Source organism: Podarcis tiliguerta (assembly GCF_965153285.1).
Source record: "Podarcis tiliguerta genome assembly, chromosome: 4".
Classification (NCBI taxonomy): domain Eukaryota; kingdom Metazoa; phylum Chordata; class Lepidosauria; order Squamata; family Lacertidae; genus Podarcis; species Podarcis tiliguerta.
In genome coordinates this window covers 8,359,441-8,503,619 of record NC_139537.1, presented here as the reverse complement: position 1 = coordinate 8,503,619, position 144,179 = coordinate 8,359,441, and the positions used below count along the sequence as shown (strand labels likewise).

General features: G+C 46.9%; 2 protein-coding genes across 3 annotated transcripts; both read left to right on the top strand.

Annotated features, from left to right (window-relative positions):
- Nucleotides 1-57,093: 57,093 nt before the first annotated feature.
- On the top strand, nt 57,094-107,016 carry LOC310676838 (retinal guanylyl cyclase 2-like; the record flags this gene model as incomplete). The annotated part of the gene is made up of 18 exons (XM_083439017.1): nt 57,094-57,730; nt 58,883-59,184; nt 60,572-60,929; nt 65,567-65,651; nt 74,450-74,546; nt 75,710-75,841; nt 77,520-77,600; nt 79,483-79,659; nt 81,415-81,571; nt 83,404-83,553; nt 84,950-85,098; nt 86,253-86,416; nt 90,706-90,898; nt 91,784-91,958; nt 97,689-97,787; nt 102,419-102,513; nt 105,540-105,625; nt 106,917-107,016. The coding sequence occupies 18 exons, from the start codon at nt 57,094-57,096 to the stop codon at nt 107,008-107,010; spliced, it is 3,231 nt and encodes a 1,076-aa protein (XP_083295143.1). The 3' UTR covers nt 107,011-107,016.
- Nucleotides 107,017-114,856: 7,840 nt separating this feature from the next.
- On the top strand, nt 114,857-136,316 carry LRRC32 (leucine rich repeat containing 32). 2 transcript variants are annotated; one of them, XM_083436443.1, is made up of 4 exons: nt 114,857-115,209; nt 123,166-123,221; nt 132,832-135,362; nt 135,620-136,316. In XM_083436443.1, the coding sequence occupies exons 1-3, from the start codon at nt 115,092-115,094 to the stop codon at nt 134,764-134,766; spliced, it is 2,109 nt and encodes a 702-aa protein (XP_083292569.1). In that variant the 5' UTR covers nt 114,857-115,091; the 3' UTR covers nt 134,767-135,362; nt 135,620-136,316. The 2 variants fall into 2 exon arrangements, with proteins under 2 accessions (XP_083292569.1, XP_083292570.1); XM_083436444.1 differs by having other exon boundaries at nt 114,858-115,209; nt 123,131-123,221; nt 132,832-135,354; nt 135,614-136,316.
- The last annotated feature ends 7,863 nt before the right edge of the window (nt 136,317-144,179 follow it).

Sequence of the window (144,179 nt, the reverse complement as noted above, 5' to 3'; positions counted from 1 at the left end):
TGGAGGGCATGCCATTGGCAGTCAGGATAACAACACTGGGCAAGGAGGTGAGAATGTTGATACGCAAAAGGCTCTGACTTGTTCCTTATAAATCTTTTTTATGTTTTTATTTTAAAATGTGCAGCCGAGTAGGGATTGCACACAATTTTTTGACGCCCCTGTGATGGGGCTTAGATATGTTACTAAACAGATAAGCTTCTTGATGCCTCCTAACTTTGTGGCTTGTCCCGTGGCCTGGAAGATCTGGGCAAAGTTAACCTTAGCCCATTCAATCACTCATTAACACAAACTCCTTTGCTTACGCTGGGTGTGGACTGGGTCGCGTGCTACAAACCATATTTATCTGACCTGTGAGGGAGCTGGGGCTCATCTGAGCCAAATCAAAGCAGAGCCTTTGCAGCATTGGGAAATGTTTGATTGTCAAAAGGATTGCCCTTCCTTGACCTGCTAGCGACTTATTAACTAAGCAGTTTAATGAGCCGGTTATCTAGCGAAATAGCGCTGAGTCAGAGGCCGGTTGCCTCTAGGGCACAACCTCACTTGCCATCTTCTGCAGCAATCTCATGCAACCTGGAGCTTGTGCCAGCAGTGGCTGGTGAGAGTTGGCATCATAATGTTGGAATTGTTATAATAATTTAATAATAATAATAATATAATAATAATTTATTATTTATACCCCACCCATCTGGCTGAGTCTCCCCAGCCACTCTGGGCGACTCCCAATCAAATCTTAAAAACAGTACAGCGTTAAATATTAAAAACTTCCCTAAACAGGCCTGCCTTCAGATGTCTTTTAAAGATAGGATAGCTGCTTATTTCCTTCACATCTGAAGGGAGGGCGTTCCACAGGGTGGGCGCCACTACCGAGAAGGCCCTCTGTCTGGTTCCCTGTAACCTCACTGCTCTCAATGAGGGAACTGCCAGAAGGCCCTCAGAGCTGGACCTCAGCGTCCGGGCTGAACGATGGGGGTGGAGACGCTCCTTTACGTGTACAGGTCTTATATATATAATATATATATATTAAGGTCTTATATATATATAATAAATGTTCATAAATGTACCAAGCAATACACATACATAAATTTATAAACCACATGTCTGAAGCAGCACAGGAAAACAGCCATGAAGCCATTTTGGCTCCCAAACTGACCTAATGTTTTCCATGCAAAGTCAAAGGAAAATGGAAACGCCTCCCCATTGTCTTTTCCTTCACAAATCCTGTCTTAAGGGCATATTTAAGATATGCATAGGGTGTGAGCGTGTGACCTGGCTCAGGAACCAAGTTTTTATCATTACAAAAGACTGGCCAGACTCCCCAGGCAATTCAATCAAGTACGCATTAACATGTAACCTGCCAGACGGGAGGTAAACAACACACTCAGATTTCTGTTGTAGACCGCCCTTTCTGTGATGTAGGCATGATGTTTCTGGGGGTGGTCTTGGACTCCAGGGCTGGCAATTTAAAATGTCTGTATAAGGGCGGATACACCTTGATTCTGGGTCCTCCTCCTCCTCCTGCATGTCAAGGGGGCACCCTGTTGCAACAGTCAATAAAGATCAGGCTTACTAGCTGCTTTGCTTCTCAATATTCTCTGGTCGGCCTCTGTTATTCTCTCCTACCAATAGGGAACCTACATAAGGACTCTATATGGGCTCTTGGATACCCCATCAGGGAAAAAGGGCAGATTTTTGTTTACAACAGAAGGGACCCCAAGGGGTCATCTAGTCCAACCCACGGCAATGCAGGAATCTCAGATGAAGTGCCCATAACAGACGGTCATCCAGCTTCTGTTTGAAAACCTCCAAGGAAGGAGAGTCCACCATTTCCCGAGGGAGTCCATTCCACTGTCAAACAGCTCTTACTGTCAGGAAGCCCTTCGTCAGAATCTCCTTTCCTGTAACTTGAATCCATTGGTTCGGAGCAGGAGAAAACAAGCTTCCATGTGACAGCCCTTGAGATGACTGTAAGGTAAAGGTATAAGGAAAAGGAGCACTGGACAGTTAAGTCCAGTCAAAGGTGACTCTGGGGTTGCGGCGCTCATCCCGCTTTCAGGCCGAGGGAGCCGGCGTTTGTCCACAGACAGCTTTCCGGGTCATGTGGCCAGCAGGACTAAACCACTTCTGGTGCAACAGGACACCGTGACAGAAACCAGAGCGCACGGAAACGCCATTTACCTTCCCGCCGGAGCGGTACCTATTTATCTACTTGCACTGGTGTGCTTTCAAACTGCTAGGTTGGCAGGAGCTGGGACCGAGCAACGGGAGCTCACCCCGTCGTGGGGATTCGAACCACCAACCTGATTGGCAAGTCTATCATACTGTACCTCCTCTCAGTCCCCTCTTTTCCAGCCTAAACATACCCAACTCCTAAGACTACATGTTGCTTTTTTAAAACCCAAATTGGCAGTACGCTCTGTCTTGACCCTACAGTTGCTATTGATCAGTTGCTGAGACTAACCCTAACCCTGCCTCCTCATAGCCGTCTATATCTCCTTTTCTCCAAGGTTTTCCCCAAGCAATCAGAGACTGCGCCCAGGGCTGTCTTAAGCATATGTGGTGCTGGGGTGCAAAGATCTGCCCAGCACCCCCCCCCCCAGGTTGCCCAGAGTTGTTGACCTTTTTTTAGGGTGGGGCACGGCAGAGCTGGCCTGGCCGGCCGCCTCAACATCAACAGAGGAGCCCAAGGCAGCAAAGTTAACCTTAGGGAGAGCTGCGGTGCTCCAGTGGGCTCTGCTCCGCTCGACAGTGGCTGTCGGCTCTTCCCAATCCATGGACTCCAAATCTCGGCCCCCAACTCTCAGCATGGTGCCCCCAAGAGCCCGGCGCCCTGGTGCCCCGCACCCCTAGCACCTATGGATAAGACAACTGTTACCGGAAAAATCCGAGGGCTCCCTTGGACAAAAAGTAAAGACACCAACCAGAGTAAGTTGGAGCAAATCAGCAGCCTGTAGGCTTGGCCTTTATTGAACTGTTGCAGCAGGGTGTTCCCCTCACTCGCAGGAGAGAGGAAAGACACAGAACAATGGTGTGCAAGACCTTATAAAAACTTTTGAAATTCCCCTCCTCTAGGTCAAGCCCACCCCCAGAAACATCATGCATACATTACAGAAAGGAGGGGTTGAGGGAGGAGTTGTGGTGGTAACCTGAGTGTCCTGACACCTGGCTGGTTCCCCTCTTCCCCCCCCATGAGTCATTTTCTGAAGACAAAAGGTAGTCGCAGTTTCCTGCCCCCTGAGGGGGAATCCAATCACTGTTCTTTTGTTATAGTCCATGTTGAATCCACTCGTGTATGCAGCCTGTTGTGTAGGTGATGGTCTTCTGTCTGAGACCATCAGGGTTGGCATAGCAACTGGGCAGGGCTCCTGTGGATGTGCTGCTATGCTCAAGGGATTATGGTGGCCTGTAACAAACCTTCCCCATTTTGTAGTCCTTCCTTCATGGAGTAAAATAAAAGTGGAACAGTGCAAATCTGATGTATGGTTGATTTTCTATGAATTTATAACAGAAGTGTAGCGTATGTAGTGTGTGTGAAGTCTGTACAAACTGAATGATGGGGGGGGGGGGTTCCTGCTACACGGCCCTGACTGCGCCTGCATGAAGCCAACCTCTCCTTTGCCTTCTTCATACCTCTCCTGGTTCTGGGAGACCGGGGGGAGCAAAGCTTGTCGCAGCAGGAATGGGAGGCACCTCTTTGCCTCTTGGTCTCCCTCACCTTCAGCTTCCGCTTCTGATTCTGCACTGCTCTCTGCCACCTACTCTCCCCACTCACTAAACCCTGTTCCCTCTCCATCTTCCGACACCTCCTCCTCCCTGTCTGCTCCTCCTTCTCCCTCTCACCCCTCATCGTCCTCTCACCACCACCACTCCCTGGCCTCTGAAGCTTTTTCCCTTGGAGATTCCCCAGCTAGTTCCACCCACCCTTCTTCTGCAGCAAACCATGACATCCAGTCCCACGTGACTTGACATGAGCCAACAGTGTGACGCGGCAGCTAAAAAAGCCAATGCAATTCTGGGCTGCATCAATAGGAGTATAGCATCTAGATCAAGGGAAGTAATAGTGCCACTGTATTCTGCTCTGGTCAGACCTCACCTGGAGTACTGTGTCCAGTTCTGGGCACCACAGTTCAAGAAGGACACTGACAAACTGGAACGTGTCCAGAGGAGGGCAACCAAAATGGTCAAAGGCCTGGAAACGATGCCTTATGAGGAACGGCTAAGGGAGCTGGGCATGTTTAGCCTGGAGAAGAGGAGGTTAAGGGGTGATATGATAGCCATGTTCAAATACATAAAAGGATGTCACATAGAGGAGGGAGAAAGGTTGTTTTCTGCTGCTCCAGAGAAGCGGACACGGAGCAATGGATACAAACTACAAGAAAGAAGATTCCACCTAAACATTAGGAAGAACTTCCTGACAGTAAGAGCTGTTTGACAGTGGAATTTGCTGCCAAGGAGTGTGGTGGAGTCTCCTTCTTTGGAGGTCTTTAAGCAGAGGCTTGACAACCATATGTCAGGAGTGCTCTGATGGTGTTTCCTGCTTGGCAGGGGGTTGGACTCGATGGCCCTTGTGGTCTCTTCCAACTCTATGATTCTATGATTCTATATCTGAAGTGGCATAGTCTCACATACCACCAGCTGCATCTGAAGTGGTACAGTCCCATGCGCTGCGCTGCCCCAGTCTGTGAGCGCTCTGATTGGAGAATAGCCTTTGAAGACGATCAAACTCAGGACGAAAGGGCAAAATGTGTTAAGAGGAAGGCACGCTTGGCAAACCCTCACCGTGATGAACTCCCACCCAGAAACCTATGTCCCCACTCTGGAAGGAAGTGTGGATCCAAAATTGGCCTCCGCAGTCACTTACAGACGCACCATTAAGACCACATTCATGGAAGACAATCTTACTTGGCTTCAAGGGATCGCCAGAGAAGAAAGAAGATTACCTCAGACCACCTCATTATGCTGCAAACATCAGTCCCTGTCTGCTTCTGGGGCTACCTGGGCTTGGAGCACGGTCCATGCTATTTATTTACAACTATCTGCACACTTTTAGACTATACCACTTATAAATATTCCACGATTTGGGCATGTAGAGCATTCCTTGTATAATGATGATGATGATGATTAATTTATTATTTCTACCCTGCCCATCTGGGTGGGTTTCCCCAGCCACTCTGGGCGGCTTCCAACAAAAGGTTAAAAATACATTAAAACTTCAGTCATTCAAAACTTTCCTAAACAGAGCGGCCTTTGACATCTGGTGGGAGGGCATTCCACAGGGTGGGTGCCACCACTGAGAAGGCCCTGGTTCCGGGCAACCTCGCAGGGAGAGAACCGCCAGAAGGCCCTTGGCACTGGACCTCAGGGTCCATGCAGAACGATGTAGGTGGAGACGCTCCTTCAGGTATATTTTTGTGCCTGGTGTGTGTGTGTGTGTTTGTGTGTGCTCACGCATTCCCTATGGACCTTCATCTGCTCCTCATTATCTCCCTGTGATAACCTTTGAAATTCTGAATTATCTTCCTGGCCAATCTTCAACTCAGCCAGGCTATTTCTCTGCCAGCCCAGGCTTCTCACGACAGGGCAATGGAGTTCAAAGCACAAACGGTCCCTTTCCAAAGGCAATCTACACAAAGGACAGGTCAAATGGTAAATAAAGAAAGAAATGCTCCTGGAACTTTCCCTGCCGGGGAGAAATTGTATAATTGAACTCTTCCGCTCCCTACCTATGCAATTCAACCTGGTTGTTGGGCAAGCCTTGCAGTCTTGTCAGTCATCCAGCACGTTCCCCCACTTATGAGCTGTCCTGAGACTTGCTAGCCAGCATCCCCAAAAAGAATATTACAGAGTTGGAAAAGGCTCAGGAAAGGGCAGCTCAGATGAATAAAGGCTGCAGCAAATCCCCTGTGAGAAAAGCATTTTGGTTTTAGCCCCCAAATGGAAAACGAGTGAGGTCCCAACTAAAGAAGAATGGCAACTTAAGCTGATGGAATATGTGCAGCTTGCAGACTTATAGAATAAGAGAACAAGAAGAACATACATTTGAAGGAGATTGGAAAATGTTTATTGAATATACGGGGGAAATTGTGTACACTTGAAAACATGGGCAGCCTTAAGATAAATTCAACAGTGTAATTCAGTTTTGATGGACGTAATAATGGAATACTGAATGGTTTAGTTTATGTAAAATATGCAAAATGAACCATGGAAAGAGAAGACAGGAAGCCATTGATATTTTAAGGTAAAGGTAAAGGTACCCCTGCCCGTACGGGCCAGTCTTGCCAGACTCTAGGGTTGTGCGCCCATCTCAATCAAGAGGCCGGGAGCCAGCGCTGTCCGGAGATACTTCCGGGTCACGTGGCCAGCGTGACGAAGCTGCTCTGGCGAGCCAGCGCAGCACACGGAAACGTCGTTTACCTTCCCGCTAGTAAGCGGTCCCTATTTATCTACTTGCACCCGGGAGTGCTTCCGAACTGCTAGGTTGGCAGGCGCTGGGACTGAACAATGGGAGCGCACCCCGCCGCGGGGATTCAAACCGCCGACCTTTTGATCGGCAAGCTCTAGGCGCTGAGGCTTTTACCCACAGCGCCACCCGCGCTGATATTTTAAGGTTGTTTAATGAGTATTCTAAATTGCAAAACAGCAAATTTAATAAAAATTAAATATATCTACAGTATGAACCCAAGGTCCCACTATGAAGGCAAGGGAGCCAAGGTTGACAGGAAGGGGTCTGCTTAGAGAGAGGATCTCATCATGTAAAAAAACAACAACCTGTGTCTGGACAGGCTGTGTAGCTCACATGGGAACAGGAGGTCCCCACCTCTGTTCCTTGCCCTCTTTAGTACCCCAGGTACCCCTTGCCAACCCCAGTCATTAAGGTGCCACCCATGGGTAGCAGTCACTTGGCTTGTTTACATTGGATCTGGCTAGAGGGCCGGATTTAGTTTTGATGAGGCCCTAAGCTACTGAAGGTAACGCGGCCCTTTATATGTCCAGCTGTCTTTTGTCAACAACAAATTGTCACTGTTTTTTGTGTTGAATATATGCTATATGGCAATTTATGGTATCTCAAGCCGTTTGCACATGTCATGCAAGCAGTCCATGCAGAATGTAGGCACCCTATATATAGAAAGGAGCAAACCAGTGATATTTTAGGGAGCAGGCTAGCAGGCGGGGCCCATGACTTACATCACAGGAGCCTACATAACACAAAACACTGTTGCTGCATGTAGGTTTTATTTGTTTTTTATCTTATACAGTGGTACCTCTGGATATGAACGGGATCTGTTCCGGATTCCCGTTCGCATCCTGAAGTGAACGCAACCCGTGTCTGCGCATCTGTGCAGGTTGCGATTCGCCACTTCTGCACATGCGCGTGACGTCATTTTGACCACCTGCGCATGCGCGAGCGGCAAAACCCGGAAGTAACACATTCCGTTACTTCCGGCTCGCCGCAGAGCGCAACCCGAAAGCGCTCAACCTGAAGCATATTTAACCCGAGGTGTGACTGTATTTTAGAAATGTATATCCAGTTTTTTCCCCTTTAAATTTTTTGGGGGCTACCAAGAGAATGGAGCCCTAAGCTATAGCTTGTTTAGCTTACACGTAAATCCGGCACTGGAGGTGCCACATGTGCTCTGCGTGATGTTTCCGAAGGCTCCGCCGCCTCCGCTGCGGACTGTTATCATTCCTGGCGCATAGTCTGCGCCTGAACTCTGCTCCCGTCACTTCCTGACTCCCATGCCAAGCAGCGGCTGGATAAAGAAGAGATTGTGCTGAGAGAGGCCCGGGCAGCTTTCTGTCCCCGGAAAATCCTTCCCCGCCGAATCCCCCCCCCCCCGGTTGTGTTTTCCCAGCTGTGACCTTTTCCACGGTCAAAGGAGCCTGCTTTCTCTCCCTCCCTCTTTTGCCCCACCTCCCTGGAAACAAGATAAATCAGGAGGTGTGGTGGGGAGAGCTATTTTGAGGCAAAAGGGAAATCAAATCAAAGGGGGGGGGGGGGTTTCCCTGGGTAAGGCTCTGGGGGCAAGCCTAGCTCCTCAGCTGAAGGGCATTGTGGGTTCAGTTCCCTGTGTAATAAACGAAAACCTGCCCTTATTCCCTTATGGGGAACACAAGAGCCCTTATAGAGTCCTTTGTAGGTTCTCCATCGGTCAGAGAAAATAACAGAGGCCAACCAGAGAATATTGAGAAGCAAAGCAGCTATTAAGCCTGATCTTTATTGATCTGTTGCAACAGGGTGCTCCCCTCACCCACAGGAAAGGAGGAGGACCCAGAACAAAGGTTTGTCCGCCCTTATATAGACATTTTAAATTGCCCGCCCTGGAGTCCAAGACCACCCCCCAGATACCTCATAGGTACATCACAGAAAGGGCGGTCTACAACAGAAATCTGAGTGCATTGTTTCCCTCCTGTCTGGCCCTGGGGAGCCTGGCCAGTCTTTTGTAATGACAAATACTTAGTTCCTGAGCCAGGTCACAGGCTCACCCTATTCATACACAGACATACCCTTCAGACAGGATTTGTGAAGGAAAAGACAATGGGGAGGCTTTTCCATTTCCTTCGACCCTGCAGAGAAAACATTTGGTCAGTTTGGGAGTCAAAATAGTATCCCTGAAGGAGCATCTCCACCCCCATCGTTCAGCCCGGACACTGAGGTCCAGCTCCGAGGGCCTTCTGGCGGTTCCCTCACTGTGAGAAGTGAGCTTGCAGGGAACCAGGCAGAGGGCCTTTTCGGTAGTGGCACCCGCCCTGTGGAAAGCCCTCCCATCAGATGTCAAGGAAATAAACAATGAGCTGACTTTTAGAAGACATCTGAAGGCAGCCCTGTTGAGGGAAGTTTTTAATGTTTGATACTATTTTTAATATTCTGTTGGGAGCCGCACAGAGTGGCTGGGGAAACCCATCCAGATAGGAGGGGTATAAATAAATTATTATTATTATTAGCCAAAAGATTCTCTCTGTGTGTGGGGGGGGGGCGTCTAGATTTTATTAATGACCCTCTTCCTCGCCTCACACTTCAATCAGATCATGCATCGTGGGGTTTTTCTGTGGATGAAAGAGCAATTGGGGAGTGTGATTATGAGCTGAAAACAAACTAGAGGAGGGTGACAAGGATCAGGCAGTTTCTCTTTCTGTGCCCATTCAAACTCACAGCTTCTGGGCATTTCCGGACATTCATTATTCCCCCTGAATGGAATTCAGCTACATGGCAGTAAATTCAGGTTGAGAAACTATAGTTGATTGGGAGACCTTGCACAGCAAACCCACTTTCATCTATTGATCTATTGATCTATCGATCTATCTATCCATATCTACCTATCTTAGGGTTGTCATACATCTGGAGTTTCCTGGACATAGATGGAATAGACAGATTATGGCAGTCAGAAACAGTGTCCCGGCGGAAATCTCTGAAATGTCTGAGAAATTCCAGACGTATGACTACCCATGTCGGAAGTCTAGATTTTTTTGCCAAAGAAAGCTCAACAACTGTTGTTTCTGGATTTTCACTCTCTGAAAATATGGCAGCGCTAGACCTAGATGTATCTTTCTGCAATAAGGAAAGTGATGATGAGAAAATACAGTGGAAAGTGTGAGATAACACCCCGCTTTGACACAATATCGTCTAACCTCCCTGGAAACAAATCAGAATAAATGCTCATTAAATAGCAGGCACCATGTAATCTCCCTGCAAACAAATCAGGTTTTGAGCTCAATAAACAGATTGCCAAGAAGCAGCCTCAGTCTCAGATGGCTGTGTTTTGTTCTGTTTTTAGAACATGCACACCAGGAAAGAGATAAGTATGCACAGGGTGTAGTTTGGACCTGTTGTGCTGGAGGACCTGGAAACTGTGGCTTGAGGGAAGGGCAAGGGACCAAGGACAGCAGAGAAAGCTCTGCTGTTATCAGACACAGGGGTCTTGCAGAGGTGACATTTGTTGACACAGATAGGGCTGTTGCAATGACTGAACATGAGGCAAGAAAGAGGCTATTGACTTACTTATGTTGGCCTACAGTGATAAAAACACAGGGAAGAGGATGAAATGTAGCCAAACTGTTTGGGACCAAACTGTTCGTGAGAGAGGCAGGCAAAATAGTTAAGCATTTTCACTTACTAAACAGTGCTCACTAGGGTTCAGCGGCTGTTATTATTTACCACCACAAAAAATGGCCAGGCTATCCAGGTAAACCCATTAACCACCCGGTAAAGGCATCAATGCGACGCAGGTTTCACTGTGGGTTAAACCACAGAGCCTAGGGCTTGCCGATCAGAAGGTCGGCGGTTCGAATCCCCACGACCGGGTGAGCTCCCGTTGCTCAGTCCCAGCTCCTGCCAACATAGCAATTCGAAAGCTCTGGCGGGAAGGTAAATGGCATTTCTGTGCACTGCTCTGGTTCGCCAGAAGTGGCTTAGTCCTGCTGGCCACATGACCCGGAAGCTGTACGCTGGCTCCCTCGGCCAGTAAACGAGATGAGCACCGCAACCCCAGAGTCGGCCACGACTGGACCTAATGGTCAGGGGTCCCTTTACCTTTACCTTTAAACCCATCAACAGGTTTCCTGCCAGACAGGATTTCTGCTATAGACCACCTCCTCTGCTGTAGACCCGGCTCCTTCTGTGATGCATGCATGATGTTTCAAGGGGATGGTCTTGGGCTACAGGGTGGGCAATTTCAAAAGTCTATATAAGAGCTTGTGCTCCAATGCTCTGGGTTCCTCCTCCCTCCTGCGTGTGGCGAGTGGGGACCCTGTTGCAACGGTTAATAAAGATCAGGCTTACTAGCCGCTTTGGGGTTGCGGCGCTCATCTCGCTTTCAGGCCGAGGGAGCCAGCGTTTGTCCACAGACAGCTTTCCGGGTCATGTGGCCAGCAGGACTAAACCGCTTCCAGCGCAACGGGACACCGTGATGGAAACCAGAGCGCACGGAAACGCCGTTTACCTTCCCGCTGCAGTGATACCTATTTATCTACTTGCACTGGTGTGCTTTCAAACTGCTAGGTTGGCAGGAGCTGGGGCAGAGCAACGGGAGCTCACTCCATTGCAGGGATTCGAACCGCCGACTTTCCGTTCGGCAGGCCCAAGAGGCTCAGTGGTTTAGACCACAGGAGTCTCTCCCAGGCCCACCTGGAGATTCTAGCGGAAAATTGAACCTTCTGCAGGCAAAGAGGATGCTCTTCCACTGAGTTATGGGGCTTTCCGTCGTCTTCTTCCTCCCCCCAGCCCTCCTGGTGCTAGCTGCAATTTCTAGCGAAAATTGCTCCACATGCTTTAAATTAGACCGAAAATTGTAGGAGGAGGTAACTGAGCGACTACCTGATTAGAAGGATAAAGCTAACCCAAATGGAGGACTCATTTCTCCGACTCTGTTATTATATACGGATGGCTTTTTCGGGGACCTTGGGTTATTTTGAGTTTGGACAAGCGGCTTTCCTCTCTTCTTGGAAATCTCGTCCCTGAATTAATGGCCACAACATCTCCTGACGTGCTTCTTCCCATGCCCCCTTCTGAGCCAACCCACTTTATCAGTTATTAGTATTAACAATAGTTAGATGTGCTAGTTGCTTGATAGTTCAAGCTATGGTTTTCTCAGTTGTGATGTATGGAAGTGAGAGCTGGACCATAAAGAAGGCTGATCGCCGAAGAATTGATGTTTTTGAATTCTGGTGCTGGAGGAGACTCTTGAGTGTCCCATGGACTGCAAGAAGATCAAACCGATCCATTCTTAAGGAAATCAGCCCGGAGTGCTCACTGGAAGGACAGATCCTGAAGCTGAGGCTCCAATACTTTGGCCACCTCATGAGAAGAGAGGACTCCCTGGAAAAGACCCTGATGCTGGGAAAGATGGAGGGCACAAGGAGAAGGGGACGACAGAGGACGAGATGGTTGGACAGTGTTCTCGAAGTTACCAGCATGAGTTTGACTAAACTGCGGGAGGCAGTGGAAGACAGGAGTGCCTGGCGTGCTCTGGTCCAGGGGGGTCACGAAGAGTCGGACACGACTGAACGACTAAACAACAACCACAAAGTTGCTTGATTATTATAACTCGCTCTACGCGGGGCTGCCCTTGAAGCTGACCCAGAAACTCCAGTGGGTGCAGAATGCCGCAGCGAGGCTCCTTACAGGGTCCTTGCTGTGGGATCACATTCATCAAGTGCTTTATCAACTGCACTGGCTCCCAGTGGAGTACAGGATCAGGTTTAAGGTGCTGGTTTTGACCTTTAAAGCCCTATGCGGCCCAGGACCCATACCAGACTGCCTCTCTTGGTATGCCCCGCGGAGGACCTTAAGGTCCATAAATAGCAACAGTCTAGAGGTCCCGGGCCCTAAGGAAGTCAGATTAGCCTCAACCAGAGCCAGGGCCTTTTCAACATTGGTTCTAGCTCTGTCTCATGAGACCAGGGCCCTGCAGGATCTGATTTCTTTATACAGGTCTTGCAAGACAGAGCTGTTCCCTCTGGCCTTTGGTTTGGACTCAGTTTGACCCTTATGTTTCTCTCCCTTTATGTGATCTATGGGCTACTTTTAAAATGAGGCTGCATTTTAAATTGCATTTTAACCTGCATTTTAAATGGGTTCCCCTCCCCTATTATGTTTTTACTATAATTTTTACTGGTGTTAGCCGCCCTGAGCCTGGCTCTGGCCGGGGAAGGAGGGGTATAAATAAAATTTTATTATTACACTAGTACCTCGGGTTAAGTACTTAATTCGTTCTGGAAGTCCGTTCTTAACCTGAAACTGTTCTTAACTTGAAGCACCACTTTAGCTAATGGGGCCTCCTGCTGCCGCGCGCTGCCGGAGCACGATTTCTGTTTTCATCCTGAAGCAAAGTTCTTAATGATAAGTTGTGAACATATCAGACGACACAGCAGTTCTCCAAACAGCTCTTGTTTATTCACAGGCCAGGCCAGAACTGAGCTGAAGGGTTCAGCCAACCTGCTTATATAGAGCTGAACTACAAAAGCAACAGTAACAACTTTCTGTAACTATCCAATCACTGAACATCACTTTCAATTCCTTATTTGCATATGTGGACCTGAGTGAAAACTATCTACAGTTTTCCCCTGCTGGCTCAGGGTGAGAACTTCAGTATATAACACTTAACCCAACGTACTATTTCTGGGTTAGCAGAGTCTGTAACCTGAAGCGTATGTAACCTGAAGCGTATGTAACCCGAGGTACCACTGTATTATTATAGAAGGTTCCCCCCGCCAGATGTTTCCATTTCGTTTCCATTTCATCTTTCATTTCAGCAGTCTCTACAGTCACAACAGTCATCTCTGGGGACAGATGGATGCCAACCAGTGTATTGGCTTTAGATGTGTGTGTGTGTGTGTGTGTGTTTTGTTGTTGTTGTTTAGTCATTTAGTTGTGTCCGACTCTTCATGACCCCCTGGACCAGAGCACGACCAGGTACTCCTGTCTTCTACTACCTCCCGTACTTTGGTCAAACTCATGCTGGTAGCTTCGAGAACACTGTCCAACCATCTCGTCCTCTGTCATCCCCTTCTCCTTGTGCCCTCCATCTTTCCCAACATCAGGGTCTTTTCCAGGGAGTCTTCTCTTCTCATGAGGGGGCCAAAGTATTGGAGCCTCAGCTTCAGGATCTGTCCTTCCAGTGAGCACTCAGGGCTGATTTCCTTCCGAATGGATACGTGTGTGTTTTATGCTACCTTAATGGCATCAGATTTCTTCAGAAGCATGAAGTGCCAAGGGTGCGGGAAGATGTGAGTGGTGAGGTCAGAGGGAAATGATAAGCAAGGTAGGAGCAATTCAATTAGAGGCAGGATGTATGCAAATAAAGCACAGCGACTCTTCGCAACAGCAGGCAGAGGGGATCAGGCAATTTGCTTAGGCATGCAGAGTTAATTAACGTCTGCCTTGAGGAAGAGAACCATTGTCTCCATTCAAGCCCAAGTGAATAGAGCCGAACTTCTTGATGGATTGCCATACAGCAGTTTTGCCCCGAATCAATGAACAGAAACCTGGCATCAGAGATAACCGGGCTCTCGTACCCCAATAGGAAAACATTTCCATCTGCCACTGATCTTTAGGTGGTCACACTTGGACAAAGGAAATTCAGAAGGGCAAAAAGTGCCGGATGACAATTCATCAAGAAGTCCCATCTCTCTTCATTTGCGTCTAAATGGAGACAATGGTTTCCTTCCCCGTGACAGATGCGAATTAATTTGGCGTTGCCAAGCGGATCCTTTCATCACCTATCAACTTTAAAGGGCCTCTGTGCTTAGTTTCAGATCTAATTGATTTTTACAATCTGTGTTTGTTGCAAGTCTTCTCCCTCTGACCCCACATTTTGTGACACCCCCACACCTGTTGTTTTTACCATGTTGTTGTTGTTGTTTAGTTGTTTAGTCGTGTCCAACTCTTCATGTCCCCATGGACCAGAGCACACCAGGCACTCCTGTCTTCCACTGCCTCCCGCAGTTTGGTCAAACTCATGTTTGTTTACCATAAATAATAATAATAATAATAATAATAATAATAATAATAATAATAATAATATCTTTATTGTCATTGCCCCCTTCGGGGACAACAAAATTACTTGACTGCTCCATAAAAACACTAATTAAACAATACAGTATAATACAGCAAGGGAGATTAGATGACTTTCAAAGTCCGGGCTTCCCATTCAGGGCCGAGATCGCTCTGGAGAAGAAGCTGTTCTTAAAACGGCTCGTTCTTGTCTTCATCATCCTGTATCTCCGTCCCGACGGCAAGAGCTTGAAGAGACAGTGACCAGGATGTGATGGATCTTTTACTATGTCCAGTGCCTTCCTATGGCACCTTGTGGCATAAATCTGCTCTAAGGTGGAGAGTGGGCAGCCAACAATGCTCTCTGCTGCCTTAACAACCCTGCGCAACCCCATCCTGTCCTGGGTAGTACAGCTTCCGTACCACACACATAAGCCATAAGTGAGCACGCTCTCAATGGCACAGTGATAGAAGGCATTCATATACCTGCAGTTAGAGGATTAATGACACTTCATGTCTTTGATAAAGGGGTCTCTGGCGCACAGCAGCTGATGCCAGAATCAAATTGGCCAGCCTTTGAGGGGTTGTGAGACTCTGTGTTTTGGAACACGGCAGTGAACCTTAAACAAACACACATTCTGAACTCACATTTTTCTTTGTCAGAGCAGCGCTGGACACAAGTTTCACAGGGCTGCCCTTGAAACTGTCCCATAAACTCCGGCGGGTGCAGAATGCTGCAACGAGGCTCTTCCCGGGGTCCCTGCCATGGGAGCATATTCACCCAGTGCTTTACCAGTTGCACTGGCTCCCGGTGGAGTATCGGGTCAGGTTTAAGCTGCTGGTTTTGACCTTTAAAGCCCTTTGTGGCTTAGGGCCCTCGTATTTACGGGACCGCCTCTCCTGGTCTGCCCCGCAGAGGACCTTAAGGTCCATGAATAATCATAGTTTAGAGGTCCCAGGCCCTAAGGAAGTCAGATTATCCTCCACCAGGGCCAGGGCCTTCTCAGTGATGGCTCCGACCTGGTGGAATGCTGTGTCCCAGGAGACCAGGGCCCTGCAGGATTTCACTTCCTTCCGCAGGGCCTGTAAGACAGAGCTATTCCGCCTGGCTTTCAATTTGAACTTAGCCTTTTATTCCCCTTCCTTCCCTCCCCCTCCCCCTTTTTAGGAAGATTACCTACTCTGGGATCCCACAGCTAATTCTCCCCTGGTCTCCTCGCTGGCCCAGATAGGACTAATTTAGCCAGCTAGGCCTGCTGATCATCTAATGTTTATTGGGTGGATTTCCCCCCGAAATTGATTTTTGAATTAAGAATTTATTGTTATTCACGTTTTATACTGTACAGTGGTACCTCTGGTTACGTACTTAATTCGTTCCGGAGGTCCGTTCTTAACCTGAAACTGTTCTTAACCTGAAGCACCACTTTAGCTAATGGGGCCTCCCGCTGCTGCCGCCGGAGCACGATTTCTGTTCTTATCCTGAAGCAAAATTCTTAACCTGAAGCACTATTTCTGGGTTAGCGGAGTCTGTAACCTGAAGCGTATGTAACCTGAACCGTATGTAACCTGAGGTACCATTGTATTTTATGCTTTTTTTGTTGTTGCATCAATTAAGTGTTTTAAATTTGTTGTTAGGTGCCCTGAGCCCGGTTTTCTGAACCTGGAAAGGCAGGGTATAAATAAAAAAATATTTATTATTTATTTATGTCAATCACAAAGCCACCTCTCCAGACTTCTCAGAGCAGTTTCATCAGACGAAAGGTACTTGTAAATAAAAACTGGGAAAAAAGAAGTCTGCCGGAATCAAGCGGGGAAGGGGCAAAGGGAAAGGACATCCCACTGAGAGCCAACATAGTGTAGTGTTTATTATGTTTCAGGCTTATTAGGTAATAATGAGCATCAGCGGTGTAATTGTGTCAGTGTGGTGTATGGTGAGTAGGGAGGGAGGAGAGGTTAAATTCAGCATGCATTAAAAAAAAAAATCTGTCCAGTTTACACTTTCCCAAAAAAACTTTTGAGCTGAAACATAACCACCCTTTGAAATTCTCAAGGATCTGAATTTTGCAGTTCTCCAAGCAAACAATATTTGCAAAAACGTCCCGTGGTACCTCAGATCATTTGTTCCGGAGGTCCGTATTTAACCTGAAACTGTTCTTAACCTGAATCACCACTTTAGCTAATGGGGCCTCCTGCTGCCACCGCGCCACCGGAGCACAGTTTCTGTTCTCATCCTGAAGCAAAGTTCTTAACCTGAAGCACTATTTCTGGGTTAACGGAGTCTATAACCTGAAGCCTATGTAACCTGAAGCGTATGTAACGTGAGGTACCACTGTATTCTTTTTGGGGAAAGTGTTCACAGAAACGAGGCTCTGAGAGCAAACGACTTGGAAAAATGCATTGTATTATGGGAAATGGCTTGCAAATACGGGCACAGTGGTCAAAAACGCATATAAAAATGTGTTTACTGGGAGAAATTGACACTAAAAAGCTGGTGAGTTTTTGAAAAGACGTGATAATAATATCCACAAATTGCTATGAAATGTGGAGAACCGAATTTTAAGATGGAAGGGGAAATGAGAAACAGAGAATTTGAAATGAACAGATCTTCCCATCCCTGGCAGCGAGTTGGAATGTTCTATTGGTTAGTGAGACTTGGACCTGGGCGTAAAGGTAAAGGGACCCCTGACCATTAGGTCCAGTCATGGCTGACTCTGGGGTTGCGGTGCTCATCTCGATTTATTGGCCGAGGGAGCCGGCGCACAGCTTCCGGGTCATGTGGCCAGCAGGACTAAGCCGCTTCTGGCAAACCAGAGCAGCGCACGGAAACGCCATTTTCCTTCCCGCCGGAGTATTTATCTACTTGCACTTTGATGTGCTTTCAAACTGCTAGGTTGGCAGGAGCAGGGACCGAGCAACGGGAGCTCACCCCTTTGTTGGGATTCGAACCACCGATCTTCTGATCAGCAAGTCCTAGGCTCTGTGGTTTAACCCACAGACCAGAGTTAAAATCCCACTCAGGCATGAATTTCCCTGGGTGACCTGTCCCTCCCTCTCATCCTAACCTACCTTTCAGGGGGGACAGGAGGTGGCGAGCCCCACATGCTGCCTTGAGCTCCTTAGGGGAGTGACGGGGGGGCGGCGGAATTAAGCGAATAGATTTAACCTGGTAAAGAAAAAGAAGGAACATTTTATCACATGTGGTGGGAATGTAAGAAAGTAAAGAACTTCTGGGAAATGATATAGAATGAGATGAAAAAGATGTTGAAATATACGTTCTTAAAAAAACCAGAAGCATTTTCTGGCAGAATCAGAGACCAGGGAGAAGAGACGGTGGAAGAAGATGGGAAGAAATTTAAAGATTATCTACAGAAATATTATAAGATCAATGAATGTTAGAATGACATCAGATTGAATGTAAAAGGTTATTAGTAAAAAATTGTAAAATTAAAAGATTTAGATTTAAGATACTAAGGAGATTAAGTTATATTAAGATACCAAAATTAAGACAAAGATTAATTAAGACAGAGGGAAGGGATTTGCTGATTAAATATATGATTTGGAATACAGTGAAGGAAGGTGTGGGGAAGTCGGAGAAATAAGTAAATGCAAGAAATATTATGAAGATGGAATTGTTTTTACTATTGCTTTTTCTTTTTGATGTTTTTTGTTGTTCTGCGTTTTTGTAATTTTGTATTTTTCTGCTATTTTTCTGTTGTTTCTTTTTTCTTTTTGTCTTATTTTCCGTGTAAAAAACCTGATAAAATACATAAAATAAAATAAAAACCAGAAGCATTTTTACTTGGTATTATAGGCCAAGACATTAATAGACAAAATGTTAAATTGTTTTTATATGCAACAACAGCGGCAAAAGTATTGTTAGCCCAGAAATGGAAGCAAGAAGAAATTCCGACGAAAGAAGAATGGCAGACAAAACTAATGGACTATGCTGAATTGGACAAAATGACAGGAAGGATTCGAAACCTGCGGCACCAGAGATTTACAGAAGATTGGAAGAAGTATATGAATTATTTGAAGAGCAACTGTAATCAATAAATTACGCTAGCAGGACTACAAGAAGTTTTGTAAGGAGAAATATACGAAGTGTTACAAAGTAGACAAAGAGAGAGATATTGGTTATGAGTTTGAAATGTAAAAGGGAAGATAAGAAACGCATACTGAGAGACTAGATTGGAAAATTTTCAGCCAGGATTAATGGAAGTCAAAAATTTAATAAGATGTAAAAGTATGTTTAATTACTGTTGAAAATGATATGTTAAAAAGCTAATAAAAATTTATATAAATAATAGATTTAACCTGGTGGGTCCATGTCTTACAGCAAGTGAGCCCAGCGTTTTGCAAGTCCACAGCTGAGGCTTGACAAAGCTAGCTGCACCCCTTGAATTTCTGCCTGTCCCGAGCAATTGCAACAACCAGCGTTAAAACTACGGTCAGAAATATTCAGGTGTACAAAGGCAGAACGCACTGTTTCTGCCTTTGTTCCAGAAGAGGCAGCTATTCCCCGTGAGTGTTGTGTTTACAGGGCTGAAGATAAGGATGGAGAAACTTGGGTCAAGGCTTCCAAAGTGGTATCTGTTCAGGCTAGTCATCTCTGTTTAGTTAATGATGCAGCAAATGTACACTGGCTGCACCGAGTGAGATTGCCTTCACTTTCAGTACAGCTTGACATTCAGCTTTCAAAGGGCTCTGGCATCAGAGAGCCCCTAAACTGCAGGTGCCAGGGATTGGACCTGGGAGATTTTGCACAGAAAGCAGGGGCTTTCGCTCCTTGCAAAAAACACCCACCCACCTGGAATGCAGTGGAAAAATGGAGACTTGGTCCCTCACTGATGCTAGGCTGCTGGCCTGTGTCTGGGCTGTACAGATTGCAGGCTGTCTCCTCCATGCAAAATAAAATAAAAACCTAACAAGTTTCCCTGTTAATACCTAATTGCAAATTCAAATGTATCCCTATCTTGTTTTATGACTTCCTTGATATTGTATGTGGGCTGGAACTAGTCTGTGACCAAAATAAAAAAATATTGTTATTGTGTCTAAAGAAGGCTGACCGCCGAATAATTGATGCTTTTGAATTTTGGTGCTGGAGGAGACTCTTGAGAATCCCATGGACTGCAAGAAGATCAAACCTCTCCATTCGGAAGGAAATCAGCCCCGACTGCTCACTGGAAGGACAGATCCTGAAGCTGAGGCTCCAGTACTTTGGCCACCTCATGAGAAGAGAAGACTCCCTGGAAAAGACCCTGATGTTGGGAAAGATGGAGGGCGCAAGGAGAAGGGGACGACAGAGGACGAGATGGTTGGACAGTGTTCTCGAAGCTACCAGCATGAGTTTGACCAAACTGCGGGAGGCAGTGGAAGACAGGAGTGCCTGGCGTGCTCTGGTCCAGGGGGTCACGAAGAGTAAGACATGACTAAACGACTAAACAACAACATTGTCTCTAAACCTAACAAGTTAGCAGGGAGATGCAAGTGGGAAACTTTGGCATAAAGGATGGATTTGAATCTTCAATCTGATGCCCCGTGACTTGACTTGAAACTCGGTGCAGAGTTAAGGATTTAATCTGGAGCTCAGTCATGCAGTAGGTAAACTTTACAGCTGAATGTAACATGCCAATTTTACTGCTGATCATCTAACACCAGGGGTCAGTAACCCTTTTCAGCCGTGGGCCGGTCCACTGTCCCTCAGACCTTGTGGGGGGCCGGACTATATTTTGGAAAAAAAATATTGAACGAATTCCTATGCCCCATAAATAACCCAGAGATGCATTTTAAATAAAAGGGCACATTCTATTCATGTAAAAACACACTAATTCCCAGACCGTCTGCAGGCCGAATTTAGAAGGTGATTGGGCCGGATCCGGCCCCCAGGCCATAGTTTGCCTACCCATGGTCTACACTCACAGTTCCCGGGACTCTTTTGACCAAGCCTTGGGAAGGGAGGAGGAAAACATAGAAATTCTGGGGCCCTGCATAATATTACGTAATGGCCAGGTGGTATGGCCACCAAAGGAGGGCCCAGGTGAGAAGATGGAGGGACCAAGTGGAACGACAGCAGCAGCCAAGTGTTCTGGGAGGAGAACTCCAGAGAGCCACAGATGAGAAGAGAAGACTGAGAGGTGATACGATGGCCATCTTCAAATCTCTGAAGAGTTATCATTTTTTAAAAAAATAATAATATTTATTAGAAGTTTAATAGTTACAGAAAGAAAAAAAAGAGAAAAAACAATAAAGAATTTAACAAACAATACATCAAAGATAAAAAGAAAAACAAAAAAAACGATACATCAAAACAGCAAGAAAAACAAAAACATTTAAAAACACATCCAATTTCCATATCTTTACCTTTCATTTACTTGTTTCATCGACCTCCTCACACCTCCCTTTTTTCTATTCTAGTTCAATTTAGCAATTTCAGCAAATTCTTTCCATCTTTCTCAATCTTTTTTTGTTTGTTCTATAATTTATCTTAACACAATCTAACTTTAAATTTTCCACTTTCGCCCATTAACAATCAGCTTTTACTTAGTTCTTTATAACATTTCTGCTAAAACCATATAACTTCATTCCAGCATTCTTCTAACATTCATTAATTTTGCAATATTTCTGTAAATATATTTTAAATTTTTTCCAATCTTCTTCCACCGACTCTTCTCCCTGGTCTCGGATTCTGCTAGTCATTTCCGCCAATTCCATGTAATCCATCAGCTTCATCTGCCATTCTTCCTGGGTGGGTAGATCTTGTGTCTCAAATCTCTGAAGGGAGATCCCATCTCAAATGGGAGATGGCGCACACTTGCTTTCTCCTGCTCCAGAGGAGAGGACCAGAACGAATGGATTCAAACGACAAACAAGGGAATTCTGACAGGAAGAACTTTCTGGTGGTAAGAGCTGTTTGACAGTGGAATGGTCTGCCTTAGAACTCTCCTCCCTTAGAGATTTTGTAACAGAGGCTGGATGGACATCTGGCAGGGATCCCTTATCAGTGATTACCGCATTACATAGGGACGCGGGTGGCGCTGTGGGTTAAACCACAGAGCCTAGGACTTGCCGATCAGAAGGTCGGTGGTTCGAATCCCCGCAACGGGGTGAGCTCCCATTGCTCGGTCCCTGCTCCTGCCAACCTAGCAGTTCAAAAGCACGTCAAAGTGCAAGTAGATCAATAGGTACCGCTCTGGCGGGAAGATAAACAGCGTTTCCGTGTGCTGCTCTGGTTCGCCAGAAGCGGCTTAGTCATGCTGGCCACATGACCTAGACGCTGTACGCCGGCTCCCTTGGCCAATAAAGCGAGATGAGCGCCACAACCCCAGAGTCGGCCACGACTGGACCTAATGGTCAGGGGTCCCCTTTACCTTTACCTTACCACAATACAGGTGGTTGAATCAGATCACCTCAGGGTCTCTTATTCTATTATCCTTCCTGGATTCCCTGTCTGGGTTGGTTGTTTAAATTTTGCTGAATGCACCAAAACATACGCAGAGGCGTAGTAAGGTCAGGTGGTACCCAATCCAATTTGTGTGTTTTTTTGTCCCCCCCCCCCCACATTGCAATTTTTGGGAACATTGCCCAGTCTTGTTGAGCTTTTTTAAAAAGCTCCACGTGATTGGTGAATTCCGGGATTCTCCTGTAGGCCAATCAGGTTGCGGATTCACTTCCACCTGGATTGGGTGGCTCCTGTGGCTCAGACTTGTTGCATTCTGGGTCCTATTGTTCTAGGACCAATCAGACTGCTGCATTCAGAAACCTATTGTTCTAGGACCAATCAGACTTGCTGCATTCTGAAACCTATTGTTCTAGGACCAATCAGACTTGCTGCATTCTGAAACCTATTGTTTTAGGACCAATCAGGCTGCTGCATTCTGAATCCTATTGTTCCAGGACCAATCAGGCTGCTGCATTCTGGATCCTATTGTTCCAGGACCAATCAGGCTGCTGCATTCTGGATCCTATTGTTCCAGGACCAATCAGACTGCTGCCTTTCGGATCCTATTCAGCTCACTACATAACACCCCCAAAACCTTCACTCTCTTCAAATGCGTTGGCTAATTACCAGTTAAATGGAGCCCAGCTTCGCCCCACCCCCCCGGCCGGCTAGGATTTCTCCGTACAGCTGCTCCTCAAGCCTCAATAGCGGCGATTGTCCCTGCCTGACATTTTAAGTCTTTCCAGCTGCAATTGCACAAAAAAGAAAAAGAAAAAACCCAGAAAAATGACACCAATTACATAAAACAGGGAGGGGACGCAGCAAGATTTAAGTTTCTCTTATTCAACCCATCTCCTCCCTCTCCCATTCCTATTCCCGCAGGGGCCGAAGATTTTGCAGCTGGGGGAGACTCCGGGAAGCTGGGCCTTGACTTATTGTGGCTTGATTTCATAATGCATCAGATGTTCCTATACCAAAGACACATGTGCAGAAGTGCTGAGCCCTGGCCACGGGCGTTCCCTGAAACCTCTCCAGTCCCTCTCGGATCCTAGCCAGCATGCTGGTTCACGAGTTTTGGGATGTCTGGAAACTCTCTTTACGGTACTTTGAAACCGGGCGTCGAAGGAGGCGATCCTCTGCATGTTGTTTCAGAGTCAGCCCCGTTAGGCTCAGTGGGACTTCTCAGGAAAAGATTCCCGATCCTTGAATTTCAGGTGCATATACTTAGTTCTGCGAATCCCGCAAGCTGCCTACCTGTTTGTGGTGCTCCCAGAGAGCAGGAACCAGAAGGCTTACATATCACTGCTTCCAGGCCCTCCAAGTACAGTGGTACCTCGGGTTACATACGCTTCAGGTTACAGACTCCGCTAACCCAGAAATATTACCTCAGGTTAAGAACTTTGCTTCAGGATAAGAACAGAAATCATGCACCGGTGGCGCGGCGGCAGCAGGAGGCCATTAGCGAAAGTGCTGCTTCAGGTTAAGAACAGTTTCAGGTTAAGAACGATCTCCGGAACGAATTAAGTACTTAACCCGAGGCACCACTGTATCCCTATTTTCCAGGGATATCGCTGATTTAGAGAAGCTCTCCCAGTTTCTGATTTAATCCTGGAATTGTCCTGCTTCTTCATAGAACATGAGTAGGCAAACTAAGGCCCGGGGGCCGGATCCGGCCCAATCACCTTCTAAATCCAGCCTGCAGATGGTCCAGGAATCAGTGTGTTTTTACACGAGTAGAAAGTGTCCTTTTATTTAAAATGCATCTCTGGGTTCTTTGTGGGGCATAGGAATTCGTTCATCCCCCCCCACAAATATAGTCCAGCCCCCCACAAGGCCTGAGGGAAAGTGGACCGGCCCCCTGCTGAAAAAGTTTGCTGACCCCTGCCTTAGGTTGTCCCTATTTTCACTGGAGAAATGTTGGAGGGTTATCCGACCCCTGAGCCATCTGAAGGCAATCCTGTATAGGGAAGGTTTTTTTAAAATGTTCAATGTTTTGTTATGTTTTTATATATGTCGGAAGCTGCCCAGAGTGGATGGGGCAACCCGGCAAGATGTGTGGGGCATAAATAGTAACATCATCATTATGGAATAGAACGTCCTTATTTTCATCGGAGAAATGTGTGAGGATATGTACGGACTCGGTCCAGTATACCTGAAGGAGCATCTCCACGCCCATTGTTCTGCCCGGACGCTGAGGTCCAGCTCCGAGGGCCTTCTGGCGGTTCCCTCCCTGCAAGAAGCCAAATTACAGGGAACCAGGCAGAGGGCCTTCTCGGTGGTGGCGCCTGCCCCGTGGAATGCCCTCCTACCAGATGTCAAAGGGAACAACAACTACCAGATTTTTAGAAGACATCTGAAGGCAGCCCTGTTTAGGGAAGCTTTTAATGTTTGATGCATTGCTGTATTTTAATACTTTGTTGGAAGCCGCCCAGAGTGGCTGGGGAAGCCCAGCCAGATAGGCGGGGTATAAATAAATTATTATTATTATTATTATTATTATTATTATTATTATTATTATTCTATGCTGAATAAGAACTGTCTGCAGGTGATCAGGCAAGATGTGTGCATCTTCTCATCTGAGGTTCCCGGTCTCTTAAAATACCAGCTTGGTGTCTGTTTATTTATCTGATTTCTAGCCTACCTTTTCCTCTAAGGAGTGGTATGCCTGCTTCTTCCCCTCCTCATTTAACCAACAACAACCTTGCAAGGTAGGCTAGGTTGAGAGGCAGCGGCTGGCCCATGGTCACCCAGTGAGCCTTTCATGGCCCGAGTGCAGGATTTGAACCCTGGTCTTCCAGGTCCGAGTCTGACACGCTACCCACTACATTGGCAGGTAGAATTCCAAATATAGACCTCTTTAAGATATTGCTATGCCCTGCCCCAATCTCTAAGCCAGGGGTCACCTCCCAATATTTTCAGCACCTAGCAACAATCTAGGATACCGTATTTTTCGCTCTATAGGACGCACTTTTTCCCCTCCAAAAATTAAGGGGGAAAGTGTGTGCGTGATCCGATGCACTCTGCAAAGAGAAAGAGAAACCAGAGTGCACCAATATTTAAAGACTATGGTCCCACCCACCCAATTTGCAACATACAATTTGCCCCAGCAACCCGGTTATCCAATCACAAATGCCAGGCAATAACTATTAACCAGCCTGGCAACAAGAGGCCTGGCCCGGTGGCCCACACCGCACACGTGCTCTCATTTATTGGAGAACACGCTATACCATATTTTTCGCTCTATAGGACGCACTTTTTCCCCTTCAAAAATTAAGGGGGAAAATGTGTGCGTCCTATGGAACGAATGCAGGCTCCTTGGCTTCAGCGATAGCAACGCAAAGCCACCGAAGCGCATACGGAGTGCTCCCTCCGCGCTCTGGAGGCTTCGCGTTGCTTTCGCTGAAGCCTGGAGAGCAAGAGGGGTTGGTGCGCACCAACCCCTCTGGCTCTCCAGGCTTCAGGGATAGCCGCCTGAAGCCTCCAGAGCTCAGCGTGAGTTCCCGCTGCGCTCCAAAGGCTTCGGGTTCAGCAAAAGGAACCCGAAGCCTGCGGAGCACAGCGAGAATTCGCGCTGCGCTCTGAAGGCTTCAGGGATCTTTGAGGCTGGCGGTGGGGGAAAGCAGTGCTTCCCTCCGTCAGCCCCAAAGAGCAGGTCGAAAGGAACCCGAAGCCTCCGGAGCCCAGCGGGAACTCCCACTGTGCTCCGGAGGCTTTGGGTGAACGCACCTTGACCGCACAGAACGCACCTTGTTTCAGAGGGGGAGAACAAGAAAAAAAACATCTCCCCCTCTCTGCGCAGCGCCCCTTCAGCGAAGCGGCAGGAGAAATGGAAGGGGCTCTGTTTCTCCTGCCGCTTCGCTGAAGGGGCGCTGAGCAGAGAGGGGGAGAATTTTTTTCCCTTGTTCTCCCCCTCTAAAACAAGGTGTGTCCTATGGTCGGGTGCGTCCTAAAGAGCAAATAATACGGTAATCCCCATTCTTTAAACTTTTAATTATTTGTCGGCAACATTTTTTCATCCTGCTCATCGCGTACATTGATCCCAGGGCCTTTTGCAAGCTTTAAACAAACAAACATAGAAATGCATAACATCAGAAATGAGCCTGAGGATAAAGGAACCATCATTTTTGGGGGATCGTCCCGGGGAATATACCCATTTTTCCAAGGCAGGGGGAAGCGTTATAGATTATATTCTAATTTCAAGATTTGCCCACAGCTTTGTAAGGAAGTTCCAAGTAGGCCACAATACTCTGAGTGACCACCTACCTCTAATCCTAGAGCTTGCAGGTCGGCCTTTTGACTATTCCATTGCCGAGCCACAATATATACCCTCTGTAAATTTGGGTATACTTGCTCCCAAAAGACTCAAATGGTCCCCAATATTGAATGAAAATCTAACCCTCCTCCTTCAGTCAGCGGAGTTAAAGCTTATTCGATCCGCTATTGTGACAGGCAATTCAGTAGATGCGATTATGGAACGCTTTAAATTACTTATGGAAAGACTGAAATCCAATTTAACAACAGCGATACATAGCTCCGCTACAAAGAGGGCAAAGAACGGAGCTAGCTGGTTTGACTTGGAGTGCAGGCAAACAAGGAGACAAACGAGATCAGCCTACCAGAGATATAGGAAATCAGGGACTGCCATTCTACTTAATGCTTATATTTATCTGAGACGGTCCTACAAACAATTATTAAGGAGAAAGAAGTTGGAAGCTGAACGAGCCGCATGGCAAAGTTTGGTTAAGGCATCGCACGAGAAAGATACTACTTGCTTTTGGCGAACCATATCTGGTCTACTGGACCAGGAGCGCACTAATTCCATCTGCACAGTGGAACCAATGGAGTGGTTGCGCCATTTTCAATCTTTGTTCTATGACCAGGAAGTCCAACATTACAAACTATGCATCCAATTGGAGGACCTACCTCATTGGCCACCAGTAACTGTAAAGGAAGTTGAGAACTTAATCGCACAATTAAAGAACAATAAGGCCCCAGGGAATGATTACATCCCTGCCGAACTTCTGAAGTCCAATATGGGCTGGTGGGCCCCCCTGCTGGCCTCTTTATTTTCTTGGATTGACTCAACGGGTCTACTTCCAGATGGTTGGACAGAGGCAATAGTTATTCCAATCTACAAAAAAGGTCCCATGCCAGACCCGGCGAGCTATAGACCAATCAGCCTTCTGCCTATACCCAGCAAACTATATGCCAAACATCTTCATATTAAGCTAACTAGCTGGCTGGAAACCGAAGCTATTCTAGCGGAAGAGCAAGCGGGTTTCAGGCAGGGCAGATCCACTATAGACCATTGCTTCACCCTAGCCTATTTAATTGACAAATATGCCAAAAAATCCCGTGGGGTGCTATACGCAGCCTTTATTGATCTAAAGGCTGCCTTCGATTCAATTCCACGTGCAAGACTCTGGGACAAATTGAGCACATCAAGTATAGACAAAAGACTATTATTTCTGATCAGCTGTTTATATAAAGACACGGTGCTGCATGTAAGAACTTCGTTAAACGGCCACCTTATAGGACCAGTTCCTGTCAGCAAGGGGGTCAAGCAAGGTTGCATCCTGGCCCCAGTTCTATTCAACTTTTACATCAATGATATGGTCAACTGTTTGTCATCTCCGGACTTCCATGCCCCCAAACTGGCTGACAAATCAATATCCGTGCTTTTGTATGCTGATGATGCGATACTCCTATCTCGAACAAGAATAGGCTTAAATAGGCTCATAGGTGAATTTTCAGCATACTGTAGGAGAGAGCAACTGGCAATAAATTATCAGAAAACCAAAACCATGGTTTTTGCAAGGAAATGCAGACAGTACAGCTGGAGGATGGATGACCAGATAATTGAACAGGTTAAAGCCTTCAAATATCTGGGTATCGTTTTCCAGTCGACCGGGTCCTGGGATGCCCATCAAAAATATGCCAAAGAAAAAGCAGCTCAAAGTATTAAGATGCTGTCGCGCTTTTTCTACACGAAGGGGGGCAGATACATCCCAGCAGCCTTTGAAGTCTTCCAAGCAAAACCTCTGGCGCAGTTACTGTATGGGGCACAAATCTGGACGGGGAACCACTGCTCCAGTCTTGAAACTGTTCAGTCTAAATTCCTAAGGCAGATATTCGGCGTCCCCTCCTGTGTTCCAAACGCTGCTTTACGACTCGAGGCCTGCCTTCCATCTGTAGAAACTCAGACCTGGCAAAGAACACTCAACTATTGGCTTCGTCTTAATTTAAATCCATCTGGTCTACTGCCTCTAGTAATGCAAGACCCTCATAAAAGCATGTGGTTTAAAACTGTGCATCAAAAACTCCTTACATGCGGTCTGCATTCGCAATCCCTATTATCAATGGGCCTCATTAAAGCAAAGAGTCTAATAGGCCAGCGCCTGAAAGACATTGAACGGCAAAACAACCTGACTATCTTAAAGAAACTGTGCCCATGGTATACCTACTATCACCCTTCCCATTTTGACTCTCCAGCTTCATATTTGTTTAAATTAACCATCCCAAAATACAGACGTGCCTTTACATTGGCTAGATGGGATGTTCTTCCCTCTGCCGTACTCGAAGGTCGTTACCAAAAGACTCCATTTGAAAAACGACTCTGCCCATGTAGAGATGGTAACACGGAAACAGTGTCCCACGTCCTCCTATCCTGCCCCCTTTACAAAGACCTAAGGAATGAGATTATTACTCCACTCATTCTCCCCAACCCTGGCCGCTCACAGGACAGTATACTGTTTTTTCTCTTATCAGATACGGATAGTCAGACAACAGAGAAGGTCGCGAGGTACATCGAGAGAGCTATGAAATTGAGGGCCACCATCTGAGTGAAAGACTTGTTCATCTGACGGACCTCCTTCTGTTTGTTCTTATCCTCCTTTTATTCTCAGTTTATTTTATTTTTAATTCTTGCATAGCTGTGGCCTGTTGGCTTTGCTAATAAAGTTCTGATTCTTCTTCACAACCATCATTTTTGTACTAAGAAGAACGGACATCTGGTAACCATTCCCTCTTTGGGATCTCGGACTTCAATCCCGAAGCTGATAAGCCTGGTTTGTTTTATTAACCTGCCTTCAGAGTCGTCATCATGACCAAGCCACTTTGCCGCTTTGAATCTGGTTTCATAACACATGTGTTTGGGAATTGTAGACAGCAGCATTCTCTTAGTACAAAGGGCAGAAACTGATATTGGAGGCACAGTTTTCTGCATCGCGAGAACGTCTGGTTTTAAAGAAAATATTATTTCAAAAGGCAACTTTCCCTAAGAAAAGGGGTGTGGAACGATGACGCCATGTTTTACGACAGATCCATTATTAAGTCCAGGGCAATATTTCAGAAAGCCCACAGTTAATCAAAGTCTAATTCATCTCAGTAGATGGGAAGGACAATTGGTGCCTGAAAGGAAGAGTAAAAATCTGATTTCGGTTCTGTGCGAGGGAAGGAACCAAAACATAAAATTCAGTGTCTATTCAGCTTGCATCTGCCTGTAGATTATTTCAAAAAGTCCCAGGCTGTCTAAATACAGCAGACATTTGTGAGCAACATTTGGAAACTTCCTCATTGTTTGACATACAGTGGTACCTTGGGTTAAGAACTTAATTCCTTCTGGAGGTCTGTTCTTAACCTGAAACTTAACCTGAGATACCACTTTAGCTAATGGGGCCTCCCGCTGCCACTGCACGATTTCTGTTCTCATCCTGAAGCAAAGTTCTCAACCCAAGGTACTGTTTCTGGGTTAGTGGAGTCTGAACCTGAAGCGTATGTAACCTGAAGCGTATGTAACCTGAGGTACCACTGTAAACTGGATAACCCTTCTGGAAAAGAGGAGGAGGCGGAGGACTGCCGATGCCTCACCAGGGCATGAGGCGGGCAGGTGTGGAGGACTCCCTGGTCCTGAATGGGGTAACTGTGCCCCTGAAGGACCAGGTGCGCAGCCTGGGAGTAATTCTGGACTCACAGCTGTCCAGGGAGGTGCAGGTGAATTCTGTGTCCAGGGCAGCTGTTTATCAGCTCCATCTGGTATGCAGAATGAGACCCTCCCTGCCCGCAGACTGTCTTGCCAGAGTGGTGCATGCTCTGGTTATCTCTCGCTTGGACTACTGCAATGCGCTCTGTGTGGGGCTACCTTTGAAGGTGACCCGGAAACTGCAATTAATCCAGAATGTGGCAACTAGACTGGCGACTGGGAGCGGCTGCCGAGACCATATAACACTGGTCTTGAAAGACCTACATTGGCTCCCAGTACGTTTCTGAGCACAATTCAAAGTGTTGGTGCTGACCTTGAAAGCCCTAAATGGCCTCGGTCCAGTAGACCTGAAGGAGCGTCTTGTTCCCTATCGTTCAGCCCGAACACTAAGGTCCAGCTCCGAGGGCCTTCTGGTGGTTCCCTCCGTGCGAGTAGTGAAGTTACAGGGAACCAGGCAGAGGGCCTTCTCAGTAGTGGCACCTGCCCTGTGGAATGCCCTCCCTTCAAATGTCAAAGGAAAAAATACTACAAGACTTTTAGAAGACATCTGGAGGCAGCCCTGTTTAGGGAAACTTTTAATATCTGAAGGACTATTGAATAATAATAATAATAATAATAATAATAATAATAATAATAATTTATTTGTACCCCGCCCATCTGGCTGGGCTTCCCCAGCCACTCTGGGCGGCTTCCACAGAGACCAAAAATACACTAAAATGTCACTCACTAAAAACTTCCCTGAACAGGGCTGCCTTAAGATGTCTTCTGAATGTCAGGTAGTTGTTTATCTCTTTGACATATGATGGGAGGGCGTTCTACAGGGCAGGCGCCACTACCGAGAAGGTCCTCTGCCTGGTTCCCTGTAGCTTTGCTTCTCGCAATGAGGGAACCGCCAGAAGGCCCTCAGAGCTGGACCTCAGCATCTGGGCAGAACAATGGGGGTGGAGACGCTCCTTCAGGTATCCTGGACCGAGGCCGTTTAGGGCTTTAAAGGTCAACACCAACACTTTGAATTGTGCTCGGAAACGTACTGGGAGCCAATGTAGGTCTTTCAAGACTGGTGTTATGTTTTAATATTTTGTTGGAAGCCACCCAGAGTGGCTGGGGAAACCCAGCCAGATGGGTGGGGTATAAATAATAAATTATTATTATTATTATTATTATTATTATTATTATTATTATTATTATTATCATCGTCATCATTATTTTTATTATCTTCATGCACTGTCCCGAGGCAAAAGGTGGCAGTTTTTACCAGCCTGTGACTCGATCTCAAGACAAATTGGCCCAGGTTGTGTGGTACTTCCTAGAGATTAACGGGTTCCCTTCTTGAATGGCAGCAAACCTTGAGATAAATAAACAAATCCTTTTAGAAGCTTCCTTTAAGCAGGCTTTGGATGTAAAGGAAACTCGTGAGAAGATATCTCCGGTAATCCAAAAATCACTGAGGCATGGGGCTCCCTTTGTAATATGAGCCGCAGCAAATAAATGCAAGCAATGTACTGGTTGGGCTGGAATCTGGTTGACAAATAGTGCTGGTATTTGAGCCTAGGTGTTACATTTTCCAAGTACGTAGTGTCCTTGCTTCAGTATGGGATAAAAATCTGCAAGAGTCCCTCCCCCCATTCAGTTTTCTTTGTTCTTAAAACCTCATTAGTTTGGTTATTCACCCATTAAGGCGGTGTTAAAGATTTTAGAGAAAGATGCTCTAAACCTTAGAAAGTAATAAATGGTAGCGTTTTGTTTAATTGGGATATGAATGAAAATACAGTAGTACCTCGGGTTAAGTACTTAATTCATTCCGGAGGTCCGTTCTTAACCTGAAACTGTTCTTAACCTGAAGCACCACTTTAGCTAATGGGGCCTCCCGCTGCTGCTGCCGGAGCACGATTTCTGTTCTCATCCTGAAGCAAAGTTCTTAACCCGAGGTACTATTTCTGGGTTAGCGGAGTCTGTAACCTGAAGCATCTGTAACCTGAAGCGTATGTAACCCAAGGTACCACTGTACAAGCTGCTAGGTCACACAAGGAATCCCTGGCTTGGCTTCTGCAAACCAGCTTGGCTGGTCTAGTAAAGAGCAAATCTTTTAACATGACCAAAGGGGTCATGCAAGAGGAAGCCTTTGGCCTGGGGAGACAGATGTTGCCAAGGTGATGGGATGTGTGTTTGAAGTGACAGGAAGAGAGAGTTTTTGAGCAAGGGGTGCTGAGAAAAAAATATATCTTCCAGTAGCACCATAAAGGTAAAGGTAAAGGTACCCCTGCCCGTACGGGCAGTCTTGACAGACTCTAGGGTTGTGCGCTCATCTCACTCTAGAGGCCGGGAGACAGCGCTGTCCGCAGACACTTCCGGGTCACGTGGCCAGCGTGACGAAGCTGCTCTGGCAAGCCAGCGCAGCACACGGAAACGCCGTTTACCTTCCCGCTAGTAAGCGGTCCCTATTTATCTACTTGCACCCGGGGGTGCTTTCAAACTGCTAGGTTGGCAGGCGCTGGGACTGAGCAACGGGAGCGCACCCCGCCACGGGGATTCGAACCGCCGACCATGCAATCAGCAAGTCCTAGACGCTGAGGTTTTACCCACAGTGCCACCTATCCCTATCAGTAGCACCATAGAGACCAACTAAGTTTGTTATTGGTATGAGCTTTCATGTGCATGCGCACTTCTTCAGATACCAAAGCTCATACCAATAACAAACTTAGTTGGTCTCTAAGGTGCTACTGGAAGGAATTTTTTTATTTTGCAGACCTACAGGCTACGTACCTGTAACTAGCCTGTAAAACAGCAATTTAACATGAATTTTACTATCTAAGGAGACCGTTGATCCATAAAATGAAAGCAATAATCAATGTAAAGCTAAAGGTAAAGGGACCCTGACCATTAGTGGTTCAAATCCCCGCGACGGGGTGAGCTCCCGTTGCTCGGTCCCTGCTCCTGCCAACCTAGCAGTTTGAAAGCACGTCAAAGTGCAAGTAGATAAATAGGTACCACTCCGGTGGGAAGGTAAACAGCGTTTCCGTGCGCTGCTGTGGTTCACCAGAAGCGGCTTAGTCATGCTGGCCAGCATGACCCGGAAGCTGTACGCCGGCTCCCTCGGCCCATAGAGCGAGATGAGCGCCGCAACCCCAGAGTTGGCCACGACTGGACCTAATGGTCAGGGGTCCCTTTACCTTTACCTTACCATAGCCCTCCAACATTTTCCCAATGCAAATGGAAAAGCAGGACATTCTGGGATCAAATCAGAAACTGGGATGGCTTCTGTAAATCTGGGACTGTCTCTGGAAAATAGGTACCCTTGGACACTTATTTTCTCCATAATCTTATTCACCTTTATCATATGCCTTGCTTTCCCCATCTAAATTAAAAAGACCCAAATGACGTAAACTTTTATTTTCAGTGCCTGCTAAAAGCATTTTTGTTTAGACATGCCTACCCAGACATGTTGAACATTGGCGTATGTTATAATGTGTTTTCAGTTTACTGCTGGATTTTCAAACTATTCCGAATGGTTGTTTCTCCTGATAATTTCATGGCTTTGTTCTTTTTAGAGTGGGTGGGATGTTTTCAATGTATTCCCCTCCTTGGTTTTTAATATATCTGTGTAGGTTTTGTCGTTTGGTCAGTCATAAGTCGATTTTAATTGCCTTGGGCAAGAAAAAGCAGGTAACGAATAATATTTTTTTTTTTTGTAAACTGCGTTGAGTTGTTTTTTAAAAAAACAATCAAGTGGTATATAATTTTTATGAAATAAATAAACAGAATATTTCAATAATGGCTGTAAATTTTTTCACTTGGTTTTCAAGAGTGCAGGGTTTTTTTTAGTTTTTTTATTGCCAGTCACGGTTGCTTCCCCCGCCTCCCCCCTCCCCACTTTTCAAGCCCCAGGCCTGGTTCTCATCTTGGGGAAATGGCTTGGCTGGCGGTTACCTCTGTTAAGTAAATGATTTCTTCCAGCCCAGATGATTGGCTGCCGCAGCATTTAGCAGAGCATCCAACAGCTCTGCTGAGAATAATCCCCTCCCCCTCCCTCCTTCTTACTGTTGGAACAGCCCAAATGAAAATGTTAACTTGCTCCAGCTCATGAACAAACATGTGCTCACAGTGGAACATTGTGCCATCAGCCAAAAGAGAAGGAAATTAATCCCCAAGCCCAGTTGACGGCTCGAAAAGCGTCATTCGATGAAGAACTGATCTGCCAAACATGTGGCAGTGATTTCATTCTGCTTCCGCAAATCTGGCCTTTCTCACAATTCTTTTAAAAATCACATCCATTGCTCACCTTTCTTCCAGGGAACTCACGGCGGCGAACGTGGTTTTCCCCTTTCTCTATTTGATCTCCAGAACAGCCCTGCGAGGTAGTTTAGGCTGAGAGGGCCTTCTCGGTGGTGGCACCTGCCCTGTGGAACACCCTCCCATCAGATGTCAAAGAGAAAAACAACCACCAGACTTTTCGAAGGCAGTATACCTGAAGGAGCGTCTCCACCCCCATCGTTGTGCCCGGACACTGAGGTCCAGCTCCGAGGGCCTTCTGGCAGTTCCCTCACTGTGAGAAGCCATGTTACAGGGAACCAGGCAGAGGGCCTTCTCGGTAGTGGCACCCACCCTGTGGAATGCCCTCCCACCAGATGTCAAAGAGAAAAACAACCACCAGACTATTAGAAGACATCTGAGGGCAGCCCTGTTTAGGGGAGCTTTTAATGTTTGATGCACTATTGTATTTTAATATTTTGTTGGAAGCCGCCCAGAGTGGCTGGGGAATCCCAGCCAGAGAGGTGGGGTATAAATAAATTATTATTATTATTATTATTATTATTATTATTATTATTATTATTAGCCGTCTTGTGTATGCATTTTCAGAAGCCCTTGGCTGTCATTTTCTCATGCTGGAGCAGCCAGACTCCTAAAGGAAGACTTTCGAAGTTATGTTCCTGACTCCACAATGCACTTTTCGGTGATCAATAACGCATCTATTCAGAGCCCGTATCATTTTAATTCCACGGGTGCGTTTTGAGGGCCTATTGTCCCGACGAAATACCGCCCGCTTCCCAGGTGATGTGCCTCATTACACATATTCACAAGTCCCCTGCAAAAACGAAAACACCAGCCACTAGCTTGGAAAACAGAAACTATGTCCCCGAGTGTCAAGAGCCGAAATGGCCCAAAAAACCAAGTCAGGTGGCATAGCATGACAATTAGCCCAGGGAACTTTGTGCCAGAATCAGAAAGAGCCTGAGCTTTGATCGAGATAGCCAAACATGTATTAATTTTTAAAAAAAATGAAAAGAAGCCACCAACAAGCGCCAGACTCTGGTCTATTGTTGGAATCAAAGTGACTTTCCGTTCAGATTCTTGACCCCTGACCAGAGCGATCAGCTGGTCAAGCGGGGAACAAGGGCTTGTGGGGCCCCCCGGAAAGGTCAGTATAGGCCACCATCAATCACCCGAACTCTCCTAAGGGCTGCCTTACATGTCAATTGATGAAGTAATGACTATTTAAGGCAGAATTTCTCTTTGAAGTCGGGCGAGACAGGCGAGGGCCAGGAAGCAATGGAAGGGCTTTGCAGGGCTTTGGCTAAATCCGGAATGCTTCGCTTTCTGAACACGTGGGGTAGGATCGGATGCTTCCCCCGTACGGCTTGCGAAATCTGTGCAGGAGACGCTCGGCCGAGGTGCGAGAGGCATCTCACGTATGCGCCAACAACGCCCGCACCCTCGCAATGGGTGGGCGAGACTGATTTATCGAGCTGGACAGTTGCCATGCCACCTACCTCTCCCTCTCAGTGTCTCTCTCCTTTTCCCCCTCCAGGCGCTTCCAGGCTGTCCGTATTTTTGCGCGGAATTCGAATGCAAAGGCAAGTTGCGCGGTTAAAGTCGGTTCAGAGCTGCTGCACAGCAAACCTGCTCCTCTGCCCAAAGGGTGGGCTTTTTTTGGTGATAAGGAAGGTGGCGAGTGTTGCAGGAAACCCCCCCCCCCCAATCATTCAGTTGGTACAAACACCACTTACACACACTCACACGCGACATACGCGACGCTTCTGTTATGAATTCATAGAAAATCACCTGTACACACTGGGAGAGCCAGTGTGGTGTAGTGGTTAAGAGCGGTAGTCTCGCAATCTGGAGAACCGGGTTTGATTCCCCGCTCCTCCACATGCAGCTGCTGGGTGACCTTGGGCCAGTCACACTTCTCTGAAGTCTCTCAGCCTCACTCACCCCACAGAGTGTTTGTTGTGGGGGAGGAAGGGAAAGGAGAATGTTAGCCGCTTTGAGACTCCTTAAAGGGAGTGAAAGGCGGGATATCAAATCCAAACTCTTCTTCTACATCAGATCTGTACCATTCCACTTTTATTTTACACCATGAAGGAAGGACTATCTAAGGGGGGAGACTTGACACAAGGCAGCCAACACGTCCGCAGAGAGCCCTACCCAGTTGGCATGCCAACCCTGATGGTCCTAGACAGAAGATCATTACACTCACAAAGGACCCGCATACGGAAGTGGATTCAGTACGGACTGAAACAAAGGACAGTGACCAGCCCTTCCCTCTGGGGGCAGGAAACAGCGAACTCCTCTTTGTCCTTAGGAACGTAATTTTGGGGAGGGGCAAAGGAGGAACCAGGCAGGTGACAAGACACTCAGGTTACCAAGACACTCCTCCCTGAACCCCTCCTCTTTGTGATGTGTCAATGATGTAGTCATGACTTGGTGGTGTAGCATGGGGGATTAAAAAGGTAAAGGGACCCCGACCATTAGGTCCAGTCGTGGCCGACTCTGGGGTTGCGGCGCTCATCTTGCTTTATTGGCCAAGGGAGCCGGCATACAGCTTCCGGGTCACGTGGCCAGCATGACTAAGCCGCTTCTGGCGAAACCAGAGTAGCGCATGGAAATACCGTCCCGCTGGAGTGGTACCTATTTATCTACTTGCACTTTGACGTGCTTTCGAACTGCTAGGTTGGCAGGAGCAGGGACCGAGCAACGGGAGCTCAGCCCATCAAGGGGATTCGAACCGCTGACCTTTTGATTGGCAAGTCCTAGGCTCTGTGGTTTAACCCACAGCGCCACCCACTTCCCTAGCATGGGGGATTAGTAGCTAATACAAGTTGGGGTCTTCTTTTGTTCGGGGCTTCCATCTTGTTCCACCTTGTGGCAGGTGGGAGTCCTGTCGCGACAATCTTCGATAAAGACCAAGCCTACTGGCTGCTGTTTTGCTCTGGTCTTCCAGGCGGGTGTCCCTGTTTTTTTGTCCAGGGGGGCCCGCAGATTTCTCCGTTAACACGAGGAAACGTGATAGAAAGCATGGGGGTTATTTATTTCATTTGACCCCCAAGGTCAAAACCAGTGAGCTTCATGGCTGAGCGGGAGATTTGAACCCGGGTCCCTCCAGTTCTGAGCTGACACTCTAACCACTGCCCCACACTTCATACATCATCATCTCACCTCCCTGCAAAGGAGGCAGAATGAATGATGAATAAACAGGTCAGCTACAAGCAGCCTTTTCCCTCCAGGGTTGGGCAATTACGCCAATTTCTGTCTCTCTCGATTTCTTTCTTTTTTAAAAAGAATTATTATTATTAAAATAATTCAACATTAATTCATACATATTACAAATATACAAACATACATTTCATACAGTCCTTAAAAATATTCATACATACCCACACACAATCCCACACATACCGTATTTTTTGCTCTATAAGACTCACTTTTCCCTTCCTAAAAAGTATGTGTGCGTCTTATGGAGCGAATGCAGGCTGCGCAGCTATCACAGAAGCCAGAACAGCAAGAGGGATTGCAGCTTTCACTGCGCAGCGATCCCTCTTGCTGTTCTGGCTTCTGAGATTCAGAATATTTTTTTTCTTGTTTTCCTCCTCCAAAAACTAGGTGCGTCTTGTGGTCTGGTGCGTCTTATAGAGCGAAAAATACGGTACTTCCTTTTCCCACCACCATCCCTCACCCCACCCTTGTGTTAGACTTCCAATCTACTCAATTGCAATTTCTTTCCACTTCTATTACTTTCTTTCACACACTTTTAAACCAGCTTTCTGCTTCTTTTTCTGTTACACGTTGTTATCCAATCCTTTCCCCTGCATTTCTCTGAAATTCATCAATGAGTTACCAAGCAGCTTCCAAGCAGGTGGGAACCAGTCCTCCATTTCCCCCAAGAACGGTTGATCTAGGTTCGGATGCCTCCCCCCAAGTCCACTACAGCTGTCAACTTTTCCCTTTTCTTGCGAGGAATCCTATTCAGAATAAGGGAATTTCCCTTTTAAAAAGGGGGATATAATAAACAGTGACTCTAAAGTTCTGGCTAAAATGTATAAGATATTATTAGAATGGCATACAAAAGATGAAGAAGTAAAATCGGTTATGATTGACTGGGCCAAAGATTTTGGATATAATATACAAATGGAGGATTGGGAGAAATTCTGGAAAGAAGGTTTAAGATTCACTGCATGTACAACTATAAAAGAAAATGTGATGAAAATGATGTATCGATGGTATCTAACACCGGTGAAGTTAGCAAGGATGTATAAAGGATGTAATAAATGTTGGAAATGTAAAGAAAAAGAAGGTACATTCTATCATATGTGGTGGGAGTGTAAGAAAGTAAAAAGCTTTTGGGAAATGATATATAATGAATTGAAAAAATTGTTTAAATACACTTTTGTTAAGAAACCAGAAGCGTTCTTACTTGGTATTACAGGGAATGAGATAAATAAGAAAGAAAGGAAGTTATTTTTATATGCAGTGACTGCAGCGAGAATATTAATGGCTCAGAAATGGAAGCAAGAGGAGTTACCTACATTAGAAGAATGGAGAATGAAGATGACGGACTTTGCAGAACTTGATAGACTGACAGGAAGGATCCGAAATCGACGAGATCAGAGGTTTATAGAAGATTGGGAAAAGTTTACAGAGTATATGCATAATCTAAGTGACAATCAAATAACGCTTGTAAGCTTTAATGAAGCTCTGTAAGAAGAAATGTTAGAATATGAGTAAAATAAGACTTAATTTATAAAAATAATAGATGGAAGGTTTTAGAAATGTGTAAGAAATTAAGAAGGGAAGGAGTATCAGTCAAGTTGAGGGAAGTCAAAAAAAGAGAATGGATGTAAAAAAGATGTATGAACTGTATTAATTATATATCGGAAATATATATATATATATATATATATATATATATATATATATATATATATAGTTGACAGCTATGAAGTCCACAGGTGACAGCGAAGGAGAATGCTTGCTGGACATATGTGTGCATCTCACAAATTGCACCCAGAGGAACACCCAGCTGTTTAACAATCGTCGTGAGTCATGCTCACTTGCAGCTCACATGTCCATATAACTGATCCAGGAACCCTTCCAACAGTTTACATGTAATAAAACAGCTTATCTGATGCAGTTGTGTTTTTCTGTTGTTTGGCAACAGCCTGGAGCCGTGTCTCCTCTAGAAGATCTTGGCTCACTGCTCCTTCTCTGCAAGCTGTGGGAAATTTGTGACACAGCGATCAGAATACTGGGAGAGCACCAGGAAGGTCAAGGGTCAAGTCCCTATTCATCCATAAAACTCAATGGGTGGCCATCTGTCAGCCTCTCTTTCCCCTCTCCTCTCCTGATATACTTTTTCCCTAGCAAAGAATTTGAGCCAACTTAGGCCCGTATAATGGCTTACAAAAGAAAGACACGGTGCCCAGAACTGGTAAGAGATGTTTGCAGAAAAGGAGGCTGAGGAGGAAGTGTGGACAAGGGGTTGAAGGTGTAAATTGGGGTGCAAAGACTGCGGAGAGAATAATTGGGTGCACTCTTCCCACCTTGGATCAAATCTATGCTGCCAGGTGCCATAAGAAAGCTGCAGAGTTAGCACAGGAAAGTGCGCACCCCGGAAATGATCTCTTTCAGCTTCTGCCTTCTGGAAGAAGGTCCAGGGTTATAAAGACTAGGACTAACCGCGTGTGAAACGGTTTCTACCGAAATGCGATTTTGGTTTTAAACGCAGTGTAAGGTAGTCTCTTTGGGAGTAAAGGTAAAGGGACCCCTGACCATTAGGTCCAGTCGCGGACGACTCTGGGGTTGCGGTGCTCATCTCGCTTTACTGGCCGAGGGAGCGGGCGTACAGCTTCCGGGTCATGTGGCCAGCATGACTAAGCCGCTTCTGGCGAACCAGAGCAGTGCACGGAAACGCTGCTTACCTTCCCACTGGAGCGGTACCTATTTATCTACTTGCACTTTGACGTGCTTTTGAACTGCTAGGTTGGCAGGAGCAGGGACCAAGCAATGTGAGCTCACCCTGTTGCGGGGATTTGAACCGCCAACCTTCTGATCGGCAAGTCCTAGGCTCTGTGGTTTAGACCACAGCGCCACCCGCGAGTATATTGTATTTAATTATGGGGTATCAGAGTTTTTAGGGGGTTAACCAAGCTGGGATAGCTGGGATATCAGGCTTGTTGGTTTTTGAATGTCTGGTGTAGATTTTTTTCAGTTTCGTTGTTCTGTATGGGACAATGACAATAAAGATTATCGTATCGTATCATATCGTAAAGGAGTGCAGAAAAAGCTTCAGAAATGGCTGCTGGGCATCATAGCTTTGCTCTGCCTTCACAGCTGGAGGCAGTGATGCTTCTAAACACCAGTTGCTGGAGACCACAGGACAGGAATCGTAAAACCACAGAATTGCAGAGTTGGAAGGGACCCCATCTGGTCCAGCCCCTTGCAACGCAGGAATGCTCTTGTGTTCGAATCCTGCTTGCTGGTTTCCCACAAGCATCCGGTTGGCCCCTGTGAGAACAGGATGCTGGACTAGATGGGCCTGATCCAGCAGTCTCTTCTGATGTTCTTAAATGGGGTTGGGAAGTAGTTGAAGGAGATGGGAAAGGGAAGTTCTAGGGGATTAATGAGGGGGAATAGTAGTGAGTTGGCAAATGACATGAGCAGACGTGAAGCCCCTATATAACACCATCATAATGGTGACACCACTATATACATAATACAGTGGTACCTCGGGTTACATACGCTTCAGGTTACAGACTCCGCTAACCCAGAAATAGTACCTCGGGTTAAGAACTTTGCTTCAGGGTGAGAACAGAAATCACACGGTGGTGGCGCAGCGGCAGCAGGAGGCCCCATTAGCTAAAGTGGTACCTCAGGTTAAGAACAGTTTCAGGTTAAGAATGGACCTCCGTAATGAATTAAGTTCTTCACCAGAGGTACCACTGTATTCCGGGTGTGGTCTGACCAAGGCAGAATAGTGCGATACTAATACAGCGGATGTATGGAAGTAGTGCTTCAGGTTAAGAACTTTGCTTCAGGATGAGAACAGAAATCGCGCGGCAGCAGTGGGAGGCCCCATTAGCTAAAGTGGTACCTCAGGTTAAGAACAGTTTCAGGTTAAGAATGGACCTCCAGAATGAATTAAATATTTAACCTGAGGTACCACTGTACTATATACATAATGCTATATACATAATGGTGACATAATGGGTTCAATAACAGGTGGAGATGAATCAGCGTATAGAGGGGAGGTCCAAAAAATATCTACATGGTGCCTAGGGAACAACTTGCACCTTAATATCAGCAAGACAAAGGAGATGGTGTTGGACTTTGGGAGGAATAGAGGAGAACTAGCCCCGCTGTACATTGGGGAGGGCTGTGTGGAGAGAGTCTCTTCCTTTAAATTCCTAGGAGTTTATCTCAGTGAAGACCTTACATGGAAAATTAATACAACCCAGGTGGTTAAGAAAGCCCAACAGAGACTCCATCTCCTCAGAGTATTGTGAAAGAATGATGTCAATCAACATTTGATGATCTCCTTCTACCAGTCCACAATAGAAAGTGTCCTTTCATACTGCATCACGGTGTGGTACGCTGGTTTGACATCATCTGATAGGAAGTGCCTACAGAGGGTGGTGAATACAGCACAAGATATTATGGGCTGTCCCGTGAATCCGCTGGATGAAATAGCGGAAGAACGTTGCCTCAGGAGAGTGAGGAAAATTCTCAGGGATGATTCACACCGTGGCCGGCACTTTCTTGATAAAGTATTTCAATAATAGTTAATAATGGGGGGGGGGGGGAACAAAACAAAAGAGAGAAAGACTGTATTTGGTTTCCAGGCCTGCAGCTGCCAACCCCTAGTGTACGATACCTATAAAGAGACACACAGTTGCTTGCAGATTTGGCATTTAATCTGAGAAACCTATGGCACTGGGCAATTAATGAGGATCAAGATGCAGCCAAGAGAAAAGTGAAGGCTGGCAAACTACTTCTAATCCACCAAGCAAGACTTGAGAGACCCCCTGCTTCTCCCCAGCCCCACCCCTTTGACTCCTGCAAACGTCCTCCAGAAATTCCTCCAGGAAGAATGACTATCTAAGAAGTAAACTGGAATCTCCGCCCGATTTATGCCAGAGCAGTCTAGGGACCGAGCGCCACCTGGTGGCTGAGAGAAAAAACATCAGCAGATGATAATCGCATGTCGAAAGGTTGCTGAAAGAACCGGCGCAGGTGTGGATGTCTCTGTGGGTGCATTTGATCCAGTGGCATAGCGTGGGAGGTCAGGGGGGGCCGGCCGCACCGGGTGCAACACCTGGGGGTTAGGGTTAGGGGGCGCAAATCCACGGGTTAGGGGGCGCAAATTACTTGCGTTGCCCCGGGTGCTGACAACCCACGCTACGCCACTGATTTGATCTGCATGATTGCAGTCTTTTCCTCAAATGGACTTCCACCTGTATGCAGATCGTAAGAACATGAGATGAGCCCTGCCAAAGGTCCCGCGTCCTGTATTCCGTAATGGCCCACTAAATGCAAAAAAATGAAGGGTTTGGGCATCATAGCACTTTCTTGCTGCAGTTCCCCAGCCCAAGAAAGCAGCTTCTGCGGATGCTGTAGAGGGAACTAGGGAGGTCCTGGGCTGCCCAGACAACAAGACCCCGCTCTCAGCCTCGCTGATGTGGCCCAAAGGAAAGCAGAGCAAGAAGTTTGGCACCAGCTTAGAGGCAGGAATTGCCGGAAGGAGGCGTTACAAGGCTTCAACCAACTGTCTTGGGGACTGAAATATACTCGGAGTCGAGAGTGGATTTCATGCTCTTTATTCATTTATATTGTGGTGAGGAGGAATGGAAGTTTCCCCAGAATGTCTGCTTTATATACATTATTTACACAATTGGCCCCACGTGATTGGCTAATTCCGGGATTCGCCTGTAGGCCAATCAGGTTGCGGATTCCCTTCCACCTGGAGCTGGATTGGGTAGCTCTTGTGGACCAATCAGACTGCTGCATTCTGGAGCCTATTGTTCTAGGACCAATCAGACTGCTGCATTCTGAATCCTATTGTTCTAGGACCAATCAGACTGCTGCATTCTGAAACCTATTGTTCTAGGACCAATCAGACTGCTGCATTCTGGATCCTATTGTTCTAGGACCAATCAGACTGCTGCATTCTGGATCCTATTGTTCTAGCACCAGTCAGACTGCTGCATTCTGAAACCTATTGTTCTAGGACCAATCAGACGGCTGCATTCTGAAACCTATTGTTCTAGGACCAATCAGGCTGCTGCATTCTGAATCCTATTCTTCCAGGACCAATCAGACTGCTGCCTTTCGGATCCTATTCAGCTCACTCAATTCAGTACATAACAGGGACCCACTATGGATTTGGATGGGGTTTACTCTCCTTAGCGTATTCTTCTCCTGAAGATATCCTGCAAGGCAGCGGAAGCTTAGGAGAGAGTTTTTCTTCTCCTCAATGGGCCATCTTCCCAGGTTGATGAGCCTTGTCTGCCCCTCAGTTCCCTCTACAAGCTTTGATCTCAAGTTTTTGAACTATACTCGGAGTCCTGTAGTGATTTCATGCTCTTTATTGCAGCTTGTAAAACAGTGATTGAATTGCCCCCCCCCAAAAACCTCAGGCTTTTATACACATTATTTACACAATGAGTCCCAACTGATTGGCTGATTCTGCTTCCTTCCTGGAGCCTGATTGGTCTTTTCCTGTTGGCCAATCAGTTGTTGCCTTCTAGGATCCTACTTGTCTATTGTTCTAGGATCCAAGCTTAGTGCATAACACTTTTAAAGTGGAACTTCTAAGTGTGTTGTCTTCTGTTTCCATAAAAAACGCACTGCAAGCCGAGTTAATGCTAGAACAAACTTCCTTTTCATAGAACTCCCAAAAGCCATCTAGTCCAACGCCCTGCAATGCAGAAATCTCACCTACAGCATCCAGGACAGATGGCCAGCTGACCTCTGCTTAAAAACTTCCAAGGAAGGAGAGTCCACCACATAATAATAATAATAATAATAATAATAATAATAATATATTATTTATACACCACCCATCTGGCTGGGTCTCCCCAGCCACTCTGGGCAGCTTCCAACAGAATATTAAAAACAAGATGAAACATCAAACATTAAAAACTTCCCTGAACAGGGCTGCCTTCAGATGTCTTCTAAAAGTCAGATAGTTGTTTATTTCCTTGGCATCTGACGGGAGGGCGTTCCACAGGGCGGGCGCCACCACCGAAAAGGCCCTCTGCCTGGTTCCCTGCAACCTCACTTCTCACATTGAGGGAACCGCCAGAAGGCCCTCAGAGCTGGACCTCAGTGTCTTTACTTATATCAATGATGATACAGTAACAAATGCCATTGGCTTTTTGGTTGGAGGACGGAGGGGAGAAGAGGTTTCGGTGTGGGGAGGGCAAGGGCTCTCTGCAAAAACTCAAAGGCTAACCTTGGCCGTATCTAGGATTAAAATGCCAGAAAAAGCAGTGTAGTTTCAGAGCACTGGTTGTGTTTGTTACGTACTGAAGTTCTCACCCTGGGCCAGCAGGGGGATACTGTAGATAGTTTTCACTCAGGTCCACATATGCAAATAAGGAATTGAAAGTGACGTTCAGTGATTGGATAGTTACAGAAAGTTGTTACTGTTGTGTTGTAGTGGAGCTCTATATAAGCAGGCTGGCTGAACCCTTCAGTTCAGTTCTGTTCTGGCCTGTGAATAAACAAGAACTGTCTGAAGAATCGCTGTGTCGTCTGATATGTTCATCCACAACTTAAAAGTGTTTGTGTTATGAAACCAGAGAATCACCAGAGATATCAGTTCTTTGTCTAGAAAGAAATAGCCTGCTGGCCATGTTGTTGTTGTTTAGTCGTTTAGTCGTGTCCGCCTCTTCATGACCCCCTGGGCCAGAGCACACCAGGCACTCCTGTCTTCCACTGCCTCCCGCAGTTTGGTCAGACTCATGTTTGTAGCTTCGAGAACACTGTCCAACCATCTCGTCCTTTGTCCTGGCCATGTGCATCTTATATCAAAAAAGTTTGTTGATGGCACCCTGTGTGTTTCCAGTTTCAGAGCCTCCTAATTCCTGGGAACAATGCGTGCCTCTAATCTTCTTTTCTTTGTTCATCCAGATTCTCAAATCAACAACGGCTTATGCATTTAATATCCTTTCTCCCTGGGGACGGCCGCTAAATTCTCTGGATCTAATGATTCCACTCCAATTTAGACGCCATGTCAGATATTTTCTCTAACATTCCCAATTGTGGACAATGTGTGGTTTTTTTAAAAGGAAAACACCCAGCCCCTTGAATTGCGGAAGCTCGCCCTTAATGTGAACCAAAAAGGCCGACCATATGAGCCTAGGGAGGCAGTAGTGGGCACAATGATGCCCATGGACACCACACAGGCCCCCCGAACACTTTTCCAAACACATTTTATTTAGGAGGGAGGGAGAGCTGACTAAAATTCTAGACATGTCTACTCAGGAATAAGTCCCATTGAGTTTAGTGGGGTTATCCGCAGCTAAGTGGGTATAAGATTGCAGCCTAAGCCCAAACATTTTATTTTTAAGCCAGCTTTATTTAAGACATTTTAGGCTGCCTTTAAAAATCACGAGAGCACAACAAGAATAAAATAAATGTAAAATGATGCAGCAAATGCACACGCAGATTAAAAGAACACCAACAGACATCTGATCTGAGAACTAGCGAGAAGAATACACCATTCACTAAAAGAAACCTCGAGGAAACAAGAAGGTTTCCAGAGCTCTTCTAAAAGTGGGGATTTCCTTGGAGAGATGGAGTCCCACAGCTGTGGCACCACCAATGTTTTTGAGCAAAGCTCAGTTGGTTAGAGCATGGTGCTGATAACACCAAGGTTTGATCCCCATATGGGACAGCTGAATATTCCTGCAATGCAGGGGGTTGGACTAGATGATCCTCAGGGTCCCTTCCAACCCTACAGTTCTATGATTCTATGATTCTATGATATACTCTGTGGACTGGGAAGTACGTCCCACTGAACTGATTGGGATAATAAACACGGATAGGGTTGTGCTCTGAGTGCTTTTTTAAAAATAATAATTTTTATTAAGGACAAATTAGAAAACATACATATTTACAACAAAAGAAAATACAAAAGAAAAAGAAAATATATATAACCAAGGAAAGAAATTAGAGAATACTTTGTCTCTTTTCATATTTACAGTTGGACCACAAACCTCTCCATAAAAAGTTAACAGGACAGCATCAATGTTACCCTTCTGCCTTATCATTAATATATTTTAATTATTACACTTGTCATATGAAGCTCCGTTATACTGAGTTGTAGGACTGGTCTACCATGAAAGATATGAAAGATAAGATATCAGAAAAAACAAAAAAAAGAAAAAACAATAATAGTAAAGAAGTAAAAGAAAAAGATAAGTGAAATTTTTTAAAAGTAGATAAGTATTCACTATACATAGCCGTTTCCCACCTATATTTATATTCAATTGTATTATTTCATCTTGTCCTTATCTACCCTAAAGAAAGTGTTTTTAAAAAAAGACTTCCACCGTTTGCCTCACGCGTTTTTAATAATCCGTTCGTCAGAACCTCTGTTCTTCATATTTTCCCTTTGGATTTCCTTGATGTCTCACTTTGTATTTTTTATATTACGCACAAGATTATTCTAAACACAACCAGATTTTTGCAGTCGAGCCCTGGTTTTGTAAATAATCATTTAAGAACTCCCATTGCTTCATAAGCATAGTTCTGGATTTTCTCCTTATTATATCCATCAGTTTTGCTAGTTCCAGATACTCGCAACGTTTCCCCAACCATTCTCTTTTTGTTGGGATGCTTTCTTCTTTCCAATAGCTAGCAATCAAAATTCTCGCTGCTGTTGTCGCGTATAGAAATAAGTTAGTTTTTTTCCTCAGTGCTTTTGTTAAGTATCTGTCGAAACTGAATTTCAAAAGTGAAATATACTCAGAGTCGTGAGTGGATTTCATGCTCTTTATTCAGCTCATAGTGGTGAGGAGGAATGAAAGTCTCCCCAAAGTATCTGCTTTATATACATTATTTACACAATGGGCCCCACGTGATTGGCTAATTCTGGAATTCTCCTGTAGGCCAATCAGGCTGTGGATTCACTTCCCCCTGGAGCTGGATTGGGTGGCTCCTGTGGACCAATCAGACTGCTGCATTGTTCTAGGACCAATCAGACTGCTGCATTTTCGATCCTATTGTTCTAGGACCAATCAGACTGCTACATTTTCGATCCGATTCAACTCAGTACATAACACAAAGTGAGGAGGATGTAACGTTCTATTTCTATTTGTAATTGGCAGCAGTCGTTCCATCAAGCTGCAGCAGAGGGTGATGGGTCTACAGGCCCTCTCCATCTGCTCTGCTGAAAGAGCCATTCCACCAGGCTATAGACTATATCTACATTGTTGGCACATCCATCAGTCTCAAGAGATAATGGAGGGTGCCTCCTGTAGTCAGACCACTGTGTTAGCAGCAGCAAAGTGGCCTCTCTGGGGTGCAAGCTGGGGGTAGTGTGTCAGGAGGTCCCGGGCTACCGAGAAACCAAGACCCCACAGTCTTCCTAGAGATATTTGTAAGCTGCTCTGGAAGCCTTTTCCTGTTTGAAGAGCGGCATGAAAATGCTAATAATAATTTGAATCCTCAGTTTTTCTCTCTCTTCACAATTTGGCTTCATTTTCTCTCTTCCAGATTACCTCTGCCATCTCTCTCTACCTGTAGTAAATAAATAAATTAATGCAGTAAATAAATAAATAAACAATAATAATTATTTATTATTTATACACCGCCCATCTGGCTGGTTTCCCCCCGCCACTCTGAGTGGCTCCCAACAGCATGTTCCCTCCCTCCTGGTCCCTCCTGGTCTTTCGTTCGGGAGCTTCATAAGCTTTCTTCTGCCCAAACATCACAGCGACCGATGCCAACAGACATCGGCACACTTAGGATCCACAGAGATTGCACCACTTGCACGTGACAGACCGCAGCAACTCAGCATTTTGGCTAATCTACTTTATTTACATATAAACACACACAGAGCACTGCAACATGGCTCCCTCTCTCTCTAGCATCAGACAGCAAAGAGAAAAAGGACAAAGGACAATAGTCCCACTTCATGGAACACAGTAACACAAACATTCTGTCTCCATCACTTCCCACTCTGTGGAGTCAAAACATACACCGTCATGTGAAAGACAAAAATCCCATGACTGCAATCATAGGTCAGGAATTCTAACACTTAGATAGTGGAGATGCCCTTCTTAAATTTTATTTGCTTGTTTGTTTGAAGATATCCCCCCCTCCACCAATTTGTTGTTGTTTAGTCGTTTAGTCGTGTCCGACTCTTCGTGACCCCCTGGACCAGAGCACGCCAGGCACTCCTGTCTTCCACTGCCTCCCGCAGTTTGGTCAAACTCATGCTGGTAGCTTCGAGAACACTGTCCAACCATCTTGTCCTCTGTTGTCCCCTTCTCCTTGTGCCCTCCATCTTTCCCAACATCAGGGTCTTTTCCAGGGAGTCTTCTCTTCTCATGAGGTGACCGAAGTCTTGGAGCCTCTGCTTCACGATCTGTCCTTCCAGTGAGCACTCAGGGCTGATTTCCTTCAGAATGGAGAGGTTTGATCTTCTTGCAGTCCATGGGACTCTCAAGAGTCTCCTCCAGCACCATAATTCAAAAGCATCAATTCTTCGGCGAACAGCCTTCTTTATGGTCCAGCTCTCACTTCCACACATCACCATTGGGAAAACCATAGCTTTAACTATACGGACCTTTGTTGGCAAGGTGATGTCTCTGCTTTTTAAGATGCTGTCTAGGTTTGTCATTGCTTTTCTCCCAAGAAGCAGGCGTCTTTTAATTTCGTGACTGCTGCCACCATCTGCAGTGATCATGGAGCCCAAGAAAGTAAAATCTCTCACTGCCTCCATTTCTTCCCCTTCTATTTGCCAGGAGGTGATGGGACCAGTGGCCATGATCTTCGTTTTTTTGATGTTGAGCTTCAGACCATATTTTGCACTCTCCTCTTTCACCCTCATTAAAAGGTTCTTTAATTCCTCCTCACTTTCTGCCATCAAGGTTGTGTCATCTGCATATCTGAGGTTGTTGATATTTCTTCCGGCAATCTTAATTCCAGCTTGGGATTCATCCAGCCCAGCCTTTTGCGTGATGAATTCTGCATATAAGTTAAATAAGCAGGGAGACAATATACAGCCTTGTCGTACTCCTTTCCCCTCCACCAATGCTGCCCTTCAATTAAAAAATAATAATAATCAGAGTGGTAGGTCAGACTGCCCCAAAGTCACCCAGCGGGTTTCATGTCTGAGTAGCGATTTGAACCCTGGTCTCAATCTAAGTCATAGAACAGCACCTTAACCACTACACCACACTGCATTTAGGACCCATTTTTCAGTGCTTCTCTTGCTTTCCTTCCTCTTGGCTCTGTACTAGAGGCTGATGTTGCAAATGTGAAAAACAGGCTAGGAAAAGGAAACGGCTGTTACTCAGGAGGGCAAGTTTGGACTTGCTTGTGCTTCAGCTATCAATTGTAATCAAACTCCAGCAAAAACTGCTGAGCGGCAGGACCTAGGGCCCCCCCCCCCCTTTTCTTTTTAAATAGACCTTATATGCAAGAAGCACTTTTCATGATCAAATCACATAACCAGCTGGAAAATTAGCCGTTCAGGAGTCCTTAAGCACCTGCTTCTGTTTAATGAGAATAACTGGCCCAGTCGTCCCTGCAGAAGCTATTAAAGCATCCCACAGCAATGTGGGCAAAAGGGGATTATTTCATTCCCTGCTCCCTTTCTTGCAACTCCTAAGTGCAGTCCATTTATTTAGCAAAGCTAAGCAGGGTCTGGTATGGTTTCAGGTTGGATGGGGGACCATGTGTTGAGATTTCTGCATCTCAGGGGGTTGGACTACAGGTCCCTTCCAGCTCAATAATACCATAATTTTATATCCCACCTTTTCCCCAAATTGGGATTCAAGGCAGCTCCCAGTGTTTAAACCAGGCTTCCTGAACCTTTTCCATCCAGATTTTTTTTGCCTACAACTCCCATGATCACTAGATAGCAGGACTAGTGGTCAGGGATGATGGGAATTGTAGTCTCAAAACTTCTGGAGGGCCAAGGTTGAGGAAGCCTGCTCTAAAGCATTATAGGTAAAGGGTAAAGGGACCCCTGACCATTAGGTCCAGTCGTGGCCGACTTTGGGGTTGCGGTGCTCATCTCGCATTACTGGCCAAGGGACCTGGCGTACAGCTTCCGGGTCATGTGGCCAGCATGACTAAGCCGCTGCTGGCGAACCAGAGCAGCACACAGAAATGCCGTTTACCTTCCCGCCGGAGTGGTACCTATTTATCTACTTGCACTTTGATGTGCTTTTGAACTGCTGGGTTGGCAGGAGCTGAGACTGAGCAATGGGAGCTCACTCCGTCGTGGGGATTCGAACCGCTGACTTTCTGATTGACAGTAATAATAAAAAAAAACAAGCTAGTTTGAAACAATAATCAAAATGCATCAGAAGCACATTTAGAACACCAGGCAAAAATGTTCCTTTTTAACCAGGCTTTTGGTTGGTTTGATAGACATCCTATGCCCTTTTAAAATGGGGGGGGGGGGTTGTTGGGGGGGGTTATTGAGTTGTTTTTGATATTTTGATTTTATTCTGTGAACTGCCCTGAGACCTCTGGGTATAGGGCAGTGTAATAATAATAATAATAATAATAATAATAATAATAATAATAGAACCAGCAATTAAAATGCAGTTTGCTCCAAACAGCAGCCCATTGAGCATCATTGCTTGTACCTTAGTTTCCAAAGCCCTGTCTGAACAGGAAGGTCTTAGCCTGCTCTTGGGAGGGAATTCCAGAATTTTGGAGCAGCTACAGAAAAGGCTCCGCCTTGTGTCACCACCAGTCATGCTTCTGATGGTGATGGGACTGAGAGAAGGTGCTCATCCAAGGATCTCGGCACCCAGGCAGGTTCATATAGGGAGATACAAGCCTGGGCCAAAGCCAGTTATCTGCCTAAATGTTTCCCCTCAAATCAGTGAAACTTGCATCTGTATAATGTTAGGGCTGCACATCTGCACATAGAACCTACATAAAATAAATTTAGCAGCCTTTTCCCTGACCCCTTCCCCACTTGCAGCTTGGTATGTAAACTGCTTTGAGGTGGATTTTAAAAAATAAAAATAAGCAAGTTTAAAAACCCGGCAGAGGGCCCTTCTTGGTGGTGGTGCCCGCCCTGTGGAATGCCCTCCCATCAGATGTCAAGGAAATAAACAACTATCTGACTTTTAGAAGACATCTGAAGGCAGCCCTGTTTAGGGACGTTTTTAATGTTTGATGTTTTATCGTGTTTTTAATATTCTGTTGGGAGCTGCCCAGAGTGGCTGGGGAAACCCAGTCAGATGGGAGGGGTATAAGTAATATATTATTATTATTATTATTATTATTATTATTATTATTATTATTATAAATTATATAGGTGGCATAGAAGTTTTATGAAACAAACACACAAACAACATTGGGATGACACGAAACCATTTGTCAGCTTTTCACTGCCACAGCCAGGATGCCGGTGTAAAAGGACTTTCAGTCTGCTCCTCTGAGACCCCTGTTATTTGTTTGATAAGATTTAGACACTGCTGGATTGTAAAAACAGCAACAACCTGAAAATAAAAACAACCCCCCCCCATAAAACACACACAAAAAAACCATCTATTAAAACTTTAGCAAAAGCAATGTTAAGCTTTCAAAAAGAAAAGACTGAGAATAGATTGAAACTCCCATTGACTTTCTAAACATCTGGGTTGTTGTTGTTGTTTAGTCGTTTAGTCGTGTCCGACTCTTCGTGACCCCCTGGACCAGAGCATGCCAGGCACTCCTGTCTTCCGCTGCCTCCCGCAGTTTGGTCAAATTTATGCTGGTAGCTTCGAGAACACTGTCCAACCATCTTGTCCTCTGTCGTCCCCTTCTCCTTGTGCCCTCCATCTTTCCCAGCATCAGGGTCTTTTCCAGGGAGTCTTCTCTTCTCATGAGGTGGACAAAGTCTTGGAGCCTCAGCTTCAGGATCTGTCCTTCCAGGGAGCACTCAGGGCTGATTTCCTTCAGAATGGATGCGTTTGATCTTCTTGCAGTCCATGGGACTCTCAAGAGTCTCCTCTAGCACCATAATTCAAAAGCATCAATTCTTCTTTATGGTCCAGCTCTCACTTCCATACATCACTACTGGGGAAGCCATAGCTTTAACTATATGGACCTTTGTCGGCAAGGTGATGTCTCTACTTTTTAAAATGCTGTCTAGGTTTGTCATTGCTTTTCTCCCAAGAAGCAGGCGTCTTTTAATTTCGTGACTCAGGGCTGATTTCCTTCAGAATGGAGAGGTTTGATCTTCTTGCAGTCCATGGGACTCTCAAGAGTCTCCTCCAGCACCAGAATTCAAAAACATCTGGGTAGGCTTGTCTAAACAAAGATGGTTTTACCCGGCACTGAGAAGAGTACCATAAAGGCCTATTCCTGATGTCAATAGGCAGGGAGTATAGGTGCTGCAAAGCTAAAAGATCAAGTTCTAAAAAATGGATATGTGGTAACAGTGGAAGGTGTAGCATTTTGGGGATAAGATGATCTCATAGGTAAACTGGTCCCAAATTGTTTGGGGCTTTATGTACTGATAGCATGGGTAGGCAAACTGAGGCTTGGGGGCCAGATCCGGCCCAATCGCCTTCTAAATCTGGCCTGCAGACGGTCCAGGAATCAGTGTGTTTTTACATGAGTAGAATGTGTCCTTTTATTTAAAATGCATCTCTGGGTGATTTGTGGGGCAAAGGAATTCGTTCTTCTTCCCCCCCCAAAATACAGTCTGGTCCCCCACAAGGTCTGAGGGACAGTGGACTGGCCCCCTGCTGAAAAAGTTTGCTGACTCCTGACTAACAGTAATGCCTTGAACCTGGCTCAGTGGCAAATCAGCAACCAGTGGAGATCTCTGAGCACAGGTGTTACAGTCAAACCTCAGATCCCGAACGCCTCCATTTTGGAATGTTTCAACTCCAGAACGCCACAAACCCGGAAGTCAATGCTCTGGTTTTTAAACATTTTTTGGAAGCCAAACGTCTGACACGGCTTCCGTTTGAGTGCAGGAAGCTCCTGCAACCATTAGAAGCCGCACCTCAGTTGTCGAACGTTTCGGAAGCTGAATGGGCTTCCTGAACGGATTACGTTCGACAACCGAGGTTTGACTGTGTATGTTAACAAGGTGCGTAAGCAATTGCGCTGCAGCATTCTGCCCTAACTGCAGCTTCTGGAGGGAAACTCCCCATAGGGAGGAATATTCTTAAGTGTGTTATAAAGGTAAAGGGACCTCTGACCATTAGGTCCGGTCGTGGCTGACTCTGGGGTTGTGGTGCTCATCTCGCTTTATTGGCCGAGGGAGCCAGCGTACAGCTTCCGTGTCATGTGGCCAGTATGACTAAGCCGCTTCTGGCAAACCAAAGCAGCGCATGGAAACGCCATTTACCTTCCCGCCAGAGTGGTACCTATTTATCTACTTGCACTTTGACGCGCTTTCGAACTGCAAGGTTGGCAGGAGCAGGGACTGAGCAACGGGAGCTCACCCCGTCGCGGGGATTCGAACCACCAACCTTCTGATCAGCAAGTCCTAGGCTCTGTGGTTTAACCCATAGCGCCACCCGCGTCCCTTTAAGTGTGCTATACTTCCTGCTAAACTCACTCTGAATCCATGTCCCCAACACCAGGGCCTTGATCTCTCTGGATTTGCATTGCCCTCCCAGCTCTGCAACAAAACCTGTATTGTACGAATCGAAATCCTCTTAACCCAAGTAAGAGAGGTTTAATATGCTCTTCCTGCAATTGCAGTCATGGCGGGCACCTCCGATTCGTACAGAGGAACGGCTGCTCACAAGCGCTGCCTCACTCGCTGATGAATGGAGTCGGGATTTAAGATGCTGCTTCGCATTTGGGGCTACTTTGAGACACACAGGTTGGTGGCAGCCTCCCAAAGGAGAACAATTTTGAAACGAGAGCAGTGCCTTTCATTTGATAATTCGCTACCAAGAGCATTAGTTAGCCTGCTGTCAAAGCAGTTCCAATTAGGAATCCCCAAGGGAGGAACTCTCCGTGGTGCTGAACGTGCCATTTTCTATAACCAAGTTCAGGGCAACTGTCTTCTGGCAGTTGAGGACTGGTTATTTCATTCGTAAATGAATTTTCTTCAAGCTGTAAGAAAAACCAAGGGCTTCCACTGAGCCTGCTGTTGTGAAGTATCTCCCTCAAACTCCTTGCTGGCTGCGTTGTGGTGGTCAGTAATGTCTGTAACTACATTCAACTGAGCCGGTAAGTTGATTCCATGTGGTTTTCTTGTAGATGAATGAATGTAGATTGAGGAAGCAGACCAACCGCAACTGACCAAATACAGCCTCATTCTCCATAGTCCTGATCTCCTGGCTCTGATAAAACTGATCCAAAATGGTCCATTAGAGCTCATTTGATCAAACAGTCAAGAAACAGTTGGACGGGAGAGGATAGCTGCTCATATTTTTGTGGGCATCGCGATGTGAAGTTGGAAACGGCTCTCCTCATCTTGAGCACCTGCTAGAAAGATGATCTGAAATAATATCTCCGTAAAACCCACAGAGCAACAGCTTCCCCATCCACACAGATAGCTGAAGATCTCTTTGAAAATAAGAGATGGTCGCTGAAAATGGTTTATTTCCATGACTAGCCCACCCCAATGGTACATTCCTGGGCCAATACCAATATCACTTTGCCTCATTCAGTTTCCAGAGCTTGGAGCAATGGGCTGAAATATAACAAAGAGGATATTTTTGCTGAACATACGGAAGAACTTGCTGGTGGTGCAAGCTTATAAGAGCAGGCTGCCTTTTAGTGGGGTGGATTTTTGAAGCAGAGGCTGAAAAACCTCATGTCAAGGATGCTGTAGAAGATTTCCTGAATGTGCAGGTGTCATTCACACTTTTTTTTGGGGGGGGGAATGAGGTGCCAGTACTCATATCTTGATAAAAGTGCTGTGGGGGCCAGCATGAAATGGCTGTCATGGGCATCAAAAAAGAGGTGATAGATGGGGCAGATAGATAGTCAAAACTGGGGGGGGGGGGATATAGGAGAATTGTACATTGAAAATGTTGACTATAAGAATAAAAGAAAAAAATTTATAAGTTAGTTTGGAGATGGTATTTAACACCAGTCAGATTAAATCAAATAAACAAGTAATATTAGGTGTTATATCGGAGGGGGTGCCAGGAAACAGGGAATTATGTTCACATGTGGTGGGGGTGTAAATATGTACAATTCTTTTGGCAAAGGGTGTTTAAGGAGATGACAGAAATCACTGGGTTAAAGCTGACTGAAAGTCCAGAGGTAGCATTATTATCAATTTACAGTGGGGTGGAAGGATCACAGGCTATGAAGGGCTTGCTCACAAATTTATTGACAGCTGCACAAAAAAAGAAAATAGAAAAAAAGAGTTGGTGGTCCTTACCTCACAGAATCTTTCTGTGGTGGTTCCCCATTTGTGGAACGTTTTCCCCAGGGATGTCCTGAGGGCAAGACATATGCTCTGCCACTGAGCTAGTCCTTTCTGGATCCCACCTGGAGAAAATCTACCAATTCCACTTGTGATGTACATCCTCGGTTGACAGACCAGGTAGCCCCAAAGACCTTCACTTGCCACCCTCTCTGGCACCCTGTCTACATAACCTAGCAATTCTAAAATATATTGTCCATTCTGGGTCACCCAGCCACTGCCACAGTGTCCTTTTTCTTGGCAGAACAAGAGGAGCAGGTGACAACAAATGTTGCAAGGTTTTCAGCTGGGGCAGTCATAATAAGATACCCTATTTGACTACAGTGGTACCTCTGGTTACGTACTTAATTCATTCTGGAGGTCCGTTCTTAACCTGAAACTGTTCTTAACCTGAAGCACCACTTTAGCTAATGGGGCCTCCCGCTGCCGCCACATGATTTCTGTTCTCATCCTGAAGCAAAGTTCTTAACCTGAGGTACTATTTCTGAGTTAGCGGAGTCTGTAACCTGAAGCTTATGTAACCTGAAGCGTATGTAACCCGAGGTACCACTGTATTGATTCAAAACCCTAAAATGTACAGTGGACGCTCGGGTTGTGAACGTGATCCATGCAGGATACACGTTCACAACCTGCAGCATTCACAACCCGCAGCTGCGCGTCTGCACAGGTTGCGATTCGGGGCTTCTGCATATGTGCAAAGCACAATTTAGCACTTCTGTGCATGCGTGGCCACCAAAACCTGGAAGTAACCCGTTCCGGTACTTCTGGGTTTCGGCGTGTCTGTAACCTGAAAAAAATGCAACCTGAAGCCTCTGTAACTCGAGCTATGACTGTATTTTATATAACTGACTTTTTATTTCTATTCTTTGTCTATTGTATTGTTGTATTATTGCTATGGCCGATGGCTGACACAAGAAGAAGAGAAGAGTTTGGATGTGATATCCCACTTTATCACTACCAGAAGGAGTCTCAAAGCGGCTAACATTCTCCTTTCCCTTCCTCCTCCATAACAAACACTCTGTGAGGTGAGTGAGGCTGAGAGGCTTCAGAGAAGTGTGACTGGCCCAAGGTCACCCAGCAGCTGCATGTGGAGGAGCAGGGAAGCGAACCCGGTTCACCAGATTACTTGACTACCGCTCTTAACCACTACACTACACTGGCTCCTAGATGCATAAATAAAGATTCATTCATTCATTCTTCACTTGCCACTAATCAGCCAGGAGACAATGGCCATTTCGTTGCAAAGTTCAAGCTGCTTCATCTCAGACGTCTCAAGGTGCGCAAGACTGCAGCCATGTACAATTCCACTGCCCTGCAAGATTGCCATGGGGCTGTGGTGGGTGGCTCTTGGCTTGGCCCTGCTCCCTCTCCCAATATATTGCACGGCCTTTAACGTCGGCCTGGTGGGACCTTGGACCTGCGACCCCTTCTTCTCCAAGGCTTTCCCCCAAGTTGCTGCGAAGCTTGCTATGGAGCGGATAAGGAAGGACCCTTCTGTTAACTCTCCCCATCAGCTGGACTGCACGTTATGCGAGGAAGGCTGCCAAACTTCTAAAGCCCTGGCTGGATTCATTGGCTATGAAAAGCGCCTGTCAGCTTTCATAGGTCCCCTGAACCCAGGCTACTGCGCCGCAGCCTCCCTGCTTGGCCGGAGCTGGAACAAAGCTGTGTTTTCCTGGGCCTGCGTCAGCGACGAATTGGACAGCCCAGGCCACCACCCTACTTTTGTAAGAACATTGCCCTCTCCGCCGGGGATCCTTCTCTCCGTGTTGAAATATTTCAGCTGGGCTCATGTCGGCATCGTCTCTTCCCAAGAGGACCTTTGGAGGGACACGGCTAACAAGTTGGCAACGGCGCTGAGGAACCGGGGGCTCCCGGTGGGTGTCGTCACCTCGATGGGGAGGGGAGATGGAGACGCTGAAGGAACTTGGGCCAAGATCCAAGCTGCCGGTGACATTAAAGGTAAGGAGGGTGAGAACGAGCCCTTGGCCCGGTGGGAATAGAGAAGGTTTCAGGGCGCTTGCAGACTGTCACAGTTTTGAGTGGGATTCAACAACTGTTTTACTTGCAGAAGACATCTGAAGGCAACCCTGTTTAGGGAAGTTTTTAATGTTTGATGTTTTAGCGTGTTTTAAATATTCTGTTGGGAGCTGCCCAGAGTGCCCAGGGAAACCCAGACAGATGGATGCGGTATGTATGTATGTATGTATGTATGTATGTAAAGGTAAAGGGACCCCTGACCATTAGGTCCAGTCGTGGCCGACTCTGGGATTGCAGCGCTCATCTCGCTTTACTGGCCGAGGGAGCCGGCGTACAGCTTCCGGGTCATGTGGCCAGCATGATTGAGTCGCTTCTGGCGAACCAGAGCAGTGCACAGAAATGCCGTTTACCTTCCCGCCGGAGTGGTACCTATTTATCTATTTGCACTTTGACGTGCTTTCGAACTGCGAGGTTGGCAGGAGCAGGGACCGAGCAACGGGAGCTCACCCCGTCGCGGGGATTTGAACCACCGACCTTCTGATCGGCAAGTCCTAGACTCTGTGGTTTAACCCACAGCGCCACCCGCATCCCATATGTATGTATGTATGTATGTATGTATGTATGTATAAATAAATAAATTATTACTGATGTAGAACAGAATGTCCCTATTTTTATCTGAGGAATGTTGGAGGGTATGTTAGATAGGCCTTTAATTTGACCCATTAAGGCTCTTCTGTTATGACAGAAATAATCCTGGGCTGCCTTATGTACCTTATACAGTGGTAACTAGGGTTAAGAACTTAATTCTTATTCTGGAGGTCTGTTCTTAACCTGAAACTGTTCTTAACCTGAAGCACCACTTTAGCTAATGGGGCCTCCTGCTGCCGCTGCACCGCTGCTGCATGATTTCTGTTCTCATCCTGAAGCAAAGTTCTTAACCTGAGGTAATATTTCTGGGTTAGCGGAGTCTGTAACCTGAAGCGTATGTAACCCGAGGTACCACTGTACAGCTCTTGTAAGGGCCATGATGTTTTACCTCCACTGTTGGGAGTCATTATACCTGGGCCTTTGGTTTGATTCAGCAGCCTGCTAGTCTGGTGTTCTTAAAACGACTCTTTGATTTCTGTGCCGCAGTTATCATTTTGTGCATGCATTCTGCTCTCATCGGAGGAGAGGACCAGGCTATCTTGCTTACGAAGGCCCAAGAAATGGGTCTGGCTGATGGCAGATACGTCTTCCTGCCGTACGACACGTTGTTCTACAGCCTCCCGTACCGAAACCACTCCTACTTCATCCTGGAAAACGACCGCTCCTTCCGGGAAGCCTACGACGCAGTGTTGACCATTACTTTGCAGTCCGGGGACAAAACGTTTTATGAGGCGTTTGAGGCAGCGAAACGAAGGGGTGAAATCCCTCTCGATCTGGAACCTGAGCAGGTCAGGACTGCATAGAGCAGAAGGCTTTCATTTTGCTAATAATAATAATAATAATAATAATAATAATAATAATAATAATAATATATTTATACCCCATCCAGCTGGCTAGGTTTCCAGCAAAATATTGAATACAATAATTCATCAAATATTAAAAGCGTCCCTAAACAAGGCTGCCTTCAGATGTCTTCTAAAAGTCAGATGGTTGTTTATTGCCTTGACATCTGCTGGGAGGGTGTTCCATAGGGCAGGCGCCACCACCAAGAAGGCCCTCTTCCTGGTTCCCTGTAACCTCACTTCTCGCAGTGAGGGAACCGCCCGAAGGTCCTCGGAGCTGGACATCAGTGAACAATGGGGGTAGAGATGCTCCTTCAGGTCTACTGGGCCGAGGCTGTTTAGGGCTTTAAAGGTCAGCACCAACACTTTGAATTGTGCCTGGAAATGTAAATGTAAAGCTAAATATCATTCCTGCACCCATCCTAATCAATCACGGTTGAAATGCACTTGGCAGAGAGGAACGGAGGACCAAACCCCAGGTGTCCTTGTCTGTGATCCACCTACTGTGGATCTTCCTGTCTTCTACCCCCACCAGACACAACGGACCACCAGAGAAGTGATTTGTAGAATGAAAGGAAGGTCCCTTGCAAACCCGCTTTGGGCAACCTCACAAGTGAGCTCAGCAAAAAACCTTGCACTCCATTCAGGAGATACAGGAACATGAAATTTATTATGGTCAGAAAACCAGCTTGAGAAACACAAATGGAACCACAATCCCAATAGCAAAACAAACATTTAAAACAATATACAACAATGGCTTTTAAGTTTAAAAGTGTGATAGGCATATGAACACATACAAACTTTAAAATAGGCTACCTTAGAGAAATGACCCAAAGTCGCCCATGGATCCGGGTTTGGGAATTTTCTTAACAAACTAGATTGAATCGGGGGATGGTCTGTGCCTACAGATGTGTGCGCAGAATCTGGAGACAATCCGGATCGTCTAACAGGAGAAGATCAAATTTTTGCTTTACCGGGAGGTCAGCAAGCCTCACCATTCAGGAGATATTCTCTGCACTTCCATAAAATTTGAACACAATGGCTTTCCCCAATAATTAACCAAGAATGGCTAGAAGCCATTTCCAACACGGCACGTTGGTTTAGCTCCTTTTTCTTTCCCAAATAGGCAACATTTTGGGTCAGGTGGAAAAGAGAGTCGGGGAGCTGGATTTCTTTATTTCATAAAATATCTCCCTCATCCTTTGCTTGCTCTCTCCTCCCCATACTGGGCATTTGTGGAAGCAAAAGTCAGCTAAATGCTATGACGGATGTCAGCTCTAGTTTGCCATTTCCCAGGTTCTGGTAGGCGCTAAAAACCTGTTGTCTTTTTCAGGTCTCTCCACTCTTCGGCACCATCTATGATGCCATCTACCTGGTCGCAAAAGCTTTAGCCAAGGCTCATCAACAGGGGGTGACGGAGGTCTCGGGGAAAACATTGACTCAGCACGTCAGAAACCTCGACTTTGCTGGGTTCAGCCGCAGGGTAGAGGCGGACAGCAAAGGAAAACCTCTGGCCCAATATGTTGTGCTGGACACAGACGGCAGAGGGAGCCATTTCTTCCCCACCTACTTGCTGGTGGCATCCTCTGGCTTGGTACAACCCCTGGGAAGGGCGATACACTTTCCCGGAGGAAGCCCACCCCCAGCTGATTCCAGCTGTTGGTTCGATCCAGATGTTCCCTGCATTAGAGGTAAGTGGTGCCTGTATCGCCCATATCTAACATTCTTGCACTTTGTTGACACTCCTTCTTAATCCATTGTCAGGGAACTGCCATCGGAGCTGGAGGCGGAGAGAAGGCTCCAGAGGGATGGCGGAGAGGGTCCCAGTAGGGAGAGAGGCAGCCCGTCCGCTGGGGAAGGAAATCAGCGTAACACCAGTGGAGAAGGGGGGCAGATGGGGGAATCGGAGAGGTGGCTCCAGGACTCCTCGCCGGAGACCAGCGGAGAGAGTACGAGTACTCCGCTGCCCACACCCTCCCTGCGCAGAAGACTTCTGTGCAGGGAGAGTAGGAGAAGACTGGGCGTCAAACAGCTTTTATGCTGGAAGAGTTTAAGAAACGCCCACTGACGGATTCTGCCAGCGACTGAGGCAGCCACGAAACTTGAGGCTGTCCAGACAGAAAGGGTTCAACCAGGTAACCTAGACAGGAGTGGCGGCAACTTACGCACGAGCAACCCCTAGAACCATTACAACCATGTATCGTTTATATTAAGTCTCTGGAGATATTTCAAACCATATAATATTTTTATACACACATAACTTCCCACCCCTACTTTCCTGATGTTTATTTTGATTGCTCTGTTCTCCCTCCCCAAATAATTCTTAATTCAATTTTCTGTTTTACAATTTAGAATACCTCGGGTTGAATGTGCTTCGGGATGAGCGCGTTCGAGTTGCGCTCTGAGGCAACCCGGAAGTAACGGCGCACGTTACTTCCCGATTTCGCCGCTTGCGCATGCGCAGGTGCTCAAAATGATGTCACACGCATGCGCAGAAGCGCCAAAGCATGACCCACGCACGCGCAGACGTGTGGACACGGGTTACGTTTGCTTCTAGATGCAAACGGGGCTCCGGAACGGATCCAGTTCGCATCTAGAGGTACCACTGTACTCATTTAAGCATCTTTAAAATATCAATGACTCCCTTCTTCTCTTTCCATGGTTCATTTTGCATAACATAAATCCCTGCATATTTTACATAAGCTAAAACCATTCAGTATTCCATTATTACATCCATCAAAACTTATTTACACTGTTGAATTTATTTTCATGCCGCCCACATTTTCAAATAAACGTATGTTCTTCTTGTTCTCTTATTCTATGTGTTAGGTACAAAAGCTGTGCATATTCCATCAGTTTCAGTTGCCATTCTTCTTTAGTTGGGACTTCGCTCAATTTCCATTTGCGGGCTAACAAAACATGGGCCGCAGTAGTGGCATGCATAAATAGCCTTTTTATTACTCCTTTTTATCAGCTGTTTTAAAACACATACTGTTATGTACTGAAGTTCACCCAGGCCAGTAGGGGGATCATAGAATCATAGAATCATAGAGTTGGAAGAGACCACAAGGGCCATCGAGTCCAACCCCCTGCCAAGCAGGAAACACCATCAGAGCACTCCTGACATATGGCTGTCAAGCCTCTGTTTAAAGACCTCCAAAGAAGGAGACTCCACCACACTCCTTGGCAGCAAATTCCACTGTCAAACAGCTCATACTGTCAGGAAGTTCTTCCTAATGTTTAGGTGGAATCTTCTTTCTTGTAGTTTGGATCCATTGCTCCGTGTCCGCTTCTCTGGAGCAGCAGAAAACAACCTTTCTCCCTCCTCTATGTGACATCCTTTTATATATTTGAACATGGCTATCATATCACCCCTTAACCTCCTCTTCTCCAGGCTAAACATGCCCAGCTCCCTTAGCCGTTCCTCATAAGGCATCGTTTCCAGGCCTTTGACCATTTTGGTTGCCCTCCTCTGGACACGTTCCAGTTTGCCAGTGTCCTTCTTGAACTGTGGTGCCCAGAACTGGACACAGTACTCCAGGTGAGGTCTGACCAGAGCAGAATACAGTGGCACTATTACTTCCCTTGATCTAGATGCTATATTCCTATTGATGCAGCCCAGAATTGCATTGGCTTTTTTAGCTGCCGCGTCAATATATATTGACTGTGGATAGTTTTCACTCAGGTCCACATATGCAAATAAGGGATTCAAAGTGACGTTCAGTGATTGGATAGTTACAGAAAATGTTTACGGTTACGTTGTAGTGGAGCTCTATACAAGCAGGTTGACTGAACCCTTCAGTTCAGTTCTGTTCTGGCCTGTGAATAAACAAGAGCTGTTTGAAGAATCGCTGTGTCGTCTGATATGTTCACCCACAACTTAACACATACGTTTTTATTATCTGAGCCTGACAAGCTGGACTGTTGAGTAGTCTCTCACCCCAGAAATTTTTTCCTTAACAAGACGATCTTCCAGGGGCCGTGTGCCAGAGGTGGGTGGGGACAGAGGCAAAAGCAGATGGAGCAAGGAAGGACAAACTTATTTGTTTATTCTTCTTAAATGTATTGTCCAGCCTTCCCCAGCAGGTGTCACAACGGTTTCAACCATTTAAAGATCAGTATTTAAAAACATTTGAAACAAATATAGAGGCTTTATCTCAGATCTTGGACACGTTTCCAGTCAGGCAAAAACACCCAAGGGGTGACACGGAGCAGGGCTCAGGGGTTGTATGGCCTAGTGAGATTCCCAAGGGCCAAATAGAGAGGGTTGGGGGCCACATTTAGCCTTCAGGTCCTGAGTCCCTCTGCCCCGCCCAAGTTTACAATGCAGTGGTACCTCGGGTTAAGTACTTAATTCGTTCCGGAGGTCCGTTCTTAACCTGAAACTGTTCTTAACCTGAAGCACCACTTTAGCTAAGGGGGCCTCCTGCTGCTGCTGCACCGCCGGAGCACAATTTCTGTTCTCATCCTGAAGCAAAGTTCTTAACCCGAGGTACTATTTCTGGGTTAGCGGAGTCTGTAACCTGAAGCGTATGGAACCCGAGGTACCACTGTAAAGCAGATCTGGAGTATTTGAGCTGTAGATCCCCTCGCTGCTGACGGCTGTTGTGTGTTTACGCTGGCTTCTGGCAATTAGAAATGGCCTGGGGAATACTTGGCTTATCTTAGCAAGAAAAGAAAAGAACTTAATATAATCTGAGTTGTTTCCAAAGACAAAGGTGGCAGTCAAGAAACTGGGAGCCTCGCAGATAGTTCTTCCCTGAGTGGGGGGTGGGCGGGGGACAAATGACTTTCAGGCATTTTGTTTGCAGCTAAAGTTGGGGCAAAAGTTAACATATTAACGCTAGAAACCTCCAGAGAGGGACTGCAGTTTAGTGGAAGAGCACAGGGTTTGTAAGCAAAGAGGGGCTAGCTTCTGTCCTTGGCATTGTCAGGTAAAAGGATCTCCAGGGAGCAAGCGCTGGGCAAGACCGCTGCTTGAGATGTTGCCAGCCAGAGTAGGCAATGCTTGCAATTATTATTCATTTATTAATTGCTTCTCATGAGATACCCCAAAGCAAAATTGCAAAACCTTCCTAGGAGCTCATTGGATGGTGGCTAACAGATTGAGGTTGAATCCTGATAAGACAGAAATACTGTTTATGGGGGACAGGAGGCAGGCAGGTGTGGAGGACTCCCTGGTCCTGAATGGGGTAACTGTGCCCCTGAAGGACCAGCTGTGCAGCCTGGGAGTCATTTTGGACTCACAGCTGTCCATGGAGGGGCAGGTCAGTTCTGTGTCCAGGGAAGCTATTTTTCAGCTCCATCTGGTACGCAGGATGAGACTCTATCTGCCCACAGACTGTCCCCCCAGAGTGGTGCATGCTCTGATTATCTCCCGCTTGCAATGTGCTCTCAAAGGGCTACCTTTGAAGGTGACCTGGAAACTACTAATCCAGAATGCAGCAGCTAGACTGGTGACTGGGAGCGGCTGCCGAGACCATATAACACCGGTCTTGAAAGACCTACATTGGCTCCCAGTATGTTTCCAAGCACAAGTCAAAGTGTGGGTGCTCACCTTTAAAGCCCTAAATGGCCTCGGTGCAGTATACCTGAAGGAGCGTCTCCACCCCCATCGTTCAGCCCAGACACTGAGGTCCAGCTCCAAGGGCCTTCTGGTGGTTCCCTCGCTGCGAGAAGCCAAGTTACAGGGAACCAGGCAGAAGGCCTTCTCGGTAGTGGCACCTGCCCTGTGGAACGCCCTCCCACCAGATGTCAAAGAGAAAAATAACTACCAGACTTTCAGAAGATATCTAAAGGCAGCCCTGTTTAGGGAAGCTTTTAATGTTTAATAGGTTATTGTATTTTAATATTCTGTTGGAAGCCACCCTGAGTGGCTGGGGAAACCCAGCCAGATGGGCAGGGTATAAATTATTATTATTATTATTATTATTACTATTATTATTATTATTATTATTATTATTATTATTATGGTGTACATGGTTCTCCTCCCCATTTCAACCTCACAGCAACCCTGTGAGGCAGTCTAGGCGAAGAGATGGCAACTGGCCCAAGGTCAGCTTCATGGCTGAGTGGGGATTTGAACCCTGGTCTCTCAGGTCCTAGTCCAACACCATAACCATTACACCACACTGTAGTAAGACAATCCCTGCCCTTGGGCTAAAAAATCTAAAAAGGTACGGCACACAAGGAAAGAGGTGTGGGGAGGGTAGAGGAAAAAGTAAAGAGCAAGCTTCTTAAAGTCACAGTTTTTGGAATGACCACCTGGGATGGAAACAGTTCAGGTAGCCCTGCCTGGACCCATCTCTTGTCCCTGTTACTTGTCTAGGTCTGGAGCCTCCCGTCGTGGTCTTAGTCCTGCTGCCACCACTTACCCTTCTGCTCTTCGGGTTGTGTCTGGCGTACCTGATCAGGTAAGAGCATTTTCTTCTCTTTCTAGTTTTGAAGAAGGCCTCTGCTTAGCTCACTGGTCAGGAGGCAAAAGCTTTGCCCCCTGACTCAGCTGACAAGCTCATCGTAACATTTGAGCCATGATCGGGAAAACATTTTCTGATCCCAAGAGCCAAATTCCCTTCTGGGTGACCTTCTGAGGACCACATGTCAGTGGTGGGAGGGGCCAAAGTGGGTGGGGTAATATATATTACTTTTGCCCAGCAGGCTCGCTTCTACACACACTTACACATGCCCCTCCATTCTCCATCGAGACAAGCAAGAGGCATTGCCAGAGTTCAGGGATACCTTTCACTCAGGCAAAGCACTCTTGGAGGGTGCAAAGCTGTTGGAGAGAAAGGTTTGGGAACGAGATCCTTGTTCTCTTGCAGCAAAGTTAGCGCAATGGCAGTTGCTCCAAGCACATTAAAACCTGGTTAGATTTACATCTGCCCTCATCCATCTTTAAGCAAATGTTTCCCACAAAAATACTTAGGCTAGAATAAATCACAGACACGTAGCTTTGCGAGTAAGTGAATGCTTTACTCACAGAGTTTCCAGAAGTTACCAAAAACAAGTCTCCATCCGATGGCAGTAAATAGAAAAGAAAAAGGTTGCAAGTGCCCCCCCCTTTTTTGGTTTCCTTACAAAAAAGCACCTGCAGTCTTTGGGTTAGCAAAGATGCAGGCTATACAATCTCTCTTCTGGATAGATTCAATTCACTTGGTTTTTCCTGCAACTGGGAGCCATTGACTGCATGTCTCCTTCTTTGCTTATTCCAGGAAGCACAAAGAGAAAGACAGATTGGGGGGGGGGGGGGGCAGAGCCTGCTGAGAACCTGTAAAGCCACACCCACCTGCAACCTGATCTCTGGGCTCAGATTAACTCTTTCATGCACCCAAGTGTGAATCAGTAACCGTATGTAACAGGAGAATCAGAGCCAATGAGGGGTGTGGCCTGAGGTGAGAGGGATAGTTGTCCTAGGGATAGTTCTTCCTCATCCCTAGATACATGCATGATTAATAATAACGAGCTTTGTAAATTTATTATTATACAGGTGAAACTCGAAAAATTAGAATATCGTGGAAAAGTTCACTAATTTCAGGAATTCAACTTAAAAGGTGAAACTAACATATGAGATCGACTCACGGCAGGCAAAGTGAGATATGCTTCTACTTCTCAGAGGTCCAATCTTGCTCTATTTGCAATCCTTGTTTTGCTGATTTCATTGAATATTCTAATTTCTGAGATGGTTAATTTGGGGTTTTCATCAGCTGTACGCCATGATCATCACAATGATAACAAAGAAAGGCTTAGCATATCTCGCTTTGCATGTCATGAGTCTATCTCATATATGAGTTTCACCTTTGAAATTGAATTAGTGAAAGAAAGGAACTTTTCCACAATATTCTAATTTTTCGAGTTAGTCTACAGGCCTATAACCACAGGTCTCAGGGTGGTTCACAAGATTAAACCACAATATAAAAACATAAGTTAGATAATTTAACAGATGCAAAACAGGTTCTCAGCTTTGGCTGGCCATCCATATTCACATGGAATATTCAGCTTGGCACAAACTTTGCGATCCACTCTAGCACAGAGTTCATTCAGGCTCCATTTGGCTTGCACAGCTCCTTCCAACCCAGCCGTAGGCAGGAATCCGCTCCACGTTTTGTTGACTGTCTATTCTGAGTCATCGACAGCCTTCAGTCTCACAAAGGGAGAGTTACTGGGAGGTCTAATTGGTTAATGACTGCAGACCTTGGGAAATAAATTGTGCTAACTAAGTGTTACGCGTGGAACAATTATGACATGCCAGGTGTTCAAAATCCTCTGACAATTCAGGAGTTCACCGATTTCCTGCTTAGCACTTAGAAAAATAAGAGCGCCGAATCATTAACACATTAAGGTGAGCAAGTGCCCAGATACAGTTCATCATACTTCAAATGTTTGGCATTGACCCTAAAATGGTCTAGGCCAGGGTGATGTCGTTGGGCCACAGCAGGGTTTCCCAAACGTGGGTCTCCAGCTTGTTTCGGACTACAACTCCCATCATCCTTAGCTAGCAGGACCAATGGTCAGGGATGATAGGATTTGTAGTCCAAAAACAGCTTGAGACCAAAACTGCACTATGACATCCATCTGCATCCCTACTTTTGTAGAAGGTCCCTGGTAGGTAACAACAACAACAACAACAACAACAACAACAACAACACTTTATTTATACCCCAGCCACTCTGGGCGGCTTCCAACAGAATATTAAAATACAATAACTTATTAAACATTAAAAGCTTCCCTAAACAGGGCTGCCTTCAGATGTCTTCTAAAAGTCTGGTAGTTGTTTTTCTCTTTGACATCTGAAGGGAGGGCGTTCCACAGGGCGGGTGCCACTATCGAGAAGACCCTCTGCCTGGTTCCCTGTAACCTCACTTCTCGCAGGGAGGGAACCACCAGAAGGCCCTCAGCGCTGGACCTCAGTGTCTGGGCAGAACAATGGGGGTGGAGACGCTCCTTCAGGTATACTGGGCCGAAGCCGTTTAGGGCTTTAAAGGTCAGCGCCAACACTTTGAATTGTGCTCAGAAATGTACTGGGAGCCGGTGTAGGCCTTTCAAGACCGGTGTTATGTGGTCTCAGTGGCCGCTCCCAGTCACCAGTCTAGCTGCCGCATTCTGGATTAGTTGTAGTTTCCGGGTCACCTTCAAAGGTAGCCCCACGTAGAGCTCATTGCAGTAGTCCAAGCGAGAGATAACTAGAGCATGCACCACTCTGGTGAGACAGTCCGCGGGCAGATAGGGTCTCAGCCTGCATACCAGATGGATGCGTACAAGAAAGAGCTTTCAGGTGTCATAAGAGTCTTCATTCCCAGCTGAAGAAAAACCTCTGGAGGACATGGGGTAGAAGAAGCTGTTGTAGAGGATGTTTGTTTGTTTGTTTGTTTGTTTGTTTGTTTGTGGCAAACTTGGATTCCCAACAAGACATCCCAGAACTGATGAGAGATAGGCGACAGCAACAGCACAGTTTGATTGTACAGCCTGCATCAGTTTATCTGCGCAGGGTTGTGTGGGCCACCGACTGATAAAATTTGGCAGGTTTATTGAAACTGTGATTGGCAGTGGTACCTTGGCTCTCAAACTTAATCCGTACCAGAGGTATGTTCCAAAACCAAAGCATTCCAAAACCAAGCGCCCTTTCCCATATAAAGTAATGCAAAACGGATTAACCCATTCCAGACTTTTAAAAACAACCCCAAAGCAGCAATTTAGCATGAATTGTACTATCTAACGAGACCATTGATCCATAAAATGAAAGCAATAATCAATGTACTGTGCTGTAAAATGAAGAAGACAGTATTGTAGATGATAAAAATTAAAATTATTCTTTCTTCTTACCTGTGCTGATGATAGTCGTTGTTCGGATGGGGGGCTTTTATCCATTTCCGCAGTCACGCAATCAATCAGTAGCTGAACTGGGTTCCACACAGTCACAAAAACAAATTAACCGGGAAAAACCTCAAAAACAAAAATGTAAAATTAATAGTAGAAACAAAAGCGCCAAACTTAATAGTTCCAGAAGTCTGTTTGACTTCTGAAATGTTCGAAAACCAAGGCACAGCATCTGACTGGTGCACACCCCCTGGAAACAATAGCCTACAGCCGCATCGGACGTTCAGCTTCCGTAAAACGTTCAAAAACCAGAACACTTATTTCTGGGTTTTCGGCGTTTGGGAACCAAGGCATTGTTCGAGAACCAAGGTACCACTGTATTTCCCACAAAAACCCCATGGGTGTTTCTCCAGGGGAAGGGATTTCCAATTTTACCTACATGATTTGCTTCGAGGGAAATTTGGAAAGATCCGAGACACTCTGATGCTTAACAAAGAACTGAAATTGTCTGGAAATGTGGAGAGAAGCTCTCCAAGGCTGGTGCCATGTGAGGAGCAAACACCTATTTTGGGATGGGGTTTGCGATGAGCTTTATTTATTTCAGAATTTATCTGTTTTGTAAAATCTGTACACCACTTGATTTGTAAAAAAACCCTGCAAAGTGGTTTGTGGTGGTGATGGAGCAATTAATGTCTGCTTGAAAGACACTGTACTTATATGAACTGAATCCAAATGTTTACATCAAAAAATTACAATTTAAAGGGGGGGGATGCTTTAATTATATGCTTGTGAAGGAGACGAGGACTGAGCAGTGATTCATGCTGGGGTGCAACAGCCTGGCCCAGGACTCCCCCAGGACTGATAATTTAGCTGGGCTTAGACAGCATCTTAAAAAGCAGAGACATCACCTTGCCAACAAAGGTCCCTATAGTTAAAGCTCTGGTTTTCCCAGTAGTGATGTATGGAAGTGAGAGCTGGACCATAAAGAAGGCTGATCGCCGAAGAATTGATGCTTTTGAATTATGGTGCTGGAGGAGACTCTTGAGAGTCCCATGGACTGCAAGAAGATCAAACAGATCCATTCTGAAGGAAGTCAGCCCTGAGTGCTCACTGGAAGGACAGATCCTGAAGCTGAGGCTCTAGTACTTTGGCCACCTCATAGGAAGAGAAGACTCCCTGGAAAAGACCCTGATGCTGGGAAAGATGGAGGGCACAAGGAGAAGGGGAAGACAGAGGACGAGATGGTTGGACAGTGGTCTCGAAGCTACCAGCATGAGTTTGACCAAACTGTAGGAGGCAGTGGAAGAGAGGAGTGCCTGGCGTACTCTGGTCCATGGGGTCACGAAGAGTCGGACACGACTAAACGACTAAACAACAAAGTGCATTGTGAGTGCTCCAATGATAAAATCATCCCCGATGCAGCCAAGTTAACTTCCCCCAGCAGAGTCAGATTCGACAGAGGCAAGTCCAAGAAGGGAGACTCAGGCTGGGGTGCGACAGGCAACCTTCTCTGAGTATGGATAATTCTGCTGCACCAAAAGTAATACAGTGAACATGCCTGCCTAACATGAATAGCTTGGGAGTTACAGAGAGCCGGTTTTGGGGTTGATTGAATGACCTGGTTGCACCCATGATGGAGGAATGACAAAGTTCCCCTTCCTAGGCTGATTGGAAGGAAGCAAGTGGATCACACAGAGACAAATCGGGCAGCCTCCTCTCCGAGGGACTAATTTGGGCCCAGAGAGGATGGGGATGTCAGGGCTGGAGTCAGTCACAGGTCAGTAAAAAAGGAAGCAGAACTCTGTTGTCAATGAAATTAACTCTTTATTCAAGGAACAGCAGTCACGAAATTAAAAGTCGCCTGCTTCTTGGGAGAAAAGCAATGACCAACCTAGACAGCATCTTAAAAAGCAGAGACATCACCTTGCCAACAAAGGCCCATCTAGTTAAAGCTATGGTTTTCTCAGTAGTGATGTATGGAAGTGAGAGCTGGACCATGAAGAAGGCTGATCGCCGAAGAATGGATGCTTTTGAATTCTGGTGCTGGAGGAGACTCTTGAGAGTCCCATGAACTGCAAGAAGATCAAACAGATCCATTCTGAAGGAAGTCAGCCCTGAGTGCTCACTGGAAGGACAGATCCTGAAGCTGAGGCTCCAGTACTTTGGCCACCTCATGAGAAGAGAAGACTCCCTGGAAAAGACCCTGATGCTGGGAAAGATGGAGGGTGCAAGGAGAAGGGGACGACAGAGGACGAGATGGCTGGACAGTGTTCTCGAAGCTACCAGCATGAGTTTGACCAAACTGTGGGACGCAGTGGAAGACAGGAGTGCCTGGCGTGATCTGGTCCATGAGGTCACGAAGAGTCAGACATGACTAAACGACTAAACAACAACGTTCAAGGAACATACAACTCGGCTTAGTGGTCTCAGCAACACACCCTATGGAGCAGTTGCCAGGATTGAAGCTCTCTGCCTTCCACCTTTCTAAGGCTCCTAATCTCCTGGATGTTTCCCAAGCAGTCTCAAAGTGTGCCTGTGCACCTCTGACCTTCTCATTACTCTGCAACTTTTTGGAGACCAGGGTGTGGGAGCTTGTTACAGCAGGAGAGAGAGGCGATACGATAATCTTTATTGTCATTGTCCCATACAGAACAACGAAATTGAAAAAAAATCTACATAAGGCATTCAAAATCAACACACCTGCTATCCCAGCTATCCCAACCTGGTTAGCCCCCTAAAAACTCTGATACCCCATTTTTAAAATACAATATACTCCCATAGAGACTACCTTATACTGCGTTTAAAACCAAAATCTCATTTGGGTAGAAACTGTTTCTCAGTCCTAGTCTTTATAACCCTGTACCTTCATCCAGAAGGCAGAAGCTGAAAGAGATCATTTCCGGGGTGCGCACTATCCTGCGCTATCTCTGCAGCTTTCTTAGGGCACCTGGAAGCATAGATTTGATCCAAGGTGGGAAGAGTGCACCAAATTATTCTTTACAACCCTGGACAGCATTGCTTTTTCCTGGACCGTGCAGCTCCCTGGATTTTCCAGCAGTCCCTTGACCCCCCTCTGTTTCAGCGCCAGAGTCTGAACTGCTTCCTGTCACAGACTCTTCCTGCTCACAAAACCCTGTTTCTTCATTAGCATCTAGCACCTCTTCCCATTCTTCCACTTCTGACCTCTCCTTGAAGCCCCACCTTCCTACCCTGGGGTTTCCCTTGGGGGGGGGGGTTCCGTGGCTTGTGCCTCCCACTATTCCTTGTCTTCCAGCCAGTCTCTGACAGTGAGTGCCTTTAATTCGTTAAAGTATCATGGTACATAAATACGCCTTTGCGTGAAGCTTGGGAAATCATGGTCCAGACGGTCTCCCGCCTTGTCCAGCCACCCCCGGCGATGGCCACGAAATGTAGGGTGTGTGCAGAAGGTGTTGCTGTTGTTGCAGCTGTTGCTTCTTGGCCCAAGAATGGTGTGCGCTTGTTCAGAGTGAGGGTGGTCCGGCCAGCATGCCAGAAAGAGGCTTGCTTCCAGAGACAATACAATGCAGATCAGATGCTCTCTGGGGAACCATGAAATCACCTTCTGATTCACAGGAGGGATCAGGGCCTTGCAGAGCCAGGCAGAGGCCCGGGCCAGGTAGATAATGTGCCCCCCATTTTTTTACCCTGGGGATAACTGAAGTCTTATAAATAGGTAAGTATATAAATAATTTCCACAAAGGTTATGCTGACAAATAATTTTATTCCAAGGCTTGAACCGTATCTGCATATAAAGACAAAATGGAAAATATAGATACTGTATTTTTCGCCCTATAGGACGCACCGTCCCATAAGGCGCTCCTAGTTTTTTGGGGGGAAAATAAAGGGAAAAAATTATTTCCCCCCCAGGCGCGGGGTTGGGGAAGCCCGATCTATAATGAATTGAAAAGGATGTTTAAAATAACATTTGTAAAAACAAACAAAACCAGAAGCCTTTATTTGTGGAATTATAGGGACAGAACTATCAAAACTGTATAGAAACTTTTTCATGTACGTGACTACAGTGGCAAGAATGTTACTAGTCCCAAAAATGGAAAGAAGCAGAAGTCCCAGCACAGGAATAGTGGATTCAAAAACTTATGGAATGTGCAGAAATGGTGAAACATACCAGAAGAATAAGAATTCAAGATAACAAACTTTTTATAAAAGAATGGAAGTGGTTTATTGAAGATCTTGCAGGAATTCAGATGGCCCCATGAGATCTCACGAGAGCATCCCAGGACATCTGAAGATGGTGCACTGATTCTGTTCCAGGATGTTCGTGTGGGGTTTAATTCCTAGGGTTTGCATATACACATTTCCCCGGACCCCCACATAAGAAGCAATCATACTGCATCATTGATACAATAATAGTGTATTTGTGATGTATTTGTACTGGGCCGTCCACACTTCCTTAGTTGCTGTGCAATCATTCCACTTTAATAGTTGTTCTGCAATGCTTCCCCAATGTTTCTCCATTATTGCCATCTGGAGCGGGGCAGTCTTATGCTGTTGTGGAACTAAAGTAGAGCAACATGCTCTAATTAGGCAACTGAAGCTTCCCATCTATTTTATCTACAGGCAAGGCTCAGTTTTTGCACTCCAGGCTGTTGTACTTACTTACTTACTTACTTACTTACTTACTTACGTCAGGAATGAGCCAGCTCCAAGTGAAGGTTTGCAGCCAATTGCAGAAAGCAGCCAGGAACAGGAAGGCTCAGGCAGGGGAGAGCCGGCAGCTGCAGACTCCGACTCTTCTTGACCTTGATGAGCGAGCTGATAAGGCAGTAGCTGAGAGCAGGCTAGAACACAGCCAAAGCTCACAGGAAGCTCAAAAAGGTGTGAACAGCCTCTCAGAACAGGAAGAGGTTGGAGCTGATCCACTCAGTTCAAAGAGTCGGTGATGGCTGTTAGATAGGAAGCAAAACAAGAGACATAAGGGTCGTAAGTTCAATATCTTCTGTCATCTCTGGAAGGAGTCTTCAGAAGGGTCGTCTTGAGTAATGATGCCGGAGGCTTGGTTGAAGCTGTCCCGAGCTATCTGTTTGTTTTTGCAATAAATCCTCCTTTTAAATTGCCTACGCTTACTGTGTTATCAAGTGGGGAACCTGGACTCCTGATACTTACTTACTTACTTTATTTATTTATTTCCTGTATTTATGTACCGCTTTTCACCAAAAAAAGACCTCAAAGTCCACCCAACCCGAACTCAAAGGTGGTTATCCTGAATTATCGACTCTGTTCACCCCCAGGGTTCCATAATTTGACTGGGCCACCTGCCTACCCGACACCTTCCAGCAGACGCAATGTAAAGTTGACAGGATTTGCTATGATCTGTATAGATACAAAATATAACGATGCTCTCCTGGTTCCTTTTCAGGCACAGCGCCCTCTATCGCCAAGTCATCACAGGGCCTAAGAAATTACTGCTGACTCTGGATGACCTCACTTTCGTCAACACCAAACTCAGCAGAATGGTAGGCAATCCAAGTCACGGAACAGCTGGCACTGACTTTGCACCTAAGCGAAATCTGTTCATGGGGAGGAGTTTCCTCCCACCATTTTTCATTGCACCGTCACAGGAGCTCCTTCTCATGAGTTATCTTTTCAGCTAAGTGTTAACTGCACATATTTTTTATAGCAAAGCAAAAATTGCAAATCCTGCAAGATTTTCCACTTGGGAACAATTGGACTTCTGGCAGCTGCCATCACGCATGGCAAGAGTTCCTGAGAGCTGAAATATTTCAGTTGGTTGTTCCACAGATTTAGTAAACAAAGCTGTGGTGAAGTTGGAATGGGATAACTGAGTTTTTTGGTCATTTCTTGATAAGCCATTGTCAAGATATCTGGGGGCAGTCCCACCATATGTGGGAAAAGTGCCTTTCCCCCCCCACAGCTTCTCAAACAATTCTGAGAAGATTGTGGTGTCATATGGGCAGTTTGCATGGGGGGGGGGGGTAGGTGGGTAGACTGCCCCTCTGAGGAACTCTTGTCATGGATGCTGGCAGCTGCCAGAAGTCCAATTGTTCCCAAGTGGAAAATCTTGCAGGATTTGCAACTTTTGCTTTGCTATAAAAATATGTGCAGTTAACATTTAGCTGAAAAGATAACTCACAAGAAGGAGCTAAAACACTGAGTCTCTTGGGCTTGCCGATCAGAAGGTCAGCGTTTCAAATCCCCGCGATGGAGTGAGCTCCCGTTGCTCTGTCCCAGCTCCTGCCAACCTAGCATTTCAAAAGCAGGCCAGTTCAAGTAGATAAATAGGTACCACTGCGGCAGGAAGGTAAACAGCGTTTCCGTGCGCTCTGGTTTCCGTCACAGAAGCGTCTGTGCCAGAAGCGGGTTAGTCATGCTGGTCACATCACCTAGAAACCTGTCTGTGGACAAACGCCGGCTCCCTCGGCCCAAAAGCGAGATGAGTGCCGCAACCCCATAGTTGCCTTTGACTGGGCTTAACCGTCCAGGGGTCCTTTACCTTTTAGCTTTTTTGCACTGAAAATCATGGCACTTTGAGGTGGGAGAAATGTTGACTAGCCATCTGACTTGCCATTGTGTCAACACTGAATCTGAACGAGATGTTCAGCCTTGATCAGTAGGATGTTCTCCTTAATTTGTCCCTGGCTGTGTTTCCTCCTCATAGAGACTGGCGGTGGATAGCCTGAGCGATTCTAAGAGCAACTTGGACGGTCGAAGCCTGAGATCTGCAACACAGTCTTTGTCGGTGAAAAGCACAACTGTGACATACGAATCCTCCAATGTGGCAATATACAAGGTAGTGGAACACTGATTAAATCTAGCCGTTCTTGGATTTTAAGGGGGTGGGTATATCAGGATCCCCAAGTGATGCTGTTGAGATATGGCATAGAATGGCCCTAGAAAGGCTCGATGGAGGAAGATTGGAAAAAAATGTAAAGTATATTTACAGAAATAGTGCAAAATTAATGAATGTTAGAAGAATATTGGAATGAAATTATAAGGTTTTAGCAGAAGTGTTATTAAGAATTATATGAATTAATTGTGAATGGGATAAAGTGGAAAATTCAAAGTTAAAATGTGTTAGGATAAATTACAGAACAAAAATTGAAGAAGAGGGAAAGGATTTGTTGAACCAGCAGTTTGAACTAGAATACAAAAAAGGGAGGTGTGAGGAAGTCGAGGAAATAAGCAAATGAAAGATATAGATATAAAAATTGGATGTGTGTTTAAATGTTTTTGTTTTCTTTTTTTATGTTGTATTGTCTTCTTTTTATTGTTGATGTATTGTTTGTTGAATTTATGTATTGTTTTTCTTTCTTTTTTTTCATAATTATAAAATATTCAATAAATATTATTTTAAAAAAATAAAAATAGAATGGCCCTAGAAAGGCATTAGTCCCTTCCAAATGGCCATAGAACAATGGGTATAAAATTATGCCTGGTGAGGAATAGAATCATGGAATTGTAGCGTTGGAAGGGACCACAAGGGTCATCTAGTTCAACCCCCCCCCCCCCCCCGCAATGCAGGAATCATGTGATCCCAGGCAATCAGGAACCACATACTGGTCACAACGTCTTTCCCAGTGAATACTTGCAGCCTGTTTGTAGACGCTGCCTGGTTGCTGGGTAGCAAATGAAAGGTTACACTCATCCTAGGGGGAAGGGGAGATTATGAAGGGAAACAATAGGTGAAGGGAAGCAAAGGGAAGGGATGGGAGATCTTCTCTGCAGGGACTTTTTTAGTTTCGGAGGGCCATCTGTCATGGGTGCTTTAGTTGAGTTTCCTGCATTACAAGGGAGTTGGACTAGATGAGCCCAGGGGTCCCTTCCAACTCTGCAATTCTATGATTCTGTGAATTGGCTATTTGCTGAGCCAGTGTGGTGTAGTGGTCAAGAGCGGTAGTCTCGTAATCTGGGGAACCGGGTTCGCGTCTCCGCTCCTCCACATGCAGCTGCTGGGTGACCTTGGGCCAGTCACACTTCTCTGAAGTCTCTCAGCCCCACTCACCTCACAGAGTGTTTGTTGTGGGGGAGGAAGGGAAAGGAGATTGTGAGCCGCTTTGAGACTCCTGAAGGGGAGTGAAAGGCGGGATATCAAATCCAAACTACTTCTACTTCTTCTTCTTCTTCTTCTTCTTCTTCTTCTTCTCCTCCTCCTCCTCCTCCTCCTCCTCCTCCTCATCAATGATTCTAGCTCATCAGGGATCCAAAACGAACACTTCTTCAGACATTCCACCACAATATCTGAAAAACAATTTTGATTCTGATATATTGTCAAGCAACAACCCTCTATTTTTCAATCAGCCCCTTACCATTTGGAATTTGTGAAATCTGGAAACTGCAACGTGTGAATCTGAATCATGAAGTTTTATAAACGCAAAGGGGTGCATACTTGTGTCTCAATTCAATTCAAACTTGTGTTTCAATTAGCCTAGGGCCTTTCTTAATCATTTACTGATACCTTTTCTGGCCAGGGTGACTGGGTATGGCTGAAGAAACTGGAACCTGGAGCAACCAGTGACCTGAGACAGAGGACTGCCAGCTTGTTAAACCAGGTAGGGATTGTTATTGAGCAAATGGTGACTCACATGTATACACGGAAATGCATATTTTCTGTGTCTGCTCTTAAGGAGGTTCATATAACACTTTCTCCCAATGCTTTGAAAAAAATGCAAAAGGAGGGGTCACAGGATTAGTCCCACTCCCAATAAGGATGCATGCTATGTCTATGCCTGCCCTGCCCCAGCTGCTCACAGTAGAAACACTTCTATCCAGTCTGTGCATTCAGCCAGTGTGCAAAACACCTCTATGTGCATTCTGGTATCCATGCTTAGAGCTCCACTAGCCCAACGACAAGGTAAAACTCTGAGCTCTTTGCCACATGGAAGCAATGCATGGATGGGGAGGGGTGTCTGTTGCAGGGGCAGCAGAAGGTGTATTCATGGAGAAGGTCTGCATGCCCTTCATCCTCTTGTGTCCGCATTCCCACTAAAAGAGCACCATACCATACAGCTTGACTACTGTAATTCGCTCTACGCAGGGCTGCCCTTGAAGCTGTCCCAGAAACTCCAGCGGGTGCAGAATGCTGCAGCGAGGCTCCTCACGGGGTCCCTGCCATGGGAGCATATTCACCCAGTGCTTTTCAAGCTGCACTGGCTCCCGGTGGAGTACAGGGTCAGATTTAAGGTGCTGCTTTTGACCTTTAAAGCCCTTCACGGCCTAGGACCCTCGTACCTACGGGACCGCCTCTCCTGGTATGCCCCACGGAGAGCCTCAAGGTCCATAAATAACAACACCCTAGTGGTCCCAGGCCCTAAGGAAGTTAGATTGGCTTCAACCAGAGCCAGGGCCTTTTCAACTCTGGCTCCGGCCTGGTGGAACGCTCTGCCTCATGAGACCAGGGCCCTGCAGGATCTGATTTCTTTCCGCAGGGCCTGTAAGACAGAGTTGTTCCACCTGGCCTTTGGCTTGGAGCCAATTTGATTCCCTCCCTCTCTTTTTTCTTTTCCTTCTCCTCCTGCGATGAGGCTACATTTTAATATTTTAATGTTCCATTATTTTAATGTTGTACTTTACTTTTGTTTTTAAGTTGTAATCATTCATCTTGTTTTTATTATTGCTTGTAAGCCGCTCTGAGCCCGGCCTTGGCTGGGGAGGGCGGGGTATAAATAAAAAATTATTATTATTATTATTATACCCTCTATCCCTATACTTTATGGAACTGAGTTTTAACCACCTCAAAACAGCAGAATGTTCATAAACATTCCACTGCTTCAGCTGAGCCAATGGCTAGGAAGATCTCATTCCAAGAAACTGAAACAAGAACTCCCACACATAATAGTAATGGCATTTTCAGAAGCTGCAGGATATTTTGCAGCGAACACTTGGGATGGGGGCAAACCCAGCATTTTACTGCTAGGCTATCTAGGCCCAATGTAACAGCCCCAAAACATTAGCCAAGCCCATCTTTGGGTTCACAATTAGATATATAGATGGGTTTTAGAGGAGGTCCATGCTGCAGACACTTGACCTCGTCTACTGAGAGCAGCAAAGAGGGCAGCTAGCCTTTAGTCTGTGCCGTGACCACTCAAGTTTATCACTTGCCATCAGCAGACAGTGGGACTAACTTTCAATTTTCTGTTGGATGATTGCATTGTTATTTTGTGCTGTTTTGGTTCAGTTGCGTTATGCATTGCTGATTTTCTGAAATGGGAAGGTGGGAAGCAAGTGGAATAAACAACAAAATAAATATTGCATGCAACTCCAGAAGTGCCCTTAAAACTTTACAGAATAATTGTGGAGCAACCTGCATTCTGCATCCTTGCAGTCTTCATATCTGACATGATGATACATTTATTTTGCTTGTGGGCGTGACAACCTGAGTATAAAAGTCAGAGATCCCCAATCTCTCTTGCGATTTGCTCCTTGTGTCCCCAGATGAAGGATGTACGCCATGAAAATGTGAACCCATTTTTAGGCCTTTTATCTGATGGGGGTCTCTCTGCCATTGTGATGGAGTTTTGCTCCAGAGGGAGCCTAGAGGATTTGCTGCAAAACACAAACATAAAGCTGGACTGGATGTTCAAATCATCTCTTCTGATGGACTTAATTAAAGTAAGTTCTCCCCTTATTCTGGGGGTGAAAAGGAAGGGTGAAAGGCTGTTCTATCAAAAATGCAAAATTGAATACAATGGGTCATACAAAGGGAGAGAATCTTTGCACTCATATTATTCTCAGCTCTGAAAATGAGCCTTGGGTTCTGGCCAGATCCTTGGAAGATTTAAAAAGGTCCTTTTTGCAGAGCCAACTCAAGAGGTTAAGGGGTGATATGATAGCCATGTTCAAATATATAAAAGGATGTCACATAGAGGAGGGAGTAAGGTTGTTTTCTGCTGCTCCAGAGAAGCGGACATGGAGCAATGGATCCAAACTACAAGAAAGAAGATTCCACCTAAACATGAGGAAGAACTTCCTGACAGTAAGAGCTGTTTGACAGTGGAATTTGCTGCCAAGGAGTGTGGTGGAGTCTCCTTCTTTGGAGGTCTTTAAGCAGAGGCTTGACAACCATATGTCAGGAGTGCTCTGATGGTGTTTCCTGCTTGGCAGGGGGTTGGACTCGATGGCCTTGTGGTCTCTTCCAACTCTATGATTCTATGATTCTATTCTAAGACGTTTTGAGCTTTATCCAACTAAGTCCTGCTTTTAGTAGATGCTTTCAGTGGAATCCAGTGTCAGGCTTCAGTAATTGTTCCATCCCCCTTTTCCTTCCTTGCACACTATTCTGAGGGTTCCTCTGCCCCTCCAGCATGGATTTGGGGGAGGCACAGGGGGCACAGGTGTGTAGAGAAATAGGGAAAGCCCCATTGCACAAGTGGAAATTCTTGCTCTGGTTTCCACTAGTGCACTGAGTTATGGTAATTAACTCTGGACCATTGGAATGAATGGATCTAAGTTATTCATGTCCACTCATTTCAGTGGGTCCCTCCGAGTATGACTAATTTTGGATAAAAGCCTTTGTATCCAAAGGACATGAGTGCTAGTTGAACCACACTTCAACTCTGTCAGTGGAATAGCACCCTGCTATGCATAGTGGGGTGGCGCTGGACACGGATGATGCTGTGGTCTAAACCACAGAGCCTAGGACTTGCCGATCAGAAGGTCGGCGGTTGGAATCCCTGTGACGGGGTGAGCTCCCGTTGCTCGGTCCCAGCTCCTGCCAACCTAGCAGTTCGAAAACACATCAAAGTGCAAGTAGATAAATAGGTACCACACCGGTGGGAAGGTAAACGACGTTTCCGTGCGCTGCTCTGGTTTGCCAGAAGTCATGCTGGCCAAATGACTCGGAAGCTGTACGCTGGCTCCCTCAGCCAATAAAGCAAGCTGAGCGCCGCAACCCCAGAGTCGGCCATGTCTGGACCTAATGGTTAGGGGTCCCTTTGCCTTTACCTTTATGCATCGTGGAGACGGATAAACTGCAGGCTAATTTAGGGGGTGTCTCAGAGGTCTGTAGCACACATACCTCTGAGCTCCAACAGTGGGAGATGGCCAAGGAGGTATCGCTGATGGGCTGCCAGGATTGAGCCCCTAGACAACTGCCCCGAAGTCCTGTCTTGATCGCACCAGGGCAACTTCAAGGAGGCTAGGTCGGTCCATGGCAGGGAGGGTAGCTCTGTCTCGAGAGATTAGCCCAAACAGCTAAAAAGGGAAACCACAAGCTAAACACAGTGAAATTGCAGTCACCAGCTTTCACCATCGAGCTCTGAATCTTGCCGGCAGAGAATGCTGGACCGGGCAGGTTTTTAACTGGGGTTAATGTGCCTCAGCTCTGGAGATGCCCAAACTGAAGCATTTGATCCCTGTCCTTTTCAGGGAATGAAATATTTGCACCACCAGGAGATCCCCCACGGACGTCTCAAGTCTCGCAACTGTGTTGTGGATGGGCGGTTTATGTTGAAGATCACTGACTACAGCTACGGCGAGCTCCTGGCAGCACTGAGTGACTTAGGCGTTCAGCCCCCTGCAGAAGGTAAGAAGTAATTGTCATGCTCTGTATGTTTCTTGTTTTGACCTTGGAAAGGGTCCAGAAACCTCAGCTGATGCAAAATGATGCTGCCCATCCATAACCCTACAGTAGTTCTATCTGCATTGCATTGCACTTCTTCTTGTTGTTGTTGTTTAGTCGTTTAGTCATGTCCGACTCTTTGTGACCCCCTGGACCAGAGCACGCCAGGCACTCCTGTCTTCCACTGCCTCCCGCAGTTTAGTCAAACTCATGCTAGTAGCTTTGAGAACACTGTCCAACCATCTCGTCCTCTGTTGTCCCCTTCTCCTTGTGCCCTCCATCTTTCCCAACATCAGGGTCTTTTCCAGGGAGTCTTCTCTTCTCATGAGGTGGCCAAAGTATTGGAGCTTCAGCTTCAGGATCTGTCCTTCTAGTGAGCACTCAGGGCTGATTTCCTTCAGAATGGAGAGGTTTGATCTTCTTGCAGTCCACGGGACCAGCACCATTGCACTTCTTACCCACTGATTTTCAGGCTCAATTCAAGGTGTTCATTTCTCCCTTAATAGCTCAAAATCAAGGGCGTAGAACCTTTTCTTAAGCCTGGGGGCAACATCCTCTTCTGAGCAGCCTTCCAAGGGCCACACACCAGTGAAGGATGGGGCCAGAGGCACAAGTAGGTGGAGCAAGGAATATAAATGTCATCGGCTGATTTCCACAAGCACACTCCTCTTTGTCCTGCACCCAGGCAAACAAGGGCATTTTTTCAGAGTTCAGTGACATATTGAAGTAAAGGCAAAAACACTCAAGGTGAGTGTGAAGCAAGGCCGGTGATGGATGTAGGCTGAGGTGAGAAGTCGTGGTCTGAGGACACTATCAAGGGCCAGAAGGAGAGGTCTGAAGGGCCACATTTGCCCCCTGGGTCTGAGGTTCGCCACCCAGCCCTGATTTGGCTTAGGATCTGGAACCTTAAAGGATCACTTTCTCTTCTGGGTCCCCTTCCACAGGCTCTCTTAGACCTCTGGGGTCAGGCCTCCCCGTCAGCTGAGGTTCAGCACAAGGAACAGGGCCTTTTCGGTGGTGGCACAGATAGTCTGACCTTCCCTACCTAGAGAGGCCTGCAGGGACCCATTACTGTATGGCTAGTTAGGGAGGCCTTTGGGAGAGGCTGAGCCAATAATCAGACTACTGATTCATTTGTTCAATTCAGTGGTTCTCAAAGGGTGTGGCGAGAATTATTATTATTTAGAACCATTGATCTGACTGCTTATTCAAGTACTGCAATGTGTCATGTTGCTTGGCAATTTTCTGTTTCTGTGTTGTTAACAGCTCTGAGTTCACTTGAAAGAACTCGGTCCCTCGGATTCTTTAAGGAAGCCATGACAGTAAACATTTGGGGGGTAAAACCTAATGAAATTCTTCGGTACAGATAGGGACTTAGTCTCTAAAGGTGCCAAGAGACTTCACTACTTGCAGTCTAACACAGTGGTCCTTCCTGCAAGCCATAACAACAACAACAACAACAACAACAAATTTTATTTATACCCCGCCCTCCCCAGCCAATACTTGGCTCAGGGCGGCTAACACCAGGTATAAAAACAATTGATTAAAATACAACTTAACAACAAGATTAAAATGCAACATTAAAATGCAGCCTCATTTCAGTAGAAACCCAAATCAAAAACTTTTTGGGAATGAAAACATCAAATCTTCACTAAGGCCAACTATCCAGACTGGTCCTACGTGGACCAGGAAAAAGCCAGGGAAGTCCCCAAATAGGAATTCCATCACAGAAGGAGAAAGGAAAGAGGGGGAGAGGATCAAGTTGATTCCAGATAAATTGATCTTTTTTCTCCCAGAATTGCTCTGGACAGCTCCCGAGATATTGAGAAATCCAGCGATGTCCCCGAAAGGCACCATAAAAGGAGACGTCTATAGTTTTGCTATTATCCTGCAAGAAGTTGTTCTTCGTGGGCCCCCATACTGCATGTCTGAAATGTCAGCTGAAGGTGAGCACGACCCGCCCTTCCAGCCCCGGTATTTGAAAGTGTGCAGCAAAATAGACACAAACACATTCGTTTGATTTGGCCAGCCAGTTTTGAAGACTAGGCTAGATACTTGTCAGTCTGCATTTCTTAGTGCAGAAAGTATTGATCTGATGTGTAGAGATCTTTCCTATTCTACTTAATTCAAGAGGGTTCTGGGAGCTTCTCTCTGTGAAAGAAACAAGCAGGAGGTTCCTGATGTTTGGGTTATTCCTTCCGAGAAGCTGAGTATAGCTGGCTTAAACTGATTCTCTTATCTCTTCTGTTAAGGTGATGCTAACTATAAAAGTAGGGCCAGAAGAAGCCTGCGTTTCACTCTTTCTCTTTGTATCTCTCTTCCTTCTGGTGTGGTGTTCTGTACATAGTACGCTTAGTGTTAAGGTTTAGACTTATAAGTTATTGTAAGTTTAAGTTGAGTCTGCTGCAACTGGATTTCTTATGGACAGCGCCAATCCTGAATGTATTGGATTTGTGAGCATTATGCTCATTTGCCTTCAGTAGCAGTAAAGCTCTGCTGGATGAAATATCAATTACCTCTGGTCTACAGGTGAAACTAGAATATTGTGGGAAAGTTTCTTGATTTCTGTAATTCAACTTAAAAGGTGAAACTCATGTATAAGATAGACTCATGACATGCAAAGCAAGATATGCTAAGTCTTTCTTTGTTATCATTGTGATGATCATGGCGTACAGCTGATGAAAACCCCAAATTAACCATCTCAGAAATTAGAATATTCAATGAAATCAGCAAGACAAGGATTGCAAATACATCAAGATTGGACCTCTGAGAAGTAGAAGCATATCTTGCTTTGCATGCCATGAGTCGATCTCATATGTTAGTTCCACCTTTTAACTTGAATTACTGAAATCAATGAACTTTCCCACGATAATCTAATTTTTCGAGTTTCACCTGTACTGTTTGGGAATCCTGCAACATGTTTAAGTTTTTACTCTGCTAACTATACATTGGAATCTGCTCTGGGTCAATGTTGAGTAGAATTTCAATGACAATACTGATCCAAAAGAGGCAGTTTTGTTCTGTTCGCATGAGGCGGTGCGCTCGTTGGTAGGGGTGCAGAACTGGATCAGGCCAGTCAACCAGATCCTTGCGCCCCCAGCACTCATGGGTCGACTCTGACAGGTGGGCGGAGCCACCCACCTGTCAATTACTTGACATCATTATGACAACATGGGATGACTTCAAAGGTGGTGGTGGCAAGGAAAAAATAATATAAGAAGGAAGATCTAGATTTGGGGCAAATACTTTTTGGTGAGAGAACCCCACTATGTAGTCCAAGGGACAGGGGTGGGGCACCAGGTTAGGGCATGCTGTCATTGTGAAACCCTCTCCTTGCTCCAGAAATCATCCGCAAACTGAAGAAGCCTCCGCCATTGTATCGCCCGAGTGTTTCTCCAGAAAATGCCCCCCTGGAATGCATTCAGCTCATGAAACAGTGCTGGAGTGAGAGACCAGATCAAAGGCCAAGCTTTGACGAGATCTTTCAAGAGGTCATTCCTTGTTCCTATTCCATCAGGCTTCGGCAGTTAAGAATGCATCTTTCTATAATAGCTGATTTCTGAGTTTAATATTTTGGGGTGCTTTTCGTTCTACAGTAATACCTTGGTTCTCGGATGGCTTAGCTGCTGAACAAATTGGCTCTGGAACACCACAAACCTGGAAGTACCGTATTTTTCGCTCTATAGGACTCACTTTTCCCCATCCAAAAATTAAGGGGAAATATGTGTGTGTCCTATGGAGCAAATGCAGGCTCCTTGGCTTCAGCGATAGCAATGCGAAGCCTCCGAAGCGCAGAGGGAGCGCTCCCTCCGTGCTCTGGAGGCTTCGCATTGCTTTCACTGAAGCCTGGAGAGCAAGAGGCGTCAGTGCGCACCGACCCCTCTCGCTCTCCAGGCTTCAGGGATAGCTGCCTGAAGCCTTCGGAGCACAGCCCAAGTTCTCACTGCGCTCCGGAGGCCTCAGGTTCCTTTTGCTGAAGCCGGAAGAGCAAGACTCTCCTGGCTTCAGCAGAGAGGGAGAGCTGCGCAGCGCCCCTTCAGCCAAGCGGGAGGAGAAATGGAAGGGGCTCAGTTTCTCCTGCCGCTTCGCTGAAGGGGCGCTGAGCAGAGAGGGGGAGATTTTTTTTTTTCTTGTTCTCCCCCTCTAAAACAAGGTGCGTCCTATGATCGGGTGCGTCCTATAGAGCGAAAAATACGGGAAGTGTTCCGGTGTGCGAATGGTTTTCGGAAGCTGGACGTCCAACATGGCTTCTGTTTGAGTTCAGGAAGCTCCTGCCGCCAACTGGAAGCTGTATCTTGGTTTTCGAATGGTTCCAAGAGTGAAACGGACTTCCGGAATGGATTAAGTTCGAGAACCAAGGTACTACTGTATGTGCAGTTGTTGCAAACTATCCTGATATTTTTAACAAATAGCAGTATTTTTTATAAAGAATGAGTGCATGAATAAAATAATGGGCATGATGAACTTCGATCCATTATTTTCAACAGGACTGCTCTGGGTATAACTTGGCTGGATAAAAGCTTATGCTTCCCACCCATCTGTTCCTACTTGTGCGTAACTTATTCTTTACCCAATCAGCTTAGTTTTCCTGAGTCAGCTGTAGAGCTGAGCACCAAAGAACCTTGTTCTAATTCTCCAATCCCAGTTCAAATCCATCAATAAAGGCAGACGGACCAATATCATCGACTCCATGCTGCGGATGTTGGAGCAGTATTCCAGCAACCTGGAAGACTTGATCCGAGAGCGGACAGAGGAGCTGGAGATGGAAAAGCAGAAGACGGACAAACTCCTGACTCAGATGCTTCCCCTGTAAGTCGAAATGTCAGGGCAAGAACCCTGCCCCAAGCTGCTTCCAAGTGGGAAAAAGTGCTGCTATAATAAATGAAATACAGGTACTATACTGAATTTTATTTACAGTGGTGCCTCGCAAGACGAAATTAATTCGTTCTGCGAGTCTCTTCGTCTAGCGGTTTTTTCGTCTTGCGAAGCAACCCTATTAGCGGCTTAGCGGCTTAGCGCTAGTAGCGGTTTAGCGGCTATTAAACCCTATTAGCGGCTATTAAAGGCTTAGTGGCTTAGCGGATTAGCTGCTAAAAGGCTATTAGCAGTTTAGCGGCTTAGAAAAAGGGGGTGGGGAGCAAAAAAAAGTCTCAAGACTCGCAAGACATTTTCGTCTTGCGAAGCAAGCCCATAGGGAAATTCGTCCTGCGAAGCGCATCGAAAAACGGAAAACCCTTTCGTCTAGCGGGTTTTCCATCTTGTGAGGCATTCGTCTTGCGGGGCAGCACTGTATATCCTGCCCTCCCCAGCCGAAGCCGGGCTCAGGGCGGCTAACAACAATAAAATAGTACAACATTCTAAAAACATTTCATTATAAAAATTAATTAAAATCAAATTGATGGCAACCATTAAGCTAAAGTTCTGTGAAGATTGCCAAAGGAGGGAGTCAGGCTGCGCCCAGACCAAAAGCCTGGTGGAACAGCTCTGCCTTGCAGGCCCTGTGGAAAGTCCCGCAGGCCCTAGTCTCTTGTGACAGAGCGTTCCACCAGATTGGAGCCACAGCCGAAAAAGCCCTGGCTCTAGTTGAGGCCAGCCTAACCTCTCTGTGGCCTGGGACCTTCAGGATGTTTTTATTTGAGGACCGTAAGTTCCTCCGTGGGACATACCACGAGAGGCAGTCCCATAGGTACGAGGGTCCTAGGCCGCATAGGGCTTTAAAGGTTAAAACCAGCACCTTAAACCTGATCCTGTACTCCACCGGGAGCCAGTGCAGCCGGTATAGCACCGGGTGAATGTGATCTCGCAGCGAAGACCCCGTAAGGAGTCTCGCCGCGGCATTCTGCACCTGCTGGAGTTTCTGGGTCAGTCTCAAGGGCAGCCCCACGTAGAGCGAGTTACAATAATCCAGTCTGGAGGTGACCATGGCTAGGTCAGAGCAAGAGAGGTAAGGAGCCAACTGCTTAGCTTGGCAGAGATGAAAAAATGCCGCCTTTGTTATAGCTGTAATCTGCACCTCCATGGAGAGGGAGGTATCGAAGATTACACCCAAACTAATTGCACCCCGGCAAGAGATGGGAGGTGCCCCCCCAATCCCATATCGTCCCGTCCCAGCCAGAGGACCTCTGTCTTCGAAGGATTTAGCTTCAACCGGCTCCCATGTAACCATCCAGCCACAGCTTCCAAACATCTGATCAGTGTGTCTGGGGCCGAGTCAGGATGGCCATCCATCTGTCGTTTTGCAAGCCCCCTCCATAGAGGCTTGCCCCTCTCACTGTCCTCGGAGCTTGCTTACCGGTAACCTCCTCTGGCTGATATCCAGACAGACCAGGGAGATTTTGATAGGCGACATTTTCCCAAGCGTGGGTAAAATGCACAACCCCTCCCTCCTGCTTCCGCAGGTGGAAAGAAAATAAGTCAGAAATCTATTTACATGATGTTTATTTCTGACATTACAGCACTAGAGAAAAACACTTCCTTTCAGTTCAGTTCTTCTAGCAAGTCAGATAAACTTCCTGAACATGCGCACACAGAAGGTTTCAAGTTACACTCTTCACAAAGACTTATCCAGCCTGTGAACGTCCTGGGAAACTCTTCTTTCCCACAGATAGGCGCATCATGTGATGTCAACAATCTGGGTGTCTGCAGCGGTGATGTTTCCATATACTGACACCATCAACAGATAGAGTTGGGTGTCATCAGCATATTGATGGCAGCCCAGCCCAAAACTCTGGACAAGCTGGGCGAGGGGGCGCCTAAAGATGTAAAAAAGTATCAGGTAGAGTATCGCACCCTGCTGCTGCAGACTGGGGAGAAGGAAGAGAAGCGAGTGACAAATATTGGTCATTGCCACTTTAACTCTGTCACTTCAACCTTGCGTGAAATGGGAATGACCTCCAAGAATTCTGTATCTTCTGATATTTGCAAGCTATTCCAATTAAGTTAACTTAACATATTTAAATAAATAGTCTTTAAATTTATTCCATTCCTCCTGGTACTCCTCCTCCTTCTGGTCACGGACTCTTCCAGTCAGGTTGGCTAGCTCCAAAAAGTCTATCATCTTCATCTGCCAATCTTCCACTGTTGGTATTTCTTGTCAGATAGGTTTAGGATTTAATTATGTAATGTGACGAATTATTATGTTTAATGCCAAATTTGAAAGAAAGAAAGATGATAAGTGATTAAGTTAATTTTATAAGAATATTGGTTTTGGAAAACTGTTAACATGATATACATTGAAATTCAACTAGGGGGATACGAGGAAGTCACTTAACAATGTTACTAAGATTGGTTCAAACAAGGTTGAGATTTTTGTTTGTTTGTTTAAAAAACTTTTTGGAAAATTAATTTTTAAAAAACCAGAAGAATTCTGTATCTTCTGCACTGGTCAAGTCAGATCTGGAGTCACAGGTGGCTTTAGGGGAGCACAACTGGTTTGGCCGCACTGGGCACTGAGCCAAGAGGGTGCTGTAACAATAATGTAGAATGGAAGGTGAGATATGCCTGGATTTTAACATCGCACAGGGGTCTGCTGAGATTTTAAAGCCGACTTCCACTGCTGGGTGTAATGATCTCAGGAAGGCAAGCAAGCCCCCATAAGAATTAATGAGTCTTATGGCATGTTTATTTACAATTTATATCCAGAGTGTGGCTCCGAGCCTGCCGCTCTTTGCTACGAGTTGGTCACTCTGAGTCTCCGCCCCTTTCACAGCACGAAGGGCGCCAAAGTCCAGTCCTTCCTCTCTTGTACTTCCATTGCATTTTAACCCTTTCAGCTCTTCTGGTTCAGGGAGAAGGTGGGTGAACTCCCCCAACTATTAAACGAAGATCCCTCCAAATGTTGCCTCTTCCCTGGTTGCATAGCAACCCCCTCGATATCATCTATCTCCTCCCCTCCCTTTGCCTGCAAGCTTTCCGAGTCTGCTGCTCTATCTGAGTCTGGGAACTCTCAGTGAAGGAGGCCCCAAACTAACCCACTGCTGCTCTGTCTGTGGCTGCAATCCCTTGTCTCCAGAGTCAGACTCTGGCTCCCTCTGTACTGGCATTCCTTCGTCTCCAGAGTCAGCCTCTTCCCAGGCATTCGATTCAGCCACGTCCCTGACACTGGGATATTTTGTCCAGCTCTGTCCATGTGCTGGGCCCAGGGGTAACCCGAGCAGGTCCAGATCCAGTCCCGAATCCAAGGGTTCTGCAAGGAGTCAGTCCAACAGGGCCAAAGCAGGTCACAAGGCATGAAACCAGGCAGGGTCAGGCACAGGGTCTCAGACAGGTTCTAGCAAACAGCAACATTGCTCCCGCAACCTGGGGCGGGGTCTGACAGCCTTTTATCTTTGTCGGGTTAGCAGCCGGTCCTGATCCCCCAGTGACTCACCTTCCTGTCTCGCCTGAAGGCAAGCACTCCTCCTGCGAGTACTCAGGTCTCTCTTTCTCAGACCTGAGTCTCTGCAGCTCGGGAGATGTCAGTGGGTTACTAGACCCAGGGGCCGCCTCAGCCTCCCCTGACCCGACCGGTAGTGGAGCAGCTGTAAGTGATGGCCCAGCTGGAGGCAACGAGGTCATCCCTGCATCTGAAGCCAGGGCAGGCTCAGGCCCCTGACTTGGCCCAGCTGGTGTTTGTTGCAGGGGAACCGGGGGCTCTTCAGAACCAGGCCCCAGACTTGGTTTAGATGACACCTGAGACTCCTCTGGTTCCGAGTCTGAGCCCGAGTCCCAGGCTATCACAGTCCACCACATTTGAAGGAGGACATTGGCAAACTGAAACATGTCCAGAGGAGGGTGACCAGCATGATGAGGGGGCTGGAATCCAGGTCTTGTGAGAACATGAGAAGGTAATTAGAGCCTGCTGGACCAGGCCAATGGCCCGTCTAGGCCAGCATCCTGGTCTCACCAGAGGCCTGTGGGTAACCTACAATCAGAACTGAATGCAACAGCGCTCTTCCTTCCTACAGTTCCCAGCCGCTGATATTCAGAGTTGTGGAGGTCGAATAGAAATGCAATAATTAAATAATCCATAAACAGCCTGCCAAGACATCTCAATGTCTTGAGCCTTAGAAGATTCTGCACTTCCAGTCGCTCAGGTTGACATCCTCGTGTCGTTTTAGGTCGGTGGCGGAAACGCTGAAAACTGGGGCCACCGTTGAACCTGAGTATTTTGACGAGGTCACCATCTACTTCAGCGACATCATTGGCTTCACGACCATCTCCGCCCTCAGCGAGCCCATCGAGATCGTGGATCTTCTCAATGACCTTTACACTCTGTTTGATGCCATCATTGGGCATCATGACGTCTACAAGGTGAGGTCTTGGCGCACCAAATTTGGCGGAGGATGTGTGTGTGAGGGAAACATGAGGTTCCAGAGAAGGCTCCAGATGAAGGTGGAGTCTTAAGAGCCAACAGTACTTCTCCAGATGATCTGAGTGTTCAGGCTGGGAAATAAGGGCTTGAGGGGGGCGGTGGTCCTTCAGGTATCCTGGGCCCAAGTTGTGCAGCATCACAAGAACTTTGAACCTGGCCTGGTTGCCTATGAGCCTTGCTTGACGCAGATCCTACTGGTCCACGACAACCCGCACAAGTGAGCATCATTTAGCCTTCAGTTCTTAGTCTACCCATCTGCAGTTCTAATTGCCCTTTGGGGAAAAGCAATACAGTGGTGCCTCGCAAGACGAATTTAATTCGTTCCGCGAGTTTTTTCATAGAGCGAGTTTTTTCGTCTTGCAAAGCACCACTGCAGTTAAACACTAACAACAGCGGGGAGGGAGAAGCAGGGCAGCTGCCGCAGCCGGTACCTTGGACTCACCTGCGCCTTGTGGCCACCACGCGACGCGGCTGCTGGAGGGCGACGGGGCTCAGGAGCGCGACTACGGCTGCAACGCTGGCTGCTGCCCGCAATGGCTCTCTCAGAGGAGCGCGCGAGGGCGGTGGGCAGCGGCGCGAGGCAGCCGGAAGGTCGGCCATCAGCCGGAAGGTGGGAGGGAGCCGGAGGAGCGGGGAAGCGAGCGTGCGTGCAGTGACCATCGCCATGACAGGAGAGGCAGGGCTGTTTCGTCTAGCGAAGCAAGCCCTTAGGAAAATCCGTCTTGCGAAGCACCTCAGAAAACGAAAAACCCTTTCGTCTTGCGAGTTTTTCGTCTTCCGAGGCGTTCGTCTTGCGGGGTACCACTGTACTCTTTGATTTCCAGGTGGAAACCATTGGTGACGCCTATATGGTGGCTTCAGGGCTTCCGAAACGCAACGGCCACAGACATGCCTCCGAGATTGCCAACATGTCCCTGGACATCCTCAGCTCCGTGGGGTCGTTTCGAGCGAAACACCTCCCCCACGTGCCCATCAGGATACGGATGGGGCTGCATTCAGGTAATGCTGTTAACCCACTCTCTGCCTTACCTGGGCTCGTAGTGAAAAAATGTGGAAGTGTCAGTCTTGGGGAAAACAGGAAGTCAGATTCTTGGTCCACCTAATGCATGGGTAGGCAAACTCAGGCCCGGGGGCCAGCTCTGGCCCAGTCTCCTTCTGGATCCGGCCTGCGGACGGTCCAGGATTCTCCGGGGATCTGATCGTTGGGGCTGTGCTAGTGCGAGTGTTCAGCTCCTCCTCCTCCCTCCTCCTGGCTTCTCCCTGCCCTGCCTAGAGCAGAGAGGAAGGGTGTTGGGCTTTGTTGGTGACAGCAGCAGGAGAGTTAGCGCTCGAGTGGCCGCTGTTGTAAGCGGGCTCAGTTCGGGCTTTGTTGCTGGTGGCCCCTCTCCAGAGCCCTTTCGCACACCGCTCATTGCCCCGCCACCACCGCAAGCCCCTGCCGCTTGCAAGACACAGGTAGGCAGCCACCGGGGCTCGTCCACTGCTGTGGAGAAGGGAGGGGAGAGTCAGGGGGGTGGCTTACTTGAGTACAGTGGTACCTCGGGTTACAGGCACTTCAGGTTACAGACGCTTCAGGTTACAGACTCTGCTCACCCAGAAATAGTGCCTTGGGTTAAGAACTTTGCTTCAGGATGAGAACAGAAATCATGCGGTGGCAGCAGGAGGCCCCATTAGCTAAAGTGGTACCTCAAGTTAAGAGTGGTTTCAGGTTAAGAACGGACCTCCGGAACGAATTAAGTTCTTAACCCGAGGTACCACTGCAGAATGTGCCCTTTTATTTAAAATGCATCTCTGGGTTATTTGTGGGAATTCATTTATTTTTTTAAAATAAGTCTGGCCCCCCCACAAGGTCTGAGGGACAGTGGACCGGCCCCCTGCTGAAAAACTTTGCCTTCCCTGATTCTAGTGCAACTGTCTGTTGTTTCCCGTATCTGTTCCTGGACGTTCCATAAGAACTGGAAATGCTGAGGAATTGAACTGGAGAGCTTTCTAAAGTTCATCTTCTGAGTCAGGATGTGATCTAAGATGACTCTACCACCAGTGGTGTAGCATAGGTTGCCCCGGGGTGGGGGGAGCCAAATATTGTACCCCCGGTTAGGGCCGGGCGGCAGCAGCAATGGTGATGGGGAAGGGTCTTCCCAGCAGAGGGAATCTGGGGAGGGGCCAGCAACAGCAATAAATAAATTTTATTATTATTTATTTCATGAATTTCTTACACCGCTTGATTGCTGTTGTACCTTTTTTTAAAAAAAACCCTCAAAGTGGTTTATTTTTCTTTTGAAATTTTGCTTTATCTCACCAATGAAAGTAGCTAACTTAGAAGTATTCAGGCTGGACCTAAACATAGAGAGAAAGTCGTGTGTGTGAGAGAGGGGGGGGGAGGGAGGGAGGGAGGGAGGGGGAGGGGAGAGGGAGGGGAGAGGGAGGAGAAAGGGAGGAGAGGGTGAGCTGAGCCTGGGGGTAATCCGAGCGACGCGGTCCAGGTCTGGTCCTGAATCCAAGGGTTCTGTGAGGAGTCAGTCCAACAGGGCCAAGACAGGACACAAGGCAGGAAACCAGGCAGGGTGAGGCACAAGGTCTCAGGCAGGTTCTAGCAAACAGCAGCCTGGGGCAGGGTCTGACAGCCTTTTATCTTTGTCGGGGTAATGGCCGGCCCTGATCCCCCAGCGACTCGCTTCCCTGTTTAGCCCAAAGGCGAGCACTCCTCCCGCAAGTACTCAGGTCTCTCCTTCTCTCAGACCTCAGTCTCTGCAGCTCGGGAGACGTTGGTGGGTTACTAGACCCAGGGGCCGCCTCAGCCTCCCCTGACCCAACCGGTAGTGGAGCAGCTGTGAGTGATGGCCCAGCTGAAGGCAACGAGGTCATCCCCACATCTGGAGCCAGGGCAGGCTCAGGCCCCTGACTCAGCCCAGCTGGTGTTCAATGCAGGGGAACCTGTGCAGACTGGGACTCTTCAGGATCAGGCCCCAGACTTGGTTCAGATGATGCCTGAGGCAAAGGAACTGGTGCAGACTGGGACTCCTCTGGTTCCGAGTCTGAGTCCCAGGCCATCAGAGAAGGAAAGGGAGAGGGACAGGGAGAGGAGGAGGAGAAGGAGAAGGGAGGAAGAGAAAGGGAAGGAGAAGGAGGAGGAGGAGAAGGAGTTTCTTTTCCAAGCAGAGGGGCCCAGATGGGTGTTTGTTTGTCAAGACCTTGAAATCTTTGGCCTGTAGCCACCCAGCCCTGCTCTGAGTTTGTAGGCTCCCCCTGGCATCCTTGATGGTTATTGCAGAAGATTAGCTCACAGGCCTCATCAACCTATCCAGCACTTCTGGCAAGCAGCCGTTGGGGTAAGGAAAAACAACAAGGACGAGTCTGTGGAGGAGAAATCTGACCTAATTAGACATCCGAGCTGCATCTTGGAAACCTGTTGCTCTCAAGAGTCACCTGATGGAGGCTGTCTGGACAACGGAGAACACTCTTGCACAAAGGGGTTGGGCAGGGGTTGATGGCTTGTTTAAAAGTTTACGTGCCATAGTGAAAGTCTATTAGAGAAAATTTTCCTTTCTCTCTCATAACACTAGAACTCCAGTGAAAGTGAATGTTGGAAGTTTGTTGTTGTTGAGTCGTTTTGTAGTGTCCGACTCTTTGTGACCCCCTGGACCAGAGCACGCCAGGCACTCCTGACTTCCACTGCCTCCCGCAGTTTGGTCAGACTCATGCTGGTAGCTTCGAGAACACTGTCCAACCATCTCGTCCTCTGTCGTCCCCTTCTCCTTGTGCCCTCCATCTTTCCCAACATCAGGGTCTTTTCCAGGGAGCCTTCTCTTCTCATGAGGTGGCCAAAGTCTTGGCACCTCAGCTTCAGGATCTGTCCTTCCAGTGAGCACTCAGGGCTGGGTTTCCTTCAGAATGAATCTGTTTGATCTTCTTGCAGTCCATGGGACTCTCAAGAGTCTCCTCCAGCACCACGATTCAAAAGCATCAATTCTTCGGCGATCTGCCTTCTTTATGGTCCAGCTCTCACTTCCATACATCACTACTGAGAAAACCAGAGCTTTAACTAGACAGACTTTTGTCGGCAAGGTGATGTCTCTGCTTTTTAAGATGCTGTCTAGGTTTGTCATTGCTTTTCTCCCAAGAAGCAGGCGTTTTTTAATTTTGTGGCTGCTGTCACCATCTGCAGTGATCATGGAGCCCAAGAAAGTAAAATCTCTCACTGTTGGAAGATTAAGGACAGACAAAAGGAAGGACTTTTAAAGATATGAAGCTCTTTTTAAGATATGAAGCTTCCCTAAATGTCGCCACCTTTCCTCACAAGGGAGTTGATCCGGCCCCTTCATCACTGTTTCCCTAGAATCAAAGAGTTGGAAGGGACATCCAATCCAATCCCCTACAATGCAGGAATCTCAACCCATGACAGATGGCCACCCAACCCCTAAAATTGTATTCAGCGTCCCAAATGTGGTCACCCCATAGATATGTATAACGGCAGTATAATTTTCAGACTGCCATGTGTGTTGTGTGGGTGTTCAGAAGCATCGTTTTTCTCAACATGGGGTTGGGCAGGGAACCCTGAAAAATGGCTTGGGTTTTCTGTTTTCTGGACTACCTCTGGAAGGGATGAAGCTGTCACTCAGGGATAAGATAACAGACAGAAAAACACAGCTCGTCTGGTGAATTAGTTAATCAGATCTCCAGTTCCCCCCAAAAAGGAGGGGGGGAGGCTGGGTGGTCCGAGACTTTGCCAGGAATTGTAAAGAGTTTTGAGTCTGACTTCCAGCCAGCGTGTGTACGGCGGCTTGAATGTTCACACACAACTCTGAACAGCTGGTGTCTGCATTCCACGAAATCTGAGTTGATATCCGAAAGCGGACAGTTTGGCGTGTGACGCTGTTTAGCATTGGAGGGCATTTAAGAGAAGAAGAGAAGAAGAAGAGTTTGGATTTGATATCCCTCATTTCACTCCCTTTAAGGAGTCTCAAAGCGGCTAACATTCTCCTTTCCCTTCTTCCTCCCCCACAACAAACACTCTGTGAGGTGAGTGGGGCTGAGAGACTTCAGAGAAGTGTGACTGGCCCAAGGTCACCCAGCAGCTGCATGTGGAGGAGCGGGGAAGCGAACCCGGTTCCCCAGATTACGAGACTACCGCTCTCAACCACTACACCACACTGGCTCTTCAGAAGAGCTGCGGTGTTTAGCAGCTGAGAACGTTTAACCGGTGACATGCCTGACGTGTGACAGACAGAAGAGTGGGGACAAAAATTCAGAAGCGCAGGGTGCCTTCACGAAATTCACAGCCGTTCTCCCCCACAGCCGCGGCCCCTTCTGAAATTACCCAACCATCAAAGATTAAACAACTGTCTTATAATTATGCTCCAATGATAATTGGAGGGAAAGTATTGTGGGGGGGGGGAGTGGTCTATAAATTAACAAACAAGGAGCTCAGAATGTCCCAGGTTCCATTCCTGGTGTTTTAGGTAGGCCTGGGGAAAACCTCTGTCTGAAAATCACAGGCCGGTTTACAACATTCAACAATCCTCTTTTATCCAGCCCTTTATTCCAAACCTTGGATTCTTGCTTTATTTTTAGGGGAAATGGACCTAGTTTGGTCTTAGAGCCCATGCTTTGCATGCAAAAGACCCCGGTTCCAATAATAATAATAATAATAATAATAATAATAATAAGGTAAAGGTACCCCTGCCCGTACGGGCCAGTCTTGCCAGACTCTAGGGTTGTGCGCTCATCTCACTCTATAGGCCAGGAGCCAGCGCTGTCTGCAGACACTTCCGGGTCACGTGGCCAGCGTGACAAGCTGCATCTGGCGAGCCAGCGCAGCACACGGAACGCTGTTTACCTTCCCGCTGGTAAGCGGTCCCTATTTATCTACTTGCACCCGGGGGGTGCATTCGAACTGCTAGGTTGGCAGGCGCTGGGACCGAACGACGGGAGCGCACCCCGCCACGGGGATTCGAACCGCCAACCATGCGATCGGCAAGTCCTAGGCACTGAGGTTTTACCCACAGCGCCACCCGCATCCCTTGAATAATAATAATAATAATAATAATAATAATAATAATAATTTATTATTCATACCCCGCCCATCTGGCTAGGTTTCCCCAGCCACTCTGGGCGGCTTCCAACAAAAGATTAAACTACAGTAATCCATCAAACATTAAAAGCTTCCCTAAACAGGGCTGCCTTCGGATGTCTTCTAAAAGTCTGGTAGTTGTTCTCTTTGACATCTGGTGGGAGGGAGTTCCACAGGGCGGGTGCCACTACTGAGAAGGCCCTGTCCTTGGTGTCACTGGACAGGGCTGGAAACACCCATGTCCACAGCTGAAGACTTGTGCCCAAGATTGAGAAGACCTGGCGCTTGTGTGATGTCATGTGTGCGATGTGCGTTGTGCATGCGTGACGTGTGCGTGGTGCATGTCACATCGCCGGGGGGAGGCCGAGTGGGGAGCCCAGCGTGGAGTGGCCTCCTCTGTTGCACTCAGGAGGAGCCAGTCACTGAAAATACACCATTCTCAGCTCCACGCTTGACCCCTTCCGCCCCCTCAGCATTGAAGGGACCCCCCCTCCTCAGGCCCATAGAATTGGTACCAGTGCCCGTGTCTGAAACCAGGGAGTGCCTCTGCCGGTCAGTCTTGGCATTAGAGGGCTAGATGGACCAAGGGTTCCTGTGTTTCAATATCTGGTGCAGCTCATATCCGTTCCACCTTCACCCAATGCATTTCTGTTTTCTAGGTCCTTGCGCTGCTGGGGTGGTGGGTCTCACTATGCCACGCTACTGTCTCTTTGGGGACACGGTGAATACAGCTTCGCGGATAGAGTCCACCGGGTTGCGTAAGTCTTCTTGGTGTGGTTTTTTTTTTAGCAAATGCTGGCTTGGCCACAAGCACAGTGGTCCCTTGGTTCTCAAACTTTATCTGTTCCGGAAGTCCGTTCCAAAACCAAAGCGTTCCAAAGCCAAGACGTGCTTTCCCATAGAAAACAATGCAAAATGGATTAATCCGTTCCAACCTTTTAAAAACAACCCCTAAAACAGCAATTCAACATTGATTTTACTGTCTAACGAGACCATTGCTCCTTAAAATGAAAGTATAATCAATGTACTGTACTATAAAATAAATAAAACAGTATTGTAGATGATGATGATGATAATAATTTCTTACCCGCGCTGATGATAGTCATTGTTTGTCTGGGGGGGGAGGCTTTTATCCATTCCCGAGGTCACACAATCAGTCAGTCAGTCAGTCAGTCAATCAATCAATCAGTAACTGAACTGGGATCCACGCAGTCACAAAAACAAATTAACTGAAAAAGCTTCAAAACAAAAGATGCAAAATACCGTATTTTTTGCTCTATAAGACTCACTTTTTCCCTCCTAAAAAGTAAGGGGAAATGTGTGTGCGTCTTATGGAGCGAATGCAGGCTGCGCAGCTATCCCAGAAGCCAGAACAGCAAGAGGGATTGCTGCTTTCGCTGCGCGGTGATCCCTCTTGTTGTTCTGGCTTCTGAGATTCAGAATATTTTTTTTCTTGTTTTCCTCCTCCAAAAACTAGGTGCGTCTTGTGGTCTGGTGCGTCTTATAGAGCGGAAAATACGGTAAATGGCAAAAACAAAAGCACCAAATATAAGCTCCAAATATCACCTCAGAACATTGCATTCGGAAACGGAAGGCTTGAATGGGCGGGATGCAAATTAGCAGCTCAACAGGAAACACAGGGGGACTCAAAACGGAGTACATTCAACTTCCAAAAAAAAAGTTTGAAAACCAGAACACCTACTTCCAGTTTTGCAGCATTTGGGTTCCAAGTTGTTCGTGAACTAAACTGTTCAAAAACCGAGGTACCACTGTACTGAAAACGTTCTCATGCAAGGCCTTTTGAATGGATTAGTTTTTGTTACAATCGACTATTGATTTGCGAGTATTGACCACTCCCACTACTGAAACTTATATTGGCCTGAGTTCTTGGTGTGCTTTTATCTTGGTATATAGATGGGCCAAAGGCCTGATCCTGCAAGCTCTCTTTGTGTTCTTATGTATAATCGAGGTAGATCACTCCGGGAGAATCGAAAAACGTTCCCAGTGAGCTGCAGTAATTAGCTATGGGGGTATGTTTGTAGTTTAACTGCTTTAGAATGTTTTGAATATTTTCATTGTATTGTAATTATATTGTTCTCTGGCTGTTGGCCATTCTAGGCTCCTTGGGGAGGAAGTTGGGGAAACAAAGTGATTAAACCAATGCATAAAAACGATGTTAAAACCAATTTTTTAAACATATTTCAACTCATTGGCCAAAGGCCTGTCTGAATGATTGAATATGCAGCTCTTCCTGCCAGTGGAATGTCCTCAGAGATAGACTAGGCCTCTCTTGGATGGGGAAGACCTACATAAATCAGTGGTGGAACACCTGCTTTTCTGCAGAAGGCCCCAGATTCCTTCCCTAGCAACCCCAGGAAGTGATGAGAAAGTTTCCACGCCCAAAATCCTAGAGAGTCTCTGCTGGACAGTGCAGGCAGCAGTGAGAGAGATTGAGCAATGGTCTGGCTCGGTCAATGGCAGCTTCTGAAGTTCCTACTAATTCCTGCCCCACCTCTATTGGTGCTTTTCGAAAACAGGCACCAACGGCAGGGCCGGCCCAAGCCATTTTGCCACTTGAGGCAAAACAATATGGCGTCCCTGCCTCCTCCGTCGCCAGCTGAGGTGACTGGAGGCAGCCCAGGGAAGCAGTTGCATGCTGAAAGCAGGAGGGAAGAGAGAGAAAAGCAAACCCTTCAACACGTCACAGATAAAAACCAGGACGCCATCTTCCTGGGCAGCACGCCTGCACAAGTCATTGAAATATACTCGGCGTTGAGAATGGATTTCAGGCTCTTTATTCAGCTCATAGTGGTGAGGAGGAATGGAAGTTCCCCCAGAATGTCTGCTTTATATACATTATTTACACAATGGGCCCCACGTGATTGGCTAATTCAGGGATTCTCCTGTAGGCCAATCTGGTTGCGGATTTACTTCCACCTGGAGCTGGATTGGGTGGCTCCTGTGGACCAATCAGACTGCTGCGTTCTGAATCCGATTGTTCTAGGACCAATCAGACTGCTGCATTCTGGATCCTATTGTTCTAGGACCAATCCGACTGCTGCATTCTGAATCCTATTTTTCTAGGACTAATCTTACTGCTGCATTCTGAATCCGATTGTTCTAGGACCAATCAGACTGCTGCATTCTGAATCCTATTCTAGGACCAATCAGACTGCTGCATTCTGGATCCTATTGTTCTAGGACCAATCCGACTGCTGCATTCTGAATCCTATTTTTCTAGGACTAATCCGACTGCTGCATTCTGAATCCTATTGTTCTAGGACCAATCAGACTGCTGCATTTTGTATCCTATTCAACTCGGTACATAACAGTCATCTTACCCCATACAAGATTGTGGCCCTGAAAAAAAGCTTTTGGGGGGCCAAGACCACGGCGACCATTTTGGGTGCCAAGATCTCGCGTGAAAAAAGGGTTGTCCCAGTTTTTGAGGTACAGTTCAGCGGTATGAAAACGGGGGGTGGAAATTAGCAGCCATGGCAGCGGCAGCCTTGATCATCCCAGGTGGCAAGTGATGGTCTCCTCAGGGACCTTCAGAGAAGCAGAGGAGGAGGTCACAATTCTTGAATTTTTTTTTCAAAGATCTTTATTGAAACTTAACATATATACATAATAACCAAAATTCCCAATGATTCCCTCACATAAAATATAATATCTAAATTGCCACAGTTGCATAATTATACACTTAATTATAAAACCCACCACTCACCCTCCACAGCAATTCAACTTCTGCATATTTCTTTCTACCTTTCCCCCCTTGCATTCTATAATAAATTATTTTTGTTAAATTCTGATTTTTCCTACTTTGTTTCTTTTGTTATTGCTTACATTTTTTTATTCTAAGCCTATTAACGTGTCACTTTTAGAACAATATTTTGACATATAACCTTCGAAATACTTCCACTCCATTCTGAACTATTGATTTGGTCGATATCTTATAATCGAAGTTAATTTTGCCAATTCTATATACTCACTTGGGACGCGGGTGGCGCTGTGGGTAAAAGCCTCAGGGCCTAGGGCTTGCCGATCGCATGGTCGGCGGTTCGAATCCCCGCGGAGGGGTCAGCTCCTGTCGTTCGGTCCCAGCTCCTGCCCACCTAGCAGTTCGAAAGCACCCTTAAGTACAAGTAGATAAATAGGGACCGCTTACTAGCGGGAAGGTAAACGGCGTTTCCGTGTGCGGCTCTGGCTCGCCAGAGCAGCGATGTCACACTGGCCACGTGACCAGGAAGTGTCTCCAGACAGCGCTGGCCCCCGGCCTCTTAAGTGAGATGGGTGCACAACCCTAGAGTCTGTCAAGACTGGCCCGTACGGGCAGGGGTACCTTTACCTTTTATATACTCACTTAATTTACAAATCCACTCTTCCTTGGTTGGTATGTCCTGAGATTTCCATTTAGTAGCAGCCACTACCCTGGCAGCTGTTGTTGCATATAAAAAGATTGTGTTTTTTTCATATGTGGTATGTCTTTGCCTGGGCAGGTGGCTTTTTCTGAGTTGGTGAAGGAACCTTCCCCATTAGGGGGGGACTAAGATGGTGGTTGTTCCTTTCCGCGGCCAAAGGAGGAGCAGCAAAGACATGTGAGGGACATTCCTCTTTCCAGATCTGCCACCCCACCCAGCTTTTCTCCCGCCTGGCTCTGCAACTGGTGTAGCCGCTCTGTGAGTCGCCTACTGTGGTCCTCTAGCAGTTCAAACTGTTCCAGTAGCCGACGCTGAGTGCTTTCCTGATCCTCAGATCCTAGCCGCTCCAGCGTCGCTGCAGACAGTTACGGCTTGCCACCAACTGCTCCAACGCACAGCCACTGGCTCCATACACCACCAGGACTCACCAGCTCCCTGCTGAGATGCTGTCAGTCGCTTTGCACTCTGCACATGCTCAGAAACACTGGGCCCATAACCTGTCAGTGTTTGTAAAAAAAAAAAAAAAGGGCTCTGACCTCCCTGTGTCTCCTCAGCCTGGTCCTCAGACCCTTGTCAGCATAAAAGAGTCCACAAGAATATCCTTGCAGAGCACATTCTGCTTTTATTCTTAAAAGACTTTGTGCAAAAGCGACTGACCAACTGTACACACCAACACTACCAGCTTTCACTAACCAACCAACCAACCAACCCAACAAACAAACTAACATTTCTCACTCTATATGTACAACCCGGTGCAGGCCGCTGACTCATGCTGACCCTGCTTTTTAAGCATTAAAGAAACAGCGGCCATTTTAGCTCTGACACTGCCGCCCGAGGCGACTGCCTCAGCGAAGCTGATGGGTGGGCCGGTCCCGACAGGTAGACTCTGACACTTGGAAACGTGACAAAGATCTGAAGTTGAATCTTTTCTTCCTTTTCCCCCTTTTTCAAAAAAATAAAACTGGCAGCGTACAGAATCCACATCAGCCGAAGCACCATGAAAACCCTGAAGAGCCTAAACGAAGGTTATAAAGTAGAATTCAGGGGGAAGACTGAGTTGAAGGTAAGGAATCTGAGCTGGACGGAGACATCTGGCTGGAAGGCTCTTATCTCCTGGCTAACCCTCTTGCTTTGCCAAAGACAACATTTTCACTTTCAGGGGAGTGATAGATCAACGAGGGGCCGTAGCTTAGTGACGGAACGTATGCTTGGCATGCGGAAGGTCTCAGGTTTAGCCACCAGCATTTTCAGGTAGGTTTGCGCATGTTCCCTGCCCAACACCCTGGAGAGATGCTTCCAGTCAGTGTAGGCCATGGGTAGGCAAACTAAGGCCCAGGGGCCGGATGCGGACCAATCGCCTTCTAAATCCGGCCCGCGGACAGTCCAGGAATCAGCGTGTTTTTATATGAGTAGAATGTGTGCTTTTATTTAAAATGCATCTGGGTTATTTGTGGGGCATAGGAATTTGTTCACCCCCCCCAAAAAAAAAATAGTCTGAGGGACAGTGGACCAGCCCCCTGCTGAAAAAGTTTGCTGACCCCTGGTGTAGGCTGACTCTAGACAATCGCTGTCAACCATCCGTTTTTTTGCGGGAAATTCCCGCTGTGGGTTAAACCACAGAGCCTAGGACTTGCCAATCAGAAGGTCGGCGGTTTGATTCCCCAAGATGGGGTGAGCTCCCGTTGCTCGGTCCCAGCTCCTGCCAACCTAGCAGTTCGAAAGCACGTCCAAGTGCGAGTAGATAAACAGGTACCACTTCGGTGGGAAGGTAAATGGCGTTTCTGTGTGCTGCTCTAGTTCGCCAGAAGCGGCTTAGTCATGCTGGCTACATGACCCGGAAGCTCTACACCGGCTCCCTCGGCCAGTAAAGCGAGATGAGCACCGCAACCCCAGAGTCGGTCACAACTGGACCTAATGGTCAGGGGTCCCTTTACCTTTACCCTTATTCCAGCACCGTTTCCCGCTGCTTCCCGCTGCTATCCCGGATTGTTAGATATCCTGTCCCCGGGACAGGGGAGGCTGCTGATCCCTTATTTTCAAATCTGAAAGTTGACAGCTATGCTCTAGACTGATTCTATTAGAAGGCAGTCTCCTTTGTTCATCTGCACAAACACCAACCATCAAAAATAGAGAATGGCCACAGGTTGCAGACAGGACATCTGCTGTGAATGCAGAAGGTTCATTTCATTTTAGGAAATTCGCTCCAAAAACCAACACTTCTGACATGGGTTGCCATATGCCCGGGTTTCCCCAAACATTTTTACCGATTTCCGTAAATTCCGCCCAGGCACTATTTCCGACAGATAAATCCTGGATAAGTCTGGGGAATTCTGGGCGTATGGAACCCCAGGCAAAAGGACCGAGGTCTCAGGTTCAATCTCCAGCTTCTGGAGTGGTTCTCAGTGGTTCTCAACCTGTGGGTCCCCAGATGTTGTTGGACTACAACTCCCATCATCCCTGAGCTCTGGCCTTGCCACCTAGGGGTGATGGTAGTTGTAGTTCAACAACATCTGGGGACCCACAGGTTGAGAAAGGCTGTGTTAGATGGTCTTAGGAAGCAGATGATGGGGAAGAGCTTTGTTGGAGAACCAGGAGGAGCTTCTGCCAGCCAGAGGAGGCAACACTCAGCTTGGTGGACCGAAAGGTCCCTGGACTGGTAGAGAGCAGCTTTAATATAATAATAATAATAATTTATTATTTATACCCTGCCCATCTGGCTGAGTTTCCCCAGCCACTCTGGGCGGCTCCCAGTCAAGTGTTAAAAACAGTACAGTGTTAAATATTAAAAACTTCCCTGAACAGGGCTGCCTTCAGATGTCTTTTAAAGATAGGATAGCTGCTTATTTCCTTCACATCTGAAGGGAGGGCAGTTCCATAGGGAGGGCGCCACCACCGAGAAGGCCCTCTGCCTGGTTCCCTGTAACCTCACTTCTCGCAATGAGGGAACCGCCAGAAGGCCCTCGGCACTGGACCTCAGTGTCCGGGCTGAACGATGGGGGTGGAGACGCTCCTTCAGGTATACTGGGCCGAGGCCGTTTAGGGCTTTAAAGGTCAGCACCAACACTTTGAATTGTGCTCGGAAACGTACTGGGAGCCAATGCAGATCTCTCAGAGATCTTTAAATGAGATGTAAGGAGAAGGAGGGGAAACTAGATCTTAGTCCAAGACATCTGCAGGTCACCTGGTGGAGGGAAGGCTGCTCAGCCCGAAGTGTACTAGTGGAACGACTTCCTCTCATTCCCCTCGGGATGGAGGAGAAATTCAATTCAGTTTGCATTTGAAGACCAGCCTACTGAATATTTTGCTTGCCGAAATGATACCTGAACCAAAACACAGCCGTTCTTTGAAATTCACACTTCTCCGAATTTTGCAAAGCAGTTCTCCAGCCAGATAATGTGTGCAAAAATGCACATGCCAGTGTGCTGTATTGTTTTTAATATTCGGTTGCAAGCCGCCCAAAGTGGCTGGGGAAACCCAGCTAGCTGGGCGGGGTATAAATAAGAAATTATTATTTTAAAAATGCATCTAATAGTGAACATAACGTATAATATGGGGAAATGGCTTTGCAAAAACGGGTCTCTTGGGTCAAATTGCACAGAAACGTATTTATGCCAGGGGAAATTTGCACTAAGAGGTTGATGAATTTTCACGTTGACTTAAAAAATTCTGCAAGCGGATGTAGAAATGGGGATCTGAAAGAAAGTGAAATTGACAGGTTTGTCCCTTCCTATGCACCACACAAGGTGCCTTCTTCCTCTTCCTCTTCCTCTTCCTCTTCCTCTTCCTCTTCCTCTTCCTCTTCTTCCTCCTCCTCCTCCTCCTCCTCCTCCTTCTCCTACATTTCTCCAAATCTGATCTGGAGGGTTGGGAAACCCCCAGGGCAGATGTGCAGATTTTGGGGGTTCCCGGGTGTACAGGGGGACTGGGGGAAATTCTGTCGCACATGCAGGTTTTGCTGTGCTTGTGCAATTATTTTGCAGGGCCCAACACATCTGCACTTCCCAGTCGGAAAACTTCTGGTTATTATTTGCAAAATTGCACTGATCTTTCCAGTGAGTTTTTGATGGTCTCTCTTTTCCATGCTTACAGGGCAAAGGGCTAGAAGAAACTTATTGGTTGGTAGGAAAGAAAGGCTTTACCAAACGGTTACCACGTCCTCCTGAAGTGAAACCAGGGTGAGTACAGTTGTCAGCTTTAACAACAACAACAACTACTACACCACACACACACACACACACAAAATACACAGTGGTACCTTGGGTTACAGACACTTCAGGTTACAGACGCTTCAGGTTACATATGCTTCAGGTTACAGACTCCGCTAACCCAGGTTAACTCAGGTTAAGAACTGAGTTACGGCGGCAGCAGCTAAAGTGGTACCCCAGGTTAAGAATGGACCTCCGGGTGGCTCAAAACAGAATATTAAAAATACAATAAAACATCAAACATTAAAAACTTCCCTAAACAGGGCTGCCTTCAGATGTCTTTTAAAAGTCAGGTAGTTGTTTATTTCTTTGACATCTGAAGGGAGGGCGTTCCACAGGGTGGGCGCCACTACCGAGAAGGCCCTCTGCCTGGTTCCCTGTAACCTCACTTCTTGCAATGAAGGAACCGCCAGAAGCCCTTGGAGCTGGACCTCAGTGTCCGGGCTGAACGATGGGGGTGGAGACGCTCCTTCAGGTCTACTGGGCCAAGGCTGTTTAAGGCTTTGAATGTCAGCACCAACACTTTGAATTGTGCTCGGAAACGTACTGGGAGCCAATGTAGGTCTTTCAAGACCGGTGTTATGTGGTCTCGGCGGCCGCTCCCAGTCACCAGTCTAGCTGCTGCATTCTCGAATACTTGTAGTTTCCGGGTCACCTTCAAAGGTAGCCCTGGAATGAGCAAAATATTTATTTTTTATTTATTAGCATTTATACATTGTAAACAAACAAACAAACAAACAAACAAAACCCCTCAAAGCGCTTAACAAAAAGAGAAAACTGTGGGCGACACCCTCTCTTCCTGATGAGGGAGCCACAAAAAAGTGTGTGGACACCACATACTTCACTTTTCCAAGGAATGTGAGCAAAAGTCAGATCCCTTAGAATGAATCTGAGCCTTGAGAAGCCCATAGAGCTGCAAGAGGAAGTAGGGAAGAGCGTCGTTCTTGCAACTTCCTCCTTCAGCTCTATGTACTTCCTCAGAGAGTGAAAGCTCATTTCTACAGGGCGGTATGTGGCCACCATTGGCCCCGCCATTAGCAACCCCTGGATGAAGCAGCTCATAAACATTCCAAAATAAAGCACATAAATTCCTGTTATCTCGGGACAGGAAGTTCTGGCTGCTGATTGTGCAAGCAGGTTTTTATACAAGGGTGGGTTGCTCTGGGCATGGGGAGTGAATGAGCTTCAGCTCAACAAGTCCTTATCGCCCGCCACCCCGCATCAGAGAGGTGGTCTCCTATTTGCCGCTCATCTTTTGCAGCCAGCCGTGGCAGGACACAGTGACTCAAGAAATCAAAGCCGCCTTGAGGGATTCCAAGAGAAAGTCCACTAGCAAGCTCCACAAACAGTCCTGAAGAGAAAGAAGGCAAATAAGAAGTGCAGGAAAATAGCAAACAACCATGCGGTAAATTCTGTTTCTTTTAAAGCCGTGGCTGATCGCCACGATCCGGGCCACCACCTCTGTGCCTGCTTCGGTTTTGCTGCTGAGAAAGGTCTGGATGGAACCAGCATGGAAATCTGTGTGCAGGATTCAAGCCTCGCGGCAATATTTAGGTTTCCTGGGCTGGGGAACTGATGCGATTTTAGTTGTGATTCTGGCATTACAGGAGGTTGAGCTAGGTGGCATCGCCAGTGGCATCGCATAGGGGGCATAGGGGTCCAGGGTCCGATCCCACGTCTTGCAAAGCATTGCGGCAAATACTTGGAAGGGCTCCTCTCTCCCCTGTTGCTTCCTCCTCATCTCAGCTTCCCAGCCCATTTAACCCCTGTGTTGCAAACAATAGTCAGTGATATCCAAGGCAACACGATGACCAAATACAATAATAATAATAATAATAATAATAATAATAATAATAATAATAGTTTTTTATTTATACCCCGCCCATCTGGGAAACCCAGCCAGATGGGTGGGGTATAAATGATAAATTATTATTATTATTATTATTATTATTATTAACCCATCTAATTCAGTCATCATCATCATCATAAATTATTATTTGTACCCCACCCATCTGGCTGGATTTCCCCAGCCACTCTGGGCAGCTTCCAACAAAGATTACAAATACATTAAAATGTCACACATTAAAAACTTCCCTGACATCAGCCTTCAGATGTCTTCTAAATGTTAGGTAGTTGTTATTCTCTTTGACATCTGGTGGGAGGGCGTTCCACAGGGTGGGCGCCACCACTGAGAAGGCCCTCTGCCTGGTTCCCTGTAGCTTTGCTTCTCACAGTGAGGGAACCGCCAGAAGGCCCTTGGAGCTGGACCTCAGTGTCCGGGCAGAACAATGGGGGTGGAGACTCTCCTTCAGTCATGTCTATTTTGACAAGCAATGGCCAGCTGGGATCTTGGGCAGAGTCCCTGCACCCCACCTGCTACCTGAGCCTTCTAATGGGAGACGCCTGGGATTGGACCTGGGAACGTCTGCAAGCTGAGCCTAAACCATGAGCTACGGTCCCAGCCCTCAGGTGAAGACAAATTTCCTTTGGGAAAGACCTATAGCTCAGTGGTGGAACACTTGGCAGATTGCCTCAGGTTCAGTTCCTGGTGTCTCAAGGACCCCATCTGAAACCCTGGAGAACAGCAGACCGGCTAGACAGATCAGTGGCCTAGCTTGTGATAAGACAACTTCCTATATCCCTGGATTTTTGTGTGTTCACATCCTGCTCTAATAAAATGAATGTGTTAAAATACTTGATGGTTTTTGACGTTCTTTGACACCATTTGACTGACTGGTTTGCCGTCCTGCAAAATCCTTTAAAGGATTTTGTGCCCTGCCTCCTGCGTTGATCTGTTCTGCATCTGGGAGAAGGTACTGAGAATGAAAAAATTCCCATTAAGAACCTAAGGAAAGGCTGCTGGAACCGGCCAATGGCCCATCCTGTCCATCTACAGCCTAGGACTCTCGTACCTATGGGACCGCCTCTCCTGGTATGCCCCGCAGAGGACCTTAAGGTCCATAAGTAACAACACTTTGGAGGTCCCAAGCCTCAAGGAGGTTAGATTGGTCTCAACTAGGGTCAGCGTCTTTTCAGCACTAGCCCCGACTTGGTGGAACGCTCTGTCACAAGAGACCAGGGCCCTGCGGGACTTGACATCTTTCCGCAGGGCCTGCAAGACGGAGCTGTTCTGCCTGGCCTTCGGCTTGGACTCACTCTGACTCCTTATATAGGATTTGGTATATAAATGTTCCCTTGGCTTTTTTGCTGGCCCATGTAGGACCAGCATGGATAGCTGGCTCAGGTGAATATCTGAGGTTTCCTCCCTTTATGGTCTTGATTTGTGGGCTACTACTAAAATGAGGCTGCATTTTAAGCCGTATTTTAAGCCGTACTTTAATTAACTGTTTTTTTCTTTTTTCTTTTTTTCTGTTACATTTTATTGTAATTTATATTTGGTGTTAGCCGCCCTGAGCCCAGCCCTGGCCGGGGAGGGCAGGTTATAAATAAAAAATTATTATTATTATTATTATTATTATTATTATTATTATTATCATCATCTGTGAATTTGGGTCTCCAGCCATTTTTGGACTACAACTCCCATCATCCTTAGCAGTGGCCAGGGACGATGGGAATTGTAGTCCAAAGTTTGGGAAACACCCATCTACCTGAACATAGCAAAGGAAGGCACATCTCTTTCCACTAGGGGGCAGGCATGAAGCGCTTATTAAAATCCACATTAAATCTGTGTGTGTCTGTGCGCCAGAGCACATGTAGACAAGGCTCAGTTTTGTGACTTCCGAACGGGTGGAAAGGGCCCGGCTGCCAAATCTTTTCCTTTTTAGATCCTCCCCTCCACCCCCCTCCAACTTTTCTCATCCCCCATCACATCCCTCGCTAACTTTGCCTGCTGAGTAACGCAGGCTGAACCCTTTTAAAAAAATCCTATTTAGAAATTCTTTACATTTCTCGGGGATGAGAAACGTCTTCCCAAGCTGTAAAACATCTGGAAGGCAAACGCCATACGGACAGCGAAGTCTGGGAGACTGGGCTGCTCTCGGCCGAATCGTAATCCGCTGGGGACCGGACCATCAGCTCGTTTGCAGTTGGCATATATATATATCTAATTGAGTCAAGGCAGATCAAGGCACCCAGTTATGTACACTGCCAACCAATCTCTGCTTCTCTCTCAGCTGCATCCGAGTTCGATTTCAGCTCATTTATTCAGCCATCAATTGGTCTTTTATTGGCTCGCTTTCAGCCAGACTCGTTTTACTGTAATGGACGCTTGATTTGAAGAAGGGAAAAAACCCCGGCTGATCAATTTGTATTCATTAATTCTTCATATTAAAACCATCAGCAGATTTAAAAAACAAACCCCCCAGAGCTGATTGATTGTATCAGTTGGAATCCATCCATCTGCATGAAATAATTCATAAGAGAAAACCCCCTTGACTGGTGTTTGATGATACTCACATCACAATTTAGGAGACACACATTGCCTCTTTTAAAAAGGAGTTTACTGTATGCAGGGTGTTTTTTTGGGAGGGGGGTTGTGTGTGTGTCAAATGTATTGCAAATAATTAAAATGGCTGGTTTAAAAAAATATAAATACAGTGGTACCTCTGGTTGCAAACGGGATCCGTTCCGGAGGCCCGTTCGCAACATGAAAAGAGCACACACCCCCCCAAATGTCTTGTTGTTGTTGTTTTACTGTTTATAATAGTAAGATATGGATTTGTTTTCTGTTTTGTTGTTGTTGTTGTTGTTGCTTTCTTTAGTTTTCAAACTAAACTCGTTTTAAATAAACTCCATTAAATAAATGGAGAAACCATTGTTGTTGTTGTTTAGTCATTCAGTCGTGTCCGACTCTTCGTGACCCCATGGAGCAGAGCACGCCAGGCACTCCTGTCTTCCACTGCCTCCCGCAGTTTGGTCAGATTCATGTTTGTAGCTTCGAGAACACTGTCCAACCATCTCGTCCTCTGTCGTCCCCTTCTCCTTGTGCCCTCCATCTTTCCCAACATCAGGGTCTTTTCCAGGGAGTCTTCTCTTCTCTAACCATTGTTAGATACCGGGAATTGTACATCCGAACTTTCGCACTCACCACAAGACTGTGGTGCAAAGATTTCTTGCTGGGACCGCAGAAGGAAACATCTGGGTTAAGAACACAGGGAGAATTGCAGGGTGCATGGCTTTCAAAAGGGATGTGGACAGGAAGGTGTGATGGTCTGAAGTGTGCCAGGAATATGGTTTGGAGTCTGTCCACAGCAGAGTTCACTGAGGAGGACAGAACAGAAGCTGAAGGTTCAGGCAGAGGATATTGTCCGGGCAGAGCTCAGAGGTCAGGACTCTGAGACGGAGCGAAGACTTAGAAGACCGAAGCTGCAAGCAGTGGAGTAGCGTGGGGGGTGCAGGGGGGGCCGGCCGCACCGGGCGCAACATCTGGGGGGGTGCGCTCGCGCTCGCAGCTCTCTGCTCCTACCTGGCTCACTCATTCTATCTCACTGCAGTGCTGGCTGTGCGAATCCGATCCGAGCCGCCGGGTCGCCGCCCACTGTGGAGGGGAGGGTGCCAGGCGTGCGGTGCGGTGCGGTGCGGAGAGAGAGCGAGGGACTATCTGGGGGAGGGACAGTGCAGCGGGGGGGCGCAAATTACTTGCCTTGCCTCGGGTTAGGGGACGCAAATTACTTGCCTTGCCTCGGGTGCTGACGACCCACGCAACGCCACTGGCTGCAGGCCCTGCAAACAATCAAAATAAAAAATGGTAATGCAAAGCAAGGACCCCACTGGTTGGAAAACTCCACAAACTGCAGAGTTGCTTCATGCATTGAAATGAAACGGTGGTGTTCACGAAAAAGAATTTGTGTCTTAGGTTAGGATTCGGTTCCCATCTGAAGCTCCCCTAGGCCAGCTACTCTGTGGGGCGGGGGGGGGTCAGCCTAGCCTTCCTCACAGAGTTGTTGTGACGATGAGCTCCTCTTCCTTCCTGTTTACATTGATCTCCTTGGGGGGAAATATGGGATATAAATGGAATAGTGAATAAGAAGAAAATGACTGGGCTTACAAAAAAAAAAGTCGGCATAACAGAATACCAGAACAAAGGCATTCAAAAACAATGCCCAAAGGTTCAGCTCACTTGCTCTATCATCTATCTATCTATCTATCTATCTATCTATCAATCATCTATCATATAAAACACATACATATACAGTGGCACCTCGGGTTACATACGCTTCAGGTTACATACGCTTCAGGTTACAGACTCCACTAACCCAGAAAGAGTACCTCGGGTTAAGAACTTTGCTTCAGGATGAGAACAGAAATCGTGCAGTGGCGGCATGGCAGCAGCAGGAGGCCCCATTAGCTAAAGTAGTGCTTCAGGTTAAGAACTGTTTCAGGTTAACAACGGACCTCCAGAACGAATTAAGTATTTAATGGGTAGAATATTCACATTTGTGTCCGGGTTTTTACTTCGTGAAATATGGCAGCCATAGCATATCCCAGTAGCTATTTGGCAGCCAGTGATGTTCTTCCAGCATAGGTGAGATATTTGCCCATCCAAGTACTCCATTCAGCAACTTGGCTGCAGCATCCGGACCAACCCCAGGTTGCTGTTGCCTTTGACTGGACTTAACCATCCAGGGGTCCTTTACCTTTACCTGCTTCTGAGTACCAGTTGCTGGAGACCACTGCCCTAGAAATATGCTAGGAAAATGGAAAGCTGCCATAACAGAGTTGGACCCTTGGTCCACCTAGCTAAGCTCTCCAGGGAATGCTTGGATTTTGAGTCCTGCTACATGAGGAGCAGGGATATAATTCAAGATGGAACGCACCTTGAATTATACGCACCCGAGGGACGCGGGTGGCGCTGTGGGTAAAAGCCTCAGCGCCTAGGACTTGCTGATCGAAAGGTCAGCGGTTCGAATCCCCGCGGCGGGGTGCGCTCCCATCGCTCGGTCCCAGCGCCTGCCAACCTAGCAGTTCGAAAGCACCCCTGGGTGCAAGTAGATAAATAGGGACTGCTTACCAGCGGGAAGGTAAACGGCGTTCCGTGTGCTGCGCTGGCTCGCCAGATGCAGCTTGTCACGCTGGCCACGTGACCCAGAAGTGTCTTTGGACAGCGCTGGCTCCCGGCCTATAGAGTGAGATGAGCACACAACCCTAGAGTCTGGCAAGACTGGCCCGTACGGACAGGGGTACCTTTACCTTTACATGAGGAGCAGGGATATAATTCAAGATGGAACGCACCTTGCTGATGGCTTAAGGTCAAACCCTTAGCGACCTCTAGGATAATCCAGGAACAGGGTTGACGCTGGTACAAAAATGGTATTATATACCAGTAAGGTTATATCATATTACAAAATCTGGAAGTAAGAATTGCTGGAGGAAATGTGGAGTGATGGGAACGTACAGTCATATGTGGTGGGATTGTCCATTAATTAATGAATTTTGGAAACAGATTGGTATAGAAATATTGGGCATTGTGGGAAGGAATGTGGAAATAACTAAATTCATGGTTCTTATTACCCTGAGTAGTACTGAGTTAGAAACAAAAGAGGAATGCAAATGGGTAAAATTGATGGTGATTGCAGCCAGGTTATAGCGAGTAATTGGAAAAATGCAGAAGAGCTAGGGGTGAACCAATGGAGGAAAAAACTGAATAATATTATAATTTTAGAATACCTAACTGTGAAGCTACATAGAATGAAAGGGTTTAAGGTCAGTGAGAAAGAGGATTGGTTTGAGAAGATGCTGAATTATTTGAGTAGGTTTGAACAATTTGGGGCAATTAAAATGTTTAAAGTTAAATAAACCTTGTGGAAGGAGGAGTATTAAGGTATACAGTGGTACCTCGGGTTACATACGCTTCAGGTTACATATGCTTCAGGTTACAGACTCCGCTAACCCAGAAAGAGTGCTTCAGGTTAAGAACTTTGCTTCAGGATGAGAACAGAAATCGTGCTCCGGTGGCGCGGCAGCAGCAGGAGGCCCCATTAGCTAAAGTGGTGCTTCAGGTTAAGAACAGTTTGAGGTTAAGTACGGACCTCTGTAACGAATTAAGTACTTAACCCGAGGTACCACTGTATAGAAGTGTACATATAGTTAATTTGAATATGTTATTATTGAATATTATTGAATATGTATATTATTGAATATGTATATTATTGAATATTGTATACCCAATGTATCAGCCACCTGGGGGGTTTCACTGTGTTTTGGTGGTTGGTAAAAAAATAAAAGTAAAAAAAAAAACCATTAGCGCATTGCGGGAGGGCCATGCTCAGTGGTAGAGCATCTCATAAGAGCGGTCTGCTGAATCAGGCCAATGGCCCATCTAGCCCAGCACTCTGTTCTCGTAGGGGCCAACCAGATGTCTATGCGAAACCCACAAGCAGGAACCGGGCACAAAAGCCCTCTCCCCTTCTGTGGTTTCCAGTAACTGGCATTCAGAAGCATTGCTGCTTCTAAGTATGGAGGCAGAGCAGAGCCTCTTTTAAAGCCATCCCAGCTGATGGCCAGCATTGCCTCCTGTGGCAGAGAGTTCCATAGATTAACATAACTTGCATTGAGCAACTGCTATCCGACGCTTATCTAGTGGAGTTTTTGCAAACTTCCCTTCATGCAAAAAGCCAGATCTTTGAGCGGGGGGTTGGGGTTGGGGGCGGAGAGCCGGTTTGTTACACAAAACCTCCAACTTAGCTCTCATCTTGCAATCTGAATGTTTTGTGTTTGAATCCCTCTTGAAAACAGCGACAGTTTAGAACTGCCTTTTGTTGTTTTTTGTTTTGCTACCACAGACTAAACTGTTACGCTTGTGGAGCTAGTTTTGAATAACACACACACCAAAAAAAATCCAAACGCAACTGTTGCAGTGTTAGATTCGCTTTCGTTCCACGCTGCGTGGGCGAAGGCACGAATTATCGCCAATTCACATCCCCCTTTGGACCATATGCTCTGGGTCTATTGCACCGCGGGGCTGCTGTTCCTTCTCCCTGACCCCCCTGACCCCCCCAACCACACTTTAAGATGAACACGACTTGACCCAGACATCCACAGCCGCGCACATCTGTATCTCAGGCGAGCGATCTCTGCGACCTCCAAGCGGCGACGTTTTGCTCGGGACGCACATCTGCAAAGAGGGAATTTCAGCTGGCATTCTTAGGATTGTTTGCATGTGTCAATGTGAGAGGAGAAGTCCTCACCCACGCGAGACGCTCCAGGAAACTGGCCGCTGTAAAAATATGAGCATTCGGAACATAAAGAGCACTGGAGGAGCGAACACACACACAGAGAGACACATGCTTTGAAATCATTACAGCGAAGCTCACATGCTTTGGAGGAGCTTCGGAGGATGAGTGCAAAGGAATCCAATCTCTTGCAGGCTGATCTGCGAGGAGTTTCTTCATTCGTGAACTCTCTCTCTCCCTTCTCCCACCCCTCCTCCAGTGACTTAACTTTCCTCTTGGCTTTCCGAGAGCCTCAGTCCGCTTGAATGCCGCAGAACGGCGAGACCCCCCCTGTCAGGAGCGCCAGCGGTTCACTGGCTGAGCACCTCTGGCGAAGAACAGAGTGGGAGGACTTGACAGCAGCCACCTTTGCCACAACGCTAGGTGAGTATGGGAGAGGATTTCTCTGAATAGGATCAAAGGGGAAAGGGAATCAGCACAGACATCTCTCTGATGGAAGGAACTCCTGGGAATTTTCCGACTTGTTCTGGATACTCTTACAGCAACATCTGTTGCTCCCTTTCTGTTTTTCGTTCAACAGCAGGAAAAATAAAATAAAACTCTGGGGCACCGTCTAAGCAACATAGCTGTCAACTTTTCCCTTTTTAAAAGGGAGATTCCCTTATTCCGAATAGGATTCCTCGCAAGGGAAAAGTTGACAGCTATGCCAAGCAAAGGGCAGCCGTTTGCCAACCGATTAATTTCCCACCGTGAGGCAGCTGAACATTGGCTGAAAGCTGCGCTCTCATGCACAGTTCCTAGAAAGAAAATCCCATTTGGCTCAAAGGAACTGACTTTGGAGTAAACACACTGATGGCTGTATTGGGTGTCTCGCCCGCTGAAATCAAGAGGGTCAGGGCTGCGATCCTATGCATGCGTTTACCTGGGAGTAAGCTTCACTGAATGCAGGGAAAGTTTCTTTTGAGGAAGGATGGACAAATCTGTTGATTGTTCATTCTTCCACATTTCTACATCAGTTTGCGAATGAAACATAAAAAAAACCTCACAAAAATTCTCAGGCGAATTTAACGCACATCTCTTCTAATATAAAACAACATACGATTTCTGCCCCCCCCCCCCCGGAGTGACATTTTTGTACGTTACTTTCACCAATACATTCATTTTCAATGGACTCTTTTCCCTAACACACGCTTTTTTGGGGACACAATTTTTTTGGGGGGGGTTGGAAAACCATGCTGAAAAATTCAGAGAAGTGCAAATTTTGAGGGAGGTGTGGTGCTTCCTTTGGGAAGTACAAATTAGGGAGGCTAAAAGGTGAACCGAACTGAATTTCTTCCCCAGCCCTACTTCTGAGTAAACATGCAGGAGATTGCACTATCAGGGTTGTTCAACTCGGCCAGGTCTCATCCTGTGCTTTTAACGAATGTGATGGAGGATGGACTAAACAAGGGTGATGTCATGGTTAGGCCGACTCAGCTCGGCTCTTAGGGAAGGGTAGGGTTATTCATGCTGATGGCTGTTTTACACCGTGATTCATCCAGCCTCGTGATTAGACTGCTGTAAAGTGCTCTGCGTGGGGCTTCCCCTGGGGTTGGTCTGGATGCTGCAGCCAAGTTGCTGAATGGAGTACTTGGATGGGCAAATATCTGGCTGCCAAATAGCTACTGGGATATGCTAGGGTTGCCATATTTCAAGAAGTGAAAATCCGGACACAAATGTGAATATTCTATCCATTTTTCAAAGACGAATCCCAGCTATTTCTAGGAAATTCTGGACTTATGGCAGCCCTGGATATGCTCAAGGTCTTGCGATTAACGACTCAGGACCAGGTTACCTGAAAGATTCCCCTGCCATCGTATAGCGCTGCAAGATCATGTCGATCACCTGGGGAAATCTTTCTTCTTTCCATCTCTGGGCTAGTAGCATCCGTATGGCTGTTGTCGCATACATAACAATTCTTTTCTGCTCCTTTGGAATGTTGGTACCTAAAATTCCTAATAAAAAGCTTCTGGTTTTTTAACAAAAGTTATTTAAAACATTTTTTTTTTCATTTAAATACAGTGGTACCTTGGTTCTCAAACGCCTTGGTACTCAAACAACTTGGAACCCAAACACTGCAAACCCGGAAGTAAGTGTTCCGGTTTGCGAACGTTTTTTGGAAGCCCAATTTGCTCCGTTTTGAGTGTTACGTTTCTGTTTAGAGGGCCACACTTCCATTTTGAGTGCTACGCTGAGGACTGTCTGTTTTTGCTATTTATTTTGTGTTTTTGTGGCTTTTTTTGTTTTCTTTTTGTGACTGTGTGGAACCCAGTTCAGCTACTGATTGATTGATTGTGTGACTGCAATACATTGTTTACTGCTTTCATTTTATGGATCAATAGTCTCGTTAGATAGCAAAATTCATGTTAAATTGCTGTTTTAGGGGTTTGTTTTTAAAAGTCTGGAACGGATTAATCCGTTTTGCATTACTTTCTAGGGGAAAGCGCGCCTTGGTTTTGGAACGCTTTGGTTTTGGAACAGACTTCCGGATCGGATTAAGTCTGAGAACCAAGGTACCACTGTATATGTCATCTCCCAGAAAGCCTTTATCACCTTACATGACCACACTCTGGTTTCTCTTCACATCGTATAAAACTTTCGCCTTTTACTTCTTATGTTCTTATGAACCAATGCCATGTGTGTGTGTTTGCAAAGAAGTGTTTGCAATTCCAACTCTGCAATTTCTATGATTCTATGTTCCAAACATCTCATGGACTTCAGGTGTGCTTCTGAAACATCTCACATGCGAAGAAGACGTGAGCTTTCAGATGCTCACTTGGCTTTCATCGTTCACAATATACTTAACCACAGGCGGATATTTCGTGAAGGCTGCAATCCTATACATATTGACATGGAAACAATCCCATTCAAGTCTATGGTTATTGTAGTTTTTTTTACCCCGAGTAGACAAGTATGGATGGTACGCGGGGGGTGCTGTGGGTTAAACCACAGAGCCTAGGGCTTGCCGATCAGAAGGCCGGCGGTTCGAATCCCTACGACGGGGTGAGCTCCCGTTGCTCGGTCCCTGCTCCTGCCAACCAAGCAGTTCAAAAGCACATCAAAGTGCAAGTAGATAAATAGGTACCGCTCCAGCGGGAAGGTAAATGGTGTTCTGGTTCGCCAGAAGCGGCTTAATCATGCTGGCCACATGACCGGGAAGCTGTACGCCGGCTCCCTCGGCCAGTAAAGTGAGATGAGCGCCACAACCCCAGAGTCGGCCACGACTGGACCTAATGGTCAGGGGTACCTTTACCTTTAGACGAGTGTGGAGTTGCATTGTAAACAAGGCATTTGATGCAGCCCTCAAAGAATGGATACTTTAGCTGAGATTCCTGCAACGCAGAGAGTTGGAGTTGAGGAACCTTGATTCTATGAATGGCTCTGGGAAGATGGGCAGAAGGGTCAATAGGAGGAACCATTCCTCATAGGAAGATGGGGTCACCCCATGAAATAGTTGATAGTTGCATCACTTGGTTTCTTCGTGTCACCCCTAGGCGGCCTCCCTTTGGGGCTGATTCTTGACCGAAGTGTCCCATTTGCTGTTGTTCTGTGGGCTACCACAGCTATTTCCTGTTTGGAGTATGGATGGTAAATGTGGTCTTTGCTGTCCTCCAGGCAACAGCCGTTGCAACGCGACTGTTTGACACATTTACAACCTCAAGCTGGCGCATGGCTTATTTTATTTATTGCAGAGGGACATAGGAAGAAGCTGTCTTCTACTGAGTCTGGCAGTTGGCCAATCCAGCTCAGTGCTTTTATCTGTCACAGAATGGTTGCGACTCTCCAGGGGTTTAGGCAAAGGTCTCCCCTAGAACTACCTGAAGATACCAGAAATTGGACCTGGGACCACTCAAGGTGGTAGATGGAGGCTACTTAGGTATCCCATTCAGGAACTGGCTGCAACCAGGCCAGCACAGAATCATAAAATTATAGAGTTGGAAACGTCATCAAGCCCAACAACAACAATAATAATTTATTATTTATACCCCGCCCATCTGGCTGGGTCCCCCCAGCCACTCTGGACGGCTTCCCAAAAAATATTAAAATACAGTAATGCATCAAACATTAAAAGCTTCCCTAAACAGGGCTGCCTTCAGATGTCTTCTAAAAGTCTGGTAGTTGTTGTTCTCTTTGACATCTGGTGGGAGGGCGTTCCACAGGGCGGGCGCCACTACCAAAAAGGCCCTCTGCCTGGTTCCCTGTAACTTGGCTTCTCGCAGGGAGGAAACTGCCAGAAGGCCCTCGGCGCTGGACCTCAGTGTCCAGGCAGAACGATGGAGGTGGAGACGCTCCTTCAGGTATACTGGACCGAGGCCATTTAGGGCTTTAAAGGTCAGCACCAACACTTTGAATTGTGCTCAGAAATGTACTGGGAGCCAGTGTAGGTCTTTCAAGACTGGTGTTATGTGGTCTCAGCGGCTGCTCCCAGTCACTAGTCTAGCTCCCGCATTCTGGATTAACTGTAGTTTCCGGGTCACCTTCAAAGGTAGCCCCACGTAGAGCGCATTGCAGTAGTCCAAGCGAGAGATAACCAGAGCATGCACCACTCTGGTGAGACAGACTGCGGGCAGGTAGGGTCTCATCCTGCGTACCAGATGGAGCTGATAAACAGCTGCCCTTGACACAGAATTGACCTGCACCTTCATGGACAGCTGTGAGTCCAGAATGACTCCCAGGCTGCGCACCTGGTCCTTCAGGGGCACAGTTACCCCATTCAGGACCAGGGATCTTCCACACCTGCCCGCCTCCTGTCCCCCAAAAACAGTACTTCTGTCTTGTCAGGATTCAACCTCAATCTGTTAGCCGCCCTCCATCCTCCAACCGCCTTCAGTCAACTCTGCAATGCAGGAATCTCAGCGAAAGCATCCATGACGGATGGCCATCCAACCTCTGCTTAGAAACCTCCAAGGAAAGAGAGCCCATCACCTCCTGAGGGAATCTGTTCCCCTGTCAAACAGTTCATACATTAGGAAAATTCATCCTGTCATTCAGATCCTGCCCTCCAGAGCAGGAGAAAACAAGTTTGCTCCATCTCCCGTTTGAGGGCCCTTGAGACATTTGAAGACGGCTATCAAATCTCTTCTCAGCCTCTTCTTTTCCAGGCTAAACACGTCCAACTCCCTCAACTGATCTGCATAAGGCTTTCTTATTGTTATTTTTAATTAAAAGTCACCACTAGGGATTGGGGGGCGGAATTCAGTTCAGTTCACATTTAAAGGCAAAGTTATCTCATATTCACTTCCTGAAACAGTCCGAGAACAAAAGCTATCCTTCGAAATTTGCACTTCTCCAAATTTTGCAATGCAGCACTCCAGCCAAGTCATGTGTACCAAAATGCATTTGCTAGGGAAGCAGTGTACAAAAATGCAATAGGTTCAGGAAGGTTGCTTTGCAAATACAGGGATCCAAGGCAGAATTGCATAGTCACTCTACGTGGGGCTGCTCTTGAGACTGACCCAGAACTCCAGTGGGTGCAGAATGCTGTGGCGAGGCTCCTTACAGGGTCCTTGCCGTGGGATCACATTCACCCAGTGCTATACCAGCTGCCCTGGCTCCCGGTGGAGTACAGGATCAGGTTTAAGGTGCTGGTTTTAACCTTTAAAGCCCTTCACGACCTAGGACCCTCATACCTACAGGGCCACCTCTCCTGGTATGTCCCACGGAGGACCTTACGGTCTTCAAACAAAAACATCTTGGAGATCCCAAGGGAGGTTAGGCTGGCCTCAACCAGAGCCAGGGCTTTTTCGGCTGTGGCCCCCCCTGCGGGATTTGACATCTTTCCACAGGGCCTGCAAGACGGAGCTGTTCCACCAGGCCTTTGGCCAGGGCACAGCCTGACCCCCTCCTTTGGTAATCCTCACAGAACTCTAGCCCAATGGTTGCCATTAATTTGATTTTGAATTGATTTTAAAATGAATTGATTTTAGAATGCTGTGTTACTTTTATTGTTGTTAGCTGCTCTGAGCCTGGCTTCGGCTGGGGAGGGTAGGATATAAATTATTATTATTATTATTATTATTATTATTATTATTATTATCGAAACATATGTACTGTATGTTAGGTCATTCTAAAATTTTGATGAATATTCATGAGCCATTAAGACAGTGTGGTCTAGTGGTTAGAGTATCAGACTATGACCCAGAAAGTACAGAGTTCAAATCCCCTCTCAGCCATGATGTTCGCTGGGTGACCTTGCCTCTCTGCCCGACCTACGTCACAGGGTTGTTGCGGGAATTAAATCAGTTGGAGGAAAACCATGTTTGCCATTTTCACCTCCTTGGAGAGAAAGGTGGAATACAAATGCAATAAGAATAAGATTAAAAAGAAGACAGGAAATTATTTGCAAACTGATACGAAAATGTGGAGAACTGAAAAAATAAGAAAACGAGAGAAATTGAAATTTGACAGTCACCGTTGCACATCATGGACACACTGAGTTATTTTAACTCACAGTTTTGAAGGATCTTGAACGGGGTGGGGGGGGGACCTACAAAGCCTGTTTTACTGGATACGACAGTGAGACAGGAAAAAATAATGAGTGTATAAGGACTTTGAGCAACAAGGGCTCCGTCATATCACAACTTCCCGTAAAGGTCTATCTCCAATCTTTATGCTGAGTGATTTTACAGCAACCTCCCCCCCCCCCCCCAATCCTTTGAGGTTTATACCATTCACTCTTTGGGTTGCTTTGAAAAGATATTTGGAGATTTTTAAGCAGACGCAGAAAAACCTAAAGTAAATACCCATGCTGACAGATCCCTTCTGATAAAACCTATGGCTGATAAGTCAACCATTCCCCAAGAGCAAAGTCAGCTGACCAGGAAAAGAGTATTTCTCTTTTTTAAGCCAGACCACTTGCCCCAAACCTACCCCAAAAAGTCAGGCTCCACCATCGCTGCAATGCCTTGCCCAGCACTGGGGACCCCATCGCTAGGTCCAGAGTGGTGGTTCTCAAACCTTTTTCTCTGGGGCACACTTATTATTGAGGGGAAGTGCGTGGAACAGGTCTCGGTGTTTCGATTTCTGGGAATGGAGTTGAGAGACGACCTAACCTGGGGAGAAGACAGCAAAGACCTGATGAAGAGAGCACAGCAGAGGTTATATTTTCTGAGAATCCTCCGGAAAAACAATCTCTCAAAGGACCTGTTGGTGGCATTTTACCATTGTACTGCGGAGAGTGTACTAACTTATGGTCTGTGTGTGTGGTTTGGGAGCTGCACGGCCAGGGGAAAAACAATGCTATCCAAGGTTGTAAAGACTGCAGAGAGAATAATTTGGTGCACTCTTCCCACCTTGGATCAAATCTGTGCTTCCAGGTGCCATAAGAAAGCTGCAGAGATAGCGCAGGACAGTGCGCACCCCGGAAATGATCTCTTTCAGCTTCTGCCTTCTGGAAGAAGGTACAGGGTTATAAAGGCCAGGACTAGCCGCCTGAGAAACAGTTTCTACCCAAATGCAATTCTGGTTCTAAACGCAGCATAAGGGGTCTCTATAGTATAGTGTATTTTAAAATGGGGTTTCAGAGTTTTTAGGGGTTTTTGAATGTTTTATGTAGTTTTTCAATTTCATTGTTCTGCATGGGACAATGACAATAAAGATATCGTATATCGTATATCAGAATAAAAAAAATGTCCATGCTACATCTAATTTTTGATTGATAAGAAATACATTGGAGAACAAACAAACAAACAAACAAACAAACATGCATAAGGTCCAAAGTAGGCATTAATTTGGCATCCTAGCCAATCCTTGGCCACACGAAGGGATGGAAGAGACATTCAAAGTAACTCAAATTTAAAAGCAAAGCTACCTAGGTTGCACTTTCAGAAACAATATGCAAACTGAAACATGGTGAGGCTTCAAAATTCAAAATTCTCTGAATTTGACAGTGCAATTCTCCAGCCAAGTGGAGTGTGCTAAAAGGCATAAAAGCGTACCTTAAGAATGCATATAGTAGCTGAAATAGCATAGAAAAATTGCATTATTTGGGAGGAAGTTTCTTTGCAAAGATGCACATAATAGACAAAGTGGCATAGAAATGTGTGCATTCAGTTCTCACTAAAATCCGGATGGATTTTCACGAGGAATATTCAAAAACAATTTTGCAAATTGATATGCAAATGTGGAGAACTGAATTTAAGACTGGAGAAATGAGAAACTGAAATCGACCGATTCTCCCATCCGTACCCACTATTTGTTCTTCATGATGCCTATCACAGCTTTCAAACACCCGTTTCTTCCAACTCCTACCTTAAACAACTGGTTTGGTCTCTAACTTGGACTCTATTTTTCTCCCACTCTACAGAGCCATGAAATTCTACCTCTTTCTCTTCCTCGCAGCGCTGAATGGAGACGTCTCAACCTTCTCAGCGATGGAACGGTCGCCCTGTGAAATTGTAAGAACTTTGGCAAAGGGTTCGAACCCAAGCAGGGCAAATCCTGCAAGAAGCTGGTGTAATGTCTTGGTTTCAGTAAGGCTTTTGACAAAATCCCCCAGGATATTTTCTCAAGGAAGCTGGCAAAATGGGGGTCAAACGAGGTCATTGTCAGGTGGATTTGTAGTTGGTTGACTGACCAAACCCCAAGAGTACTCACGAATGGTTCCTCATCATCCTGTTCTTCATAAACAACTTGGATGAAGGAATTGAGGGGATGCTCATCCAATTTGCAGATGACAGAGAATTGGGAGGGCTGTAGCCTGGCGGAGGAAAAACACACCTTTAAAGTAGTGTTTGAGTTGCATGGTATTATAAACAAAAATTGCCCTTTCCCCTTATGGGGTATCCAAGAGCCCATATAGAGTCCTTACATAGGTTCCCTATTGGTAGGAGAGAATAACAGAGGCCAACCAGAGAATACTGAGAAGCAAAGCAGCTAGTAAGCTTGATCTTTATTGATCTGTTGCAACAGGGTGCTCCCCTCACTCGCAGGAGAGAGGAGGAACCCAGAAAAATGGTGTGCAAGGCCTTATAAAGACTTTTGAAATTGCCACCCTGTAGATCAAGACCACCCCCAGAAACATCATACATACATCACAGAAGGGGTGTAACCTAAGACCACCCCTCAGATACATCATATCTACATCACAGAAAAGGCAGTCTTAAAACAGAAATTTGAATATTTGTTTTTCTCCTGTCGTTGTTTATCTCCTGTCTGGCAGGTTACTTGATTGGATTGCCTGGGGAGCCTGGCCAGTCTTTTGTAATGACAAATACTTAGTTCCTGGGCCAGGTCACAGGCTCACACCCTATTCAAACACAGACATACCCTTAAGACAGGATTTGTGAAGGAAAAGACAATGGGGAGGCTTTTCCATTTTGACCTTGCAGAGAAAACTTTTGGTCAGTTTGGGAATCAAAATGGTTCCAGGTTGGCCTTCCTGTGCTGATCTATGTACGTGCTTGGTTGGTACACTTATGAACATTACCATATGTCTAAGACCATAAAATTCACAATGGTCCTTTTTGCCAGCTTAACTGGCATGTTGTTGTAAGCCAGAAAATGGCTTATCTCCTGAGTTTACACCAACAAAACTCAGAAACGAGAGGAGTTAGGAATCCAACATTGTTTATTGCAAAGCAGTAGGTTACAGTCGGATCGTTCCGCAAAACTGCAACCCCTCCCGGTAGTCCAGCCAGTGGTATTTATAAAATTGCAAACAAAGCATTTCAATTTCCACCAATCATACACATCATTACCTCATTTCATGTTTAATACACCTGCGCAATAAGCACTGGCAATTTCTGCTGATTAAGTTCTGATTCCCACCGTGTTCTGTTACATTGTGTTAGTGTGCATGCTGGAAACCTGTGTTACGTGGAGCCATTTGCACTATGTAGCACTTATGTTCTAGCTCAGGGGTCAGCAACCTAAGGCCCATGGATCGTGTGCGTGTGTGAGCATGCGTGCCCATGATTTTTGGCATCTTCGCATGCGCAGATGCGATTTTCGGCGCCCCCAAACCGAGTCGCCCCCTCTCACGCTGCGCTAAATCAGCACAGCAAGGCGCAGGGACTCGCTTCAGCGGTGCAGAAAATCGCATCTGTGCAGGCGCAGGCACAGAAAATTACATCTGTGCATGAACAGATGCCGAAAATCATGGGCGCGCACGCTCATGCGCACACACGATCCGGCCCACGGAGGGATCTCCACGGGACCAATCCAGCCCAGGCAAGATAAACCTTGCTGACCCCTGTTCTATCTTTGAGCTGTATCTTTGCGATTCACATATTAGCAGTATTTCTGCCCCAATTGGGGGGAGGGCGCAACAACTTGCAAAATCACCAGTTTCATAAAGTGACAGGTTACTTTTCTATTAGAAGCACACTCAAGGATTTACAGGGGTACACATTGTCATATTTATTGTGGCCCTTTGGGCCACTGCCACAATGTGACCAAGTCAAGGGTTACTAGGACCCAGTCTAAGTCCTCCCTCTCTAGTCATGTCATAACCCCCAGAACTCCCCCTTTCCAGGACTTATACAGTGGTACCTCGGGTAACATACGCTTCAGGTTACAGACTCCGCTAACCCAGAAATATTACCTCAGATTAAGAACTTTGCTTCAGGATGAGAACAGAAATCGTGCTCCGGCGGTGTGGCGGCAGCAGGAGGCCCCATTAGCTAGAGTGGTGCTTCAGGTTAAGAACAGACCTCCGGAACAAATTAAGTACTTAACCCAAGGTACCTCTGTGCTGGCATAAGATCTGGTGGAAGTATCTCCGGTTGAACCATGAAGGATGGGGAGTTACACCACCAGTAGCCTGAGGATCCTCCCAGCTCACCTGGCTCCTAGCCGCACACATCCTTGCTGTAGGATTGCTCTCATAAGCTAGGAACTGTGCCCACTTCACAGTGCAAAGCGAAGAGAGCTCAGATTGGTGCAGCGTCTGACCGATGTCAAATTTCACCTTAGTTTCGTTCTTACCCACCTGAGTACTGATTGGCATTTCTTCTTTCAGGCATTGCAAATTCAATTCAAAAAAAAAAACCTGCCCAAACATAATGTAGGAACACAGGAAGCTGCCTTTTATACCCAGCTCAGTAGTGTCCACACTGACTGAAAATGGCTGTTCAAGGTTTGAGGCGAGGTGACTTTCTGCAGCCCTTCTTGGAGATGCCAAAAGTTGAACTCTGGATCTTCTGCATGCCAAGCAAGGGCTCTGCAACTGAGACACAGCCTTCCCCATGGCATTTGTGCAACTATCGTTAGATATCCATTCATCCGGACGTGGGTGGCACGGTGGGTTAAACCACAGGGCCTAGGACTTGCCGATCAGAAGGTCGGCGGTTCGAATCCCCACGACTGGGTGAGCTCCCATTGCTCGGTCCCTGCTCCTGCCAACCTAGCAGTTCAAAAGCACGTCAAAGTGCAAGTAGATAAATAGGTACCACTCCGGCGGGAAGGTAAACGGCGTTTCCGTGCGCTGCTCTGGTTCGCCAGAAGCGGCTTAGTCATGCTGGCCACATGACCCGGAAGCTGTACGCCGGCTCCCTCGGCCAAGAAAGCGAGATGAGCGCCGCAACCCCAGAGTCGGTCATGACTGGACCTAATGGTCAGGGGTCCCTTTACCTTTACTATCCATTCACCCATGTATATCACACACACATGCACAAAAACCAAATTGTATGTTACAGTGGTACCTCTGGTTACAGAGGCTTCAGGTTACAGACGCTTCAGGTTACAGACTCCGCTAACCCAGAAATAGTACCTCAGGTTAAGAACTTTGCTTCAGGACGAGAACAGAAATTGCGCGGCGGCAGCGGGAGGCCCCATTAGCTAAAGTGGTACCTCAGGTTAAGAACAGTTTCAGGTTAAGAACGGACCTCCGAAACAAATTAAGTTCTTAACCAGAGGTACCACTGTATTTTGCAATCACATACAGCGGTGCCTTGGTTGTCGAATGCTTCGGAAGCCAAACGTTTTCGAACACTGAAAAACCAAAAGTGAATGCTTCCGTTTTCAAACGTGCCTCAGGAGTGAAACAGCTTCTGAGGCACGTTTCTCCATTTTCTCAATGGAATATGCCAACCACCCATTGAGCCTTGGTTGTTAACTGTTTTGGAAGTCGAACGGTATTCCAGAATGAATGAATGAATAATAATAATAATAATAATAATAATAATAATAATAATAATAATAATTTATTATTTATACCCCGCCCATCTGGCTGGGCTTCCCCAGCCACTCTGGGCGGCTTCCCAAAAAATATTAAAATACTGTAATACATCAAACATTAAAAGCTTCCCTAAACAAGGCTGCCTTCAGATGTCTTCTAAAAGTTTGGTAGTTCTCTTCGACATCTGGTGGGAGGGCGTTCCACAGGGAGGGTGCCACTACCGAGAAGGCCCTCTGCCTGGTTCCCTGTAACTTGGCTTCTCGCAGGGAGGGAACCGCCAGAAGGCCCTAGGCGCTGGACCTCAGTGTCCGGGTAGAACGATGGGGGTGGAGACGCTCCTTCAGATATACTGGACCAAGGCCGTTTAGAGCTTTAAAGGTCAGCACCAACACTTTGAATTGTGCTCGGAAACGTACTGGGAGCCAATGTAGGTCTTTCAAGACCGGTGTTATATGGTCTCGGCGGCTGCTCCCAGTCACCAGTCTAGCTGCCGCATTCTGGATTAGTTGTAGTTTCTGGGTCACCTTCCAAGGTAGCCCCACATAGAGTGCATTGCAGTAGTCCAAGCGGGAGATAACCAGAGCATGCACCACTCTGGCGAGACAGTCCGCAACTGAGGTACCACTGTATAAGGAAACCACAATGGATCGTGGTTTTCTGCAGAGAGATAGCTGAAGGTGAGAGAGAGTTCCATAGTCTGGGCTGGCCTGCAGCAAAAGCACACCCAGTGATAATCCTGTCTGTAGCCACTTGAGTTTGCTGCCTTCCTCCTGTATGTCACTGTCTCGCAGACTGAACTAAAGGTGTCCAGTCTGAAGAAGCTGTCTTTGAAGGACTCAGACCATGGATTCATCTAGGTGCCTAGAGGCTACACTGGCTGGCAGCTGCTCTCCAGGGTTTAGGGCAGCTATGCCCTGTTAATGCTTCGTTCTTGGCCAAGCGATTCGAGCGTCTCTTCGCTGGAACGAATCGAAGACCGAGCAAAGCTCTCGTTCTCCCGCCGTTGTTGACTGGGATGCTCTGTGAGGACGTGGGGAGGTCAGGAGATTCAAATTTCGTTAAGCCGTCTTGTCTTCAAGCCAGAGAGCCAGCTGTAACATAAAGCAAGGAGAGGCAGCCTTCTCGGTTGGCAGATCTTGAAATCATGCTCATGCTCTCCTGTGCCTTTCCACAAAGCTTCTTCGGAAGAGTTTCCTGTTAAATTTATGCCCCAAGTTGATCAGGGAATTGAGGGGTGCACGGAGTCATCTTCAACCAGCCCTGCTTGAAGAGTTAGTTGTACACAAACTCTGGAAATCCCATCTTTTGCTTTATTCTTGTTGGAAAGGGAATCCATGCTGCATTGCTGCCAAATGGTTGCGTTCCAGTGCTTGCTGGGTTGTCTTCCCTTGTTTTTTGCAGACCTGATTTGGCCAGAGGAGAGCTTGAAAATGCATTTCTAGCCTGCGCAAGGTTTGAGCTGCCTGGGCTTTTGAAGAGCAACTGTAGCTTTAATCTAAAGCTTCCTGTTTTCAGATTCGTTCGATTGCTTCCCATTACACTTTAGCAAGAATGGCTGGAAGTTAGTACAGTAGTACCTCGGGTTAAGTACTTAATTTGTTCCGGAGGTCCATTCTTAACCTGAAACTGTTCTTAACCTGAAGCACCACTTTAGCTAATGGGGCCTCCCGCTGCCGCCGCGCCGCCAGAGCATGATTTCTGTTCTCATCCTGAAGCAAAGTTATTAACCTGAAGCAATATTTCTGGGTTAGCGGAGTCTGTAACCTGAAGCGTATGTAACCTGAAGTGTATGTTACCCGAGGTACCACTGTAATAATTAACACACATATACACCAGGGTGGAAGAGGACTAATTCAGGGGCAACCTGCCAACAGGAAACTTTTAATTAACATTGCCAGAGACCTTAGCCAAAAAGGATGCATGTTACAACAGAATTTGGGCCAAGGAGAAGGGCATTGCTGGTACCTATCATGCTATATTAAGTGTGGAACCACCCTTTTAGCCCCTGTTAATTGTGGAAGAGTAATCCCTTCCCAGTGCCAATGGGCTCTAGCGCGGAAGCAACTGTGAGCTGTCACCCGAGTCAGTGGGTCAAGCCTCTGGGGGAATGTGCCATTTGGGTGTAGCCTGTGCTTCGTCCGGCCTGTTCATCTGCAATTGTACACATCTTGCATTACTCACAGGCACGAGTGAGCTGGACATTGCTCAGCTCCTTCGAAAGCGTTCTGCCTGTCTGATTTTGTCCACGCTGAAGCACCAGCAGATGTTTTGGGGAGGGTTTTCCCAGAGAACAGTCATTCTGAAGAACTCTCGCTCTGTTCTCCTCGGGAATTATAGGATTCCAGAATATTTGAGGGATCCGGGCTTTGCCCAAGATGTGTGGAAACAGCCCCGGGTTGTCTTGGATGAAGACACCTAGAGCAGGAATGTCCAACAGGTAGATTGTGATACGGCCTAGGACCCTCGTACCTACGGGACCGCCTCTCCTGGTATGCCCCACAGAGGAACTTACGGTCTTCAAACAAAAACATCCTGAAGGTCCCGGGCCACAGAGAGGTTAGGCTGGCCTCAACTAGAGCCAGGGCCTTTTCGGCTGTGGCTCCAATCTGGTGGAACGCTCTGTCACAAGAGACTAGGGCCCTGTGGGACTTGACATCTTTCCGCAGGGCCTGCAAGACAGAGCTGCTCCACCAGGCCTTTGGTCAGGGTGCAGCCTGACTCCCTCTTTTGGCAATCTTCACAGAATTTAGCCTAATGGTTGCCATCAATTTGAGTTGAATTAATTTTAATGAAATGTTTTTATAATGTTGCACTATTTTAGTGTTGTTAGCCGCCCTGAGCCCGGCTTCGGCTGGGGAGGGCAGGATATAAATAAAATTTATCATCATCATTATTATTATCTACCAGTAGATCACTTGATGTCTGCAGTAGATCACTGATAGATCATTGGCTCCCCCAAAGAAGCTGAACAACTGTGGCTCCCCTAAAAAAAGCTCAACGTTTTACCTCCTCCCTGAAAAAACTCAACAACTTTGACTTGAACCCCCCAAAAAGGGGTAGATCACTGCCAGTTTTGAGTAGATCGCAATCTCTTGGGAGTTGGCCACCCCTAACCTAGAGCAATCTGGAGCCACCAGCAGGTGGACTGAAAGAAGGGTTTACCAGCTCCATCGGGTACGCAGGCTGAGACCCTACCTGCCCGCAGACTGTCTCGCCAGAGTGGTGCATGGTCTGGTTATCTCTCGCTTGGACTACTGCAATGCGCTCTACGTGGGGCTACCTTTGAAGGTGACCCGGAAACTACAACTAATCCAGAACGCGGCAGCCAGACTGGTGACTGGGAGCGGCCACCAAGACCGTATAACACTGGTCTTGAAAGACCTACATTGGCTCCCAGTACATTTCCGAGCACAATTCAAAGTGTTGGTGCTGACCTTTAAAGCCCTAAATGGCCTCAGTCCAGTATATCTGAAGGAGCGTCTCCACCTCTATCGTCCTACCTGGACACTGAGGTCCAGCACCGAGGACCTTCTGGCGGTTCCCTCACTGCGAGAAGCCAAGCTACAGGGAACCAGGCAGAGGGCCTTCTCGGTAGTGGCGCCCTCCCTGTGGAACGCCCTCCCATCAGATGTCAAATAGAACAACACCTACCAGACTTTTAGAAGACACCTGAAGGCAGCCCTGTTTAGGGAAGCTTTTAATGTTTGATGTATTATAGTATTTTATTATTTTTTGGAAGCCGCCTAGAGTGGCTGGGGAAGCCCAGCCAGATGGGCGGGGTATAAATAATAAATTATTATTATTATTATTATTATTATTATTATTATTATTATTATTATGGATTCAACTATCTGCTCAGCAACAAAGCTGGCTTATATTGAGTCAGTTCATCTGGCCTGGGATTGCTTAACCTAAGTAGCAGCTACCTGCTTCCGTAGCCTAGTGGGTAGCTCATCTGCTTTGCATGCAGAAAACCCAGGTTCATTCCCTTTAGCTAGGGCTGGGAGAGATTCGGTGCTGGGAACCCTGGAGAGGTGCTGTCAGTCCGTGCAGGCAGCACTGACTTTGGTGGATGGTCTGTCTTAGCATGAAGGAAGCTTCTCAAGTTTGGAAGAACATTCCCCCTTGGGAAGTGTTAGAACAAAGCTGCTGATCAAAGGAACATGAGCAAGTTGAAAAAACGAGGGGCCCCTCAGAGAGGTCCGAAGCATTGCCTAGCCCTCACATCGTTCCCTCAGCCATTCCTGCGAGGGCTGGAGCCCGTGCGAACGACATGCATCCTGTTTTCCTTCGGCATTCTTTCCTATTCCATATGGAATACCCCCGAATAGACTGCGGTCGCGGAGCCAAGAAAGAAAGGAGATTATATTTGCAAAACAGAAGAGAGATCTGGAGAAACTTGGACGGGGTTCAAAAGGAATGTCTGGGCAGGAAAGGAGAGGGTGGTGAAAGGGGGGGAGACACCCCCCCCCCCGATGTGGAAAGTGATATACAGGCTTTGTTTGGGAATTATGATGGGTGGGGAGGGTGCTCAGCAAAATCTCCCATGACAGATGCAACCTTTTTCAGCCATGGGCCGGTCCACTGTCCCTCAGACCATGTGGTGGGCCGGACTATATTATTATTTTGGGGGGGGGGGTGAACGAATTCCTATGCCCCACAAATAACCCAGAGATGCATTTTAAATAAAAGGACACATTCTGCTCATGTAAAAACACCAGGCAGGCCCCACAAATAACCCAGAGATGCATTTTAAATAAAAGGACACATTCTACTCATGTAAAAACACGCTGAGTCCTGGACCGTCCGCAGGCCGGATTGAGAAGGCAATTGGGCCGCATCCGGCCTGCGGGCCTTGGGTTGCCTACCACTGATAGATGCAGACAAGAAGGGATTGGTGCAGGTGCCCCGGAAACAATAGCTGACAGCCACAGTGGATGTTCAGCTTCCAAAAAACATTCAGAAAGCGGAACACTCACTTCCGGGTTTCCGGCGTTTGAGAACCAAGGCATTTGAGAACCAAGGTACCACTGTGTCCGTGAATTTGTATGGTCCTCTAAGTCTGTGGCCATCACAACTTCTCCTGCAAGGACATTACTGCCTGCATGCCACGGAGGGATAACTCTGTTGGTAGAGCGTGAGACTCAGAGGTTTGTGGGTTTGAGCCACACAATGGGCAAAATATCCCTGCATTGCAGGGGTTGGACTAAATGACCTTTGGGGTTCCTTTCAACTCTACAAGTCTATAATCCCCATAATATTTTTTTGAAATAATTTTTATTGGGTTTTACAGATATAGAATCGTAACAGTACAATACAAAAATACATATCCTTATTTAGAGATTTCTCCTAATCTCTCAAATTTCCACCTTCCCTTCCATGGGTCCTATTGTCATCCTTTCCAACTGCATATTATTTCATAATCCATGTTTTATGTCTCTCCATTTTATCCATAGCATTTGCTACATTACAAGTATTATCCAAGATAAATTATAAATTTTTCCCTTTCTTTATTGAAGTTTTGGTCTTCTTGGTTCCTGAGCTTTCCGGTCAGTCTCGCCATTTTGGCGTAGTCCAACAGCTTAATTTGCCTTTTCTCTCTGGTAGGGACTTTATCTTCTTTCCATTTTGGGGCTAGTATGTTGTCGCATACATAAAAAGTATTTTCTGCTCTTTTGGAATATCGGTACCTACAATTCCTAATAAAAAATCGGAATTTATTTATTATGGTCCCCATAATTTAATTCTGTGCAGTGTTTTGAGGTTCCCTCTTTTATCTGCCCCGAATCTTCCAATATTTATTTTCGTTGGATGGCTTTGAGCTGTAGGCAATGTGAATCTCATCCTAGCTCATTCCGCTCTCTCTCTCTCTTTCTCCTTTTCTGTAGAGAAGTATGGAGGCATTTTGTCACGGCAAAGATCTTCACCAGATACCTCCGGAGCTTCACCCAAATTTACGTAAAATCGACCTCTCCAAAAACAAGCTCCTGAACATCACAGAGAGTCCCCTGGCTTTTTACACCTCCCTCCGCCATCTAGACTTAAGTTCCAATTATATCGGTTTCATCGAGTCTGAAATCTTCAGAGATCTGAGGAATTTGGAGGAGATCAACTTGGCCGACAACCAGCTCTACCAGTTGGCTCAACATGACCTGTGGCTTGGCTCGCTCCCCCAAGTCAGAACGCTAGACTTGTCCCGCAACAGACTCTACAAAGGGATGGCTGAACATTTCATCCACAAAGCTCCTTCGCTTCAGCATCTTTCATTGGCGGAGAACAGCATTATAGAAATTTCACAGAGGACGTTCCAGGGGTCTCCAGGTCTGGTTGAAGTGAACCTTCACAGCAATATGATCATGGAGATAGAAGAAGGAGCCTTTGAGATCCTGTCACAACTCTCCAAGCTCAACCTCTCTATGAACTCCCTCACCTGTATTGCTGGTTTCAACCTGAAACAGCTGAGAGTTCTCGATCTCAGCCGGAACAGCATCGAGACCTTCCATTCCACCAAATCTGAAGAGGAGTTCAACCTGGTTTGGCTGGACCTGAGTGAGAATAAGCTGCTTCGGTTCCCATTTCTCACGCAGGCGAGCAAGCTGGCCTACCTGAATTTATCCAAGAACATAATGCAGTTTGTTATGGTGGAATCTCCACGTGATGACGATGATGGTGACTACGGCTGGATGGACACATCTCTTGGTCTTCAGGACCAGGCTCAGAAGAACACCACCAGCTTTCCACATCTGCCAGGACTGTTATATTTGGACCTGAGCTACAATGAGATCCAAACCATCCCCAGCGAGTTCTTCACTTCCATGTCTGCCCTTCAGGTTCTCAACCTCAGCAAAAACTGCCTCCAAACTTTCGTGGCAAGTGCCGAGCTGGTCTCACTGACCATCCTCGACCTCAGTTCTAACTCTTTGCAGCATCTGGAATGGGGTTCCGGCACCCTGGTCAACTTGCAGAAGCTCTTCCTCCAAGGCAACCGTCTCCAAGCCCTGCCACCAGACATCTTTGCCAACCTCCCTCGCCTCTCGCTCCTGAACCTCCGAAGCAACAACCTCTGTCTTTGTGGCTTCTATTCAGGGTTAGCCAGGAAAAGGCTCGCTGGGGAAGACCGTGGATGCGTCTCGTTCGTTGACCTTCCTGAACTTCAGCACTTGTACCTTTCCGACAACAAGCTGAAGAGGATTCCCATGCATGCTTTCTACAGGACTCAACTCGTAGCCTTGGACCTCTCTCTGAACTGGGGACTCCACATAGAGCCCAAATCTTTCTCAGGCTTGGAGATGTCTCTAAAATATATGGATTTGCACGGGAACGGCATGACATCTCTGAGCACCGACTTCCCGCTTTTCCCGCACCTCGTATATCTCAACTTGTCAGACAACCGATTGAGCTGGTTGCCTGCTTGGTCTGAGAACTGCTGTGCCTTGGAAGTCCTTGATCTTCAGAACAACAGCTTCAGCGACCTCAAAGGTAGTAAGATCCCAACTTTGGAGAAGAACCTACGGAACTTGTATCTGGCGGGCAACCCGCTCAGTTGCTGTGGGAACATTTGGCTCTCCCAAATGATCCACAGGGCCACTGTGGAGATCCCTAACTTGGACCTCACCAAATGTCAGTACGCCAAGAGCTTTGGCTACGAAGAAGAAATGGCGGTCAGGGACATCAGGCCAGAAGATTGCGAGAAGGAGGACCTCAAGAAGATGAGCGTCTTGATCTTGGTGGCAGCCATCCTGGCTCTGTCCCTGGTCGTCGTCGGGGTGGGTGTGTTTTGCTGCTATCGCAGGCACATGTTTGGCCGACACTTTAAGGCATAGGTCTTACATCTGAGGTGGGCTTCCATCCCTACATCCCTCACCACTGGACGACTCACATCCATAGGTGTGAACGGACCCCACTGAAGAACGTGGGAGGTGAGAAGATGAAAGCTTGGTCTGTGGGATTACTGTGCGATGACTCATTCACACATGCAGAACAAATCTACTTTATTTTTCAATTAAAATTGTACATTCATCTTTTGAGCTGCTGAGCAATGGTGCATAGAGCACATGATCTCCTTAAATAATTTGAGCATAAGGCATATGTTTACAGAACAGTTTGCAAAGGAATCATGTCAACGCTCTGGAACAGTCAAGTCCAGCCAGACAGGCAGTGCTATTGTCTTTCTTGGGGCAGAGAGATGGAGGCTGGCTGGGACCAAAAATGGACTCCAGGTCAGATGTGTGGCTTGGAAAGTGCAAAGCTACGAACGGGTCTTTGGACAGAGCCCCTGTCCTTGCCCACGAGCACCAAGACCTTCAAGTTCTCATGCAGTTCTGGTTTAAAATGTGCTCAGAATAGATGCCCCCTCAGCTAACAGAGGAGGCGCATACATGCAAGTCCTCACTTGGTGACCAAGTGCCAGTGTGGTGTAGTGGTTAAGAGCGGCGGTCTCATAATCTTGGGAACCGGGTTCGATTCCCCGCTCCTCCACATGCAGCTGCTGGGTGACCTTGGGCCAGTCACACTTCTCTGAAGTCTCTCAGCCCCACTCACCTCACAGAGTGTTTGTTGTGGGGGAGGAAGGGAAAGGAGAATGTTAGCCGCTTTGAGACTCCTTAAAGGGAGTGAAAGGCGGGATATCAAATCCAAACTCTTCTTCTTCTTCTTCTTCAAGTTACTGAGAAACAGCCCCCCACAAAAAAACACCTCATATGGGGATCCTCCAGCTGTGAAGAGAAACCCACCCACATTTCTCAAACTGTTGACACCTGGGACCCCATTTTTTTCTGGATTAGAATGGGAGGTACATCAATCATTCTTATAATTAAGAAACCACCCGTATTTCCTCTCCCATCTATCACAGGGGTGGGAAATCTCAGGCTAAGGGGCCAAAGGTCCAAGGTCCATCTACCTGGTCTTCAGAACTGTCTCCAGGCCACACGCCCTTCTGAGACACAAGTCCTCTGCCCCAGCGCACATCTCCCACTAGCCCTTCTTCCCACCATTGTCTAATATTTTTGCCTCGCTGGAGTGTGTCCTCGGACTCTGGCGATGCTTCTAGCTTGTCTGGATGAAGACTAGGGGGGGTGAGCATGTGGAGTGTAGCATTTCCAAAGCAAGGAAGGATTGGACTCTGATTAATAAAATACACATGAGGCTTGACCAGCAAGACTCTGGAAGGAGGTGCCAATAATAATTCCTCTCCACCCCTCGGCCCAGGTCATTTTATTCACAAAGGAACTTTTTACACAGTGTTCGTAAGAACCAATCAGATTTCCTCTGATCATTTAAAAAAAAAACCACGTGGGGACAAAGTTAAAGTTAAAACTACAAAGAGCTAATTTCCTGCTTGAGCATGCATAGTTCAGAGTATATAAAATAGGAAAGAAGGGGAATGCCAATGCAATTCTGGGCTGCATCAATAGGAGTATAGCATCTAGATCAAGGGAAGTAATAGTGCCACTGTATTCTGCTCTGGTCAGACCTCACCTGGAGTACTGTGTCCAGTTCTGGGCACCACAGTTCAAGAAGGACACTGACAAACTGGAACATGTCCAGAGGAGGGCAACCAAAATGGTCAAAGGCCTGGAAACGATGCCTTATGAGGAACGGCTAAGGGAGCTGGGCATGTTTAGCCTGGAGAAGAGGAGGTTAAGGGGTGATATGATAGCCATGTTCAAATATATAAAAGGATGTCACATAGAGGAGGGAGAAAGGTTGTTTTCTGCTGCTCCAGAGAAGCGGACACGGAGCAATGGATCCAAACTACAAGAAAGAAGATTCCACCTAAACATTAGGAAGAACTTCCTGACAGTAAGAGCTGTTCGACAGTGGAATTTGCTGCCAAGGAGTGTGGTGGAGTCTCCTTCTTTGGAGGTCTTTAAGCAGAGGCTTGACAACCATATGTCAGGAGTGCTCTGATGGTGTTTCCTGCTTGGCAGGGGGTTGGACTCGATGGCCCTTGTGGTCTCTTCCAACTCTATGATTCTATGATTCTATGCTTTTAGGAAACCCTGGAGGTCATAAACAGGGAAAAACAGGAAGGATGGGTAGTATTTACCATCTCTCTGTGAACTCTCTTCCTGGCCTTTAAGATCTATCTAAAGATTAACAAGCCACATCAAAGTGGCCTGTGTTTCAGAATGCTTATACGTGCCTGTCAGGTGCAGAGAAAGCAAATGGCAGAGGTGGAGAGGCCTGTGGGATTCGATCAGAAACTATTGTCAATGAATCAAACCCAGTCAACGCAATGCTTTCGTTGCTGACACAATGGCTTGCTTCATATTTCATAATTCCTCATAGCAATCCCACCTGAACCCCACACTCTGGATATTTGCGCCCCCACAGTGGAGCATGTGTAGAATCTAGACTACTGTATAACGTCAATTGCTCCACCCATTCTGGCCCCTGGCCCTTGCCCACCTCTGGAATGTGGCCCCCATAAGGTCGCTCAGAAGGGAAGGCAGCCCTCAGACCGAAATACATTCTCCACACCTCTGCACTGTCAGACCCTGGAAGTACAGGCAGGCACCCTCCTTGCAAAGGATGGGATACCCTGGGTAATCCTTCCGTCCTTCCTCTGGCCAGGTCAGGTTGGGCTGGGATGCTGCCTGCTGAGCAGCCATAATGCTTGCAGCGTTTGTGGGCTCCCTTTCCTGGGAGCCCTTAAAGCAGAGGTTGGAGGCCACCTGCCATGATTGCTTTAGCTGAGATTCCTGCATTGCAGAGGGTTGGACTAGATGAGAGCCATCTTCCAATATCTCAAGGGCTTTCACATGGAAGATGGAGAAAGCTTGTTTTCTCCTACTCCAGAGAGTAGGACTCGAACCAGTGGCTTCAAGTTACAAGAAATAATAATAATATAATAATAATAATTTATTATTTGTACCCTGCCCATCTGGCTGGGCCTCCCCAGCCACTCTGGGCGGTTTCCATAGAAACAAAAAATACAGTAAAATATCACAGATTAAAAACTTCCCTGAACAGGGCTGCCTTCAGATGTCTTCTGAATGTCAGGTAGTTATTTATCGCTTTGACATCTGATGGGAGGGCATTCCACAGGGCGGGCGTCACTACCGAGAAGGCCCTCTGCCTGGTTCCCTGTAACTTTGCTTCTCGCAATGAGGGAACTGCCAGAAGGCCCTCGGAGCTGGACCTGAGTGTATGGGCTGAACGTTGGGAGTGGAGACGCTTCTTCAGGTCTACTGGGCCGAGGCCGTTTAGGGCTTTAAAGGTCAACACCAGCACTTTGAATTGTGCTCAGAAACGTACTGGAAGCCAATGTAGGTCTTTCAAGAACGGTGTTATGTGGTCTCGGCAGCCGCCCCCAGTCACCAGTCTAGCTGCCGCATTCTGGATTAATTGTAGTTTCCGGGTCACCTTCAAAGGTAGCCCCACGTAGAGCGCATTGCAGTAGTCCAAGCGGGAGATAACTAGAGCATGCACCATTCTGGCGAGACAGTCCGCGGGCAGGTAGGGTCTCATCCTGCATACCAGATGGAGCTGGTAAACAGCTGCCCTGGATACAGAATTGACCTGCACCTCCATGGACAGCTGTGAGTCCAAAATGACTCCCAGGCTGCGCACCTGGTCCTTCAGGGGCACAGTTACCCTATTCAGGACCAGGGAATCCTCCACACCTGCCCGCCCCCTGTCCCCCAAAAACAGTACTTCTGTCTTGTCAGGATTCAACCTCAATCCATTAGCCGCCATCCATCCTCCAACCGCCTCCAGGTACTCACACAAGAAAGGAGATTCCAGTTGTTTGACAGTGGAACGGTCTCCTTCGGGAGATGGTGGGCTCTCCTTCCTTGGTTTTCAAGCAGAGGTTGGGTGGCCATCTGTCATGGATGCTTTAGGTGAGATTCCTGCATTGCAGAGGGTTGGGCTGGAGGACCCTTGGAGATCCTCCCAACTCTATGATTCCTAGACTTGCCAGCTGTCAGGTAGCCTCTGCAAGGAATCCCTGTTACCGTTCCTCCCTTCCTCGAGAGATGATGTCACTGCCCATATATGGGCAGAGGATGATGATGTCAGATGAAGTCACTGCCCATATATGGGCAGTGAGGAGGGAACGGGGCGGGGCAGTTTCCTAAGGCAGGGGTGTGGAACTTCAGGCCCAGGGTCCAAAAGTCCAACCCTCTTTATCTGGCCCTCGGGACACACCTTCCTCACACACCCACACCCCAGGCCATGCCCTTTACCAGCCCTGCTCCACACCCTCCTGGGTTGTTTTGCCAGGCTGGAATTTGTCCTTGAACTTGGAGAACGATCCTTGATCATCTAGATGGAGGAGAGAGGCCACATTCTCTTCTGGGCCACCATTTGGGGGCCACATGCCAGCGTTGGGCATTAGGGGGCTCAGAGGCAAAAGTGGACAGAGCAACAAATGCAAATGTCTGCCTTTGAAGAATAGGCTACTTCCTAGACACACAAACCACTCTCTATCCCCAAACCAGGCAAGGAAGAAGCATTATCCAAGCTGCAGGACACATTTGAGGCAGGCAAAAACACACCAGGCTGGTGCAAAGCATGGCCAGTGAAGACTGTGGCTGAGAGGGTCTCGAGGGCCATAGAGAGAGCTTTGAGGGGCCACAGGCTGGGGGTCCCCCTGGTATATCAAGAGCCTTGCTGGGTGGGTTGACCAGCATGTTTCGCCAGAGATTTTGCACGTTTCTGATCCTGCAAAATCGAGAGCCGGAGTTGTTAAAAATAAAAACCAGAAATGTTTGTTGACGCTTCGAAGCAATAAACCACAATGGACTTCTTACCTTTCATTGGCCAATGCTGATCTAGTGTTTAAGAACGTAAGAGCAGGCTGGTGGATCAGGCCCATCTTGCCCAGCATCCTGTTCTCAAAAAAAGCCAATCGGGTGCCCATGCTGGGAAAACCACAAGCAGGACCGGAGTACCAGAGCAACTCTGCCCACCTGCAGATTCCAGCAACAGGTGTCATAAGCAGGGCCGGACTTAGGTTTGATGAGGCCCTAAGCTACTGAAGGTAATGGGGCCCTTTATATGTCCAGCTGTCCTTTGTCTGCAACAAATGGTCGCTGTTTTTTGTGTTGAATATATGCTATATGGTAATTTATGGACCTAATAGGTATAGAAAGCCATTTGCACATAACAAATAGGAGCCTACACAACAAAAAACACTGTTGTTGTATGTAGGTTTTATTTTATTTTTTATCTTATATTTTGGAAATGTACCGTATTTTTCGCCCTATAGGACGTACTTTTCCCCCTCCAAAAATGAAGGGGAAATGTGTGTGCGTCCTATGGGGCGAATGCAGGCATCCTATGGGGCAAATGCACCGACACCTCTCGCTCTCCAGGCTTCAGAAAGCTATCCGCAAGCCTTGGGAGCCCGCGGGAGTTCCCACCAGGCTCCCAAGGCTTGCGGACAGCAGCCTGCATCCCGAAGCCTGGGGTCCACTGAGCAGCGCGCCCCGGGCTTCGGGCAGATATCCGCAAGCCTGGGGAGCCCGGCGGGAGTTCCCGCCGGGCTCCCCAGGCTTCCGGATAGGAGCCTGTTCCGGGGGCTGGGGTCGGGGGAAGCTCGGGCTTCCCTTGCCCCAGCCCCGTGCCTGGGGGGGGGGGGAATAAATTTTTTTCTTTATTCCCCCCCCCCAAAAAAAACCCTAGGTGCGCCCTAAGGGCCGGTGTGCCCTATAGGGCGAAAAATACGGTACATCCCAGTCCCGCCCACCCATCTCAAAGTATTTCAGGAAGCAAGGATGGGATATCTGTCTGAAACCAGGGCGGCCGGGGACTGCTGTCAGCTAGCCATAACCCCAAGTTACCAGCATGGCCTGTGCCAGAAGTAGGTCAAGGCTGGGCTACCTGAACTGTTTCCATCCCAGCTGCTCTGTATAAGAACTGTGACTTTAAGGCACTTGCAGTTTTCTTTCCCCTCGCCACCCTTCTTTCCTCGTGTGCAGCATCTTTTTAAGCTGAAGGGCAGCTTGCCTTACTACATTGTGACATGAAGGTTACAGTGTTGGACGAAGACTTTGAGAACCAGGGTTCGAATCTCCTCTCAACCCTGAAGCTCGTGGGCCAGCCAACATCCCTGGGCCCAACCTACCTCATGGGGTTGTTGTGAAGATAAAGTGGGGTGGGGGGCAGGAGGAACCGCCTTGAGCCTCTTGGAGGGAAAGACCACAGCGCCCCCGAACCCCCCTGCTGCCAACTGGAATAATGGAGCAGCTGGGGAAATCCCTATCTTTTCCCCACTACCAAGCATCCCATGGCCTCTGAGCATCCTCAACCCTCATTGGACGGTTGCTGAGTCCTCCCACCTACACAGCAGATGGGCTTACGGAGGGACAGTGGCGTAGTGTGGGTTGTCAGCACCCGGGGCAAGGCAAGTAATTTGCGCCCCCTAACCCGGGGCAAGGCAAGTAATTTGCGCCCCCCCCCCGCTGCACTGTCCCTCCCCCAGATAGTCCCTCGCTCTCTCTCCGCACCGCACCGCACGCCTGGCACCCTCCCCTCCACAGTGGGCGGCGACCCGGCGGCTCGGATCGGATTCGCACAGCCAGCACTGCAGTGAGAGAGAGAGAGTGAGCCAGGTAGGGGCAGAGAGCTGTGAGTGTGAGCGCGCGCCCCCCCCCCCAGATGTTGCGGCCGGTGCGGCCGGCCTCCCCTGCACCCCCCACGCTACGCCACTGCGGAGGGAATGGGTTTTTTTTAGAGCAGCCAATCCCAAAGGGATTGTGCAGAACAGGTTGCGCAATGTAACTCATAAATCCTCAGAGCGTCTCTGTGAGGGAAGCCAGGCTGAGAGGCAGAGTGACTCAATACCATCCTACGGACTCCAGTATTTGAAAAAAAAAACATTTCTGAAACTGGATCTCGCATGTTCAGATTCATAGCTCAAGCTGGAAAGTCACAAGAAAGGAAAACAAACCGTGCATCTCTCTCTCTCTCTCTCTCTCTCTCTCTCTCTCTCTCTCTTTAAAGGCCCTTTCTCTCCTTTCATTTAAGCAAACCAAGTTTCTAGCCCTTAAGATGACAAGTGGGGCTTTGAGAGTGTTTGGGAAATGCAGTAGCACAGAACAGAACATGGTGATGGATGTCTGGTGCGTTACAGGCACCAGGTGGGTCTACGGAGGCTCTGTGGCCAACCTCACAGGGCCGTTGTGTAGAGCAGCACAATAATAATAATAATAATTTATTATTTATATCCCGCCCATCTGGCTGGGTTTCCCCAGCCACTCTGGGCGGCTCCCAACAAAAGATTAAAAGTACATTAAAACATCAGTCAATCAAAACTTTCCTAAACAGGGCTGCCTTCAGATGTCTTCTAAAAGTCCGAGAGTTGTTTATCTCCTTGACATCTGCTGGGAGGGTGTTCCACAGAGTGGGTGCCACCACCGAGAAAGCCCTCTGCCTGGTTCCCTGTAATTTTGCTTCTCGCGGTGAGGGAACCACCAGAAGGCCCTCGGCACTGGACTTCGGTGTCGGGGCTGAACGAAGGGGGTGGAGATGCTCCTTCAGGTATACTGGGCCGAGGCCATTGAGGGCTTTCAAGGTCAGCACCAACACTTTGAATATGGCCATGCACTTTGTCAGTTGAGCCTGCAAGGTGAATGTGAGGAAGATACACTAGAGCAAAGGGCAAGAAGCCTGTTTGCAAAGGTGCTGAATTTTCAATCACACCGCACAATTTAAGCTCAAAGGATGTTGCATCGCACCAGACCTTCAAAGTTCTGCAGGACCTGAGTTGAGCCTTGCCTGTGCGAAGCACGGCAGACACAACAAAGCAATTAGCAAGTATTTTGGAAGCGCCTTTCCATGCAAGCCCGATAGCATCACTGTAGACGTGGGGCCTATCTCGAGATCTGAGCCCAGCACGCGCACAGTTTATGATCTGTATATCCAGCTATTGTTTCTTAGCAAACCGGATGCAGACAGATTGGGGGTGGGAGCTGGAATGGCATATGGTCCGAATTGTTCTCTTGGAAACGAGGACGGTGGCGGCAGAAAACATTCTTTGTTCCAATTAAAGGGAATGCTGCCAGCCAGACGATTTCCTTGCGATCATATCAACAAACAACAACACTCGAGCGTTTTGTTCCAAGCATTTCGACACATCATTTCGATCATCCTTCCCCACACTTTGCTCTAGCAATTGTTACCTCCGCATTGAAAGCGAGAGGTCTGAAGCTCACCTAAAGCTACCGTATTTTTCGCTCTATAAGACACACTTTTTCCCTCCTAAAACGTAAGGGGAAAGGTGTGTGCGTCTTATGGAGCGAATGCAGGCTGCGCAGCTATCCCAGAAGCCAGAACAGCAAGAGGGATCGCTGTTTTCACTGCGCAGCGATCCCTCTTGCTGTTCTGGCTTCTGGGATTCAGAATATTTTTTTTCTTTTTTTCTTCTGGAAAAACTAGTTGTGTCTTGTGGTCTGGTGTGTCTTATAGAGCGAAAAATACGGTACCTGGTGAGTTCATGGTAAAGACAGACATCCAACTGAAACATATGTTGGAAAGGCAGTTTGGCCCGATGCTATAGCGGTATCGGAAACACACTTGCTGCTACAAGATTTAATTTCTGCAACAAAAACAAAGAACTCTACACTTGCACTATATAAAACCCTACTCAACAGAAAGAAGTATGATTTAGAATATGATAGACAAAAATGGAGTGAAGTTAGGGGTACAGATAACAAATGATATATGGGAATCAAGTATAAAATCAACAGAAATAGCTTCTACAGTTCTAAGACTAAGACTTATTCAGCAGAAAATAATATTCAGAGTCCATTGGACTCCAGCAAAACTTTACCAGAAGAAAATAACAAATGCAGACAACTGCTAGAGATGTGGAAGTAAAAATGCAAAAAATATGATGATTAACTGCCCGATGATAAGATCATTTTGGTGCGAGGTGGGGATATATATAGCAAGAGTAATAAAAAGAAATTGTTATTTAGGGGATTTGAATTTAATTCTAAATTATATACCGGAAACATGGGAGATTACAAGGGATCAAAAAAAATAATATGGATGTACCGTGCCATATTAGAAGCAAAAAACTTGTTTTGATGAATTGGAAGAGCCGCAAAAAGATCCAAGTGCAAGTAGATAAATAGGTACCGCTCTGTGCCGCAACCCCAGAGTCGGCCACGACTGGACCTAACGGTCAGGGGTCCCTTTACCTTTACCTTATACACAATTGTATATGTAATTTTGCCTATTATTACACAAATTTTTGCAAAGCAATTCCCCCAAATGTAACTCA

Coding starts and splice junctions, on each gene's coding strand:
- LRRC32 (XM_083436443.1), top strand. CDS start 115,092: ATGCCGCAGAACGGCGAGACCCCCCCTGTCAGGAGCGCCAGCGGTTCA. Junction 115,210..123,165: donor CACCTTTGCCACAACGCTAG/GTGAGTATGGGA, acceptor TCTTCCTCGCAG/CGCTGAATGGAGACGTCTCA. Junction 123,222..132,831: donor AACGGTCGCCCTGTGAAATT/GTAAGAACTTTG, acceptor CCTTTTCTGTAG/AGAAGTATGGAGGCATTTTG.